At 38.1% G+C, this 144,179-nt stretch overlaps 1 protein-coding gene across 5 annotated transcripts; it reads right to left on the reverse strand.

Annotated features, from left to right (window-relative positions):
• Positions 1-10,868: 10,868 nt before the first annotated feature.
• LOC149300387 (MDS1 and EVI1 complex locus protein EVI1-A-like) lies at positions 10,869-118,320 on the reverse strand. Of its 5 annotated transcripts, none has more exons than XM_089485363.1 (16): positions 118,075-118,320; positions 37,012-37,146; positions 29,027-29,129; positions 28,435-28,651; positions 27,732-27,879; positions 27,078-27,234; positions 22,250-23,600; positions 21,615-21,702; positions 19,834-19,860; positions 15,763-15,929; positions 15,452-15,529; positions 14,939-15,108; positions 14,521-14,659; positions 12,990-13,205; positions 11,976-12,162; positions 10,869-11,003 (listed from the first exon to the last, which is right to left on the reverse strand). In XM_089485363.1, the coding sequence occupies exons 1-16, from the start codon at positions 118,105-118,107 to the stop codon at positions 10,869-10,871; spliced, it is 3,351 nt and encodes a 1,116-aa protein (XP_089341489.1). In that variant the 5' UTR covers positions 118,108-118,320. The 5 variants fall into 5 exon arrangements, with proteins under 5 accessions (XP_089341489.1, XP_089341490.1, XP_089341492.1 ...); XM_089485364.1 differs by having other exon boundaries at positions 27,078-27,231; positions 118,075-118,302; XM_089485366.1 differs by lacking the exon at positions 19,834-19,860 and having other exon boundaries at positions 22,250-22,634; positions 27,078-27,231; positions 118,075-118,302.
• Between the last annotated feature and the right edge of the window lie 25,859 nt (positions 118,321-144,179).

Below are 144,179 nucleotides of genomic sequence, written 5' to 3' on the forward strand. Positions count from 1 at the left end.
ATGAAGAGTATGTCACCACACTTGCGATGTATACTTGTGCTGCAATTCAGGTGCAGAACAGAGTTTTTCTTACAAGACTTTCCCTGTGGAAGAAAGTTAAATTTTCTGCTTATTTTCCAAGATGGTCAATTTTTTTTTAGCTCAACTTCATTAAAGATCCTATTTTGGTTAGCAGAACGCCCAGTGGTCAAAGAAGTACAGTAATCATGATCACAAGAAGCGTTTAATGATCAACATTGATACATTGTCTTTGAAAGTAGCCATAGCCAATATCCTACTGTCATGCTGAATGAATAAGCAGAGAATAAGTTCTCCCTACTCCCGGTATTTGGAAAAATCAAATTTATATATTTTAATATATTTATATGCCCATTGTTGCTGATCATTCGAGTGGCAGATTATATCGGCCAAATGTCTTTTCGCTGTCACCAAATTCTGTGTTTACCAATTTACCAATAACAATGATGTTTTCAGAAGAAAACCAAGAAGATCATCAGCAGTGGCTATTACATCATAATCATAAATCGTGTACTTTTCTTGGCATTTTTGGGGTGGTGACTGCTCCTGTCGTGGCCCGCACCTCTATTGCTCTCAGATGGTTAAGTAAGAGAGGCACGCAGTAATATATGCAAATAGTGTACAGGTTTCTGCATCAGTAAGTACATTACTTTTGGTCTCTGCTCTGGGGCACAATTACTAACACGGCACTATAAACCTTTTGTTCCCCAGGCAGCAATTTACCTGATTTTCTCACCACTGAAAAATACATACACTGTATTAACCCAAGCACTAGTGAACAGGCTAGGACAAATAAAGCAAAGCTGCTTTGATGCTAGGGAGGCCACAAATAGTTGTTTTTAGAATAAGCAATAGTGCATTTAATTTGTTAGATATTTAGAGATATTTATGTTGTTGTTGAGAACGTGGAACAATGGTGTCAGTATTTCACGCTGGTGTGATTGGAGTCGGCTTTTATCATTGAATATTGTAAGGTTTTGTAAGGCGAGATTGTGTTACCAGAACCTCTAGATACTTTTTCCTATCATTGTGTTGATATCAATCACTGACTTCCAGTTTTTCTCCTGGTATTATATAGAAACTGGCTTTCCCACTGCCCTGATTGGAGCCAAAGCAATCCGTTACTTAACTGATAACCCCATTGAGATTTGACAATTGTACACCAAAGATTACTCTTTTAGAATTTTAAAATCAAATTGTTTAAAAAGTCTACTTAGAAAACTTGACAAATATATAAATGTTAATGTTTATACCTATCATTCACTTACATCATTTTTATATTGAAATATTTTTAAATGAACCTGCTTTAATACAAACGTGGTAAATTCACATTATTTAACCTTGAAGGAAAACCGTGCTCTTTAATTTGAAAATGTTTAAATCGGTAAAACAAACTATTGTTAGTGGACACTATAGAAATATAAAAAGTTATACAAAGCTGTCAGTGTGTGTTTGCAGCTATCAAACAGGAGGATTTAAAATGACAGATATGGTAAAGTTAGAAATACATTGAAGGCTATAAATTGTGTTGTTACAAGGAGTTTTAGCACCAGAGGCTAGGTAGGTATAATAGATATCTACTGCTTAGAGTACTATAATAGGTGCTGAGAGTAGTGCATCAAAAGTAAAAGCTTACAGAAGTAGACTGAAAAGGGAAAAGTGTTTATCTAGTAGACTTGGCAACACTTCTGATCTGCCCCATATGCTAATTCGTTGTTTAGAAAACCTTACCCGGGACGTTTCGTAGCTCATAGGTTTCTTCAAACCAGCTAACCTGCAAAATTACTCAAATTCATGATGTGCATGTCATGGTATAAATGTGATGATAGGGTGGGCTTGGTATTCCTTTAATATTCCAGTGCACTCAAGAAAATAAGACTTTTTAGCATTACTGTTTTTAATGTATTCAAGAGCTAGGCAGCGATGGTGGCTGGGATTTTACGTTTGCAAGATCGCTGGGTATGGAAAATAAGAATAAAAATGTTGGCATAAAATAAAAAAATTAAAAAAGAATACAAGAAAAAGCATATAAATGTAGATCTCGGGGTGCTAACCAATATTCACCTACAATAAAGAAAGAAATCAGTGGCACTTCACCGCATCTTAACCCACTGAGACTCAAGCAACTTAAAGCCCTCTCTGAACACCATTAATGAGACACCTGTGTGGGGAAGGTCTAGTCAGATAATAAACAGACAATACAAGCAGGGAAGCACACCTTTAAATTGCAGGAGAGTCTCAGTGGGTTCAAAGGCAGTGCAGTCCCACTGATTCTGCTTCTTGGTAAGCAATACAGCCAAGTTAGTATTAGATAGGATTTGGCAAACTGGGGCTACTTTGACTTAGTGGTGGGCTAATCAATATATGGCCATACAGTGTGATGGAAACCCCCAATATGTATGCCTCAGATAGGTGCTTCTAAATATTTTTTGATGGGTGTGCGCTGATTTGTTATAAGATATAATATAACCTCTAGACGAATCACACCTTACCATTATTATTAGGTATAATGTTGAACATCAATGCTAAGAAAAGCTGTAGATCTGAGTGGTGACCTCAGCAAAAAAAACCCAAACATATAACAAGTTTAATAAGATGATTTAGTTAAAAGGAAAATTAGTTAAAATATGTTACTAATTAATTAGTGAAATTACATCCAATAACATAATAGCGCCTTTCAAAATTGTTGGAAAGTCAGCTTGTTGGGCAGTAATTACTATTTAACAAAAAACAAAATTGACCTGGAGAACCAATCAGGCTGTAATCTTTTTGCAGGGACTTAACACTGAAACTATTGACCACGTGGATTTAATGTCAGTTTTTGAATATGCTCAAGAAGTGCAGATTAGAATTTTTTTAGGAACAATGACCAAGAAAGGGAGTCAGCAACGTGACAGCAAATTGAACTGAGACTGATCCGATTCAGAAATAGGGAATCGGAACAATCAAGGTAGATAGGAACTTCAGATAACTAGGTGGAAACATACTGGCAGGTTCAATAGCACAAAGACAGTAGGTCTAAAAATCCAGCGGGTGTCTCACATAACTTTACAAAAAAATATTATATATACTGATTTTCAGTAGTGTACCAAAGGGCCAAGCAGATGACTATGTGGCTCCGCAGCTTACCGCTGGGGAGCTCACACACCGTGTGAGGAATCTCTCTTTTCCCGCCCAAGTTCCTGCTTACAGGGGTAAGCTGCAGGCCTATGTTAGGCGGCTGCTGGGCCTCATAGACGTCTGCGCGGCCCCAGTGATGCTCAGTCGGCCCTCAGACCACTAAAATCTGCAAAACAGGTAAGGGGGTGCGTGACTGGGTGGGTGGATGGATGAGTGCATGAGTGAGTGTTTAGGGGCAGAAATGGGACAGGCAGGCTCTTTGGAGGGGCAGAGGCATCGCAGACAGGGTGTTAAGGGGGCAGAGGTGGCACAGGCATACTGTTTAGGGAGCAGAGGTGGCACAAGCAGGCTGCTTAAGAGGCAGAGGTGGCACAGGCAGGCTGCTAAAGAGGCAGAGGTGGCATAGGCAGGCTGTTTCAGGGGCAGTGGTGGCACAGGCGGGTTGTTTTAGGGGCAGCCACATCAATGGGTGGCTTAGTATATAGGGGTTATGCTACACTACCATCAATATCTGGCTCAGTGTATAGTAATGGGAGTTACTATACATTGAGCCAGTGTAATGGGAGTTACGCTGTACCACTATCAATGTATATCAAGGTCGAAACGTTGCCCGTGTTGCCAAATTAAATATACCTCACTGAACTACTGGAGTGCTGAGCAACTTTATTTGTGATATTTTGGGGTGTTGGTGGAGCCCAGTTTAAGCACCAGGAATATTGGAGTGCTGTTTTGCAATTTATACATTGGTATATGGCTCGGTATATAGTGATAGTTATGCTGTACCATATCTGTTCAGTAAATGTTATTTATTTAAACTTATTTAATTTATATATACATTAATAATTAGTTTTTTCAGATTTCTATTTTTTTTCCCAGTTGGCATACAGTTTACAAATTTCTGAAATAAATATTCTTGCCAACATAAATTATTTTGTGTGGGGGGGGGGTGCCAAATACTGTAGGTACACTCCTGCTGATTTTGTTATGTTTTTAATATTATTTGGTTGTTGTATGGGTTGTTGTTTTCTTTTATATCAATGAACTATGGAACTCAAAAAGAACTGCTGGATTTCTGTGAAGTACCCTGTTTTTTACGTATATGTGTGAGAAATGAGTTGAGTCGAGCTCACTCCGAAGCTGATAACTGTACACTGGGTTTATAATGATTGGGGAAAGAAAATCTGATTGCAAAGGGGAGCTTTCTGATTGCAATGCATTCAAGTTGATAAACAATTTATGGTGCATCACATTTACCCCTGCAAAACCAATCCCAGATGCCCTTTGTTTCCCCCTACTTCTGGCAAAAGAGTACTTAATTAAAAGTTGGCAACCATTAATCCAGGTAGTTTTTATAGAATGAGGAATAAGAGGGGTCTGCAATCACAGACTGCCTACAGGGCAAATAACTTCTAAGAACCTGCTTTTGCCTTTCTTCTGGGGCAGTACTTCAATGAGACACTTTAGGACTAGCCTTATTACAATATTATTGCTCAACAAATTTGATAAATGGGCTTCTGTGTTCTGTATCAGTCAATGCTTTTTGGCTTTTTAAGGTCCCACAAAATAAATAAATCAATTCCCCGATGGAAAATTACCTTAGTTAAGCAATTGTGAAGCGACGTTCCTTTGCAGTAATAAGCTGAATTTGTTAAATAAAAATATACAAGTTTGCAGTTTCCAAACAAATAAAAAGTCAAGCTGTTTAAAATCATGTTTGTACGCTCTTTACGTATTTAGCAAAGAAACCTTTAAAGTGAGGTAAGGGTAGAGAGAACAAGAAGCTCTTTATCTTGGAAAACACATCACAGTCTTTATGAGAGGCTGTTTGCCTTAATGATCTTATTATAACTACATGCCACATGCCAATTAGTGTCTAATGGTAAAAGGCTGACACATATCGGCTTTAGGATATTCTCAAAAAAATGAAAAATCAGTTTTATTTGGCAGTACATACGAAGCACAATACATTTTTTTTTATTCTATATTTTTCCTCTTATAATTTGTATAATAAATGAACCACAAGTGCGAGATCTTTCATTATAATTCTATTACTAGTTGAATTTTCCAATATGCTTTTAAACTATGAGTACAACACATTGTTCTAATTTTCTCTGTGCAGAACATAAATGTTCAGTGTTATAGATTTTTAATTCTATATTTTGTTTTCCTTTCCATTTTTGAAACATAAATCAGATGTATAAATTATATTAGAATTGTACAGGTGACGTTTATGCTGTATATGTTTGCAGAGTGCTTGGATTAATTCATTTTTAGAGAGTAATCAGTAAATCCTTTGTAGGGTGTTAACAGAATAAAGAGGTACACATTATTATATAAACATACAAAACAAAAGTATTTTTCCACATTGAAGAGTAAATTTCTGTCTTTATTTTTGTCCTTGCTAAAGAGAAACAAACCTAAAATTGTATGTATACAGTTGTGTGCAAAAGAAGCGCACCTTTTTTGAATTCTATGGTTTTACATTTCAGGACATAAAAATAACCATCTGTTCCTTAGCAGGTCTAAAAATTAGGTAAATACAACCTCAGATGAAGAGCACATGACACATTACACCGTGTCATGATTTTTTTAATAAAAAATAAAGCCAACATGGAGAAGCTATGTGTGAAAACGGCTTGTAGAACCACCTTTAGCAGCAAAAACGTCATGTAATAATTTTCTGTATAACTTTATCAGAATCTTGAATTATTTCAATCGGGCTGATGTCTGGGCTTTGACTGGGCCATTGTAACACCTTCATTATTTTCTTTTTCAGCCATTCTGTTGGTAGATTTGCTGGTGTGCTTGGGATCATTGTCCTGTTCCATAATCCAATTTCGGCCAAGCTTTAGCTGTCGTACAGACGGCCTCACACTTGATTCTAGAATATTTTGGCATACAGAGTAGTTTATGCTCAATGACTGCAGAGTTCCCAGGTCATGTGGCTGCAAAACAAGCGCGGTGGTGGAGGGGTGATGATTTGGGCTTTTCAGTTTGTATAAGTTGTTTGTGTGTGTTGTGAGTCTGAGATTTAAAACTTGGGTTTTTTGCAAGTTCCCTGAGGATTGCACGGTCTGACCTTGGGGTGAATTTGCCAGGACTTCCACCCCTGGGAAGATTGGCCACTGTCTTTCTGATCATCTTTCTGATTGTATAATGATGGACTTAAAATTGTTTGTAAATGGCCTTATAACCCTTCCCAGATTGATGGGTAGCAACAATTCCTTCTAAAAGATAATTGCTGGTGTTTTTCCTCCTTGGCATTGTGTTAACACACACACCTGAATGCTCCAGACCAGCAAACTGCTAAAAATTCAGCTTTTATACAGGTGGTCACACCTCTTGATCAATTAATCAAATGCATTTGATTAGCAGCAACTGTCTGCTACTTAGCATCTTAATTCATAAGGAAGCAATAAGGGTGTACTTCACACATGGCTTCTCCATCTTGACTTTATTTTTGTCGATTAAACCATGACGGCATCATGTGTTGTTGTATTTACCTAATTTTCAGGCTTCTAAGGAACAGATAATTATTATGTCCTGAAATGTAAAACCTTAAAATGTAAAGAAGGTGCACTTCTTAGATAAGCATAGTGACATCTGTGGTCAGATACCTCATGTTTCAAGTTGAGATTATCTAAATTTACTAATATGAGAGATGCCTCTCCAGTTATATAATCCCCATCAACACCTACATAAATCTTTATATATCCTTCATCAAGGTGAGTAGATTTTAGGAAACATGGGATCTGAGACCAGATTTAAATTCCAGATTCTGTACTAACATTGATTAACCGTACAAGATGCATAGCTAAATCCTCCTCTTTGCATTCTCTGTCTCTTACAAATACACTAAAGTATCTGCATTCTTTACACATACAGCCTAAGATTCTCTCTCCCCCTGTACACAGGGCACATTATTGTTAGCAGACATTCAATTCCTCTGTTTTATTTATATGTGTATGAAAAAATGAGAACAACCTTACCTGAGATGTCTATTTATATGAACATACACTGCTCAAAATAATAAAGGGAACACTTAAACAACACAATGTAACTCGAAGTCAATCACACTTCTGTGAAATCACACTGTCCACTCAGGAAGCAACACTGATGGACAATCAATTTCACATGCTGTTGTGCAAATGGAACAGACAACAGGTGGAAATTATAGGCAATTAGCAAGACACCCCCAATAAAAGGAGTGGTTCTGCAGGTGGTGACCACAGACCACTTCTCAGCTCCTATGCTTCCTGGCTGATGTTTTGGTTACTTTTGAATGCTGGCGGTGCCTTCACTCTAGTGGTAGCATGAGACGGAGTCTACAACCCACACAAGTGGCTCAGGTAGTGCAGCTCATCCAGGATGGCACATCAATGCGAGCTGTGGCAAGAAGGTTTGCTGTGTCTGTCAGCGTAGTGTCCAGAGCATGGAGGCGCTACCAGGAGAAAGGCAAGTACATCAGGAGACGTAGAGGAGGCCGTAGGAGGGCAACAACCCAGCAGCAGGACCGCTACCTCCGCCTTTGTGCAAGGAGGAGCAGGAGGAGCACTGCCAGAGCCCTGCAAAATGACCTCCAGCAGGCCACAAATGTGCATGTCTCCACTCAAACGTTCAGAAACAGACTCCATGAGGGTGGTATGAGGGCCCGACGTCCACAGCTGGGGGTTGTGCTTATAGCCCAACACCGTGCAGGACGTTTGGCATTTGCCAGAGAACACCAGGATTGGCATATTCACCACTGGCACCCTGTGCTCTTCACAGATGAAAGCAGGTTCACACCGAGCACATGTGACAGACGTGACGTGACGTCTAGAGACGCCGTGGAGAACGTTCTGCTGCCTGCAACATCCTCCAGCCTGACCGGTTTGGTGGTGGGTCAGTAATGGTGTGGGGTGGCATTTCTTTGGGGGGCCACACAGCCGAGATGAGATCCTCAGACCCCTTGTGAGACCATATGCTGGTGCAGTTGGCCCTGGGTTCCTCCTAATGCAAGACAATGCTAGACCACATGTGGCTGGAGTGTGTCAGCAGTTCCTGCAAGAAGAAGGCATTGATGCTATGGACTGGCCCGCCTGTTCCCCAGACCTGAATCCAATTGAGCATATCTGGGACATCATGTTTCGCTCCATCCACCGACGCCACGTTGCACCACAGACTGTCCAGGAGTTGGCAGATGCTTTAGTCCAGGTCTGGGAGGACATCCCTCAGGAGACCATCCGCAACCTCAGCAGGAGCATGCCCAGGCGTTGTAGGGAGGTCATACGGGCACGTGGAGGCCACACACACTACTGAGCCACATTGTGACTTGTTTTAAGGACATTACATCAAAGTTGGATCAGCCTGTAGTGTGGTTTTCCATTTTGATGTAAAGACGAAGGTATGTCATACGATTAGTTCATTCATTCAGATCTAGGATGTGTAATCTTAGTGTTCCCTTTAATTTTTGGAGCAGTGTACTATTCCCGTCCAATAGCTAAACACCTATTTTTGTTGTTGATTTTTGTTTATACAAAAATAAAATATATTTTAGTGAAACTACATTGCTAAGAAACAAATTGTTTTAGGGATTTGGCTCAAAGATAAGATTTTCCTACTGTTTTCACAAAAAAATGGTTAGTTGTGAACATCTAAAAGCCTGCCATGATTCCAGCTACACATGAATAAAAATTATTTTATTTAAGCACATCAGCTCCTTCCAGAAATGTTTTAAAGAAAAAATGTTCTGTGGAGGATCATGGATTTCATCATCATCAAAACTGCTCCAGAATGTCAATCTCAGTGTGGCATGCATAGAATTGGCAAAAAGTGTGCAAAGGAAGGAAAATGGTGAACAGACGAACTACTGTAGCTCAAATTGCTGAAAAGGTTAATGCTGGTTCTGATAGAAAGGTGTCAGAACACACAGTGCATCGCATGGGGGTGCATAGAAGGTGGCCTGGTCTGATGGATCATGTTTTCTTTTACATCACGTGGATGGCTGGGTGCGTGTGCGTTGCTTACCTGGAGAACACATGGCGCCAGGATGCATACATGGAGGTACCACCTCCCAACTTACAGAATTTAAAGAATCTGCTGCCGACATCTTGGTGCCAGATACCAGAGCACCCCTTTGGAGGTTTAGTGGGGTCCATGCCTCGATGGGTCAGGGCTGTTTTGGTGGCAAAAAAGGGACCTACACAATATTAGGCAGGTGGTCATAATGTTATAGGTGATCGATGTACAAATCCTGCTCAGCCTTTCACACAGGAACAATTGGGATAGTCTCGCAATGGCTCATTTAAAGGGCCAACAGTCACCTTCTCAGATTTCATTATACCAACTACCAATAATTTTGTATTTTTCACACTACTAAAATACTTTATGAATATAAGATAATATATCAATAACACTGATTTTCACAGATTCCAAAGAAAGCATGACTGACCAATGTTTTAGTTCTTTATTTCCATGTTCTTGTTCCTCCCAAAATAACGTACTTCAATGCGTAACAATTACAATTATACAAAGCAATTAAAGAAAGTACCTCAAGTTGCCAATTATTTGAAAACAAGATTACAGAGATTACAAAACAAATTGAAAGAAAAAAGGTCTGGTCCCCAAATTACATTTAAAAAATAATGGAGTTCACTCAATTTTTTTTTCTAAACAGGATTGGAACTTTTCATTTTACAAATAGGATTAACATGAACATAACATCACACAAGCTTGCAGACAACCAGCATAAAATGTTGGGTACAGTTTTAATCAGAGGAAACATGCGTTCATGAAAAATAATGTACACAAATCATTGTATTACAAAAAAAAAAACTAAATTACTTCTATATTTAATTTTAGAAGAGAAATATTTGAGGAAAAAAAACAATAATCAAGACACATATACAATGATCAGTTTCCAATAACTTTGGAATTCGTGAGTGCCTCTGACAATAACATTGTTTGAGGAAGTAGAACAGTGCTCTAATATACCAACAACATAAAAAGAAATAAATAGACATTGCAAGAACAAACAAAAAAAAGCCAAAAACGTGGAAATGATTGTCGAAAATCAAAATGTCGAATTGTTGATTTGTAAGACATACTAGTGGTATCAGGAATGGAAAGAAATATGGCCCTTTAATGACTCATTGTCTTTAAGTACTGAACATTGGAAGATTCACAATATACACATAATTCCTTCATTTCATTTTTCACAAAGCAATTAAGACATAGTTAAGGAAAGAACTTTGTATTCCCTGTTAAATTTTCTACATGTGAGAATGTACATTTGTAGATTACGTCTGCCCTCAAAAGGTTCAAATACATGAAGCTGTGTTAGAGAAACTGAAGCAACATTTCTAAACTTATGATAAATCACTGTATACAAAAAAAATCTGATTTCGTTTGAGTGCTTATACTGTAAGTGTGTCAAGTCAATATCTTTTCAGTTGGAAGACACCTCGTCATCCACAAGTTCAAAGTCTTTTATTTTTTTTAATTATGTTTTCCATTTTTTTTCTTCTTTATTAAGGTTTGCTCTTTGTTGCTCCGGAAATCAGCAGCTGCCTTTTGCTGTGCAAAACAAAAGCAATGAGAATAAATAACTCCTTTAGTTTAAAATTCTTCCATTTAAGGTCACCAGACTTTGTACGAAATGACCCTGCAGGTAAATAAGGCATCCTGCTCGGCAATCTTTTGAGCCATGCTACCGGTCTGATTTGGTCCTAGTGTGGCAAAGTGTCACAGCGTCATACGTGACTAACGGAGTGGAGCGCAGTGGATTCTGCAGCAGCTCTTGCCATGTTGTGCCACATGCTGGACGAATTGTGGGATGTATTGTGGAGCGACTCCTGATCAGACAGCGACAGCATCATTGCATAGGCCTAAAAGAAAATTGAAATTCTTTGATTTTTATAACATTATAAAATTTATTTTATTAAAAGTGCACCTGTCCTATGTAGAATGAGGTGGAAACTATCCAGAGTTATTAGTTGGCCAACTCTGCCTCTGGAAGGTTTTCATAAATTCAGGGATGGTGGGACCAAGTGATTTGTTATATTATACTTTTCTCTAGATCTCACAAAAAAAGCCCTGTATGTAAAAAAAAAATTTGGCTCGTTTTATATTGGGGAGAGGGACTCTTACTTCCATCTCTGCTTACATGTCATTTTTATGCATAAACCAAATGTACAAAGCTGCAGAATCTATGGGCACTTTTAGAGAACATAAGTAAAAATGATGAGAATCAGAAGTCATTGGAGGAAAAATGGTTTAGGGCTAACAAAATACAAAATGTACCAGATAGGCATACAAATATAATAATAAAAAACATAGAAATCCTTAAAATTGATTAACCCCCAAGACAAAGTACATATGAACCAAATATCTGGTCTTGCAAATTCCATCAGCTTTAAATTTGCAGGTATTCCCACAGTCTAATCTAGTCTGCAGTCACATGCGCTGGGTGTCATAACTTTTTTTAGTGTGAATATTAGTATTGCCTATTTTTTTTTTATATATATATAAAACGACCATGTTTTGGTGAGTCTTTAATGTGTTTAAAACGTCAGTCTTATTTCAGACAGCAGCTTGATGCTTTATACAGAGAGTTTAAGCTTAAGTTTAAGTATTTCCACAACAGCACAGTGGTAGAAGCACCCCAGAGGAGATAAAAATGGGGGAAGAAGCAGAATCTGCTGTCAAATGTTTTGAAAAGGCAACGCAATGAAAACTTGATATATAGAAAATGTGACTACCATACATTAAAATGTGTTGGTTTTTTTTTATATAACCTGATATAAATGGTGTCCCTAAAGAAGTGCGGAGTTCAAGCAAAACTGTTTGCCGTTTCTTACCTGGGATTTAGATTTTCTATACAAGGGCTGTTTTAAATCTTCGGGCAGATGAGCAAAGGCTGATAGATCAGCATCGTTATATTGGTTTTCCTCCATTTTCCTGATCTTCAGGCTATCAGTGAAGTGCCTAATATGGTCCAAGGCAGATAGACCAGACTTAAAATCGTCATCATCATCATCATCATACCTAGAACAAACAATAACCAATGTCAGCAAAGTAGTGTCAACATCAAGAATAAGAGTGCCCAGGGGAACCCACAGATATTCTTTGCATAAAGCTTCAATTATTTTTTGGCTGAGGGTTATGACATTTGTAGCCTCAAAGCAGCTGAAAGGCGCAGTTTTACATGTTAATTCATTCACGTACTGTACATTGTTTAGTGCTGATCTGTAATATCCCATTCGCACACTCAAAATGGAATAATATAGTATGACACAAATCATACCAGGTAAATATTCAGCTTTTTTGCGGGATGTCATATATTATGGATATTCTTATATTTCTCAAAGCAGCAGCCCAGTTACATGCACATAAACGTATGGTATTACTGGATGGAACATAGAGAGGTCTTTAATTTAGTCATAATAAATAAGCTCAGGACACTTTTTTTTTTTACTATTCGTAAAGTGAGAAACACCATAACCTCGCTTTCCAATGCTGCCAGCAATTTGAATAACTTTCTCATGCCAAGTTAAGATAGAAATAATGTATCTTTGCAATATATGAGATGACACAAAAACTTGCTGCATCCGAGCTGTTAATGGCATTAGAAACATCAATGTGTATTGCTCCACAAACTCAGCTTAATCTTACACTTTGCAAACTCTATTTAATATTTTCATATATGATAAATTAAAAGCACTACCATACATCTTTACAGACCAGACACTAGCATTTAAATAACATTTCTTCAAAGAGACAGCAGCACAAACACACACATTATATATATATATATATATATATATATATATATATATATATTTAGCAGCTGGGGAACCAATGCAAGCACCAACCTTCCGGGGGAGACTTTGCAGTTTAAATCCACTTTACTGGTTTCTTCATAGTCGTCAACCGAGCATTTATCAAGCACGCTGCTTGTACTGGGCTCCTTCAGTGCTTCACTTACATCATCGTCATCATCAAGAATTGCTTCGTCTTCTATCTCGTCATCATCCAGTATGTCCGAGCTCTGACCATTGAGCATAATCTTATCGTGGCTGCCATTCATTCTAAAAATGCAATAAAACGAAATTACATTTAAAAACAAGAACAAAGCAAAACTGCATATACATTCATAAGGACAAACCTGTGTTTATATATATATATATATATATATATATATATATATATATATATATATATATATATATATATATATATATATATATACTATGCACAAAGTTATTAAAAAAAAACAATACTAGATCATCCACTACAACAAATACAATTATATACTGTCATTTGTATATGCTCTTTATTCGAAACACAAGTCAGGAACTATGAACAAAAAGCAAACAGATAATCCGTGTATATTAGGTGCGTAAGGATGTTTTAAAGAAACATTTCTTTTATGGCTCCTTTCTCCAGGATGTGTAGATAAAAGAACAGTTCTAGTCCTTATTTTTGTCTCGGGAAATCATCAGCTAAATTACGTGTAACCACTTTAGAAACGATGCAGTAATTCTCCGAATCGAGTATCACACGTCCCAGACAATGGGCTTCCTCTGTAGATGGCGTTGACTATTTTAGACCTACTTTTTCATACCATAGATCTTTTATCCACCCCCAAGGAAACATGAAAAGTCAACACTATTAAATTAAAAGGACCTATGTAAAAAAAAAAAGTCAGGAAATGATTTATTTAAAACAGAAAAGCTGAATAAGCAATGAGTCCAATGAGCTCCAGAAGAAAGGAAAACAGGATAATCGCTGGCTAGCCCAAATCACACACACCGACTACCTCTATCTTTTATCAGTGTAATGACAGTACATTTGGACCACCAGCGCAAACTAAAAACATAACTAGGAAGCGCTGCCAGAATAATGGAGCTTGTTGCACTACATGGAGTTTCTCAAGAACGCACGCTATGTGGACTGAACCCAAAGAAGGAAAACCTTATGATTAAGTAAACAGATCTGCTAATTATGCCTCCAAGTTCGGTAATTTGTCAAGGATAAAATATCCATCAAGAGCAGTCAGAATAGAACATTCTGGAAAGGAAACGCAGTATGACCCAGCGACCCTGCTCCTTATTGACTTCCTGTTTAGGGACATGTTGTGGCCAGATGTTAAAAATAAGGCACCAATCAAAACACAAAGACCTATACAAAGAGTTTAACCAATACCCTCCAATCTGAGCCCTTTATTACGATGCTTTATTGTAGCCAACATTTGAATCCCATATTGCTAATGTATAAAGTGCCTTGTCTGCCATTCCATACAGCCAGGCTTATATTGTAAGCAAATCTCCCAATAACCTAACTGTGCAAACCATTAATTAGTAATGTGCGATTTAGGCTTAATTCATAAAATGACTGCCTTGCCTGTCATCCGCCGGGGACTGCTTGCCATGACTACTGCTGCCAATAAAATTCCTTATTTCGGTGAAATAGGAATCCTCTTTGTCATCCAAGATTGCACCTGTGCCTTCTAATTCAGAGTGAGGAGAAGAAGCAGCGGTACCTGGGAAGTCAAGAAAAGGTATATGATATAGTAATAAAATTACTACTGCAATGCGAAACACATATATAACGATATCTGCCTGTCTTTAACCACCATGATTGCTTATTAAGCTTCCTGTTATCCAGAGAGACCCTTCATGGTTTTTAATTACAGCAAATGAGAATCCTAGATTTACCAAAATCACACTCTTGCAGTCCTAACCTAATGAACATTTTATGGAGGTTCCAATCACCTCTTTACATGTTGGCAATATTTGGATCAAATCAGGCATTGTCTTACCAGATACGTTGCCATTCTCGTGTTTTTTCAAGTGTCTGTCCAAGTTGGTTTGTTGGCCAAAACACCTGTCACACAAGTGGCATTTAAATGGTTTCTCCTTGTTGTGAATGTTGCGTACATGCCTCTGCAGATTTGAAGAGATGCTGAACGATCGGTCACAATATTTGCATCTGGAACCAATGGGCAACAAAGGAATTATTTTTCTGTTATTAAGTGACCTGATCGTACGCTCACACTCAGATGTGCCCCAAGAAGATAAAAACACTCTTAATGTCATTCATAATGAAAAAATGCCTCTTAAATAGAGTTCAGGATTAACAAACCAAAAATCTTTGAATTAAAATATCCTAAACTACCCATCAAACAGCAATGCTGAATATAATGGCTCTATATCAATAACAAAATAAATATGGGTGTTTAAATAATGTTTAAAACTCTCCTGATTGGTCACATTTTGAGCGGACATGCCAAAGGTTTGTCCCAAGAAAAACAGAGTTATGAAAATTCACATACCGATAAGGCTGTTCCCCTGTGTGCGTCCGCAAATGGCGTGTAAGGTTGGCTGACCTGGGGAAAATCTTTCCACAGTACCTAGATCAAAAGAAAGGATCAAAAATTATGTTTTTATGACGTTGTGTACACTGGATTTCCAAATGCCTTTGCTATAAAATTATTTTCCGGCATGTCCTCTATTAGAAACCTTAGGAAGCCGTTTTGGTTTGCAGAAATGCCGAAATACACTTCAGTATTCAGAGGACAGCCTGAAAGGAAATTAGACAGCAAGCAGGTATAGGAGTATAGCATTAGGATGACATGCTACTAACCTGCAGGTGTACCGCTCTTTGCCTTTTCGGAGAAGGTTTTCTGGAAGGGCACTTGGAGATGCTCGGAAGTTAAACATTGAAGGAACTGACTGCATCAGCTCGTTAGCTTCTGGTTTCAAAGTGTTAAAATTCTCCAGCTTTTCAGCCATGTTTTCTATTGCTGACATCTAAAAGAAAAGCAAAAAAATTATAAACAGTTACTCAGTGGCAAAAAATCTCTTACAGAAATAGAAATACAAAACCTCAAAGATATCTAGATATATTATTTGAGATCTACAGCTTGAGTTAAGATGATTCTAAATAAAATGAAAAACAGAAAACTGAATGTAACCTTTGGGGGGAGATTTACTAAAAACATCCCAAAGTTGTAGAGACAAACTACCAAGATACCCATTCACAAGCTTTTGTATATTCCTATACCTGCATTGTATCTCCTATTTTGCACATTTTAATGTCTAGCAACCTAGACATTCAAGTCACAGTCAAATGTCCATCATCCATGCCTGGACCAAGTCCAAATGATAATCAACTGAGGTTATGAGGGAGACCTGAAACAAGAACATTCTAACCAAACTCTAGAATAGAACTCTACAACAATAATTATTTGGCCCTACTAAGAGGGCATTATGGAGATTATTCACTAGTAACGGACAGTATGACCATCAATATGGCCTTGCATGGCATTTGCTAGAATGGCTCAAATCAGTAGCCTTATTTTGGGATAGAGCACACAAAAGGAAGCTGTGGCCACGGCACAAAAGAGCAATAATAAATCAAGCGGCAGATGATGAGTTTCACACTTTAATGAGATTTTATTATTTGAAAATGTGGGGCAGGCTCCATTTATCGCGTTGCTTACAAGTCTGGAAACCAGATGACCGATTGTTTGGTAATTTTTTTTCTTGCCTTTTTTTTTTTTTTTTTTTTTTAAACCAGGAATCCAATCTCCTCGGTTTTGTAAATGACTATTGCCTTTCTGTTGGCTGTAACCTATAGCTTTGCCCTTCCACCCCGTGCACAGAGTTTGTAATGGTAGTTACAAATTGTAACGTACAGGATACCATTCCGAATTTGCTCGGTGTCTTTCAAACGTATTCCCCCAGAAGAAAAAAAAAATTCTATGGGAAGTCAAGATACATTTACTTGTCATGTAACAAATAGGAAAGGCTTAGGATGCAGCGAGGGCTGCGGGCTCCCATAGCTTTGATTCATAATCATTCCGCTGCTAAAACATTCTCCACAGATGCGTGTGGACAGCACATTTGTCAACATGAAGGATCTTGACACGTACTGATCACAGGGCAGACAGCTCTGTAATGTTCCTGCTGATCTCACAGAGCGTATTTCCATCCTCGCAGAGCAATGTCATTATCAACCCGCGCAACTGGAGAATTAGCATTTCTTCTTTTACTTTTCTATTTTTTTATTTATTAAAAATCAATTTTTTATCATGCGCGATCTGAAATTCACAGCTTTTAATCCGCTCTGACTGTTCGCGGTGAGAAATCATTTTGATACTTGGCTAACTACGTGGGGAAAGGGGTTTTCATGAATGAAAAATGACCTTTGCCCTTCGGGCTGATTAGCACCGACAGAAAAGCAAAGGGGTTACGATAGCACATTTAATAGTTTGGAATAATCCGAAGCATGGTAAAGATAATAAACATCTTTTATTTATTGCCATTTCATAGGCTGGTTAGTTTCATTATCTAGGGGTATTAAATCACTTGACAATTTTGTGTAGAGAGAGGTTTCGAAATCATAGTCCATTTACATGTAAAATGCCAGGCAAAGCCGATTACAGTGATATCTATTCATGGCTGCGAACCACGTTCACGGAGGAATTTCTTTTCAATTACTAATATTGGATGGAAAAGGTTTCCTAATAACAGTCTCTAGCCTTCTCAGGCTGGCCTTAGCAATGCCGATATTATACACGCAGCATTAACTAAGCCTTTCGATGGAATTATTAAAGCAGAAGTGCCAAGGAGCTAAGAGAGCAGAGAGTAAAGGGTTAATCTTGGCATTCGCTTCGGGATTTGGGCTCTAACCACTTCCTGCAGCGGTTTGTACATTAAAATCAAATCTTTTCTTTAAAACAACATGGATAATGAAATCAAATGCTTAGGGAAATTAGATTTTGTAGCTGCAATTTATGTTTGCACTTGCACATGTTGCTAAGTGTTAACTTGTCCACAAATGTATTTATTTAATGGCATTCCTTTTATATATTTTTTTTTTTAATTTTTTTTTTTTTTACATATTTTGTAAAAATATCCATGACAGAATGCAGTCATATTTTCTACAGAATTCTGCATTAATTTATATTCAGGTTCCCTAGAATACAAAAGTAGTAATAGCCATTAACAAGGGAAGTTTTGTGAAAAAAAAACAACAATTTTCGTTATGTTTTAAATACAGCAATGTAGCACAGCCATTGTTGTTTGTCATGTGATATTTTGGTTACATTCCAAACTGAGTTGGTCCTTTATGGCAATGCTAATAAAGTCCCTCTGAGCTAATTGAAGTCTTCTACACCATAACCTTTCATTAGGTTGAGTGCCCCTATGCGTGATTAAGACTGAGGCATTCTATTATTTAGCACAAGGAAATACTATATGACTTTTTTGAGTTGGTCTAGTAGACTAAGGCAAGATAATAGACCCAAAGACATACAAAAAGCCACTACACAGCCGTTACAAATGTTGGATTTTGTGAAAACATTGAAGCAGTAAATGATGACATTTTCAAAGTGGTTCTTGAAACACCACTATGGGAGCCCTTCTCAAACACGGCAACAGAATTTTTAGGAAATCTGATGCAATAAAGAAAAAATTATCTAACGATCACAAAATAAATTAATACTGCATATACCAAAACAAAAACAAAAAAATCAACAATGTCAATGGTGACTTTCAGGTAGGAAACAGTTGCTTTGTGGAAGTCTCGGATGTTGTGGAGACAACTTGCATGCACTTCTTTACACTACAGCGGTATATATGGGGTGCCACAACAAGCAGGCACATTTTATCTATTAAGAACTCCTAGTGAGAAATGATTTATTGTTCTTTGCCAACACAGTTTTCATACACACCAGAATATGATGCAGATCTAGCTGAAATTTCAATATACGTGAAGTTGGAAGGTAGGATGTAGACACAGATGTGTGATCATTCCAGGTGGAATGGCACATGATTGGAAGATGGAAAACCTGACATGGTTGAACAAAGTGATCAAATACTGTCATTAAAACTCCCCTTCTTATCTATTTATCTTGAAAAAATTCACAAAATTCACATAATCTCAAATCAAAATACTAAATCTCAACATGTCAGATTTTCAATTTCCTATTGAGACAGAAAACGTCAGAATTCTTTTTTTCTTTTAAGCAGGAAATAATTCCAAAAATAGATACGTGAGCAACTTTTACATTTAGGGAGGGATAAGACAAATTCAGTAAATAATTAAAAAAAATTTGCAGACAGCCATAAAACTTTATTTTAACCTTCCATGGGAAAAATACTGTTCTATATTTATTTTAATCTTAATCAGAAATATCAGATTCCTGATCTTTAAAACTTAGCATTTTTTTGTATTTATTTTATGGTTTTTTTTTTCCAGAGAATAATTTATGATTAAAATAAGTTGAATGTTTTGGGGGGAAAAAGTTACTAAAAAGGTCAAATGCGTGGCAACATTGATTAATTGTCTGATTTGAATCTAATTCACATATTTTTTCCATTAGAATATTTACTAAAATTGGGTTGAGTTTCTAAAAAAAAAAAAAATGTATTATCACCTTGAAAGATCAAATGTCTTGTATTGTTTTTAAATTACTTTATCATTTTTAAGAGATGTTGAGAGTTTCAAAATAAAAGAAAAAAAAAAACCTTTCTGGGTTAGTCGTCTTCTTTGTCTTGGATACATTTTATTATTACTGTAGACATTTCTTGGATATTTAGTTCTGTCACAACATCTGGTTAGCAGTCCCCAGCCTAGTAAAGGGCATCACAAAACTATGGTTTATGTACACTTATTAATTCATACTCAAATTGTCATAAAGATGCTTACCCAGGTTCTTTGATCAGGCAGCGGGAACTGAAAAGAAATTAAATGGAAAATTAAAACAATGTTTTTAAGTTATGTTTTTTATGATTTGTTTTGCTTTTGTCAAATGCACAGCACACATACTGTGGTTTTTTTTCCCCCCTTTCTTAAAAATAAAGTGAAAAGATTGGGAAAAAAACCCCACAGACTATCCTTTAATGACCAGCAAATATCTGCCTAACTTTGTAACTGGTTCAGCTACCCAATCTATTCACATCTGTCTTTACACATGTCGCTTCGGCTTGTGCGTCGCTTTAGGAATCAGCAAGAGATGAAGGGCCAGAAATTATTCTGGAGCGGACAGCTAAAAACAAACGTATAAAGTCTATCGTAGGAACAAAGTAAATTTGTCTCATTTTTTAATCTGTAATTTCAAACTAACAAGTGTGATTTACTCTAAAATAATTTCACAGGATTGAGTATTCTGCAATCTGCCCTGTCATTTTGAAGAAGCGTACGCTCAGACATGAATCAAACGATCTTTTAAAACTGTCCTTGCGTTGAGTGTTCCAATAACAGACTATTAGGATAATACATTCCCTTCTGGCAAACAGGACAGGTTGATGCATTTACTCTCTTATGAAGCCGGCTTTGTTTCGAGGGAGTGCACCTGTTTAGCAGATGACTTTACATTACACTAATTAGACGGAAGCAGTAACTCACTCTGTCCTTTTTCCCATGAGCTGTACGGTTCCGCCAGATATATGCCTGTAGTTAACATTTGCCGACGAGTCCCTTCCTAAACCAAGTCACGTCTTAAACATGATAGTCATGAGCAGAACTTCTAGCATATCCCAATCAAAGTGCAAATGCATAACACTGTATACGCGTCTCCATTGCTGTTTAATGTTTTATTTTTAAGTTTGTATCATTAAAACTTTCCTGCGCTCCATCAAAACGGGTGTTATCCTGCATTTAAAGGGCATTATCACAGGCAACCCATAAAACATTTCCATCATGGTCCAGCAATTTGGCTTAAATGGAATTGATTGTTGATAGCATACACTTCATTCTATATATTTCACAGTTGTGTTTCTGGAAGCAATACATCCATACAGTAGAGCGTGCATTGATTATACCCTCTATATATCTTTCTGTAAGAACACTTTAGTATGGGGTGAATGTTATAAGAACGAAGGGCTCGATATTGTAAAGAATTCATTGGCAGACCTCTTTTTTGTATGGTCTCCATCCTGTACAAAAAAAAGGGGGAAAAAAGAAAAGGCTACGCTGGGCTACAATGCCTAAAGTGCCTGTGCCCAGTCTTGCTAGATAACTTAAGTATTTGGCATCCTATACATTTAAAAGAGAATAATCATTTATGCACAAACAATTCTGTTTAAACAGAGAACATACAAGTATCAGCTAAGTGTACAATCCGAAACTGGTAGAGGTCATAGCCGTATTGTTTCCTCTTATGTTAGCAAGCAAGTACTGCATATATTTGTCTGTAGCCCATCTACATTTTGCTACATACATTACGGTCATTATAACTTGTAAATTGCTAGAACGATAAAGCATAGAGCGTATAAAGTATTATAAATTCACTGTATCTCTATAAACCTTTCAACTACTGCTCCCCATAAAGTTATTCTTCCACATTATTGACTCTTACTGGTTATGGCAGCCACAGGAAGAATACCAAAAAGGTGAAATAATCCTTAACCTTTAAGCTACATGTGCCCAAAGTAACTGGGCCACTTTAAATCGTGACTTATACCATCTAAATATGTATGCGTACATACCTGTGGATGAAATAGAAATCCCGGGGAAGGTCTTAAATATTTCTCTTTTAAAACCTCAAGGGGATCCATTAGCTTCCTCTTCTCCACCCTGCAATCGTAGATATTCAGATTATGAAAGGTCATTCTGGGGCTGGTTTCAGACAAATATAAACATGGTTAGTAATATTATTTGCAAAGTTTTACAAGTCTATACGGCAGAGATAATGCATTGAACTGAGCAGTATTTTTTAATGGCTATGGCTAGTGGCTTCACAACTCTTAGAAATGCTACTATATGAGGCGAGACATATTCTGGAAAACAACATGCAGTTCATTATACATATTTATAAAAATAACTAATTAGATAAACGATTGGTGCAGCAGAATCCGTAAAATAGGATTTGGGTTTTTATTTAGTTTCATGGATGGAAGGTGGAACATGTCTAGCATGTATGGGCCAATGGCTGCCAAACTCTACCTGAAATAAAAGCTCATGGTTACATCCAAGACTCTTAGGATACTGGGACTCCTTTAATTTATATCTTATGAGCTATGTTTATTGGATGTATTAACCATGACTAACATGCATACAAATGGGCTAAAATGCTTTTAAAAGACAAATATAGAAACTCTGAATAATATACAAAATAATCTACCTATAAATAGGATCCATGAAGAAAGGAGCAGGTCTGGCATGTTGCAAGCAGTGATCGGCTGTCTTTGACTGCTCTATTTCATTGTCTTTTTTCTCACTAAATACGTGATTTTTTCTGGGTTCACTTGTCTTTGCTGTTGTAGCCCGGCTCCTGCTTCCGATGCTTAAGTCCAAAGGCTGGTCAACATTTGAAGGCATTGGTACCGCTGACTTTGAAGAGGCATTTGCCACCTCCTTCTCTTCCTTACGTTTAGTGGTGAGATCAAATGGAGACTCCGCATTCCCTTTATGTACTTTCTTAACTTCTTTTGGAGACTCCGGTTCCACTTTTAAGGGCACGGGCCTTGTGTCTCTGTCAGAAAATGGATACACCGACTGTGAAAAGGCTGGAAAAAATGGAAGCGGAAACATAGAATGATATGGCAATGTTCCTCCTTTTTTATCTGGTAGGCCTACAAGTCCAGTTGAACCAAAGTACTTCTCAGCAATAGAAGCAATAGCTTTTATGGAATCGTTCACTGCTCCTGACACAGCAGTCTGTTCCTCCAAGCAAGGCGAGAAAACAGCATGATTGTTGTATTCTCTCTTACTGTTTAACGCGGCTAGGTTTTGCAGAGGACTTAGTTTTTCCTTATGTATTTTACCATTTTCCTTCACTTTGTCTTTCTCACTTTCAACGTCGCTTTCAAGATCCGACCCAGATGTGGTCTCCAAGTCACTGCCACTTGGAGTACTGACATCGTCGAGGTCGCTGCTCTCCGATTGGTCACTTAATTTGTCCTGTGGTCTCTTCTGAGTGTTACTCTCTGGCAAGTACTCCAATGTTTTAGTTTCACCCATAGCCGGGTGCTTACTCAGTGCTTTTAAAATGTCCTGTGTAGCTGGTAATATCGGAGTTCTGTTCACATGTGGACTTTTGTTGCTCTGGTCAACGCTTGACAATGCCTTTACCGGAGAACTGGCAGGCATCAAAGGAGGTCTATGATACAGTCCGGAAGGGAACAGACCAGGAAAACTAAAAGAGAATCCAGGTGCTGTTGGAAATGTAAGTCCAGCGGTATGCCGAGTAGCACCAAAGTAATCAGCAAGCCCTGCATTTGGATGGTTAATATTAATCATAGACGCCTTGTCCATTGCTTGAGTTCCGGGAAGCGAAATGCCTTGACCAAATAATCCCCCGGCTGCAAAGTGATTCTTCCCCTCGCAAAATCTCCTGTGCTTATTAAGTGAAGATGTGGTGCTGAACATTTGTCCGCAGTCTTTGCATTTGATCTGAGTTCTGCAGTCGGCGTGCATGCGCTTATGTCGGCAAAGGTTTGAAAACTGAGTGTACGACTTATGGCAGACTTCACCTGTACAAAAAAATAAAACATCTTAAATGTATGCTCATCCTTGTGGAACAACCTCATAAATGTCCATTTTATGCCTCACATAACAAAAACTGGACGGTTAGTAGAATGAAGACTACAGTACATTACACGTGAAATGAGAACATTCTTAAATTGTTCTATCTAGTGTTTTTATACATACACATATATGTATAAACACACGCAGACTATTCTCCTACCATCTGATACACGGCGGCAGAGGAGCTCCATGCGTCCAGATACACTGTAAGGTTAAACGCTGCGTACCGGTAAAAGGTTTCCAACTTCCTTTACCAGACATGCCTTTTGCTATTCATCAATGAACTATAAACTCCCTGTTACTGCCATGGAATCTAAACTTGGACCCGTAAAGCGTCCATGTCCTTATTATTCACAGATCAAAGACAAGCTGCAATAAACAATGACAATTCTGAGACACATTCGCAGGGTTTGAGAAAGGCTTCCCAAATTTACAATAGCTCTATTTTGAGCTCGTTGAAGGAAACCGAATTGAATGTATCTCATCCTGCATTGTTGGTTCCCATGAACTGCAATCACGTCCCCCGACTTCCACTCGCACCAGCGCTAACCTTCCTGCACTTGTGAAAACCGTGTCCTTGAGAAGCCAGAACACTTGCTGTCATTTCTCAGATGTTTACCCCGTCATCGAGATGCATTCTAAACAAGCAAACGGGATCCCTGTCAACACTCTGATGATACGCATCTTACATTCCAACATCTGCCTTTGTCATTTATCCTCAGGAAGAAAACACGCATTTCCAAAAATACTTTAGGATTTAAGCTTGTTTTGACTCGATTTTTTTAATATTTCCCCAATAATCAAGTGTGCAATGTGCGTCTGCAGATGTAGTGGCAGACACTTTCCGACCTGTGTCTTTTCTAAATGTTTTCTAAACGGTATAGAGTTGTACCGTGTTGGCCATGGAAAGAGAGAAAGCGATTTGGTAAAGAGGATACGTTTATTGGCTAACGTATAACGGATTGCAAGCTTTCGAGACCACATAGGTCTCCTTTTCAGGCATATTATAGACATGAGCAACTTTCTCAAAAACTTGGAAATTATACGTCAGTTAGCCAATAAAGGCATCGTAGTGACCAAATTTGTATTTTGCGTTAGTTCGGAAAAAGTTAAACTATACAATCCATTGGTTACCCCTAGCAGCTGAAGAGTTAAACGTTATAAGTATACTAATATTTATTGATTTATTTACCCCTTTGCGACATGCAAATGAAGCAATACACCTCACATCTGTCACAGGCAAAGTGACGGGGGACTAAATCGATGGCGGACTGTAATAGATAGTGCCAATACTGAAAGGGTTAAGCACAGGATCCATATGGTAATGGTGCGGAGAAGGGATTTATGGTGCGCAACTTCATTTTTTAGGTGATTACTTCTTAGAAGCCTATTCTATGTGCATTGACTAATTAAACAATTCAGGAAAAAGCCTTAATGGTTACTAGCTAATCACGGTAAGAAAAGAAAAAAAAAAAAAAAAGACGCTATTACGCTAATTAATATGATGAAATCCCTGGATACTAAAGGAATAATGGAGGGCAAAAGCAGTGCATTCAACTGTGTAAGGGAATACCAGCATTAGTATAGCCATCTTGGCGAAATAGGCTGACTTTTTGCATGGGCTATTCCATTGTGTTATATACCTACAACAAAACATCAATGGGGAAGGCTGAGGGAATAGAAATCCCCATACGGTGATTCTTGATGGTGTCTCCATCTACCAGATGATATAACCTTCATACTTTTTGGTACACGCCTCACCCATGTAATTTATATACACATTTCTTGGGAGGATGGGGGTCATGGAATACAAAACCTGCCCCGTCTATGTAGTATCTACGTTTCTGCCTCCCTGTTTAAGGAAACTAATGTCTCTTGGGGTAAATACCCAGCATGTTCCTATATCTGTTAAGATAACGGCACTGGCGAGCCTAAAGCAGTCGCTGACCCCCCTCCCATGACTATGAAGCCAGCACCTGGCTGGATGACCGTTGCATGAGCTGTCATCCGGCATCAGCCAGAGGGTTGAAGCTGTCCAGCTCCAGACTAATAACTTCCATACGCTGGAGCTGAGCGAGACACCCATCTGTTTAGCTGGCACCTCAATCTTTTTTTTTCTTGTGCACCGATAGAGGGGCTGGAGCTGCAGACTCCCCCTTTAGCAGTTTTCAGCACTCTAGTAAAAACTCCCCACGAACAAAGGCCGCAAGCCCCTGGGCGTGTTGGTCTCTCGGCATTCAGTGTAACCCGTTTGTCATTTCTGGGAATGGCGGAATAAGATAGCAGGCGAGAATTGCATATTTTCTGCTCATTAAACACATTAAGCGGTGTGGGCTGGGTATGCTGGACCAATTACAGCATGTGGTTTCTATTTGGCGGAGCTGAAGATTTTGTGAAGGCAATGAGTAATTACCTTTGTGTCGGTGAGCTTTCACTCAAGTCTGAGCAGAATAGTGTAACAAGAGACAGTTGCCATAAACAGACTGGTGGCTACACAGTGTGTGTGGCCCATTGCTAGAAAACAGATAGTACCTTTTACATGAAACTATTTTCACTGCATAATTTAGAAAATTCCCCAGGTCTGCAATTACACGGCCATTGCTCGGCATGATGCGGCTATTAACTTCCTGTTGCTATAAGGAAGAAGAAATGATCCGGAAAAGCATCCTCTTACAGGAATACTTACACATCCATTAACCCTTTGTGTTGCACTACAATTAAGTTCTTGAAGAGCTGGATCATATGCTCTCGATCGGAGCGATTGTTTGCGTGCTCCAAAAAAAGATGGAGACTATGGCTCTAATACATCAATCAAGAAAGATAATAGCAATAACGACTTATTTACCCCATTATTCTGTCAGCTCAGTCCTTACAGACTATACAAAAGAAAAAATATGGTGCCGGCAAAAAACCGTGCTTTCCAATACTCATGAAAATGTCTTATACTGCCTTGTGATTCAGTATTGGCTACTCAAGTGCTATGGCATTATTCTTCCCATCATGCTTTATGTTTCCATCATTTTTTAATATAATTTAATGTGATGCAAAATAGCTGCTATGATGGTTTCCTTATATCGCTCTGCTTCCACAGTTCTTAGCTACTCCTTTTCGGAAAATGCAGCAACTTCATTGCACATTAACGTCACACCGCTAGAGCCGGAAAGTTGGTCTGTGCTCATAAGGATATGTCCGTGATCCATAATGTGCTAGGACTTTAAATGGAAGATACATGATATTCAGCATTTATCAACATAGCAATAAACCACATTACCGTCTCTTGGGTTTGCCGGCGGGCTCTTTTATAATTATCTCCGATATAAAATGATTTTGTAGATATATATCCAGCCAAACTCTGAAATCATCAACAAAATGCACAGAACATAATTAAAAAATAAAAAAATACATGAATTTGAATGACTTACATACAAAAGGCTTGACACTGCTGTGAATGTGCTTATGTTGCTTAAGACCTGATGAAGTTGCGAAAGTTTTGCCGCACTCCGAGCATGCGTGTGCCCGAGCTCCGACGTGCTGGGAACGAATGTGCCTTTGGAGGTTGCTGGGATCTGTGAAAACCTGCTAGGAGATGAGTACATGTGAGTTAGTATATATCAAGAATTAACTCGTTCTAAGCAATTTACATTGAAATTTACATTAATAAACATGGATCACGTTCATCAATACTGCCTGACCAATTAAAAGTCTTGAAAAAAAAGGCAAAAGTGTGATTTTGTGCCATTTACATGCCGATTTCTAAAAACCTTATTTTTAATCACCAGTATTAAAGCATTTTGAAATCTACATCAAACTTTTTCTAAGAAGAAAAAAAAAAAATAAAAGAGTGATGAGGTCCTGAAGACATAAGCAACTTTACTTCTTTTCTACGGTGGCCCTCTAAAAAGGAAACACAACTTGAACCTAATACTCCACTTACTCTTGGGCTAATACGGCTTTATCCATTTTTTCTTATGATAAATTGGTACAGACAAACAAAGCCTTTTGGGCATTTAAGGGGGGCCGTTCCATTCTTGTGAACGTCTCCAGCCCAGGAATGACCAAACACAAAGTCACATTACCTTGGAGCAGTTTTCACATTCGTAGTGCTTTCCAGTATCGTGGGACATTTGATGGCGGATAAGGTTGGACTTCCAGTTAAAGGCTTTGGGGCACTGGTCACATTTGTATTCTCGCTCTTCTGTGTGAGATAGTAAGTGTTTGTCCAGGCTAGCGAAAATAAAGTTTAAAAGCAAAATGTTACTTGATAACCAGGAGTCTTTTACTACAGATGGACAACATTGGAGATTTTCTGTTATACCCAAGTACATCTTAGCCAGTCACTGGTTGGGTTTTTTGTTTTTATAGTTTGGGTCATCAGCAGAGACAATGGATTGGATTCAAAGCCTGAGATAAGTCTAGCACTAAAAATTAAACCGCAATCATTACGGAGATTTCAAATGAGATTTTAAAAAGTAATCTCATCTTTCAGTTTCATTTTTTTTTTTTTATGGCAATCTATGCGACGATTTCTATTTAATTACTTTTTGTAGATGTATCTCAAGAACTATATAAAGTACAGTGGCCAGTGAAAATTATATATAACAGATCCTCTTGGGTTACTGTGTATAAGCTGTAGTCGCTCATCTGCTTAATGTGTTTGTGCGCACATCTTAAAGCTTCTTTCTATTAACCTGCCACCGATTACTAAACAAAGGGAGGTGTATGTATATTTTCACGTTAAGGATGCACAAGTGTCAAACTAGGTTTGACCGTAATTCTGACCTTTGCATGTCCGGAAACACTTGATCACATTCTTTGCATTCGTGTGCGTCCTGCATATCACTGAGGTCGCTCTTAACGTTCATGCCGACTTGAAAGGTGTCTTCTACCATAGAAAAGGCCGAGTGCGGCGTACCACAAGGAAACTTCTGATGGTCGCTCAGCTCTGCTTTGGACTCGAAGAGCTGGTCACATTCTTCACAACGATACTGACGCTCCTCTGTAAAACAAACCCTCTACTTAGAATAGTCATGAAAGACTATATAAATACGAATGAATGGTATGCAAAAGCAAGAAAACAAAAAAACGGGTCCAGGCAGACACATAAAAGCCCATCCTTTCTGCACACTTGGGAATTATTGTTTGTCAAAAGGCAAAAGAAACCATACGGGTAGAAGCTGAAGAGCTCTGTTTATGCCACAGCTACGTCTACTTCTTCCAAAGCGTCTTAAGATACAATAGGCACCAACTACGCATTTGGCCTTACGTTTATCAATTTATAGTCACAATCCTGTATCTTTGCATTAAATTGTGCATTTAATAGCGTGGGCACATCATGCTTTTTTTAAACATTGAGGGATGTTATGATGCTAACCATGGATATCCGGAGCCATTGTCGCATGGGAATAATCTTCGCTCTTCATGAACAATAATAACTCCTCGCCGGGATTTATGTCAGCTACAGCTCTGTAGAATATCTGGAAAACAAAGACTGGACAGTTAAAGGCAGTTAACATTTTTAGCCATGTCCACAGTGCTAAGTGTAACCAACATTTTATTTTAGTTGTAATTTACAAAGTCTACCCGTAGGTGGCTCTAAAAGCCAACTGAGCATTCCGTTTGGGACATGGCACAATTATTCCTACAATAAGAAGGCTAATTACCAATATATATTACAAATTAAAAAAGTTCTATTGATTATCGGCACAAGCCAAGCATTATAAAATTAATAATGGCTTTTGATCATTCAGTTGACATTAACATTCATTAAAACATTTTTTCAGCAGCATTACAAAATGTAATTCATAACCACTTGATGTTCTAACATAAAAGATTTTGAAACCGAAATAACAGGCAGACTAGATGGACCAAATGGTTCTTATCTAGGATTAAAAACACTGCGTTTCTATAAATATATGTACAATTTGCACCCTGGTCAATACCAAGACTTCCTACCCTCAGAGTGGTATGATCCATAATGTAGCGTTCTTTGGGGCTGGTGACCAGTTTCGTACGTTTTGTAAAGCCGTTTTGCCAAGTATGGACAGAAGATAGATTTCTCAGTACTGTGGGGGTTTTTTGTTTTTTTTTAATACCCAGGTGGTGTCACAGAACTTGGCAGGTATGATGTTTTCATTCTTGTGTACTCTCTTTTTGAACAGGTAAGGGATTTTTTTCCCATTGTACTTTCTACAACTTTTGTCTGATTTAGTAGCCTGCTGCCTGCTCCAGCACGCAATTTGAAATGAATATCTTCTTTGCCTTATCTAGGATGGGAACATACCTAAATAACACTACAAATGTGAGAGACGAGTTTCACTTTAACCAGAGAAACAGATTTTCCCTGTCAATAGGGACAGCTGGCATATATCAAATGTTCATCAAATATCCCAGGTGTGGGAATTCTCCATGTATATCCAGACTGTCTTGTGTTTTCCCTTAATCCTTCACACTGTGTACCCAAAGCTTGGAAGTGAAGTCACCATGAAATCTTTAAAAACATCAAGGTCATTAGATCACTGAAGCCCAATTGGATGTTCCAAGGCGTAAAACAGCTTAAATTTGTACGTTTTGGTTTTTTTCAACCCCATCCGATCTAAAAACCCAGTGGAATCTCTCGATTCGCAAGTCCCCCTCATCCTATAATTTGTAAATGACAGTCGTGAAGAAGTTTACGTCACAGATTGTTTTCTGCCTTGATCCCTGCTGTATCTAGAATACCTCAAATATCCTACCAGGAACTGCTAAACAATCCAAGATATGAAACTAAGATGTGAACATGCTTGTCTCGGCTTTATCAGCACGAGCAATGTCAACTGCAAAAGCTTTCAGCAACCTGGAGTCGCTGCCAAAACACATACATGACTCTAAAGTACATGAAGCCGAGACTCTGGATTGTGACTTGAAATAAAAATTCCTTGTGTTTGGTTTTCAATCTTGAGCATTTCCTGCTATTGTCAGATTTTCATTTTATAAAACCCTTTTTTTCCTAAACTGAAGTCCATCACACCACTTGAATATTTCTGAGATATCAATTCATCCCCCTCCTCCCCCAACTTCAAGACGTCTCTGATACACGGAAGGCTTTTTGGAATTGAAGCCAATCTCATGGACGATCACTGGCAGTGTCTATGTTCAAGGGATGATATAAATTTAACAAAAATCTAGTGGATATCGCTAAACAAAATGTTCGCTCTGGAAGTTCACTCCCTTTAGGAACAATGAGCTTCACTCAACACTTCACTTCACCTCTTTTGGCAGCTTTCATGGATTCAGCGTATTGGCTTCCTTTCCAGCAGCATGTTGACATTTGAATTGTGACATATTAGAAGGCTTCTCGGAAACAGGCAGGTTGGGAAGACAATACTCCCCAAGACAGTTGAGTTTTGCAATACCCCCCTTTTCTCTGCAATTGTAAACACTGCTGTCTGAAGTACTTTTTTGTCGTCATCAAGGGGAAGGCTTTCGACTTATGCAGAAACGCCGATGGTGGTTGCTGCGATAAACGTACAGATCTTACATTAGGTAATGCCTGACAACGTGGGAGACCCAAGAGTATATTAATACACATCCCAAATAATTAAAATAACGATGTGGCCAAGTACAACGGAGGTCCGTTTATGCAGGGGGGGCCCGTATGTAGACAAGCAGTGAACTGAGAAACACTATTCATCTTCTATAGAACATAATGATCCTCTACAGACCAAATATATATGTATTAAAAAAAAGGAAACGTATGTTCTTCTGGAAGACATTACTAAACAAAGCTTCAGAGAGGGGCTGATTTTATGGAGCGATCAGTTTCAATAACACTTGTGATAAGGATTTCCATTCGTGTTATCACTAACCTGGATTACATGTGAAATATGTTGTGATTTTGCAGGTTATGAAAACTCTGCATTTACGAGGATAAGATTTAAAAAAAAAAAACAAAAAAAAAAAACGCAAATGGGGGACTTTCTCAGGCGTGGTAACTACATACAATCCGGCTCAGAAAATTTATGGACATTTAATTCCACTAAAGCATTGCAAACTACACCTCGAGGCCCTCCAAGATTTTTATTTTGTTAGTCTACTCGTGAAAAATGTTAAAAAACTGCTCTAAACTTTTGGAAAATCAGATCAGCCACGCGTCATGAAGGAGGATTATAAATTGGCCAAAAAAAAATTCTAAATAGCGCATTTAATGTGTGTACCGTGTAACCGTTCCTGCAACCACATCCACTAGTGTCAATGGACTAACGTATAATGGGCGCTATTTAAGCTCCCTAAATAAATAATATAAGACGTGTCAAAAAATGTTTTGGTAGCCCTGCCAAATAGCAGCCAAGCCATTTATTTATTTTTTTTTAAATGTAGCAATGGTGGCGTTTTAATGCAAACATTTTTCTATTTGATCAGGAGGAGAGCAAACAGATTTGCCGAGGCATCTTTAACGATTCCCGACCATTTGATAAGGTGGCGTCTATTAAATATAATTTACACTCTGCAATTTAGAAAAAGGCTCAGTGGCAGCTGTTGACATGTGAAACGGCTGGCGCCTTCGTGATGTCATAACGGACTCTAAAAAGCAGGGGTATTTAGGAAAATCTATTCGCTAATGCATTTTTATTTATGTATTTATTTGGTTGGGCTCGTTGTGGAACTCATCTAACGGTATGATAAGGGAAGACCCAACTCTTCTCGGACATAAATTAAAGTTCTTCCACAAGGTCTCTACCAGAAGGAACAGAAGAGAGAAAAGTACTTAGCAGGAGCAGAACATGAGCGCTGAACTTCATGCATCATAAATTATGTTCACATAAATACATTTTATACAGCCGGCCACTGCCCTCTTACACAAGACTTTATTTATTATGCAGGGCTGGAAAATAACCTTTTCACTGCCAGTAGGAACACCGACACTCCGGCATTTCTGACACTCAAACTACAATTGTGCACTTCTTACACTGATCGCCATCCAAAGTAAACCATCTCAAAATTTACCGTCCTAATAATTTTACTGTTGACCTATCTGGTTTAATGTCATACGAGCACACTGGTGAACCGGAATACTATTTATCATCTTGCACTATGGAATAAGTGAAGCACATCCTGAGGTTGGGGAAGGGGGGTGTTAAATCTTCACTGTCTGGTGATATACAGGTCATTTCATTTAGGATTAATAGACTATTTGGCATCTCTAAAAATGACAGAAGTGTGAATTATGAATGACCCTTGGCCTGTCTGGGAAGTCATAATAATTGGACTAATAAAGAAAAGGGTCCTTTTAATGTTTCTGCAACACATATTCAGGCTATAGCCAGAACATTGATTTTGTACATGCTTTGTTAAAAAAAACGATATTATGTATGTATGTATATATATATATATATATATATATATATATATATATATATATATATATATATATGTTAGCATAACACAGCTTTATTTATGGAGCAGAAAATAGGCTAGGGGGTATAGTGCATAAAAGAGAATAACCCTGCGCAGGGGGTACAGTGCACAGGAAAGCTCCTGGACGCGGGCAAATAAAATAAACCCAGCAACTCGGTTACACTACAGGACACAACACACTCTCTGGTTTTAAGCGTGTGGGTTTGAGTGGATTGCTTGCCTACTGGATCACACGGAAATACTTGCTTGCGGCTATTTATTTTTTTTTTACCTTGCAACGACATCCAGGATTCCTGTTGTGAATAAGATGATCATTAAGCCACAGCAATCTTATGCTACATAAAATAATAAAAAAAGGGCTTTATCCTCTGGCAGCAAAATCTCGGCTATTGGACTTTCTAGTGGCGAAGAATATAAGCATTTACACAGTCATGGAATATGGAGACATAAAGGATGGCGCTGTTATTTCTAATAAAGAAATGAAAACCGTTCAAGCCATAACTCTTTTGGATGCCACAGGTCAGGCTGAGAATTCCAAAGCGCTTGGACTCTTCTGCGGAGAAAACCATTATATACAACGTGGAGTTTCAGATTAAAATTCAGAACTGGTACCATAGCTGCCAAGACATTTTTTTTTTGATTTAGTAACATACAGGACATTTAAAAATATAATATAAAAGGGTGTCCTTTATCCGCTACAAACCTGGGATCATTACTGCTTTTCACCTCCAAAACTTTGAGGGAATATTTCATATATATCATAAATATTTTGTTAATAGTCCTCTACTTGAATACATGATTTCCGCATTAAGGTCTGATAAACACTCATATTATGTTTATTAATATTATTGTTATCTATGCTAACATATCCTTTTCGGTAGGAAATTGTCTACAAAGTCTGTCTTTGAAGAGCATTATTATATGACATTATTACTGTTATAAAGAACAGATTCTCTGATTTTCCACCAGAGCTCTTAAAATCCCTTTCTATTTAACAGTGATTTATTTAAAAATGGATAGGTGTCCTTATGTATGGGCAATTTATGTTCTTTAACCAAAAGTGGTTAATACACTGTATGTGGAATCGGGAGTAAAATAAATGGAATATTATTATTGTTTTATATCTGTACTGCCACATCTCTGGGTCATCCAGGAGAACCACAATCTTATGAAAATAAGGGCAAACAAATGGTTAAAAAAAAGAAGGAAATTGACAGATAACGAGCCAAATGTAATGTATTGAAATTTTGGAACGCATTTACTGAAACAGTCAACAATATCACAAGTAGATGGATTCGCTGTCTGGTATTCCTTTGGAGAACATATCTCAGTAGTTGGCTAATGATGGCATTTGGTTCGAAGGTCTTTGTACTTAGCAAAAAAAAAAAATATATCTATATATTGAAGAAAACAATTAAAATATTTTAAAATTACACAGTGGAGGGTCAACACTGAGCAATATGATGAGCAGGCACACGGTACCTAATGAGTTAAAGTATCATAAGTCAGGTACTTATAAGTAAAAGATGAGTACACCCTTTCCCTGAATCATAGTGAAAGAGTTGCAAAACGCAAACAAAAAAAAATCTGAATGACTATTTTGTGATCTGCCAATAACAAATTATTGTTCAGCTGTGAAAAGAAAAAAAAAAGCAAAATATTTTATATGGCTGGATAGCATTTCTGGATAATGGAGTCATTTTGGCAGGTGTTGTAGGATTTATCTGTTTGATGGGCAAAGTTTTGGTTAGATTTTTTTTTTATTATTATTTATTTGTTTATGTTTATTTTAACTTTGTTAGCATGTGGGAAACTAGAACTGAATGCCAGCAAGAAGGGTGCAAACCAGGATTTGGCCACGTAGCTCACATTAAATGGCGTTATCACATCATTCTGGAACAGGGCAGTTAGCAGGTACTTTGATAACTTATCTGTGGCTTGGGGCAGGTGGAGGGCAGTATCATGATTGCTTCAAACTAATTGTTCTGAATCAAGATCGTCAACAAATAGTGACCTCCAAATGTCTAGATTCATCATGGGAAAATAATCTAGAATTTAACACTCTGGTTTCAATACAAGTTTAACCAGTTTGTGGAAGAATTTACAAGCATATCAGATACCTAGTATGAATACTGCAGGCCAGCTGGGAGATTCTACATAGCACGCGCTTGATGAAAATCACAGAGAAACATCAAAATTAGTAAAACTATCAAAAAATATTAACATGTGTCTGCAGTGTACTTTAAGAAGTGCAAAGTATTTTTTAATATGACATTCTGTGGGCCAATCTGAAACTGTAGTTAACAAATTTGTGTTGTATGCTAAAATATATATATTTTGGCTGTGTTAACAAAACACATGTTCCAAATGCACCATTTAACTTGGCCTTATAGGAAAAGAGCAACAATGTGTCTGATCTGAGAGCAAAGTAACCAGCAGTGGGATATTTATGCTTCAATGGCATCTGAAGTCAAACACAAGATGGAAAATAAAATCATAAGCAGTAAATATATTAAACATGAATACAATCTCTCAATGTGTGAAGGAGCTTAAAGCTGCAGAACTGCCCCTTGCCTCAGAGTACCTGTATTTATTTTTAATTTTGCTCTGGAAAGGAGGATTATGCCTTAATCTGCAGAACTGCCCCTTGCATCATATAATATGTATTACTTATTTTTCATTTTGCACTAGAAAGGAGGAGATTGTCTTAAATCTGCAGAACTGCCCTTTGCATTATATATCGTGTGTTTTTATTTATTTTTAATTTTGTTCTATAAATTAGGAGTATATAACCTGTATATTATATATATAGATATATAGATATATATTTATATTAAGAAAGGGTGCTATTGCTGCATGTGTGATGGGACTGGGGACCAGGGGATCTGGGGATCTAGTTTCAGGTAGGGTGCAAAGTTTTGCCGCAGACTTTCACAGGTGAACTAATTAGCGGATAAGAGCTGCTGCTGATCGAGTGTCCCAGTCTGGGTAATCCTCTTTCACAATAGGAGTGTTCATTATGTGATGAGCGCTGCTTATTCCCCCCCAGTTGGCTGATCTTCATGGAAATGGGAATAAAACAGACCTGGAGAACCTCTTAAGAAAGAAAAAAAAAAAGTCTTTTCATCCCCCTCCTCCTAAGAGAAGCTTTCTTAGAGCTAAACAGGACCAGGCCAGGCCGGCTTAACCTCACCATTCGTGCAGAATACAGGAGGGGGGGGGCGTCAAACAGTATGCAATCCGTGCCCATTACACGGAGCGAGCCGCCGCACCGAACGCTCCGCCACCGTGTGCAAGAGGTCAACGAAACACAGCCGGGGTTTATGACAGGCACCGGGGGCGAGCTCCGGTCTCACGATCGCAACAATGTACTTTCGCGGCGGATCGAAGTGTGACAGGCGAGAAGAGAGCGCTGCAAACTAATCACGTTGCCTAGATACACCCCTCAAAAGAGATCTCCTAAAGCAAACACCGAGACGGCACAGCGCTGATACTCGGTGGGATTCGCTCCCATTAAAACACGGTTTGCTCTACATATTTCTCACATTTATTTTTTTTTACTAACCACCAAAACACATTAACATATTTACTGCGATGAGCCCGGTAACGATTATATACTTACATTACACAAAACCGTTCGAGACAATTTTCACAAGTTAAACTTGTTGGTGCACCCCCGTACTGGATACAGCTGTGCATTGTGATTATAATTATATATATAATAATTGATTATAGCAGCCATGATGATCATTAAATATCTTAAACATTTCCCATAATTAAATAGTAATTTCGGTTCTGACTTCGATTCTGCTATTTTTTTTTCTATCCAATGTTTAGTAACCATTTTTTGTTTTTTTTCTCTCATTTTTATTTTGTTTTTAATCGTTTAATACTAAAGAAAATGTCCCAATTCACAGCACTGGTCTATGTGATCACAATGGCCACATCCACAGAATTACATACCTGATCATTTAGCTGACTTGCCACCAAATTATGCTGCTCGTAGGTCCCCGCAAACTTGATAAACTTCAGCCAGTTGCCCACATCAGGTTGGCTGGCATCGATGCAGAATTTCACATCACAATGCTCATCCAAGACCTAGAGAGAAAAGCACATGTGAATAAAGTGTGCACCCAGCCTGCTACACTGCAACCCACAGTAAAATCATGTACCCCACGCGAAACCCACCAGTGGAATACACGGCAGAGCTGGGATAGTAATCCAGATCCCCCCATTCACACGTGTGAAGACATCTGCTTTGGGGGATCTGCATCTTGGTTTCATGGCTGCTAGCAGGATTTTATTGTGTGTATAGGAATGTAAAAACAAGGGGACACGGAACCCACTGCTGCTGCTAAACTGAAACATTTCAAGACTTACATAAAAAAAAAAAGTCACTTATCACACTATACACTGCTGTCAATGAGGAGATACAATTCTTGGGCTGATTAACCCTTTAATGCCATCTCGGCATAAAACGGGTTAAACAGAGTCTAGTCAGAAAAAAAGCACACCATTTATACTACTGAAAAATATGCATACTGGAAAAACATCACTATAAACCCGATTATTATTAGTTAATGCAGAAAACGAAGGCTTCCACTAACGATCAGAAATTCTCATTAAGATCCAGAGATACAATAATTATTGTCCCATGTGGGCAGAAATATATTCCCATACCTACTGACTGTAAATGTATTGACAAATATTTAGAAGTACCTTTATTATAAACCGAGATATAAGTTAGAATGTGTAATTGCTCGGTATATACGGTATTATTTACTGGATTCATCTGCATTCATTGTGTGTTACAATTCTCTCTGATCTGGATCTGTGTTGTTAGTTATATAGTTATTTCTCCTACAGTCATACTACCAACGAGTACTTCCTTAATACAACCCCATCTTGTGATTGAATGTTACAGCCCTGCACAATAAGTAATCACCCACAGCAATTGCTAGCTTTTAAGTGTCCAACAAGTTCAAGGGGACATTCTCATGGTGATGGGGTGGGGGTAAACATCTCAACTTGATACAATTAAACACCTTAGAACTGCCCTTCAATAAGCCCCCTGAATGAAGCCCCCTTTATACAACACAGCATCAATCTATTCTGGGTTAAAAGGGTTTGCTCTCCATGCTGAAAATAATTTTAGTTTTAAGCTTGGGTTAAGCTGACCTTTCTAAAGTTAAAAGGAAATTAACTTCTCAACGGTTTGATTTCTGTGTGCCACTATTCCTAGTGAGACACGAATTGTGGATCGCTGGCATCAAAATTATAATATATATTATAAAATATATATTTTATAATATAAACTGCAACAAGGTGTTTTAAAAACTTGTGGAAAAAAAACCCGTTTCAAACTGAAAAAAATAACTTAACTTTACCTTATTGGCAATTATTTTTAGCCAAACAATACAATTTGAGCACTTTTTTCCTATTTTAACGCAAAACGAAAATTGATCGGTCTGACTGTCTTGTAGACAAATATTGTTATTTAACTAATCCATAAAATACATTTTCATTGCCTTACATCAACTACTGTTATTTATGAGTATGTTACATATATATATATATATATATATATAAATATATATATATATATATATATATATATATATATATATATATATAAATATATATAACATACTCATAAATAACAGGAAATGGACACATTACAATTTTAAATCAAATCGCTGCAAAAATACTAGGGTTTTTTTGGCCGACAATGAATGCATGAAATAAAACGAATAATCTTTGGTTGTCTAATATTAATTTCTCCCAATTTAAGGATATTTCAATAGATTTTTATTCGTTTTTAGATCTAGCATTGATTATCAAGAACCAAAATAAATATGCTTGCAATTAATTTATAAAACTGCAATGGTTAACAAAAAAAACAACCATAGCCACTGGGGATAAATTACCCAAATTAAAGAAATAATACCAGCAACGAGAGACTCGCAGGTGGAAAATAAGTATTTATATAGCAGATGATCATTAAAAAATATACTAATTTCAATAAGCAGCTATTTGTTTGCAAATTTAAATACCTCTGCAAAAACCCCTATGGTTACCCAGGAGAGTTGGTTGTTCTCTCCCTAATTTATATAGAACAATTTTCTTCCAGCACAAAGTGTGATTCATCTCACTCCACCATATCTTCATTGAACTTGTCCCCCACAGACTATCAGGTTATCTTTTTTTCTTCTAACTAACTGGGAGATTTTGGATTCGTTCCCTGGCTGAAAAAAAATACTTTGTAAAGTTCACAAAGTGGTTGGACTGGTAAGTTGTGTTGAGTCCTGCAAACAGCTTGTGTTTACCAAGTGTCATCAGATAAAGGCAGACGGGCATTTAAGACAGGTCTGCAGTCCTCACAAATATTTTTTTGGCTCAGACACAACAATAAAGGATACACAGACACACAATACCAACTGACTCAGTTCCATTACCCCACATAGACGTGCCTGACAGACTCACAGCAGCGCCAAAGACCCACACACAAGGCAAACATACAGTGTGTAGCAGGGAGGTATCCCTACTACAGGCAGACTGCAAGGGATAATGAAACTCAAACTTGCAACCACAAGTTCATGGGACTTACAAATTGCGCTTAGTTGCCAGGGGCAGACATTCAATACAACGGAATGGATTCTCCCCAAGTACTCACCCGAGAATATGCTCACCCCAGATCAGCGACAAAAGCCCAGAGATGCTCTTCCCAGAAGATGGGCTTTAAAAGCCAGTGTTAATAATAAGTGGTGTGTGACTGCTGCCCCTGGCTAGCTTCAGATCACCGTGTTGGGGTTTGTGCCCTGCCGATCACACCGACCACAATCTGTACTGTTCATTGAAGAAACTGAAAGTGCATGTAAAGTGATCCAAGGCTCGGACGCCTCCTTCTTCTCTCACTTTCTTTGGTCTTATCAGGCAGCCCTAGCGATAGCAGAGATCAGCACAACCCCGGTGGGAAGCCGGGCTGCACAGCAGAACCCAGACGGTGCCTGCCTTGGAAGAGTCCTTCCCTGCCTCCTCCTGCCCTGTGCTGGGATGCCAGGGCTCGTAGTACCCCAGGCTGTCGGCTGTGCCTTGCGATACCCCGGATTGTCCTGTGTTGGGATAGCAGGCTGCTGATGTGACCCCCTTCCGCAGAAGTGTCCCTGGAATGGATATCACAAGTCAGATCCCTCTGCTGTCCTGTTTATTATTGCTGCGCTCCGAAGGCTCTCTGCTTTCTCAGCTCCACATCCTCCCGGGACAATCCCCTTCCCCGAGTCCTCAATCTAAACTGTGAAGGTCCTTATGTCACGAAGTGTCTCTTTAAACAGGATCAGAGCGGCCATCCAGAAAGAGGTGGAGATGGGGTTAGGAGCTATCTCTCTGTGCAGACACTGGCTCCTCTCTCAGGACATTTTTAAAGTGACAGCAGCCTCCTTTGGCAGCAGAGGTCACAAAAAGGTCGCTAGAGAGTACTATAGGACAGACTGATTATAGATGCACCATCCCCTTAAACATGTGGATTCCATCCATGTAATCAGCAACCAATGGGGAGATCTTGGGTGGGTGGATTTCTCTCTTTCTTTCCGCTGAAGCTCTTCTTGTAGCCTTTGATGAGGTCTGCCTGTGTGTATGGCTGCTAGTTAATACTGATTTACTACTCAATACACACATGAAGTCTACCCAATGCCAAGTGTGGGATTTATACACTATCAGAACTTATTTGTGTTAAATCCTGCATATTTCCTCCACCTAAAATTATAACCAGTGCCATTTCATATTTGCCTTCTGGAATAGGAAGGATCTTTACATGCCAAGAACCTGATACTCCATGTCTTACATCTCACCTTCTAATTAATTATTTTTGGATGGGAACTGGATCATTAGGAGACTTTTCTCAATTCTTAAAGAGTGTCCTCCCCAAAAAACAAGTTATTTAAAATTAAATAGCTGAGAAATGTACAAATGCAAAGTTTTAACACTCTAGATAAATTAAAAGGTAAGTCATTTTTTGTTAATGTCCATTTAATATTTTGCAGAATTAAATATAGCTACTAAGTATACATAATGTATAACTATATATAATTGAATATATGTAACTAAGTATATATATATATTATAGTTTTTAACATCAAAAGACAGAAGGGAAACAAACTACTCTATTTTATAATAATTCCCTCTGGTTTGCGTCTAAATTTGTATTTTATTTGTTATAGGAAATCTAGGTGACAGAAAAAGCAATATTTCTTTTTTTAAGTATTTGGTCCGCCTTCCTTTACAGCTTTGAAGCTTTTTTTTGTTAAATATTTTTTTTCTTAAATATTTCCCTTTCTAAAAGTGCAAATCTGTGTGTCCCATGACAAGGTCCTATTTATTTAAGAGGAGGGGGCATGCATTCATGACAAGACATGGTGATTAATATGTCTCAGCAGACTGTTATCTGTGACATTGAACTGCGGCTTTAGATAATGGCTATTGTTTCTCCAAACTCACACAGCAATAGTAGGTAGGACAGGAAAAATCCTTTGTAAATAACCTTAAATCTGGACACAGATTCCCATAGACTTGGGTGCTTGAGAACCTTAAAAAGGTCCCGGTTTGCTGGTCATTGGTTTCCTGCCCTTGTCCATTGTTGGGGACTTTAAAAATGTATTTTTTTTTTATTTAGCCATAAATTGGAGCAGCAATAACTATGAGCTGTTCTATTTTCTTCCTGCCAGGATGAGGGATTTGTTTTATGATCCATTGTGTATTAACTACAAGTGATCTGGGAAACTGATTGCTTGACTCTATATGTCTGATCACAGCTTTCCATAGGGCATCACTACCCTTTGTGCCAAAGCGAAGAAAAGAATGAAATTATGCTGGTTATACAAGGGGCAATTATGGTATCAGCAACAGGCCCTGGGCAAACTAGGATCCTGTAAATTCTGCATGGAGTTTTTTTTCTTGGTAAAACAAGCAGTGGGAGGAGAGGTTTAAGATTGTTTCAGGTTGATGATAGGGAGCATACAATTCGCCTTTGCACCAGTAGGTGGCGCTGCATCCCGGATTACAGATAATCATTTGTTTCAGTGGCACTCGCATTGCTATCACACATTCATAAACTAATCACACAGCACCCAATAATAGCTCTAATAAACCGATCTATACTAACGCTATCCTTGCTGGAATCATTTGTCTGCTGCCTCATGCAGTGAGGCTGAAACATGATACATCCACTCTCCATACATGGAATACTTGATTTGTCTCAGCCACAGGGACCAGCAATGCATAGCATTAAATGCCCCATCTGTGTCTGACCCACGTTTTTAAATGGAATAACATGTTGCAGATGAACACATCATGCTAATTTGCCCGTTCCATCATTAGGTGTCATTTCCCACGTTGCTCTGGCTTCTTGTGGGCATGCCCTCAGTGAACCGGTAGGGATCCTTCTGCCCCAATGCCCCGAGGAGAAAAGGAAAAGGAAGGAGTTTGAAGGAAACCTGGAGCCAGTTAATGAGCCCCAGCTCCGGTGTTAAATTCAGTTCATCCTATGGGAGTATCAGGGGTCTGTGTCCATCACTTCAAGACACACAAAGCAACCCCTCTCCCCACTCCATTCCCAAACAACTGCTCCTGTTCTTGTCTGCAGTCACTTTCACTGCAGGATCAAGTTCCTCTATTGTTTTTACTTTATAGTTTATGGCATTTAGGACTGAAGGTAATATGGGTTGGGGGTGGGATACCTAATAGATGGCATATCTTATAAGTAGAAAGAGAAGATACATTTTGGAAGCTTAGAGGAAAAGAATGACCCACTTGATTTTGAAAGGGTCCACCACTCTGAAACCAGCTTAATGCATCTTTGTGTTTCGACCGAGTTATTTTTTTAGTAGTACTCTGGTACTTAACAAGGGTTAAAAGGGGTGACTTGAAAATCTATTCAGACTGAGCGAGTTAAGTTCCATAAGATATGGCTACCAGATGTCCACATTTCAGGAGACCGCATAGCTCTTACAGAAACTTCTGTCTGTGGACACTTTTCTTACAGAAATCTTAGGAGATCTGGTCCTTCAAACTAAATGTATCCACTTTGATGCAGATATCAAATGTTAACCCCTTAAAGACATGACATTCCTCAACACTAAAGTATAATTTAAATGCCATAAAATTGCATTGACCACAAAGTTTAAAGTTTCCAGCAGTGAATTTATTTTATTACATTTGTAAAGGTTTCAATCATTACATTTACATATGGATAGAAAAGTGATACTAAATGTTGGTTTTCACATATCCATTTACCTTTCAAAAATAGTCCTGTTAGATGTCCTACATTGGTGAAGAACGCCACCCCTTCCATCTTTGGAACCTTACCTAAGGACCCGTTAATGTGAGTGGCCTCTATGACCAGGGTCATCTCGGCTTGTGCCTCACCACAGCCAGTTCTCCCACCTCTTAGACCTAGTTTATTTTAAACCGTGACACTGTCATTAATGCGTGCAAACTAAAGACCCCCTAAACGGAGAATGTCAAAAAAGAGGTAAAATATCATATACATATTCAGTGTGGAAAAGGAAAGATTATTAGAGATTCATTCAGACATTTGTTCTGACTAGCTAAGTGGGTCTGAATACATAGAACATTTAACATTTGTCAGATTATAGAACTAATGTACTAAATTAGTTACTGTGTGTTGGTGTACTTATGAGAATTGCTGTTCTACGTCTGACCCAGGCCAGTCCTCCCAGTACCTCTTCATGCCACGCGTATTCCGCGCTGAATGCCATAATGACATTATACGCAGCACTCCTCAGATGGAAAGCTGGTGGAAGAGATACTAGTGTAAATCGGACCCAAAGAGACAGATCTCTGATTTCCCCAACAGGCCCATTGAGCAGAGGAGCACCAAGAAGCCAAATCCCCAATGGCAAGAACAGCCCGCAGCAAAGCATCAATATCACTAGATATTAAATATGTGAGACAGACAGACAGACAGACAGACAGGGTGTGATCAAACCGCTTTTCTTATTACTAGGTGATACAAAGATAGCTCCATCATCACTAAGGACAAAGGTTTCCAAGCTAAATAAAGTTATGTACAGGAAACAAGCAAAAAGGGAATTCTAAAATAGGGCATATTTACTAAGGAGCGACAGGAAAGAAAAACCCTATGTTATTCATAGAAGACTTTTCAGTTTGTAAGTGGATTCCCATGAATTCCAAAAGGGATTTTACTAACTTCCAACTCATAGCAAACCAACTCCATCATCACAGTATATTATAAATACTCTATACATTTGCTCACCTCCTAGATACTAACATTTTCAAACATTCTAGATCCTACTGTCAGCATCTGAAATGTTTAGCACCCGGCATTAGAAATGTCCATGTCTGACTAATGTTTTTATATCCCCTTTCATATGTCTGTTAAGGAGAAAGACAAATAGAAGGGATGCATTTAATACATCCCATAGTAAATCCCTATTAACGTGGCTCTGTCACTTCTCCTAAATGCTATATTTTAAAACTCTGATTAGTATATGCAATTGTATTAACAGATGCAAATGAGCAATGTATATTAAAAATCTACTATATACGTATACAAGTTATTTTACCTTCCTTATCTCATGACCTATTCAGTACTCCAGATTATGTTATCACTCCATTACTTTTAGCTTGCTGATTGATTCAGGCAGCCTTCGTAAGGGTGGGTAAGGAGAAGGAAGACAACCTCATGATATTTAATACATTAGACAGTGGTGGCCCTGCCACTCGCAATCGCAGCTTCTATGAGCTGAACTTTTAAAACTAAAGAATTCTAATATGTTTAATAGCACTAAGGGCAGTCACAACAGCAATGCCCCTCTTAAAACTATATTTTGCTATATTTATGTATATACACACACACCGTATATGCGTTTTCATTGCATTCCACAAAAAGCAAACTTTTTTCGGAGCATTTTTCGTATGAACTGCAATTAGAAGATATCCAATTCTAAAATGGTGTTCTAGACCTTTCATTATTGCCATTAGTTTGAAATAAATGGTTCGTTCCACCTACAAGCAGGAGCGGCTATTTCTAGTTGACTAGTTAAGAACGGCGTTTTTAGTGAAACTTTTACTCGGCCTTCTTGGGTGTGCACAGAACCAGTCATTTCCCAGAAAGGGGAGCTCGTCTAAGAGAGGAGCCAGCTGTGAGCTTTGTCGCGTGATACTCAGGAGCACATCCTCTCACTCTGAAGATGGTGATGAGCCGTCTCTTACGGAGGCGAAAATGTTCAGACAGTAGCATTCAAGATCCTAGCTGTGGCCGACAGCACTGGCGGTATTAGAGATTAATATTCCATTCTAAAAATCCCCAAATCACTGGCTGATATAATAGAGAACAAAAGAGCAACAGAAATCAACCAATCAAACTACAATGTTTGTCCTACATTTCAATCAATTTTATGATTATTATTGACATCCGTACGTAGGCAGTCATGTGTCAGGCCACAGCACCACTATTTGCATATCTGTTACGCAAGCTTGAATGACGAAAGCCACCGAAGTGATGACATCTACTGTATTTAATTGATTAGAGGTTCACACCCTCCTCTTCTCACAACCTCATGTCCTGTCTGGTAGTTTACACACTTCACTGCATATGTAAGCATGACTTATCACTCACACCGCACTCGTTAGATTCCAAAATAAAAAAAAAGTGCGTAGCAAACAGTGGAACGACGTACATTAATGGCTCCTGTGTACGGATTCTGTAGATTAAACGTATACGAACCCTTTGGATCTTTAGTTTAGCTTTAAGCATTCACATGACATCCCTGTTGATCTGATTCACATGTATAGATCTCTCTTGCCAGATTACTACAGAGCACTCAAGTAGAGAAGCGGTGGATTTGGGTTTGTTTATTTAAATATGTCAATATATTAGTGAAAGCAGCGAGCGGCAGTAATGCAATCCACCCGCTATTCCCAAAAGGCTGTAAACTGACTCTCCTTTTAAGTCTTTAACTTCATGAAAGTCCTACAAGTGAAGTGTGAGACTGAAGTCTGCTAATGGAATCCCCCAGATTTTGAAGGACTCAAGCTTTTCATTGTAAACAGGCCCTGGCACCACAGCATTTAAAAACAGCCACCACGAGAAGTATGCTGATTTAACGAGGACCACGTAAAATACCTTTTTCATAAACACTTTTATTTCTGGGATGGAATTCTTATTTTTTTTGTGCGTTTTTCGTAGACATCTTGTGACTCTAATATTGTAAACTGCTGTAGAAAATGCTGATTTGTCTACAGTAAATACAATATATAATATATATATATATTCTAAATAAAGAGATTGTATTATGAGAGATTTGCCTTCATAGTGTCCTTATCCTAATTGTTTTACACAAAATCACTTAATATCAGCAACATTGATGAACTGTAGTGTGTACATCTATGTGATTATTCTTCCCCATTAATTTATCTCTGGCCTATTGCTAAGTGGGGAGAGGAGAAGAGATACCTTTAGGACAGAAAATTGATGATATGATGCTTCCTGTGCCACTTTCAGATCTCACCATTTAAACTAAATATTATAAAATCATTATAGTGTCTGGCCAAGTTTAACCATCAAACCCATTTCTGCAGAATAGGCAGAAGACTATCACCCCGATCCATTTTGCAGTGTTGAAATATTTAATAGATTAAAGACTAAACTTTCATAGTTTGTGAAGATCTTATTGAAAGATTGAAAAATAAGAAAAAACACAGTTTAAGTCTGAAATGGATCAGGTTAACACAATAAAAGTATAATAAATAAACAAAATACAATTGGTGTATATTGACAATGGTTCTAAATCAGATTAACATAATGGAGCTTTGTGGCACAATCTACTGTGTTCTTATAGTGAATAGATGAAAGTTGGACTAAAACTTCTCTATTTGTTTTATATAGCACCGTCAGATTCCACAGCGCTGTACAATGGGTAGATAGGACATAGAAATTAGTATATAACATAACAAGATGACACATAGTGATGCAACAGGGGAGGACATATAGAGAAAAAAAGAAATAGTGTAGCAGGCCTGTAGAAAGGCTAAACCCTTTTTTTATATATCCAAATCTTTTAAAAACAGGGGGGGGGAATACACCAATGGTACAGTAACCAGAATAAAATGATTACCAGGACTACTTGTGAGTGTATCTGCATTCTTTTTTAATCATCTCATACTGGTTACTGTAATGCTCTCTATAGGCATGCTTATTACTCTTGATTTGTGAGCACATAATAAACACATTAAATTTCCCATTTGTTTTATATACTACATTTTTTTTTTCTTCATATATTTTGCACATCTCCATTTTTGAATAATTGCTTTGGATTGGTGAGTTGGGATATCACTCTAGAGATTTGGAGGGGAGTATAGTTATTCTTTAATTGTATACTTAATATCAAGTATTGAGTTTTTCTTGTTTTTTTTATTTGGATGATGGGCACTTTTACATAGCAGCATGTATTCTGTATAGCAGGAGATCCCTTAAAACCCCCAGTACAGCAAGGCTCAGCCAATTTCTACTAATGCAATTTATTTCTGTAGACTTTTTTTCTGTGCTTTGAAGATAAAAAACATTTTGGGGTAAAAAATCTATTTTAAAAAAAAAAAAAAAAAAAAAAAAAGGAAATTAAAAGCAAGAACAAAAATGTAAATAAAAAATTTCCCTTGGTCTGGAATTGAGCCCAGCTGAAAGCATGTTAATCTCCACCTCGGTAATTTGGTTTTTCTGGAGAAGACAGAAGCCTGCTGCTGTGCCCTGCACTTCATAAATCACATCTTTATGTGAACAAGGTCAGGGCACCTAGCAGCTCAAACATAGGGTCTTTGCCTGGGTTCTGAGGGCTCAGGCATGTTTATTCTCCCGCACAGATCTCCGAGGACAAGTCCAGCACGCTTCTAATTAGTTTTGATTATTTTCATTTGCTGAGGTCAGTCTGGTTTGCCAGAGACTGCTTCAGGGTTGATTTCCTACAAACATGAGTGTCTTTTCGGGGCGGCTTTGTGTATTTTCAGAATTAGCACCCCATTATTTAACCCACAGCTAGAAACTTAACAGGCACATGTCCTGGCAGGTCATGTGTAACTGGTTATCGGAATTAATAAGGATCCAATCTGAAAGACAGAATGGATATTCCCAACATTGCGAACGAAGGAATTTGTTTCGAACACCCTAGATTTAGCCCGTGGAGCTTAATTTTACAAGAGGATTAACTCATTCCAAACAAAAAGTACAGCAAAAAGGTAAAGAGGCTTAAGGCAGAGAACTGACCACGTACTCTGTTGCACGTCATATTGGCCATAAGCCATGCCCTCCCATACAAAAAGCAAACACAAATGTGGTTGCATCAAGAATTACAATGTTGTTTTCAGAGGCACAATAATATATATATATATATATATATATATATATATATATATATATATATATATATATATACACACACACACATACACACACACACTGTCGACAACGAAGAACGCATTTTGCAGGTTTGCTGCACATGGAAACCTACAATACTGGTATGCGTTTTTACAAGTCACAGGCATTTTACACAATTTTGGCATCTAAAAGATGACTCTGCAATAGGAACATCCAGAAGATTAAGAATTATGCCAATAAAAGCATACGATGTAATATTGTGGAGAGGGTGTGAAAATACTTCAATTCATTACAGCATAAGAAATTACACATGGAAGTTGGTGGATATCCCATGAGATATAGGCAGGTAATAGAGGCTGATAGCCTTTATGTCTCTTAATTAACTTTTTAAATATAGTTTTAATTTACTGACCAACTGCTATAGACCTCAGCAGGCTTAAAAAAGGAGGACCGATCATACAGTTCCTTAGTATACGGTGAGTAAGCGCTGCGTAAACTGTTGGCGCTATATAAATAAAAGAATAATAATAATAATAATAATAATAATAATAAAAGCCTTGTAATTGTAGTAAAAAATATTTTACCATAATACTATTTTAAAGTAAAGATTGCTATAACTTTAGAAAGATGCTATAAAACAAATATAAATCTACCCAAACCCCAAGTACTATTATACGTTATTATATTTGATTTTTTGCCACCAGGCCAGTGGCACTTGGCTGAGAGAGATGCGACAATACTGGCACATGGCTGTTTCTTACAGTTTAGTTACATCACTGTAATCTCTTCTTGGCTCCTCTATATGAAGGTGCTATGAATGTTGTGTCCTTTGGCTGGTTCTCGGCTGCACTACACATTTAAGCAGTCACATACAGACATTGAGCCAAATCCAACACCGCTATGTAAAAGGCACATATGAGCTCAGTGTGATGCCTCAGCACTGGGTAAATAGCTTATCTAGTGGGCAATTTAAGCCCTCCGGTGTATACATTATACATCCATTACAGACTAATTAGAGGACCATACTGGGCTATGCTACAATTCAAGCTAAGTTACACTGCTGCTTAGGGAACTCACAATATGTGGCATGTTTAATTAAGATGTCCCACGTAAATGTCTATTACACAGAAAACCACTGGTTGGTGACAGGAAACAGAGCGGAATCAGGCAGCAAACATATGTTTACCCTTTGAATAATTAAATCAGTAGGATTTAAGCTCCTAATCACATTGTACTCTACAACCGAATCGTTAACCGTCTACTGCAGAGGTCTGGACGAGGGTGCAAAGAAACATGCTGTTTTAACAATGCAAAAAAAAACACAAAAACATCGTCTTAAAGTGAGACATTTTATAATATTTTTAAAACAGATGGACATTTCCAAACTGAAGCATTTTTGCTACAATTTCAGTAGCAAGTCCTAAATGGAGTTCAGAATGTAATAACTCTGGTGGCCATTAGGGACAGTAGCGAGTGTAAAAAGTCATCCCCTGTTCACACATTAAAGGAACTGTGGGCTGATATAAGTCATAATATGAGACCAGTTGGGGACTGTAAGAGGGAAACTGTGGTTTGGCTAGAAAGATTAATTATCCTGCTGAATCTCTAGGTTTATTTACACCGGGCACGTCTTATAAATTCCAGCTTGACCTGCACGTTACAAGGTTAAATACAGATTTAGCTGTTGATTCCAAAAGTGGAACAAAGGTAAATATATGCAGATTTCATGTTACACCACAAAATAATATTTAAATAAGATTTTGACTTTTCTTTCTGGCAAAAATTCTTAAAATAATACCCAACGCTCTTTTTTTTCTCAGGCACACTAAAGCCATTTTGAGGCCAGGGCAACCACTGGCTAACCAGCAAGTTCTAACAGAGATTAATCGTTTATTGAACGCTTCAGCAAATTTGTGACTTTATTTTTATTGTATAATTAGTTTAAAACCCCATCACCCAGCAGTGCAGGAAGCTTGCCTTGTGTCGGCTGTATTCACTCACATGAAATGTCTTCTGTTGGATCTACTGTATGTGAGTCAGTTAACCATCTGTTTAAATCCACTCGGGTGGGAATGACCATCTTTTTATAGACCCATCGAGGTCTACATTTTTTTTATATGTATCATTTATGTTTAAACAGACCACATGTATGAATTGGGACCAAGAACTCGCATTTTAAATTAAGTAGCCAAACAGGAGGTGATACTAGGTGCGCAGTACATATATAATGGCGTGAAATCCAGCGAGACACAAATTTCAGCCGGTGGGACAGTTCTGGTCAAAAAGGGATTTCTTCTCAGTCAGACCTGGTACAAAAGTGTCCTGTGTGTGATGTGGGACAAGAATTGGGAACGGCCTAATGATAACATTTCACACTCAGATTTCAAACCTGCCCATTTTTACCAAGCAGCAATCACTTTCTGCCCATTTTACCTAATACTTCACCCATTTTATATATATGCCCCTTCCAAAACCCTTGAAATGAAATTCCTAAAAGCACATGCGCTCCAGTGATATTTGTGGCTAGCAGTACCGGAAACAAATCCGTTTTTTTGCAACAAACAGTTTGTTGCTGTCTCAATAACTGGTAATAAACGAAATAAGATGAGACTTCAAACAAGCGGGACACCTATCGGTGAAATGGCACGTCTGCTAAAACAATTTTACATGTCTGATTGATGCAAACATTTAACAGGACTACCTTAAAACTTTCTGCAGTGACTTCACTTTACACCAAACAATGAAACATTTGTCCAGCCATCCCTTGCCATAGTGTGAAAGGGAGTGAAAATGTATCAAGAAATTGGGAGCGCTTAAATCTCAGATAAACTTCAAACTGCAGTCAACCATCATTGTTCCAGATGAGTTAGCGCATCGTCCGTGTGTACAGAACATTTTCACAAGAAAGAACAATATAATATTTCCTCTCACGGCACTAATAGGTATGATTAATCCTTATTCTCCTGCATGACACTGGCTAAACTCCATATGGAAATATTTTTTTTAAATATGGAAGACCAAAGAGAGACAATTTGTTAGCTAAAAAACTTGAAGTTGCGGTAAAGACGGAATCATATCTTATTTCTTTCACATCAGCAGAACGTATGCTTTTTCAAAAACTGCGCACAAAGCTTTCTAAGGTGTAGTTTCTACTCCTCTCTGTACCAATCTATCCTTGGCCCTGCTGTGTTAAAGGTTTTATGTACTCATAGATCAAGTATATCGATATCAGTTTATTGTGATCAATAATGAAAGCAATCAATAGATTTTCACAGCTTTGGTAGGGTTTGTATTTGCCATGCTACAAGCCATATGATCTTACTAGGCCATAGGGGCATCCAACTTCTCTCCACGAGCCTAGCATAGCAGGAGATGTGTGTCTTCAACGGAACACTACTTTCTGGGGATTCCAGTCAACTTTAGATGAAAAACTTATGGATGTGACATCATACTTCAGGGTCCTCCATAATGCAAGCTGTTCATCAAGAGGTAGTCAAGCGTGTAGGTATTGATATTTACCCCATATGGTTTCATCCTAGTCTTACACCACACCATGCCTCATTAGAAAACCTACATAGAACACTCCAATTGGGTAGAGACGATACCTATATTGAACAACAAGTATAATGGACTGTAATCTAGGTCTCTTCTTCAGGTATAATATAGCCAATTAAGTTATCATGTTTACCAATTTTGCACTCGCTTTCTATGGCTAACAGTACAACGCCATACCTATAAGAACCAAAAGTGTTCTTTTCCTATATTAGGTAGCATTCCGTATCCTATGCTAGCCAACTGATGTCTAGCTACACACAGCTGTAATTTCTGAAAGGGGATGCAAAAAAAACTGAAAAACAGACCATTAGAGGAACACACTGCTTCCTAATGTCCAGAGAACAACCTGTTATATTTGAAGCCATTTCTAACGATAGAACTAACCGTACTGTATATATAAATGGCCCTTTTGATATTTGTCACACAGTAAATACACAGAAAAGGAGGTATATGTGTATGAGAAATGATAATCAAGCTTAAAGAGATATAATGGTTTCTACATGGGAATGAAGCAATTAATGACCACCACCCCATATACCCCAACATGAAAAGTATTGATAGAAGAAGCTGCTACAACAAAATCTATTTCATTGGTATTGATCTGAATCCCAGGATGATTTGACAAGGCTTTCAGGAACCTTGATCCAAAGTGAAAAGCATCATTTAAGGTTAGTATAGGTTACCTTATGGGACATTCAAGTAAATGAAAACATGTTTTCTTGAAGCACAGGAAATACATCATTGCCACATGTATCAAGCAGCAAGTCCATTGTATCTTGATTAGAACATTTATTTGACCATCAAGTTGCCAAGCAAGACAGTAGAGCTGAAATACATGCTCTTTGCTACATTTTTATATTTGCCTACATACACCATAACACTAGATGGATGAAAAAAGGGTATTTAGAAAAATTGCGGTTGCCATTTTCACAAGAAAGCAGCTCCACTTTATACACCCACACTACAGCCTGTCCCACAAGGAGAAAAAGCACTTGGGGCATATGTAACCTCACTCCCCTGTACTGTTTTCGGCTAGGTCACCACCAAGTTACCATAGGGAGAGAAGTTAAAACCTTAAAATACATGGACCACACCATGTGACCTCCCAAAAATCCATGACTGTACTTGCTCGGTAATTTAACACGTGATATCAGGAGGAAGCAGGTAAAAATGGTACCTCTAATTGAGTGATTTTGGTACGTTTACCCCAGAATTACACTTTTTTCACACTGAAAGCGTGCTCAGTTCTATCTTAGTCAAGTATAATTTAGTATGGTTTGCTTCACTGAAACCCCAAAGTATCTGTTTAGACTACAGATAAAGATCTTAATAAAAGCAAAAGTAGTAGGAAATTGAGGAGATAAGGCTGCACTCAAGATCCTGCTCCACTTCCACAGGCTTTTATGGCTACTAATATACTAGGAAATGCCCTAGCACCACCGAGTGACATTTTTACAACCTTATATACAGTTAGGCCTATTGGTGCAGTCCCAGTATACTTTATCCGGACAATGATCATTTCAGTACCTATCTCTTCAAAGAGGCAGTAATGCCATTTGCCCCATTACCTCTGTCTCACTGCTTAGTGACCTCTGTGCAGAAGTTAAGCCAGTGGGAGATGAATAGCTACCAACTCTATATAAAGACAAGCGAAACAAAAAACCTAAAAAAAAGTGTCAAACACAGGTTCTATAATATTACATTCATAACGTATTTATTAAAAAGGGTGGTAGACCTGTGCCCTCTGACAAACGCCAAATTAAGAACTCTGTGCATCAAGTAAAAAAGATTGAATTCAGAAAAATGTCAACAGGGCAGGGTTTGCCTTTAAGTTTTGGCGATATACATATACTGTCCACCGTATATCTTACACACACTACCATCTGAACGTTTGAGGTTACGTCATGATTTTAACGGAAAACAAAAGTTTCTAGTCGTGGTAATAATTGCAAAAGGGTTATCTAATGATCGGTTAACCCTTTTAAACTTAAACTTGGATTATTGAACACAACATGCCATGGGAACACAGAAGTGATGGTTGCCGATGGGGCCTCTATACGTTTCCAGCTACAATAGTCATTGACGACATTAACAATGTCTATACGGTTCTTCTGATCCATTTGATGTTTTAATTGCTAAATATTGCTTTTCTTCATATATATGAGAAAACACACCAAGGGACTTTCTAAATGGCCCCAAAGTTTTGAGCTGCAGTGTGTGTGTGTGGATGTAAATAAATGTACACATACATACACCAGAACCCTGGGTTTGTCCAGAAGTCTCCAGCCATGAACATTTCCCACCCACTATAAATTAACGTATGCATGCATGTATGTATGTATGTATGTATGTATCCAAGTCATCCCATTAGGAGACTGCAATGAGCTGCAGCGACGTTGTTTTAGTAGAACACACATTGTTAGACTTGATGGGGTTGTGGACACAGGAAATGTGACTAAGGAGCTAACCGTAATAAATCGTAAGATGGTCAGTGTTACTGAGTCAGACCAGCTGGTAATAGAGAGATTTACAATATTACAAACACCAGTGACTGTAAAACTGTTTACTTGATCTTAAAACACACTTATTATTTTAACTCGTTCAATAGGAAGGGCAAAAAAATTACAAATGTCAGATTCCATGGTGTATGTTTACTGCTCCTTGTTATCACATTGCACGACTGTACATTAGCTGGGTGGAATATCTCACACGTAATACGGAAGCAGATTGGATGCCATTTATTACATGACTTACTTTCTTTTTGATGACAAAGATTCCTTCTAAGGTAAAATTAACCCCAGAGTCATTTATCTCTAAAATGTAACTTGGCATTCAAAAAAGTGGTTTTAGGGTAAGGTGGATATCCAGAGACTAGGATATGATGCTTGGGATGTAGAAGGACCTCCTACATTATACATATTTGTTTTTTTAATTATTAAAGAGGGCCCTGCTCTCAAGAATATAATATACGCCAATTATTACTGCATTGGTTTTTATTAACTAGAAATGTTCACAATTGAAAAATAATCCCAATTATAGCAGAATGTCAAATATTACGTCGAAATACAGAAAAAAATAACTAAATGGGTTTTGGTCAATAGATATTTTGAATAGTTCTCACTTCCTGCTTGATGATGGTATCTCACTTTTATCTCGGCAAAACAGTGTAGCGACACAGGCAGACTGAAGTCTAGCGATATTAATGAGGGCACTTTGGCCTTTTCCATGAGAAAAAAAAAAGGAAAATGTTATCCAGCTAACATACAAAGGGCAAGATGGTATCTCCAGAATGGTCTGTGAGGTCATATTATTCAGGAGGTTATATATAGTAATCGAGTGGATTTGTACTGGACACAAGTTCCCAAGGTCTCTCGGTTAAGAATAGCTGGATCTGGCCACCCACACAATGCAAGGAACAATTCCCAGTGGCGAGAGCCTAAAAAAATAAAAAGTAGGGTTTACCGTAACACTGGGTAACCGAGGAGTGTTCCTTATGCTAATAATCATGCATTATTTTACTAGTTTTTCCAATGGCTGGTGTTAAAATACTTTAATGTCTACTGTGGTAGAAGGGAATTATTTACGGCTCATTCCTACCTCATTTAAATCATGTAAAGTTTAAGGCTTAAAGCCGTTTCCAAATGGAAAAAAAATATTTGCAGGAATCATTTACAAGGCTCTCATATGCTACGATATGCCAACACATCTCACATTCCCATTTTATGGAGACTGAATCTAATAGGCAATGAAAAGGTGTAACTAAACTATGAAAACCAAGGCCAAAGCATGTAAGCGATAGCACCTGACACAATACTCCAGGGTGTGGTGGGGTATTTAAGCCGATGTGCCGGGCAAGTGTTCAGCTAGACTCCACTATCTGGAACAAGCGGAAAGATGATTGTCTTAAAGCCTGTCAATGCATATGAGATCCCAGAGAAACGTACGTCGAAAATAACTATCCTACAAAACTACCAGGCTCAAAACTGAGTTATCACGTGCACTGGATAGAATGTTTTTCTAAAAAGCCCCCCCCCCCAGGACACACTACAGCTAAACTTATGTTTTGTTTTTTCCTTTCTGTCTTACAAAGAGGAGCCATCTGTCCAAAAAAATATTCCAATACATATTTCAAAGCTTATTACTTTTTTTTCCCCATGTATTCATGTTCTTTGTTCCTCATCCAATGGCTGCTTTCTGACACCTTCCTCTACACGCGCAGGCATTCGCATGCATCCAGTGCTTTTTACCCCCTCCAGCTGGACCGAGGATTGAGCCCAGAGGTGCCACGTTGTGCCACAGGCATACTAGCCTGCTAAATAAGGGAGCCCAGTGCTCTTACATTGACATTTAATATCACACATATATATATATATATGTAATACACACATGCAAATACGTATCACTGAAGGGAAGTCTTACTTGAATCTTGAATCATTTACTACCATTATGGTAAACTGAGGCAGGAAGCATCTAATGAAAAGCAAAAACGTGACACTGAAAATCACTGTAGAAATGATACACCACAGCAGGCAATGAACACAGTATTTATACAGGATACTACTGGCCAACTTGTAATGGCATACAACAGCATTCATGTAACTAAATGACGACGAAGTCAAGGTTATACTGTGATCCTGCATATCATTATGATATAATTAACATAAACACCGCATGCCACAGTAAGTGAAAGGTGAGCTACGCGAGTCTTCTATAAATATTCACTAGAGACGGCACACTGAAAGCAGAGAATATAATAGAGCAGGTAACGTCTACTCATGTTAAATATTTCTAACAGAAGGGATCAGTTGTGAGCTATAGGAGCAAAGATGATAAAGATATTAGAAAGTAACATTGTGTTGAGTGGAGACATGCTTTAAAAAGTCTTCTACTCAAACAAATGCATCTTTGGAAACTTAAAATTGACCGATTTTTGGTGGGTAAACTGTTTCTGCATTTCTCACTTACATTACCAATACCCAGTATTATTGCAATGGGGTTCCATTAAAAAGAGAAAAACTACAGCGCCAAGTTAACTATCTAGCAGCGAGTCGTCACGAGTTCATCAAACAGGGAATGACCAGTAGGAACAGCCAGGTTAATATTTTACTACTAAATTTAATACTAGTCCAAGGCCAAACAAGACACCACACATGCCCAAAAGTCCCTCTTTAGGACCTAAAACCGCCTTGATTCCCCTGATGTCTCTCTTATAAGAGTGTGTCAGTGTTCTACAAGCATACAAATTACAATAAGATGGGCTCATATTAATTTGTGTGAATACAATTCTCCTTTACATACCTTACTCAGTTGGATAAATAGCTATCAATAGTTTAGAGGATTATAAAACAATATGTCAGTAAAGCGCCTCACCCCAGCCATGCATGTAACCACATCCTTACAGCAAAAGTGTCCCACTTTGGCCGATATGACACTATCTATAACAGAAAGCCGTATGATATAAGATAGTTATACACCATTATTAGTAATAAATAATTAAAGCAGATTTCATTTTTTCACCTGTTTGCCCTCCATGGCAGGGAACTGCTGGAGCAGCCTATATAGCTATGTTAAGTTCGGCATGCAAAGTCTTTTTTACAGCGCTATTTAATGCCTTATTGCTCAATATACAGATAGTCCTCGTACAACAAGGATGCTGAGGATCAAGACATTTCATTACCAAGATCGGTTGTATAATCCACATATCCTTATAGCCTTAAATATATTCTTAAAAAGTGATTTAGTTCCTGAACAAGAAATGACCCATCATATTTTCTTTTTTTAAAGATCCTATAAAGGCTTGGACTTAGTAATGAGTTCTGCCATTATACTTTCAGACAAAAGTGAGCTAGAAAGCCAGAAGTAAAATGATATGTAATCCAGTGCCAACTGATGCTGGAGCACGATGCCCCCAAACACTCATAATCCTAATACGTTTTACAATTGTCCAGAGAAAGCAGGTGCCATGTTCTGTCCAACAGAGAGAAAAGAAATAGCAGAAGAATGGACAGAATATATGATTACTACCTAATGTTTTGATGGAAGAGTGAGAAATGTGATTACCAATTTCACAAAGCAAGACTCTTTCTGAGAAGCGGGACTCCCAGCACAGCAATACAACTTGTCCTTGAGCAATGGCCAAACTGACTGCACATTGTATAACACATCCATCGCTTCCACTACAGATAAAGGATGCTTTTACTGACCGGAGATTGCAGCCTGGCAATAATCCTTTGGCTTTATATGTGATGGCAGAACACCTTGCAGGTTAATAGGACAGGTGGTATACATACATATATATATATATATATATACACACATACATATATATGTGTGTGTGTGTGTGTGTGAGTGTATGTGTGTGTGTGTGTGTATATATAAAGAAGGGAGACGTCTGAAGAATGTATCTGATATGACACTTTTAAACAGTACCGCAAAATGCATCATATATGTTTTTATATGTTATGAATAAATGTATAAACATGAACGGAGTATTCTTCTTACCTACTAAGAACAATAAAGACGTAGAATACACTACTCACAGGCGTTTTGCCATTTAAGTTCAGTAGAAACCTTTTAATATGGGCTGGATGATTTTTTTTTATTTTTTTTTTTTAGCAAAGAGGAATATACAGGTGATATCATTGAAAGGATATGATTAGTTATATCTTTTTGATCCAGTAAGAAATTAATTTGCCATGTTGTAGTCAAAGGGAATTTTTGCCTTCTTCTGGAACAAGGTTGAACTTGATGCACTTGTGTCTTTCCTTATATTATTTTACCGAGAAAAGTAAGATTCTGTCCATCTAATCCGCAACTTCAGAAGTTAGCCTACTAAATTTGTTCCTTTGGTGGGCAATGTCAGATTTTTATGCTTTTTAGCACTAGCCTTACCTCTTAATACAACATACACCAATCATACACTGCTTGAGGGGTTAAGCTAAATGTTCTGTGGACATAACTTTTGAATATAATGTATAGAAAAGGTTGACTTGTTTACAGGAAAGCATGCATCACTTGGGTCTGCTCCCATCATTTTCAGATGTCAAGGCAAATATTATGGTAATAAAAATAAGTCCATATTTTCTTCTCCATTTATGAAACCGTAATATCTTTACTTGCCACGGACCGAATTGACTTTGTCTAGATTTCATTTTGTTATATCAGAGAGCAATTCATTCTGTCAGGCTGTTTATATAAAGTGAAGTTCTTCATAATCATGCCTTAACAATATGTATACAAGCTGGTCTCTCTAAAAGAGCACTATGTATTACATTCCTGATTGTTTGACATAAATTCTCTCCCTCTCCTTCTTTCAGACAGGAAGCTTCCCATTTTTTGTGGATAGGTTAGGACCCTTGTCAAGTTGCGAACCAAGATCCTAAGTGCTCATCTGTATTAAGACCATTTACAACCTCTTCTGCATAGGAAACAAATTATACTGATGAGACATAAAAAGACGAAATATAATCAATATGTTGTCATGTTTATGATAGCTAGAAGCATCTTCCATGACTGGTTCAATTTGGCCGTTTCTGCAGATGTGCTGCTTAGCATAAACTGTGACTGCAGATTCTCTATGCGGTAATATAAATAGTAAAGGGAGATAAATAATGAAATACTTTTGCACACAATTTAAATATTTAGACATAGGATTTTTTTTGATTTTTTTTTTAAACTTGCCATGGTATTTTTAAAGCTGCAATCAGATAGGGATGCAGGCAGGGCCGGCCCGACAATGGAGCCGAGTGGGGCAACTGCTCCAGGCGGCACTTTTGAAGGAGCAGCACTTTGCCGCCCCAAGCCCTTTTTTTTTTTTTTAATAAGCGAAAGAGAGAGAAAGGGGCGCCGAGTGGTTTTCGCTTACCAAGCTGTCAGTACCCGCTCGGCACCCCTCTCTCTCTCCTCTGCAGCGAGTCTTCCTGTTCGGTCTCGGTGCCGGCTTGTAATGCTGAGTGCCGGAAGATTTCCGGCGGCAGGGACGGAGGGAGAGGAAGGGTAGATAATGGGGGGGGGGGGCGCGGCAGGGGGGGGGGGGGAGGAAGAGTAGATAAGGGGGGGGCGGCATTTTGCCTTGGGCCGGCCCTGGATGCAGGAAGTAAAATTATTTATTTCAAGTTCTTCATAAGGTAACCGTTAAATTACCAATTGTCTTTTTGCTAAAATGTAGCAATACAGGTTTTGAAATCAATTATTTACATAGCTCTAACAGATTCAGCAACCAATTATTTGGTCCTGTTGCGTTTTTTCTGCATTGGTACTAAAAATATAGTAAATTGCTGTCACCATACCTTCCATAACAGCACATGGTGGCAGTTAGGGCAGAAATCTGTGATTGGCTGGTCTCTGGAGACAACGGAGGAATTTTCTCAAGGCTTCTTGGGAATTTCGTGTTCTGATTCTCTTGAACCAAAGTCTACGTAGACTTAGAAAATCTAGTACTGTAAGCGTAAAAGCACAGGGACACGTTCTCCTTCCGTATCAAAATGTCTTACGTGTTCATGAGTCTAACAGTGCCACATTATGTTTCTATACAAATTCCTAAATACCATGGCCTCATACATTACCTAAAAACGTAAAAATGTAAAACCTATGTGACGGATAACCATATAAGAGACCCTGCTCAAGCAGTATAACTACCTTGTGTCTTGTTGCTGTGCTCAGTCTTGCCATGGTGTATGACTTTTGATATTAACCTTCAGCAACCTCACCTGGTTTGGCTTACCCAGTTTTATTCCTCCTACACAGATTTTTCTTCTGTTCACTCACTTTATTTTTATCATTTATTTTTACATCTGCCTAAAACTTTTGCACAGTAGTGTGTGTGTGTATTATATATATATATATATATATATATATATTACACACACACACTTTATTGGACTGTTTGAAAGTGTGTAGAATCCAGATTTAAAGCAAGCCTGAGCCACATTTAATTAACAAAATGTTCTACAGATTTCATAGGGACTGCTTTTCTGGCCCCTAACAAATCAATTGCAACTGCACGAGAGAGATGTGACCGCCGTTAATAAATGTTTTAGCTCTTGCTTTTACTTTTCGCTGATACTGTGTTAGGTGGTACGAGGTAAAGATGCATTGTTGCCTAAGGGATGATTGAATGAAAGAAAGGGGGATGGTAACATAGCTATGCTGATAGACCAATTTCCCACCACTGCAAGCCAGTGCAATTGATTGATGAATCCTTGCTCTGTCAAGAGGCAGCCCTTCAGATTTGATCACATAAATACTCATTCAACTCAAATTCTGCTTGACAAGCCTCGGACAGCTTTGTTCTGTCACAGATATCAATGGAAGGAAAATGCTCCATTAATCATCCTTAATTAACTTTACCCATAGTCTGCTGGAACCAATATGTTCTCTGGCTAAATCCCCAAGACTTAACTAGGCCTCTATATTTATCAAATTTGAAGCAGTTTAAAGTTATTCCCTTTGTATCTCCGATTGAAATCATTAGGCACTTGAAAGTGATAAATACAACAATTCGTTAATTTAAAGTGCATGATGCGCTTTAAGAATCTGTAATCCGCACAGATAAAACATCTTACTAGTGGAATTGGTGCTGATTTTCCATCGTTACAATGGATGCATGTAAAAACGCCGAAAATTATGCCCCCCCCCCTATATATTTCAGGGATTTATAAGACAGGTGGTAAGAAAAAAAATTTCATTAGTTGAAAAATATTAGCTGGCAATAGGAATGCTGACATGGAGACTGTTCTCCCTAAAAGCGGTAAACCTGAAATTCCAAATCTATAAATGTATACATTAGAGCGCAAACTGCTTTCAGTGTCTTGACACAGATAGAGGCCTGTTACACCTGTGTGAGATCCGTCTTTCATGACAGCTGAGCTGAAAGTGTTCACAGGGCTTTCCACACCAGGCAAACAGGGAGTTATCAAGCTCAACTTTCATCACTTTTGACGTTTTACACCTTGAGGAATATATATACATAAATAAGTTCTAAGCTAAGGAAATGCTTCAGGCTCTGGCAATTTGGCAACGCAACTTTATGGGTACTCATTACAGTCCCTTGCCACTAAGAACTAAGAGTATAAGCTCTATCTAGAGCCCTATATACAATTTTAGTCCTGTACAGACCGGTCCCTATTAACATAATGGTTCTACATGAGGACATCTTACTGATTCTAGGCAGCTACCCTGTGTGTATCACATGCAGTATTTATCGTAACTATCTGTTGCATAATTGTATACATTTAAGCACTGCACTGATATTTTGGACATGTTATGTATAAGAGGGCTTGTCAAACCTCAAGGGGCGTACGAATAAATATTAACAAAACTTGCTAGTTTCGTCAATTTGTATAAATCTCCAAAAGCAAAGAGCTCTGAATTTTCAATCTTGTTGGTTATTTCCTTCTCACTCTTGCTCTCTCGCTCTCTTTGAATGTAAACTTCTGTCTTCTTTCTTCGTCTGTTGCTCCTCGTGTCTTCTTATATGTAAACCTGGCCTCCCTGTTGCTTTCCGCAAAAGGGTGGAGCTTTTTGTTTAGCTGTTTTCTTACAATACACTTTTGCTTTAGGAGTACACAAGGAAGAGCTAAACTGGACACATGTTCTAAGGGCTTCCTAGTCTTTTACAATGCTGTCATCATACAACTATTTGTGGCAGGGCTCCATACTGTGGCACCCTGCAGACTATTTATTCAGTGTCTGTGACTTTCATTCTCTTTGGCTTTCCTTGTGGTAGGGATATATCTCAGGTTAAATGCCTTCACTCGTTATTGGTAGAAACACACTGTCACAGTTTTCAGAACAAAAACTAAATGAATGCTACCAGAGCTTGTTAAACTTAAAGTTTATTGGGTTTACAAAACAAAAAATACAGAAAAAAAAAACAAAGCATGGACGAGACGAAGGGATACAGGGCAAGGGGAAGAAAGCAAGAGTGAGAAAACGAGGTCCGAACCAATGCCAGATGTAGCGGCCTTTATAAGCCACGCAGTACGTAGAGATCCTAAAATAAAGCCTGGAGGGGTATGGCCAAACTGACTCCGATAAAAGCTTGTGTTTTTTGTTTGTCAATTACTCACCATCACAAAAGCCGTCTTTACAAAGATAAGCAAATAATGAGTTAAATATGGAGATGTCAATATGTATATTTCACTTTTTTTTTTTTTTTAGTAAGTTTAGTGTAAAATGTAAACTTAGGCACATACTTTTTCATTTAGGCATATTTCTATTGTGCATAATTCTCTCAGCTAGGGCATCAACTGTATGTGTGTATACACACATATATATATACACACACATACATATGTATATAATATATACACACACACTAAACATTTCTTTGATTTAGTCCTAATTTAGCATTGATAGCGTATGTCATTGTTTTCTTTGTACTACCATTCACCTGTAAAACACCATTAAAATGTCCACAATACTATGAGTGCACATATATAAACATTACAAAAAGTCAGGAGTTCCAAGATGTAACAGATGCTAAGGTCTGTCATACCTGCCAATGAGATATATCTATGCTAAAGCAAACCAAACTAGTTTGGAATAGGAATGAATTTTGGACAATTAATAACCTTTTATCCTTAACTTTTGTTTAATTCTTCCAATATCGGGCTATTCAATGAAACCCAGTAAAGAAGAAAAAAAAAAAGGAGGAGGAACAATTTAGTATTGTTAACCAACTCCGAAAGATTCACAGCTGGAAAGGAACTGCCTCCATCAGAAAAACACATGAAATACAACTATTTACCCATTTCCTGACTCAAACAATCATCTCGGTGCCATCTGCTCGTTGAAAGTCACAGGGTACTTTGTGACTCAGTCAGGCAGGGTACCCATGTCTAGGAAACAATAATTACCTGTATTGTGTTCTATAAATGGTATTTACGTGAATTGGCTCCAAAACAAAATGCCGAATGATAGATAAGGGGATTTTGCAAGCACTGTGTTCTTAACCGATAAACCAAGTAAAGTAATTTGAATTTAATCTTGGTGTAATATGTAACTGGAACAACTGGTCTAGGCTGGCCTAACAGTCCACAAATACGCCCATTGTTTGAAACAGGCCAAGAGTAGAAGAAGAGTGAGAAGACTATCACAAGCCAAGGCCTCTTCAGGAGGATACTTTGTAAGTCGTAAGTCCTGGCAAAGCTCCTGTGACTGAAATTCAGCTACTTACAGCCAGTACAGATGGCAATTTTCTACACTAGACTAAGTGTTCTTCAGGCCCTTTTTCTGCAGCTGCTAGATGCGGGCCCTTGAGCTGGCACTATAGCTATAGTGTCCCTACAACAGGTTGTGGTCATATATACAGCAGCGTCACCTGTAAAGATGTAATACTGCATCAGTTCATTTTTGCATAGGAGAACACACATTTCTTTTTAAAGGGGGCAATCATGCCACTAATTTTAGTAATTCCTTTTTCTGTTAAAGCATCAGTCAGTCCCCTGCATAAACACAGGTATTGGGGAGGAGTTGAATTATGTCACCATCTCGCTCTTAAAAAAGGGAATCTAATCTGCGCTGTATATTTCAATAATTAAATTGGTCATGTAAAAACAAACAAAAAACACAAAAACAAGCAAGCGTAGAGTATATTTTTAAATATGCTTGGAGAAAAAAAATGGTAAAAAAGGTCCAGCGTTACAGCCATTTGCCAGGACATCACACTGAAATTATTTATTGTTATATATAGTGTCATCATATTCTGTAGCTCTGTACAATTTCAATTTGATACCAATGCTAAAAAAAATGTAAAAAAAAATGTAAAAAAAAAATCACACATACACAATATATTGTGTAAATAAAGTTATGCTCTCCTGTGTTTGCCATTTATATTAACGCAGAACACAAAATTAAAACAAATAACTTAGTAAATTGGGGGGCAGGCATACTCAGGAAGCATAGCATGGTATCTATAAAGAGTGTGATTATTGATGAGTGACATAACACAATTACATAAATATAGCTGCAATTAATTAGCAGCGGTTTCTTTTTAATGATCTTAAGCACAAATACGCTTGCGTAATTAAGTGGAAATATTTATTTACTAGTTCTGTGGCCTTGTTACCGCGCTGCGTTCCTGCAGCTGGACTGCCAGGACACATCATGTGCTGCTCCGACCAATCATTTGCCATATTAATATCCACATGATGGCTTTAAAGTGGTCCATTAGATTTACAATGTCATTAACCTCCATAAAGTAAACCTGAAAGCCTGTTCTGGAAAAAACGTATGGCTCCTGTTGGGTTTCGGGTATCCCAGTCCACGAGGAAATGCTGACAGGGGTCACTGTGGCCTAATCTTTCATTCTGCCCCAAAGCTGTCAGGCCGCCCTCAGATGTCTCTGTCCTACATATAAATTTTCATTATCCAGCAGCACAAGGGCAGAGGTGCGGCAAATTAATTTTTTAACCAATCAAATTATAGCTTGTTGTTGGATTTTGTGTAAACACTAATTCTGTGACGTTTTCTCCTGGTCATTTATCTGCTGCTATACAAAGCAAGAAGTGCTGAAACTGTAAAGATTTTTAAATTGCATTATTGCTTTTGTAATTGTGTTGGGGATAGTTTAAAATATAATAAACAGAAAGTCTTCAAGAAACAATTAGATTTTTTGTTGTCTTTAAAAATGCAAAAGAATATTATAAACGAGGAAATCAAATAGCTGCCCTAATATGACACGAGCCCTATAATTTATGATTATTGAGTGAGTTACATTTCAGAGTCTATAAATCATTACTTATATGTGGAGGAAAAAAAACGGGCTTTCAAAAAATAGAAATGTTGATAGATTAGGGAGCTACCTTGTGGAAGAATAAATATAATTCCTGTTGGTATATTTTAAAAACCTAAGCATTGCTGAGATGAGAGATGAAATTCAAGTTCCTTCTGTTACCTTAATGTTATTTTGGATAAATGTGTGATTTTGACACTTCTGATTGTGTACAACTAATTGAGACATCTGGAATAACACCGTTATACCAGTTATGTTATAACCAGTGTTATACAAAGAAGAAAACCACCTTGAGAGGAACAACTGGAGTCAGGTCAAGACCAGTGACTCCCAAACATAAACTTCTGAGTACAGCTCGGCGGAATATGTTGCTCGCCAGTTATTAAGAAGGAACTACTAGGAGTAGACACCTATAATAGATTTTTGGGGCTTGATTGATAATTTATTGCCAAGAAGTGACTACACAATATTTGTAAGTTAATTACATTTTTGTACCTAGTTCATTCTTCAGCTTTCTGTTCAGCAGCCACAATCTGTCAGGCCCCTGTAATCACCTACTCTGAAAAACGCTATTACTCTTTATTTTAGATTTCTAAACATGTGGAGCAGAGCTGCCTTGCACAGCAGTCACAGAGATAATTGTGTTTGAATATTTGCCAAAAGTCAGGTAATCATGATTGCACAATTACATTTTCTCTTTGATCAGTCTTTGGGATGGATATTTCTTTTATTTTAGGAAATGTTTTGGAAATTTTGAGAAAAGCTCATTAATGGAGATGTTTTAGACTCAAACACACCACCTAACTGTAGAGGTTACCATAGAGAGGGGACACAAATGCGGACGGAGTTCATGCTGACTTTAACAGTGTGTTCTTTTTATATTTTTAGATTTAAATAGCTTACTCGGTCCACTTAACTTTACTGTATAATCATGCTGACCCATACTGAAAGTATATTACACTAATTGTAGAATTAAATATTCTATAAAGTTGTGTTGTTATTTCGGGGGCATTTCACATCAAAAGGTAGCTGGGAAGCTGCATTCCTGGAAGAGTTTATCACATTAAACACTGCTGCTCTGAATTACCGTGTCTAAACAACAAGAAAGATTAAAATTGGAAATAAGGAAAAAAACATAGAAGAGAGCTATTACCTCCGAACCGTGGAGGGGGAACATTGTTAGCTGGATCTTTGACATTCTTTAGCATGGATTCCAAATCTCATCCTAGCTGCTTGGCTCCCCAAAAAAAACATAGAATGTTTGTGTTAGAAAATATAGTAAATGCAGCATTAATAAGGGATATCGCTAGTTCTATCACTTCGGAAACAGAGAAAGCTCCCTACATGTACCTGCACAGTATGTGGCCCAATTATCTACTACCTCCATGAGCAAAGTCAAATGTCCGTATATTACATCTCAGCCTCTGAAACTCTACTCTTTTGAAGTGAACTTCTCTCTAGTTCATTCTTGAATCTCTATGTATTTAAGTGTCTCTATCATTCCCTTCTCTAGTACTAGCTCAGGCTCTGGTATAATGCCGTCTTATATTTTATCTGCTCTAAATATGAGCTTGTAATCGAAATGAGTTAACAGCTGCACTTGGCTGTCAATTATCTGATGTGAACAGATAATAAATATAAACCAATTAGGAGCGTAATTAAGCTTACGGATGAGACAATTAAGTCAATACCAATTCTATTGCTGTTCTAATTCACAATGGGAGCAGCCAAGAGTATTTACTCTTCTTTGACTCCTATTATCAAGTGAAAATACTTTTATATTTAATCTGGGAGATGACAGGCTACGCATGTTAAACAGCACATTAATTCAGGGGACAAATTGTGCTTTAAAAAACAAAAGCAGGATTAGAAAGAATGGTTTCAACCAACAATACAAGATTAGAGCTAATGCGAGCAAAAGCATGTTGGCTTTATGCAAAAATAGGTTTGTTTTTTTGGCCTGTACATCAGAAGAACACAATTGATATCCCTCAATACTTTCAAATATAATTCATATTTAATGTTGTTCTTATGACAATTATTCCGGTTTATATGTCTAGCTTCCAGTTTTATAGGCACCAAGTTTAAATAAAACAAGTTCATTGCTGATTTATGTCATTCTGCAGAGTTCATGTCTTACACTGTGTATATATATTACAATTAAAGAGGGGAAGAATATTTATTCAGGGAATACTTAATATGACATATGGGTATATGTGAACATGCTAGAACCAAAGAGATTTAACATGTTATAAGTAAATTAATTAAATGTGTTAAAGTTATTCGGTGGGGCATGATGTATGAAGTTAGGGCTCTATCAATAAGAACCTACCGTAAAAATGTGTTATATAAATTCCACTTTAACCATATTTGAATGAGATTAGCATGTTGTGCTCATTTCATTTCAGTTAATTAGGAAAAACCAAACAATTATTGAACATAAAAGTAGAATATATTTATGAAAAAATTTATATTATATACCTATATCATGGCATTTAATTAGCATTCCAAGTGTGGTATACAGTATGTGCTTGGATTGACCCATCAAATCACGCTTTTTTTTTTGTCCTGCTCCACAAAAAAGTTCAGGGATTAAACTTGATTTACAACTAGCAGCACTAAACAACGTTGTTGTATTGAAATAAAGTAGAACAAACAATACTGTTAATCATAAATCCTCATAATGTGTGCTCAGTGAAAGAGCCTTGTTTGGATGAATTAAGTGCTCATCATGTATGCTATAGAGTCTTAACTGAAGAACAGATAAACCGGACGAAATCTGAAACCACCCAATGAAAGAAATGTTCCTCCTGGAGCTTCCTGAATGCTGTTGACCTGCAGAATATTTTGGAGCATAAATTAAAGGCTCACACATTGCTGCTTTGACCTCGAGACAAATAGGACACCGTGAGCTTGCCCAGTAGGCCCACAGCAATTAAAGCCCTGAGCACACATCTCAAGTTAAAATGTGACATTGTCACAGTATGTAAAACAAAGAAAACAGCCAGTGGCAAACCAAAGCAATCAGCTGCATTCCATGTTTATCTCCATGCTTTTGGAGTTAATTATCTAATTTTTAGAATTATCTGAAATAGATTTAAATTCACAACTTTTGCAGTAGTTCATTTATCTTCATTCATACAGCAGTGACAGTTGGACATACGGTTCTGTCGTAAATGAACATAGCGAGGGTTCACCATATTACCTCGTTTATGGAAGACCACTCTATGAATTCGCCAAGAGCAATACACACATTATAGAAAGTGTGCTGCGGGTCTGAAGTCCCGCTGTCGTGTAGAACCTTGTAAAACTATTTTTATGAACGTCTGCCCCCTTCATTCTGTTCCAGAGTCATTAAATACATTTTTTGACTTAAAATGAAATTTACATGCTAAACAGCCATTGACATAAAAACAGACTTGTCATCCTATAAAGTTCTAGCGTGCACTTGTCCACAGTTCTTGAGACAGATGCTGGTATTAGGTCACACTGGTCGGTCCAGAACCGGCAGCATTTACGGAATTATATTTCAACGGTCCTATCATTGGCTTTCTGTGCATTATTTTGAACATGCTTTGGACAAAACATGATAGCATTGATATAGCATGGACACGTTTTCTGACATTTGTATATAGGGCTGGTGCGTCAATGGGTCATTCGCCCGGGCATACTGTTGCCAGCCCTCCCCTATCTAGTTATGCAAGAAGTTGGATAAGTCCCTGACAGATATATATATATATATACCCCTTTGCAGACTGGGTTGCTTATTACTGGAAACAATTAAGATTCAAATGTTTTCAGTTTATTAATTTTTATTTATTTTAATCAGGTGTGAATATTGTTTGTCTAATAAAAACAGCTATATGATTTCGTACAACAATGTTGTTGAATTATTTCCTGGCATAGTCTGCAACTGAATAATGTATGACCCATATATAATATTTCTCCCTAGTCTTCACAAGCCATAGCTTTTTAAGTGAATTCTTTACTAAAAGAGAGACAAGAATAGACAATGTTTGAACATGTACAAATGTACAGCCGCAATACACATACCTGTATAGAAATAGACCAAATATGGATTGACGCAACGGCAACATATGTATATCTGGGTGGAATTATATCCCTGACAATGTTTATCTTATGAAATCATGGCTTCACTTAACTATCCATTTCATAAATGGAATCTCACCATGTTAACGTTGTTGTCATAACGTGATACACTGCAATGCTTCTTAGTAGCCTACATGTGGGATATAATTCAATTTCGTAAAGTAATTCTATGAGAGCAAAATTTGTTTCAAAGTTTAAAAAAATAACTTCTGCTTGAACATCGCTAGAGTCCACGCGAGCAGTGTTTAAGAATCACTGTGCTGCGGTGTAGCCGGCTGATGTCACCTTGTTTCATTGTCACCGTGCGATAAAGTCACCCACTCCCTGGAGAAGGAAAGGCAGTGAGTACAAACAATTTGAATTGTAATACTCTGTCTGTGTAAGTCTGGGTAGTTTCATCCACCAGCCTTTGGACTGGCTGCAGGTGCTATATAAAGTAATAGAACGCGTCTGAATTGTAACAGTGTAAGCACTGTTTTAAGACCCCTGTCTGCTTTTTATTAATAGCCAGATTCTGTTCTATCAACAGCTGTAACTGCCTTTAGCTTATAATACAGCATCAATATTTTGATAGGCAAAATGATCTATTAAAATGTTACTAATGATATTCTGCGAATATATATGGCATGCAGTTCAATACACTTCAGCTATTTCCCTGGGAGGGAATAAATTATGGCTCTGAAAAAAAAAAAAGAGGAAATCAGAGGTTAGAGAGGCTGGGAGGCCAAGTAGCAAGAAAAGGACCCCTCCGTTCGGCAGAAACCTGGCAGCCTAACTAGAAACAGACTAATGCACAAGAGTTTGTGGTAGCTTAATTAGGCAGAATAAAAACTGTGGTAGTTCTATACCATCATATCTTCCATTACCGCTTTATTGCTAAGCTAGTAAATTGCATATCTGGAGTAGGTGAGAAAAAAATGTAAAAAGTAAACCAACGCAGATTTTAACACCTACGTAGCCAGGTCAGCGTGGTTTCTGCGTTTCGTCAACACTCTGGCAGATAAAAAGTTAAAAATGGATTCCTAAATTGTGTGCTACAATATTGTAACATCATCCATTAACTAAAAAAAAGTAACAGACTAGACAAAAGGGAGAACAATACAATGTTAGACACTGCCAATTAACAAAAAAAATATGTACAATATTAGACATTTTTCAATCTCTCAAGCAAATAACGTTGGGGGTAAAACCAAAAATTTTAAATCAGGCCATTTACACAGTAAAAGCTGTTGCAGCAACATGACTTCAGTTTACATATGAATATCAAATATTGAGCAACAGATTTCTCCGAAATAAACTTGTGCTTAAGAGTGGTAAAAAATGCAGACAAACTGCATCAGTGATCTGTGACTATTGCCCAGGAAATTGCGTTTATCTGATGAGCTGTTTATTTATCGAGCACTGAATCACTTCGTTGTCTACTGAGAAATTCAGAGGAATGTATAATTGGTTTGGCTTTCCCCAACTTAATCTGGGAATTTATTGAACATAAAATGGAAGTCCAAAGCATATCTACATGTCTCTTCTCATTAGAGTCATGTCATGAAGTTGCCTCCAGCAATCCTCGTACGGGTTTCTCTTTCAGCTACATTATTCTAAACATACATTTTAACAGTGTTGGAAGGGAAAAGTGTGTGTGTGTGTCTGACTTTTGTAAGCAAAACCAAGTTACTTGGCTAAACCACTTTGTGCTGATAAAACACCACTGCCTGCTATTCTCCAAGGGTTTTACTGCTGGAAGACTGCTTCGTACCTCATCCCTTGATGCTTCTGATGCGGGTGTGATCCTCGACTACATGGCGCCAACCACAACATACTACCCACCGTGAGAGAGCAGAACGCAGGCTGCTTTACTCAGAAGTTATCGTCTATCATACTGATTGACGAAACCAAGAGTGAGCAGAAAAAATAAACATGAACAGAGGCTGCAGTGTATGGGGTAGTCAGCTGGGAGTTTTAGTATTTGGCCTTGCTGATCCTACTCTTATGCTAGGTTATCTTCTCCTAGTGCTATCATTTGTCATCATTCGGAGATGCAGTGCAGAATTAAACCTGCACTTCACTCGTTTTGAGAGCCCTCATATATTTCATGCTTGATTTGGATTGTTCTTTTCTCAACCCCTACTAAAAATGAAACACGATTCTCGCAAAGACGTCTCTTGTGTGTCTTAGAAAATACCTCCCTGGAAAGGCTTCGGCAGTTCTGTTACGACATCTTGACGTCACTGACTATGCAATACTCAGATGTTCTCATGCAAGGAGAATTTTGGGAAATGTCTTGCCTTGTTAAATGTAATCCATTTCATCATATTTTAAATAGCAATAGCTAGAACCATTGCCGCTAACGCCAAGTATAAATTGCATCGATCCAAGATTACTCCTTACTACAGACAGTCCTTACAATAATCAACCATAAAACAATAACCCCCAAAGTCATACTTTAAAACATTTATGAATGGATAAATAAAAAGTTTAAACATTCTGCAGCACATCACATATTTTAAGTTATTTTTTTTACAACCAGAATTAAATATGAAGAATAATTTAAAGAAAAAAAAAAAAAGAAAAGAAAAAACAGGGTTAAACTGCTTTCTGTAAAAATTCTAGCATATACACAAACTATCCCATTTTAGAATATACTCTTACACAGAAGCACAAAAGTTTATTAAGGAGGGCTGTCAGGGCCACTGTGGTAATAGTGGCTTTAACCAAGCAAAACAGCACTGACCTGATTACCTAATCCTTTTAATGTGTTTTGAAATTTTAGAAGGCTACTTGTCAGCCAGGAATCCCATAAAGTTTCAAATAGTAGTAGCTAAAAGTGAAAACATTCAACATTTCTGCTTGCAGTCTTTAACGAACAAATCAATTAAACAGGTTGAACCGGGTTAAAGGAAAGAACTATTATTTCCAAGATTTAAAAAAACAAAAACGGCCTTTGTCTGCTTTTTCGCAGGCTTTAAGTATTTACAAGGCCTCTGCAAAGCTGCATTCATTAGAACGTGTGGCATTTCAGTCACAGCAGGTGGTCAGCCAGAGACCAGGCCTGTCCCGTGAAATATGCAATCCGGTTTCATATACTTTAACCAGAACGTGCACCTCAACAGCTCTCCTAACAGCTCTCATTTCCCTTTCGCCTCTTAATCTGCTCTGCCAGCCATGAGGATGCATTAAAATCTACCTAAAACATTTTACCCGGAGGCAATGTAATTCCGAAACAAGCGACCAACAGTTCACAGCTCCGCAGTAATGTATTAATTTGAACCTAATGTCGCTGAAGTTTACTGCTCCAAATGTTCTGGTGTAGTCGTAGCCTTAAGGCATGGTGTTGTGGCATGCGCTACTTCTGGAACCAGAGCTACAGTTGGCTTAACATCTGTACATCACATTTGCCATGTGCCTCATTATCCTGCACCCAACTGTGCCTACCTGTCCCAATCAGCTTCTCAGCCACAGGCTATCAAGTCTTTTTTTCCAACTTGGGATCTTTGTTCTCCTTCTCACTTACTAAATTTTTGCAAGACCTCTGCACCCAAGCAGTGGGGATCCTGTCCATGTGAACCTCGTAGGTTATACAGGTTCTTAATTCGCCATTAGAAACAGGAAAATTACAACATTAAATCTCTTACATGTCACTGCATAAATTGTACTGGTTGCAAAATTTAATATAAAATGTCTGTGACTAAACTCACAAGCACGTAACAAAGAGCACACTGGTTTTGGTTTCACTAAGTTTCTCTCATAGAATCAGTGTTAAAGTGATTTTTTATTTTTTTTTTATCTCAGTTTGCGTTAGGGGGGAAAAAAAGGCTATCGTAGAAAGCTTTTTATCGTAAAAGAATACCTGCTTACTCCACTTTACGGGTTCCCCGGTAGGGAGATAATATGATACTGGGAGAAGATGGCTGGGGGGAGGTTGAAGTTCCAGGGAATGAACGGTAGGAGATAAAGGGTTCACCCTTACACTGGATCAGGAATATGGAGTGAAAGGAAAAAGACTGGAAGGTGGAAAAAGTGTCGAGGAACACGGCTGTAAAGGGTAAAAGGGTGGATAAGGATGAACTGAAAAATGGAGAGGTGCTGGATGGAGGGCTTGACATCTGATTGGGATTCCAAAATGACAGGAGTGTTGCTTCTTCATACATACACAATATATATATATAGATATATATATATATATATATATATATATATATATATACATACGCATGCTAGCCTTACAGTTAAATGTTTTTAGCATTCGCTTTACACAAGCTGGCATGGTTTTCTTTTCCCCATTAAGTAAAAGAAAAACAGCTAAGCAACAAATCATTCTAGTAACGTGTGTACTTATAGGGTTAACCTGAACATTATAAGCCTTGATTAAAGGTGGGGTGTTAGGCCTTGGATTCTAAACAGGTGCGCTCCCCTAATAGCCGTCCTGTTTCATACAACTATGGAAAAGCAGAGTTTGATATTAGAAATTAGTAGATTCCCAGGAATTTAGCAAAGTTCCTCCATCTATATCCAAAGGCAGCATGGAAACTAACGGAGGCCTGCAGGAGTTTTTACGCCTCCAGTGGCAGCGATCACATTAATCTGCAACTCGTAAGTGATATTGCCAGATTCCCTAAGGAAGGATGTTATCCTACTAGAGATTAAACCTCTATTAAACATATTTTGTTGTATTTTTGATTAGACAATCCCATACAGATCTTGGCCAAAAGCATCTCTGGTGGCATTCATCAAGGTAGGGAAGTTGGGAAATGTTATTTAAAACTGATTTAAAATGCATATAATCATAGCTAAGTTTGGACAGGTGCACCCAAGTTTTATTTTGGTGCTTTTTTAAAGTCTATCCCTGGCTCTTAAGGAACAACGATACAAGTGCAGTTCAGAACAATTGTATGCAATTATATACAAATGAATAACTGAATTATATTTCCCTTAAATACGGTCTACTGGACACGCATATAGACATAGTTGCCAGTTTGTCTAAATTAGTATAAGTAAGATAATGTGTCAGATGCTTTACCTCCTCAGTCTTAAAGGTCAGTTACCAGTTACCAAATGCTGTTCTCACTAGCCCCAGCCACACCTTATGACGTAGAAGGGCTAATGTAAGCCTATATGTTCGTTAGCATTAGCCTGCACCCTGGCTGGCACCTAACCTTTGTTCTACATCATGCTCATTTTCATTACGTGGCTTATACGTGGATTTTATGGCTAATCAATAAAAGTTGGTTGCAAAAAATTGTACCTTCTAGCACTGAGCTATTTCTGAATGTTTAACTACATGCTGGTATTACTTAATCTGTATGGAATCTGTTGCCTCTACAATAAAATGATCAGATATTTATTAGCGAAGGCAGACAGATGGAACTTCAGGATACCAGCAAGAATAAAATAATAATAAAAAGGCCTATAATTTATGTGGCACAAACTATTCCATCTGGCAGTTCTAGCTCGTCTGCCAAGACATTTTTCCTATATAAAAAGCATTGCTTTTTAAAAAAAAAAAAAGGAATGGAACATTCTTCTCATAGTATCTGTTACACAGATAGCAAAATATCATTTTAACAAAGAAAGCTAAAACCCAGATTTAAGAGACACGTTTTAAAGTAATTACGACAGGAACACAAGGTGTACCGGCATATCCAAATTAGCTCCTCGTTTCTACTTCCGAAAAAGAGACACTAATTCCATGCAAAAGCTTATATCGGTATCTAGATTTCTACGCCTATATTAGAAATTCTTATTAGTTTAAACTTGTTTAATTGATTTTGGTAACTATGTGCATTTTATTGAAGGCAAGAATTCTTCACGAAGGAGGAAAAACAGTGATAAAAATCAAACATCTTCACTGCTGGTTTGTAAAAAAAAAAATGTTTGCAATTATGTTAGGATATCTTCTTCGTATCACATTAGTAAGCAAAAATGCACCCCACTGGAGTTATCAGAACCGTATCTGCCATCAGCATTGCTAAAAGAATTTGGAAGGGAAATGAAGGCCTGTTGACCCAGAATCCACTCCCGTGGGTGAGCGCATGCTGGGTGGGGAATCATGCTACAGAGCAGACAATTTTCAGCCTGACTGCTTTTACTTTCTCTAGCAGGCCGTACAGATCAAACTGACAAAACAAAGGACACAAAATTAATGACCCATACATTCTGTCAATTGACTCTTAGTAGCAATGGCTAGCTCACCCTTAATATTTTTCACTTTGAGATTGTAGCCTTGGGATATTGGTTAAGGTTCACTTACGAATTCCTTTAAAGGCGACTCTTGGTCTTTAATAATTTGTTAACTGTAATTGCTTGCAATAAAAAAAGGGGGAAAAGTGATGGCTTCATTTAAATGCAGTTTTAATACATGACCAGTTACTCTTGAGATAATCTGTGAATGTATACAAAACACAAATTATCATATGACTCTTACTCAGCGGCAGGACTTCACCTTGTAACATTAACGCAGTACCAAGCATAATGCTCAAGTGAACGGTTCCTGTACAGATTTCAAACCTTTGCATTTAGATCTGCCCGTATACAAGATTATACATGGCGTTCACACAATTTGCCCATTTGTGCGTTATTCATATGTATCGATTTCATTACCCTAATTACCAGTCTCTTTTAGCATCAAACTAGAGAAATAGTAGCCAATTCCTAATATTTAATCTTATGAAATTAAGAGAATTATGTATTAATCTTACTTTCAAATGTGAAAAATTAGAAAGTAGAAACCTACAATAATGCCCACATAGACATTCTCTTATTGTGAGAGAATCGAGTCAGTATTTTGCAGCTGGAGTGTCGGGTTCACTGTTGTAGAGTCTCCTTTGAGTATAAAGAGAGGTGTCTAACCCCAGTCCTCCAGGGCTACAAAAACATTAGGGTTTCATGACACTTCCATTACTTCAGATGTACAATATACGGTCGAATGCAGATGTCAATAGTCTTCTGGAAATCCTAATACTCAGAGGTATTTTTTCTTCATTTCTAGAACACACGGAATTTAACAGCAGATATGAGGATTTTGGCTCATCTAGTCTGTTTTATTTAAAACATTTTAAAAAATTTTTACTGTGGGGCCATCCCTTATATTACGTTTATCCCGTAAATACACACATTTCCTCACATGGTTCCTCACCACTTCTGCTCGAAGGCTATTCCACCTTGTCAATGAAAATATTTTATTCCATTAGATATATGACTCAACTCTCTAGTTTTTGACTGTGATTTGTTCTGTCGTTATCCAAATTTTTAAACATACTTCACTCCTTTGCTTTCTTCTTCTGTTTACATATTGGCTCCACCAAGCCAAACATCCTAGGTACACAATGATAAGAGATTAGGCACCAATCATTTAAACATTATGACCACCTGCCTAATATTATGTAGGTCCCCCTTTTGCTGCCAAAACAGTCCTGACCTGAGGCATGGACTCCACTAGAAGGTGGAGCTGTGGTATCTGGCACCAAAATGTTAGCAGCAGATCCTTTAAGTCCTGTAAGTTGCGAGGTGGGGCCTCCATGGATCGGACTTGTTTGTCCAGTGCATCCCACAGATGCTCGATTTGATTGTGATCTGGGGAATTTGTAGGCAAAGTCAACACCTCCAACTAGTTGTGTTCCTCAAACCATTCCTGAACCATTTTTGCTTTGTGGAAGGGCACATTAATCCTGCTGAAAGAGGCGAATGCCACCAGGGTATACTATGTTCATGAATGGGTGTACATGGTCTGCAACAATGCTTAGCCAGGTGGTACGTGCAAAAATAACATCCATATGAATGGCAGTACCCAAGGTTTCCCAGCAGACCATTGCCCAAAGCATCATACTGCCACCACCAGCTTGCCTTCTTCCCATAGTGCATACTAGTGCCATATGTTCTCTGGGTAAGAGACGCACACGCACCCGGCCATCCACATCATGTAAAAGAAAAGTGATCCATCAGACCAGGCAACCTTATTCCATTGCTCAGTTCTTATGCTCACATGCCCATTGTAGGCGCTTTCAGCAGTGGACAGGGGTCGGAATGGGCACACTAACTGGTCTGTGGCTACGTAGCCCATATACAACAAATTTTCTATCAGAACAAGCATTAATCTTTTCACAAATTTGAGGCCAGCCTTCACCCCGTGTATCAATGAGCCTTGACCCCTGTGACCGGTTCATTGCTTTCCTTGGAGCACTTTTGATAGGTACTGACAACTGCAGAAGGGAAGTTTTGGTGATGCTCTGTCTAGCCATCACTATTTGTCCCTCGTCAAAGTCGCTCAGATCCTGAATCTCATATTCAAGGTAGCAACTTATATATCATACTTAAAGTTGGTATAATCTTAAAAACTAAAGATTATTACAATAACAAAATGTAAAAAAAAATAAAAATCAAATATTGACTGTAATTTCGAACCTGCAGGGTACACAATCCTTAATTTCCTGGTCTGGCTGATGTTAACATAAACATGGCACATACTTTTAGGAGAATTTGTAAAATAGAATGAAATAATCAGGTCAGCGCACAACAATGTAATTGACATCACTCATTAGAATCTTCCTAAACATTATTTAATATTAATAATTAATGTGTGTATATAGTATTAATTGTTTTATGCTAATAAGGTCTTTTATGACTGTCTATAGTGCAAGAGAATAACTTGCTTAGTACACTTTTAAGTGATGTACAACACTTATGTATAAATAAAATTTAAAAAGAAAAAAAAAACTTGTTGCAACAGAGCAAACAAAATAAAAAAGACAAGACATACAATATTTGTGAGTAGGTGATGACTACAGCCCTTGTGTAACTCAGGAAATTGGTGTCAACTAAGCTACATATTAACACACTGTCCCAGCTAAGGGACTGAAAAGGAAAGGGGCCCTTTTGCCTATATAAACAAATGAAGAGGTTCTATTTCTTACAAGCTGAATTCTAAAACAGTGATCACACACAGTGAGATGTTGAATAAACTCATGTATGCCTCACAGAGGGTATACAGATACTGACATTTCAAAAGTTGAATTATTCTGGTGCAAAGTTTGAAAGTGGCCTTATCTTCATAGTAAGCAATGGAATGTTCAAATCAACAAGAACATTCCATTAGTTGCTATGGCTATTAGACCACTTCACAAACTTTGAACAGTATGGCTTGAGACACGTTTGGGGATCTCTCATACATTTCTGATGCCAGTGATGACATGGGGACATAACTGTGCTTCCCATCAAATTTATTTTATTCATTTATTTTTTTCCCTTGATTTTTGGTTTTAAATTTTGAATTCTCCTGATCTGTGTGCTGATCACACTGTAAATCAGCAAGCAAGCCTCGACAACTCTGATTTGCAGATTGCAATATGTGTGATCACCCTGCTGATGCTCTCCTGTTTTCAAGTGAGCTTCCTTGGAGGATCAGCAGAGACATCTGCAGGAAGAAAATGTCCGATCGGGCATTCCATGAAAGGCGAGATGTCCCTTCTGCTGCAACAAAGTCAGAATTTAACAAAATTAAAGGCCAAAGTGGCCCCAGTGGTCATAGGAGCACTCGTGGCTGTGACGCGTAAGCTGGGAGAGTGGCTCCAACAGATTCCAGGAATGAAATCAGAACACTGAGCAGAACCCTCAAACTCCCAGGTCTCTGGTAGATAACCTGAGGTTAAGACATACTACGGTGAGAAGGGGATTATATATATATATCTATACACATACACACAAACACAGACAACATGGACTGTTATAATAGTTATCGCTTACTAATACTTTACTATTATCTATATAGGTGCCGGTTTGCATAAATGTTATGTATGTGACTTATACTCTTGGGTTAATGTAGGGCTCTCCACATCTTATCTCCCTAGCTTCCAGTGATAAACCACCAACAATGCTACAGGTGGTTTTGTTATCACCAGGTACCTGGCCGTGTCTTGAGAAAGATACCAGGAGACAGCTCTTGGAGGTACAGGGACATTAAGAACTGAAAATGCTGGTTTGAGATATGTACAATGCTCTGTTTAGTTTTAAATCCATTGTTGGACTTTGTTTTCTTACTTCATCCGGCATCTGAGCATGGACGTTCTACTTTTCCAACGTTATATTAAAAAAATCCTTGCGCACACCAGTCGGTAAGCATCTGGTCTATGCTGGTAGTCTGCAGCCCATTAGTTGTCAGTAGGATAGACATACAAAACAAAAGGTATATCTCAGTAGATGCACTTTATGTTCTTAAATGTGTATACCCCTCGTATTTCAATACATTCCACGCATGATCAGCATATCAAGTAGAAAACACACTAACAGGACATCCACAGGACTGGTTTTAGTTCTCTCAGGTGTTAGGAGTGAGAAATTGCCATTGTTCTGCATGACTTGATCTGCCTGATAATTAGCAAAGACAATGAGATCCTGTACCTTTATTAATATCCCTGCTGCCCTATTTCATCTGAAGTGAACCCGTGAAAAATAGGGGCAATTAACCACTTAAGATCTAAGTGGACAGGAAGGATATTCATGGCTGAGGTCACACATTGTGTCCGAGATTGGAGACAAAGTAGTAAAATAAATCATATGCCCAAATACTCTCATAAACATCTGAATCCTTTCTCCTGAGCATAGTTAATGAAGTGTCACCTTTCTAGTATTTAATATATCTCTCTTATGTATTAAAAAAAAAACAGTAGAGCACCATGTTACCAACCCTTCCTAGAAGAATATTGTTTTAGTGTGACCTATCTTCTACAACTTAAAGATCTGACTTTCAACATTCATGAAATCAGTTTTATCTCTATTCCTGTTTCACTAATATTTAACTAATCTAAACACTTAAGGAAATGTTATCTAGAACGCTGTTCCTATAAATGCATTACCTTTGTCTTCCTTTGACTTTTAAGATATCTCCTTCTTACTATTACACCTGAAAAGGTTGTTTGAAAAGGCTTCATAAAGTGGCTATGCAAACACCTGAAGGGCGTTCTTCAGCATTACTTTACGATTGGCCTTCCAACTCAACTATCTTATTATAACCCTTCTAATGAGAAAATAAACACAACTTCTGTCATGCACAGCTGTGTTTTTCTTGAGTTAAGTGAAGTACAATAGAATTTTTTTAAAAAAATCATACATTATCAGAATGCAAGAGTGAGATTGCTAATGCACATAGATTGCAACCAAGCTGGTTTTTTTTGTAACAGCATAAAGGTTAATGATGTAGTCAACATTACTCAACAGATTTATGTACAATCAAAGTCTATCCGAAGATGAGGCCAAGTTTAGAACTCTGACTACAACAGTAGCATCAATACTGAATACACAGCATTAGCTTCTAAGTAAGCACATTTATTTTAACCGAGTTGGTATAATTTGCTAAAATCTGTTTGTTTCATTTTATAGTAGATTCCGTGCCCATTTTAAGAATTGTTTTACAACTCACAGGAATCTAAATAAATAAATTAGTTATGATGTTTAAAAAATATATAATAATCACACTGTGATTGGAATACGCGCACACAGGATATGAATAATGAACAACACTACAGGTGAGTCAGTACCATTTTACAGAACTGTTTAAACAGGGTCATATGGATAGTATGGGATTTATTAACTAAACCTTGTGATGTAGACAACTTGACGGGCGAAATACATCTCAAGGAGACAAAATATGGACGATAACAGGAGCTCTGGTCTCTCCAAATAGATAAGGATTGCTGTTAATTCACTAATTTAAGCACCCTGTTCAGTCTCCTTCTGTGTTGGGACCTGGCATTCTGTATTAAATTCAACACAAGACAAGTAACAATCCTATTTATCCTCGACCCCAAGAAAGAGGAAAAATCTCAGAGTTCTACTTCATTCCACTCTTTTAAAATCCCTGTCACGCTCCGTTGCTTTAACAAGTCTCCATTTCACCGCTGCAACAAAGATTACAGGGAATCAAACAGGTAAGGCCGCCAGCAAACACAAAAACAGACTAGGCCGCAACGCGAGGAACAATAACCGCATGTTATCTGCCTGACATCTCCGTAGTTCTAACTAAAGGTTGGTGGAAACAGCAATCTGTGATGTCCTGAGGCAAGGAATCTAATCACATGCACAACAAATAGTGTTTTCTTATGAATATATACTGTATGTAGCTTGGGTAATTAAATTGTAAACATGATGGATAGCATTTTTGCCTACATATGAATTTAAATGTGGTGTAAACCCTCTAACGATAATAAAATTAAATGATACCAGATCAATCTAAACTACCATTTTCATCTATTGCGTTTAAAGGTGCTTACAGACATACAACAGAACGGTTGTTCGCAATACGAAAACTAAGGTACAAAATTAGAAGAACTTGTCCAGAACGCAACACTGTCTGCCCTAAAAACGATTCTCGCGGGCATAGCGCCATCCCCAACTTTAAGATGAGTGGTACAACGATGTATAGTCTCACTGGAGTGTAGGGCTGCAACAACTAATCGATAAAATCGATAATAATCGATAATGAAAACTGTTGACAACGGCAATCTCATTTGAAAAGAGCCCCCCCCTTACCTCTTGTTCTGTAAATTCAATTGTTAGATACCACTTGTAATGTCCTGTTTACCCATTGTACAGCGCCAAGGAATATGATGGAGCTATTTAAAATAGTAACAACAACAATAAATGTATTTCTTTTTTAGTTTATTTAGACATGTTTAATATTGTGAATTGAAAGAAATATACACTTAAAACAAAAATACCCAATTTAATTTAAATACAAAATTACAAACATAGTTAAAGTCTCCCTCACTTTCCAGACGTGAGAAAAGTACTGTATGGACATTGGAGAACATTCATTTATATTATTTCACCAATGCCAAAAAATGTGGATTCAGAGTTAAAGTAAAATATTTCTGCATTTACGTTCACATTTTGAAAATAAGGTGACAGTCTATGAAAATAAGGGTATTATGAATTTACATTTATCATATATGAAAATATGGAAACTGGCACTACGCATACATGTAGATCTTTCACACAGCAATCAGAAAGGTGGATTATAAAAATGAACAGTATACCCGAGGACACGTTATCCTATGGCAAAGGGCATTCTCCCCAAACTTACAGATTACCCCACTCATACAGACTTTGCAGACCACTTTTCAGTCTATAGAAGACAAGCTGGCATAGTTTCTAAATTGAAGTTCAGGATAGAAATGCTATAAACCAACACTACATGAAGCGAGACTCATGTGGTCTGCCAGAGAACGTCACAGCCCTGTTATAAAGTATTATTAGTAACTGCATTTGGGCGCTCTGCATATACATTACAAATACATATGGTATGTCCTATGAAGAATATGAAAACCACCGAGATAAGAAGTTGTAAAAGGATACTGTATATGATCTGATATTCCTGTTTTAAAGAATCTCTCCTTTACAAACACTATGAACTTGTCAAAAAGTATGTTTTTCAAAAAAAAAGTACAAAGTACAAGTAGAGCCAGGTACTATTTGGTTTATTGCAGTTGAGAGAATTAAGGATTGATTTATATGTATTTGACCAGTAGGATAGCACTCCCAAAGAGTTTACCTTTCAGACACTATAATAAATCAGTGATTTGGAAGCAAATGTTCTTTTGGTATCTAGAGACCCATCACTGCAACAGACAAAACTATCGTATTGTGGATCAGGGTCCACAGAACAGATTCCACCTCAATGGCAGACATCATGACACAAAGTGTCAAAACGGGGAAGTATGTTTACTATGCATAGTATGAGTTGGTGCCAATAAATTATAACTTAATATCCCAACAATATCATATATCATAAGCATACTAAAATACTAAACATTCATTCAAAAATGTAAATACCAGGTGTTTGTGACCTTATGAAAAGGGTGCTGCTGAACAAGGTGAGGGTCTTGTGTCAAAGGTGATCCTGGTGCATACTTTGAGACAGTTGATGTCACCAAAGCAATCAACAGAATAGTCCAGTCAGCAGAAGCATTCCACAGGTTGTTATGGTGATAACACTTAATTGTGTTATTCTATTAAAGCTTAAGGACATCTTCTTGACAAACTTAAAGGAACCCTCCAATTATCATGCACACTTTAAGGCTTACATTTCTGTGGCGCCTCCCTTGTAGATACATGGGGTAGGGCTGCAACTAACGATTATTTTAATAATCGATTAGTTGGCCGATTATTTTTTCGACTAATCGGATAAAAAAAAATGCAATTTTTTTCAATTTAAAATAATGTAATAAAAAACGTACAATTTACACTTTCATCTCTTTATCGCAATGGCCTCTCTCTCTCTCTATTCACCTTCTTATTTTACTGACATAATAAAAGCTACAAGAACCCAAACAGTGTTTCTCAAACTAGGTTTTAATACAAAGTTATTAGTAAATATTAATTCATATGTTAACTATGTTTCATATTTAATAAAAACTGAGAAAAAAGCCTTGTTTATATTTTCTTTTATTTACCAAACTGCCCCCAGTTATGCACATCTGACCCCCAGCTTGCCACTCTGCCCCCATATATGCCTTATACCTCCTATATGCCAGAGATTCCACTGTGCCCCCGATATGCCTTATACTCCTTATATGCCAGTGATATGCAACTGAGCCCCCTGATATACCTTTTACCCCCAGATATGCCTAATATCGATATGCCTTATACCCCCTATATGCCTTATAACTTCCAATATGCCACTCGCCCCCACTTATGCCTTATACCTCCCTATATGCCACTGTCCACCCTGATACGCCACTCCGCTCCCCATAAATGCCCTGCATCACCCTGAAATTAATTACACTCCCTGATTCACCACTCTGCCTCCCCCAGATATGCCATTCTGAAATTCATTATACCCCCCCATACATCATTCTACCTCCCCCAGATATGCCATTCTACCTCCCTGAAATTCATTATACCCCCACACACCACTCTGGCTCCTCCCCCTCCCATACACCACTCTGGCTCCTCCCCCCTCCCATACACCACTTTGACTCCTCCCCCCTCCCATACACCACTTTGCCTCCTCCCCCCTCCCATACTCCACTCTGCCTCCTGTCAGCAACGGAGGTTCACAAAACACCAGGGAGCCGGGTAGAGAGGCAGAGTGGTGTATGGGAGAGGGAGGAGCCAGAGTGGTGTATTGGAGGGTGGCTCCCATACACCCTTCTGACTCCTCCCCCCTCCCATACACCACGGCTGACAGAGAATCGAGGTCTCCTGCAGAGGATCATCCTCTCTGTCAGCTGGTGGGGGTCTGCACGATGCGCACAGACAGCCTCCGTTACTGCCCTTCACTTACGCTGAGGCTTCTTTGAAGCTGCAGTGAAAGTGCCTGTCAGCAACGGAGGTTCACAAAACACCAGGGAGTCAGGAGAGAGGCAGAGTGGTGTATGGGAGGGGGGAGGAGTCAGAGGGGTGTATGGAAGTGGAGGGAAGAGGCGGAAGTTGTCTGTGCGTATCGCACGGAGACCCACCGGCTGACAGCGAGGGGAATCCAGGTCTCCTGCAGCGTTGCAGGGGATCTGGATTCTAGTGTTATAATCCGATCTCTGTTTGAGGTCGGATTATATAAGGAGAGGAGTTTTTCAGAGCATTTGACAACGATTTTCATTATCGATTATTATCGATTAGTTGTTTCAGCCCTACATGGGGGTATTCTGCAGAATTCTCCCATATGGATTTGCCCCCTTGCCCCACCCCGGCTGAACACATCTCTGTGACCATGATATAATTATGGCCAGTCAGCTCCAGCACTGTCTCATAAAAAGCATTGGCACTGATCTGTTCCCATACACTTTAATGGGAGCGCTTTCCTACAAGATGGAAGAGGAAGGCAACTTGATTAGGTAAATTTTTTTTTGTTTTTCAAACAAACATACATAAAGTCAGAGTGCTTTCATATGCATTATTCTTTAGCATGGGTCTCTGAGACTGCAAACCGTCCATTTAAAAGCATCAGAGAGTGCACACATACAGTATGTGCAGTTACCTACTGCTCAAAAGTCCCTGGGAGAATAACTCGGCATGATTTCTCATTGAAACATGGGACAATTTATATGGAAACAAAGACAGTGAAGCGGTTTGGTTCAGTGATTCCTATAACAACAATTTTGGACATTGTTGGGTCTTTCGCAAATGCATTTCTTTCATTAACGCACAAACAGCTATAGCCAATGCCTGATTCACTATAAATATCAGAAATGAAGTCACTTTGTGCATCAGAGGGAAGATATCACCTTACACTGCATTCTTCTTAGATCACTATCATTGTACATGTCATGTGAATGTGTGCAACAAAAAATGGTTCCATCTGAAAATAGAATGAGCCTCTCCAAGACTCCTGAAGAGGTTCCGAGCGTCCCAGGGGGCTCCAAATCAGAACAGCAGCCGACTAAAAGTGGAAAGCAGTTTTTGATTGAGAGCATTTTGGCACAAAACAAGCAGTGCTCTCCTGCATCTGTTATGGAACAATAAAAATGCATTGAACATGTGAGGGGAGTAGCTGCTTTTTTGGTAATATTAAGGACAGTATGTAACCAATGCTTCACATAAATTACTCAATTATTTACAGCTTACTGCTAATTCTCAATAATTCCCATGCTGATAAATCAAATATCAAGCAAAGACAAAAAAAGTTGCCTCCAAAATCAGAGTTTGTTACAACGTTTAAGAAAAAAAAACCTTAGATCTGTCATTTTAATCTTTCCCCTATTGCAACAATTTATCAGCACCTGTTTTTGTAAAACATGACAATACCGTATTTGCTCGATTATAAGACGACCCTGATTACAAGACGACCCCCCAAAATCTGAATATTAATTTATGAAAAAAGAAAAAGCCTGAATATAAGACGACCCTATAGGAAAAAGTTTTACCAGTAAATGTTAATTCATGTAAACTATGTGAACTATTGTTTGTTAATAAAAGCTATGATTGAGAAAAATATTTTGTTTTTATTTCCTTTTTTTTATTTTTTTTTTCTTCAACCTGCCCCCCAAGTTATGCACATCTGCCCCCTGGCTTGCCACTCTGCCCCAGAAATGCCTTATACCCTCTATATGCCACTGTGCCTCATGATATGCCTTTTGACCCCCTATGTGCCACTCTGCCTCCAGAACTGCCTTATACCCCTATATGCCACTCTGGCATTTAGGGGGTTAAAAGGCATATTATGGGGCAGAGTGGCATATAGGGAGGTATAAGGCATTTCAGGAGGCAGAGTGGCCTATATAGGGTTAAAAGGCATTTCTGGAGGCAGAGTGGCATTAAAGGAGTTAAAAGGCATTTCACACAGAACTCTGCCTGCAGAAATGCCTTATGCCCCCCCATTTAACACTCCCTCCCCCTCCCTCCTCCAAACTTACCGGTGCTTCTGAGTCCCCGGAGTTTATTCCGGGCAGCGTGTAGAGCTCTACGCGATTCGCGTAGACAACTTCCGCTTGAGCGGAAGTAGACACACTTATGAATATATTGTTAGTACAAATAATAAAGCTTGTGGCCTGTCTGTTTCACCTACTTAAGTTTGCAGGTAGAAATGGTTTCATACAGCATACCAGGTAGAAGACCTTGTGTTCTCTTCTGGTTCCATTAATCATTAAATACAATTAATGCAATCCATTCCAGTGTTATTGCTTTGACATTTATTAATGCTGATGGCAAAGGAAATTTTGTAATTATCACAATCTAATTTTTTCATCTTCTACTTCCATTCAAAGCATTTTTTAATGCCTGTAATGACACTATTGGTAGTGCATAATAACATATCTATATATACTAAAAATGTTATTACCAATTTATCATTAATTAGGATGTATCTATTACATTGAAATACATTATAAAAATAAGTTGCTTGGTTAAAACAAGTAATTAAAGAATGTTGCCAACACAATTCAAGCAGCGGTTTGGCTACTAGCCTCAGTCAGGCATCACTCTGGGTATTGGTGGAGTTCAAGAATCTTCATTCACAGAAAAGGTAGAGAGACACAAACACATACAATAGAACTTCTCATAAAAACACTATGAGGTCTATTCACTAAAGTGAGTTAGCAGGGGAGTTAAGACTCCCTCTCTATGCCAACATTGGTTTTGGATAATACATAAATTATTGGGTAAGGAGTCTTTGGAGAAAACTCACTGATTTAACTATACAGACATATCCAAGATTCTCCCGAAGAGATTGCCATCCAGGTTGGCTCTGCATAATGTATAATAAAATCGAGGAGTTGAAAATCACAACTCTTGCAAACACCCCTGACAACCCTCCCTTAGGTTGTATTACAGAGAAATATGTGGGGCTTCAATATTTTGATAAAAAACAAATATAAATTAGGAAGAACAGTTCTGATGGGAATACATCACAGTCCTCGGGCAGCTAGCTGTTGACACCGATTTTACTTTAAGGATACATGCTCGGGACCATGGAAGTTACCACTCCACAAAAGCTGGAGAGCTACCAGCTGGCTACCCTTGATCCGAAGGGAGTCCAGCTCTCAGATTATTATATATGCTATTTACTTACTCTCAACCATAGCAACAGAGGACAGAACATACATCTCTATATTCTACTACTATGTTATGAAAGCAGACTAGGGGAAAAGTTAACTCATGATCAGTGCAGTTTAAATATTACGGATGTGATCGCATCGTAGCATCATTCATTACACATTTTTCAAATACCTCTATAACCCCTGCGTATCAGCCAGCTTCTTATCTTTGTAATGGCCTGCATGATATTTTCCATTTATTATTATTCTGTAGTCAGATGACAGGGTATGCGACACTGACCTCATAGGCACCATTAAAGGGCACTGAAACTTTTGCATACATGAAAGTTCTTTTGTAACACATGTATAAGAGCAGTTCAGTAAAAAAAAAATTAAATTCCATAGAATTACAGAAAAAGCAGCATTTCAAACCACATTGTTTATTTTCATCCGGTATAATTTAATTTGTACGCTTTGAGCAGGAGGCTACTATGAGACTTCGAACAATGCATTTGTTCCATTCACTCTCCTGAAAACCTCCACATGAAATTAAAATTATAATTACTGCGCCCTTTGTCACAATATATAAATATTTAATAATTGGTATAAGATCTAGTGCATATTATGTCCCCCTTTGCGAAGAAACATTAAACAATTCCTTATATATACACACCGTATTTGCTCGATTATAAGACGACCCCGATTATAAAATCTGAATATTAATTTATGAAAAAAAGAAAAAACCTGAATATAAGACGACCCTATAGGAAAAAAGTTGGGGGGGGGGGACAGAAGGATCCAGGTCCCCTGCAGCGGTGCGGGGGATCTGGATCTTGGTCTCATAGTCAGACCTCTATTTGAGGTCTGATTATAAGACGACCCCGATTAGAAGACGAGGGGTATTTTTCAGAGCATTTGCGCTGAAAAAAACCTTGTCTTATAATCGAGCAAATACGGTATATATATATATATATATATATATATATATATATATATATATATATATATATAAATGCCCTTGTCATGATATGTCAATATTAAATGTTTCATAATGTGTATATTCATATATTCAGCTGTGATAAATGAAAGAAGAATACATTTAATTTGTATGAAGCATACACTGTTAAAAAAAATAATCGCCTACGATCATCTCAAACATGGACACACAAAAATCCTCAAATTTACCCAAAACAAAGATGATAATCTCCAAGCATTTTTTGTTAAAGATTAAGAAAGGAAACAATATTCATGCAAACATATGTAGAGTTATGGTATTTGGCAAAAAGAACACCCATCTGGCAGGTTTCATTTCATAGCACAACACAGGTGGCTATCCATCAAATGACCCAACGCAATACCACTTTATCCATGTCTCAGGTTAAATGTTGTAACTGCCAACAAAAATATTTTTGCTCTAGAAACATTAGGTCCTAGAAGAACACTTCAGAAACAAAACCTTAAAGACATTTCTGCAGAAAAAGATGCCAAGTATTTCCCGCAATCTGTTCCTTAAGCTTTAAGCTCTTAAGGGATCATGAAAAATTTTTCAACACATTAATATAAAAAAAATGAAAAGGGAAAAATCACATGTACATTAGGAGAGTAAAAATCTGAAAATAAGTGCTTCTTAAACAAGTATAACCATCTAATCTAATTATCTCATAGATATGCAGACATGAGCATGATCCAACATAAATGTGAATGAAAGTGTTACACTCAAGGGATGCCCATCTTAGTGTCAGCTGTAGAGGTAGAGTGTAAGCTGTAAAAATACAGGTTAAAAAAAAGACAACTGCAATGCAAATACTAAAAGTTGTATCTCAGAGCAGCTACATACAATCATATTATCTTGCATTTAGTCACAAAAGGCGGCATATATCCCCAACAGTGCACCAGATATGGATATATGTAACTAAGAGCCTTAAGCGGTGGGTACCATTACTAAAGTACCTCCTGCTAGATGCACACCACTGAAGGCATGTTTTAAAGTACTGATATTTAGTTTCTTATCCATGGGAGGGTTGATCCAATATAGAAGAGGGTCTATACTGTTCCACTTTTTTTCCCATAAACCATGTCACACAGGCAGTGGCGTCGCTACAGGAGGGCAATTGCCCCCCCTACGTTAATCCTTGCCCCCCCTGTTGCCCCCCTGCCGAATTCGGAAAAAAGTCGCAATGCGACTTTAAATCCCGTCTTTTTTTTTCCTTTTTTTTTTTTTTTTAATGCGGAGGAGAGAGAGGGGCGCCTAGCAATCACTCGGCGCCCCCCATTCTCCTCCACGAGGCCTCTACCTCCGTCGCGGTGCCGGCATTTCATCCTGAGCGCCGAAATATGACGTCGTAGAAAGTAATAAGGCAGGGGAGTCCAACATGCGGCCCGCGAGACCTCGAGGTACGGCCCGCGGGCCGCACCTCGAGCTTGTACTGGCTGACTTGGCATGATAGGCGTGTGATTGCTAACAGCAATCAAAGTGCCTAGGTTCCAGCACTTACACATCCGACCAGTAAATGCTAGAACCTAGGCATGATGGGACTGTGATTGCTGTTAGCAATCACACTCCTATCATGCCAAGTCAGCCAGTACATGCTGAAACCTAGCTAGCTGCCCCCCTTGCATATTGATGCTGCCAGCAGTATGGGGTCTGCACATCACTTACAGCCACCCTGTACCAGCATGTACTGGCTGACTTGGCATGATAGGAGTGTGATTGCAGTGTGGACGCCAGGGCTGGCTTTGGGGTATGCAACCTGTGATCTATGCGTGTAATTTAGGGGGTTTTAAATATACCTTTCAATTACGTGTTTTTTTGTGAATTCCAATTGATCTATACCTGCAAAGCTGGGGTTGTGTGTTATTCTGTAGATCCATATCTGCTATGCTATGTTTCCATACATTATTTATGTATACCTGCAAATACAGGGTTAATATGTCTTATTCAGTTGATTAATACCTGCAATGCTGTTTCCATGTATTTATTTGATCTATACCTGCAATGCTACGTTTCATATACTATTGTATACCTGCAAATACAGGATTTGTATGTCTGATTCTGTTTATTTGAGATCACAAGTTAATTTCAGTTGATCTATACATGCAAAGCTTGGTTTGTGTGTTAATGTGTTGATCTATATAAACGACAATGCAGTGTGAAAAATCCATCCAAATGTAGACGTCTGTGACGTAGATTGTGTCCTGCTGTTTGTGTGTTTTTGGTTATCAGTGTAGCAGAGCCTGTCCTCGGTGTGTGTGTATAGGTGTTGGTGTGTCAGAGCCTGTCCTGGTGTGTGTGTGTGTGTGTTTGGATGTGGGTGTGGCAGAGCCTGTCCTGATGTGTGTGGGTGTGTGTGTGTGTTTGGTTGTTGGTGTGGCAGAGCCTGTCCTGGTGTGTGTGTCTGGGTGTCGGTGTGACAGAGCCTGTCCTGGTGTGTGTCTGGGTGTCGGTGTGACAGAGCCTGTCCTGGTGTGTGTGTGTCTGGGTGTCGGTGTGACAAAGCCTGTCCTGGTGTGTGTGTCTGGGTGTTGGTGTGACAGAGCCTGTCCTGGTGTGTGTGTCTGTGTGGCAGAGCCTGTCCTGGTGTGTGTGTCTGGGTGTTGGTGTGACAGAGCCTGTCCTGGTGTGTGTGTCTGTGTGGCAGAGCCTGTCCTGGTGTGTGTGTCTGGGTGTCAGTGTGGCAGAGCCTGTCCTGGTGTGTGTGTCTGGGTGTCGGTGTGACAGAGCCTGTCCTGTTGTGTGTGTGTCTGTGAGGCAGAGCCTGTTCTGGTGTGTGTGTGTTTGTGTGATTGTGTTTGGTTGTCGGTGTGGCAGAGCCTGTCCTGGTGTGTGTGCGTCTGGGTGTCGGTGTGACAGAGCCTGTCCTGGTGTGTGTGTTCAGTTGTCAGTGTCACAGAGCCTGTTCTGGTGTGTGTGTGTTTGTGTGATTGTGTTTGGTTGTCGGTGTGGCAGAGCCTGTCCTGCTGTGTGTGTGTGTCTGGGTGTCGGTGTGACAGAGCCCGTGTTGGTGTATGTGTTTGGTCATCTGTTTTCTGGCACTTAACTTACAGTAGGAATTATTTAATGTATATTTATCCAGAGATAATATATGCCCTCCTGAAATTGTAGTGACTTCAGGGGACAAAACGTTACAAGGCCCTGAAATCATTTAGTGGAAAAGTTATTTATTGTGTTATAATATTTATTTCAAGGATTAGTCGCACTCAGTTGTGGCTTCAGGCTTCCCATGTTTAATGATCAAGTATTATTTTAGCCCAATAACAAAAGTATAATTCCATAGCACATAGCCTGTCCTCGGTGTGTGTGTATAGGTGTTGGTGTGTCAGAGCCTGTCCTGGTGTGTGTGTGTGTGTGTTTGGATGTGGGTGTGGCAGAGCCTGTCCTGATGTGTGTGGGTGTGTGTGTGTGTTTGGTTGTTGGTGTGGCAGAGCCTGTCCTGGTGTGTGTGTCTGGGTGTCGGTGTGACAGAGCCTGTCCTGGTGTGTGTCTGGGTGTCGGTGTGACAGAGCCTGTCCTGGTGTGTGTGTGTCTGGGTGTCGGTGTGACAAAGCCTGTCCTGGTGTGTGTGTCTGGGTGTTGGTGTGACAGAGCCTGTCCTGGTGTGTGTGTCTGTGTGGCAGAGCCTGTCCTGGTGTGTGTGTCTGGGTGTTGGTGTGACAGAGCCTGTCCTGGTGTGTGTGTCTGTGTGGCAGAGCCTGTCCTGGTGTGTGTGTCTGGGTGTCAGTGTGGCAGAGCCTGTCCTGGTGTGTGTGTCTGGGTGTCGGTGTGACAGAGCCCGTGTTGGTGTATGTGTTTGGTCATCTGTTTTCTGGCACTTAACTTACAGTAGGAATTATTTAATGTATATTTATCCAGAGATAATATATGCCCTCCTGAAATTGTAGTGACTTCAGGGGACAAAACGTTACAAGGCCCTGAAATCATTTAGTGGAAAAGTTATTTATTGTGTTATAATATTTATTTCAAGGATTAGTCGCACTCAGTTGTGGCTTCAGGCTTCCCATGTTTAATGATCAAGTATTATTTTAGCCCAATAACAAAAGTATAATTCCATAGCACATTACTTTTGGAAATTAATGCCCCCCCCCCAGTTTGACTGTGGTATCTTGTGTGCCCCCCCTATATATTGTTTCTAGAGTCGCCACTGCACACAGGACCACTCTCTCCCTTATGTTTCCATGCTAAATAACGAGAAAAAATTGTTGAATCATGGAGATTATTCATATCTAGAAAGGATATCCCTTCTCCCGATTAACTTTTTCTAAGTTATGCATAGTGGACTAAAAAAAAAAAACAAACTAGAATCTCTGCTTACAGTTTATCCAAAATAGTAATATATTTCTTGAAACAATGTTTTTAAAGAGCAAGACTAGATGGGTAGAATGGCTCTTGCCTTCCATGAAAATTCTAAGTGGCCTCTAAAACTACTAACCCACAACAAGTCCCTTTAAGTCCCTGCTCCTTGAGATCCACATTTTTTTTTTATAAATTATTTTTTTTTTTACATTTCTTACTTGCTGAACATAATCAAACTGACACTTAAATAGCCATTTTAAGGGCAGACAAACTAAGTGCATGTTAATTGTTTCTAAGTAAATGTTAACCACAAATTAAAGTATAAACACAGCTGGCCTAAAATCAAAATCATATTTTATTCCAATCTGTAGAAACGTGCACAGATCTATCTGTGGTTAAATAAAAGAGTTTTCCTTCATTTTCAACATTTGCCTACTTACATCTTTGAAGCCACTGCAAATACGGAGAAGAGGGTGTGAATGATATCTGTTTTATCAGTCTGATATGTCTGGCCTCAGCTTTATTTGTCTCATAGTCAATGATTACCAACTCCATGCATGAAAGTTAAACAAATTGTTTTAGAGATAACATTTAAAAGCCAGGAAAAGGAATGTGGACAAGCTAAAGGATCTGCAAAGAAAGAAACCTTATTTCATTTTGAGATCATATGATATGCAGAGTTTTACAGACAGCATTATTTTCGATTAATGATTTTAGACATGTCTAAACACCCTATAGTAACATTTTAAAGGTTTCAACAAATAGATGACAAATGTACAATTGTGCAGATATTTTATATGTTTAAAAGAACCAACCCACTCAGTTTAAACATTGCTGTCTAATATTCTCCACAATCTAATCCTCCTCACCCAATCGGTAACCCACCTCCCGTCTCATTCCCCCTCAGCCTCTTAACCTTTTTTCCTTCTAAACCAGGATGCTTTGGGTGTGACTTTGCACATGTTAATACTATATATTGATAATTTTTATCATCGTTGTAAACATGCATGTTCCCCTCGCTGTAATAGCACTATGGCATCTGTTGGTGACCTATAAATAAAACATTAACACTTTTTTTTTAAATCAAGGTTCTGCCCACATACCACATATGCACTCATGAACTAATTCACTCATGGCAAAAGTGAACTTTTTGTATAGTAAATATTATGAGGGAATGAAGTAATTTTGAGCGTAATGAACACTGCATGGTGCATACTGATATTAAAGAAACACATTCTTTACTTCCTTTATAATGGATAGAAGGTAATCGTTTGTCGTTAAGATGGTATTTAAAGGTAAAAGTCATTAGTCCATTAGTAACCTCGACACCGAAAGCCATATTATTTTTCATATAACCTTGACACACTGTTGAAATAGCTTAGGATCCGGTATACAATATGATCAATAACTTAAGAAATAAACAAGACTTCTAGAGGAAGTTGTGCATATCACAAGAAAGTGTTATTTAGCCTTCTGAAGAGGTCCAATGGACTATGGTGAGCTATACATCTAATGAGTTAACAAAATAAAAAATAATAAAAGGTTTTACTACACTGTTGCATTAGCCCCAACACTATTTGAAGCTTGGGTTAGAGTTTCTTTTTAGAGTTTTTTTAAGGGGAAATTTACTGAATTATGGTTCCCTTAGATGCCAATTTAAACCAAACAGATACACCAATATAACACCTCATGAGAAACATAGTAAAGGCATGTTTTATGCATAATCCTTGAAGATTAGCACACCCATTACAAGGGGGGTGGATAGAACGTCCAGACACTTATAGCTGGTCCTCAACACAAACTATGACACAGTCAAGACAAGCCTAACATATACAAAATGAGTCTCTCCATAAAAAAGCAGAAGACTTAACCTACTTGGGTAAACTAGGGCCCTATTTACTCCTTAATAATAACAGTCTACAACGTGGAGATGGAAAGAATGGTTTCTCTAGTCTGACAACATAAAAATACACAGCATGTATGAATCCGGAGGTAGAAACTGAAAGTGCCCACGTTCTGGATTGTCTTTCTGCACTCTGTTTGACCCTCTTGAACCAGCAAAGTTTACTTCTCAACACACTGCAGAAGAGAGCTCTTAAATCTTAGCGACTATCTCTTTGTTGTTGCCGGTAGTTTCTCGGCCCCTCCTCACAATGAATTTATGCTGCACTTTTCACCTTCTCTGTTGATATACATAGAAATGCTCACATTTATTTGGATGTTCCCTTTAGGAACCTAGGTACGAAACCAATACCAGGCAAAACCAAAATCTCACCAAACATAGGCCAGGGTACTGGGTATATGTTTCCGCAGAGGATTTCCTGATCCAATCTTCACCTTAACATTTCTGTCTGTAGTCCTTCTGTACCAGCACAAAGTATTTTGTAACTTTTGTATTCTTCTTTCTCATTGAAATAACGCTATAAAATTTGCTGGGGCTCTATGAATAAAAAGGGTCAATGATTGAGCCAACTAAAAACAAATGGTTGAAGCACTAGCCTGTAACCTAAAGACGACTTCACAGCTTTTAGCTTGACTAAATGTTTTATTTGCCTTTCAACCAGTGTAATTGTTTTGGAGATAGCTGCTTGAAAAGTAGGGTACTATCTTATCTCAGCAGATCAGCGCTGGTAAGAAAATCTTTCGTAACTAATTACTGTCCTGCCCTGATCTCGCCTCCAGTGTCTTTCACTGTCCGATTAAACAATAACCCAACAAAAGTCTGGGAACAGGAAGTTAAGATGGCGACTATACATACGGCGGTGGTTAAATGCATGCATATTCATTTTTTAAAGTAAAATTGCAGAGTTTGCCAAGTACACGAAACTGTAAAACATAGGAATTATATTTTGTTGATAGAACGTTGTTCAATGAGGGTCATGCCTACTACAAATCTCACTGTAAATGTTGGACAGTATGTTACATAAATTAGCTTTACATAAAGCGTTCTACCGAGTTGTGTGAATTTCAGTTCCCAAAATGTAACATCACACATCACCTTAAAATTGTACACTGAGGAAGAGAGCTGTAAAGGCTTCTGCATGGTAGTTTACACTTGTCTATAGTTGTCGTGGAAGCTCACTGGGGTTGCTCAGTTTTAATGCATGGTAATTGAAATGTTCATCCTTCCTACAAACTCCTGAATTCGTGAATACACCCAAAACGAAAGAAGCATTAAGAACAAGACAATAAGCAGATACAGACATACATAAATACATACGCACAACAAACGAGAGACAACCCAAAACCCTGACAGACACACACAAGCTGTGTAACAATTCGAAAATATAATGATATATTTCAATGTTATTTTTAATCAAAGGAGTAACTCCTTTCTGAATTGAGGAAACAGTTTGTTTAATGGCTCAAACAGTGAGCGGGCTTTTAAAAAGGATGCATATTAATTCAATGAAAACAATTAAGAGCCGTGGGTTACTGGCCACAACCATGCCAACTCTGTCAGCCATTCATCTTCCCACATCATCTTGTCTCCTTTATTATTTCTCTTCCTTTCCTTACTCCTCTTTCTGCCTCCCTAATCCAAACGCCCAACTCGATGACCTTTGCTGAGGTTTCCATGGAAAACAAAAATATCTTTATCCATAAATTTATATATAAAAATATATGGTGAGAGAGTGAGAGAAACTGCTTTAGTTTGTTAAGCTCCCTCATTATTTGTTCCAGCTTTGCTGAATGTCACCACTGAACAGCACTGTGGGATATACTGGTTCCTTGTATTCAAACTAAGAGGAAAAAAAAAATGTTTTTGCTATACCATTGGTTACCTAATAATGCCTAAAACTAAAACAGACTTTTATACACATATACATCGTCATAAAATGTATTCCACTAAGAAATGCTCCATAAGAGCAGAGGAGCAGGCAGAAGATCATTTCGCTGTTAGACCACCAGCTGTGAGGAATGAGACGGGCTCTACGGAACACGGCTGTCACTATGTCCTATAGTTGTACTTCTAAGCCTCAGACATTCGGTCAAGTCTTAACAGCCAACAGAACATGTGAAGATTTGAATTAAGGTCTCATTTTGTTAAGCCTGTCATTCGACATGCTGAAGCACAATCAATGGTGTGCCTTAAAATTAGTATATACCAGTGCTGTTCAAAAGTTTTCAGTCGGTGTGAAAAAAACGCTGTAAAGTAAGAATGCCATCAAATACATGTTAATAGTTTATTTTTATCACTTAACAAAATGCAAAGTGAGTGAGCAAAAGAAAAATCTAAATCAAATCTATATTTGGTGCGACTGCCTACGGAACAGCAGCAATAAACTATTAACATGTCTAATTTTGAATCGCATTTGTACCATACTGTATATAAAAATGTGGTATATAATTGAGCCATACAAATAGTTAATTGTGCATATTTAAGTAGTGGAATATGAATGGCTATTTCCATATCTGGCATTTAATATGTCTCAAATAAAATATTACTATAACACAATGACATCTATATTTCTGCACCCACACACAATTGAATAAACTATATTTTATTACATAACTCACAGCACTGAAAAAGAAAGTTAACCCAAATATAACACTCTAGGAAAACTATTGACCAGCATTTGAATTGAGAACCCACGTGAACGCCACTTTACTTCCAGTGCACCTAGATACGGAGCACTAGCCCACTAGCCTGTTGAAACGGTGCAAGAGGATAAGAGAGATCAGAGGGCTGTTCTCAAAGTATTAAACGTTTTTATAGGATTTTTCAAGAAAATACGCCCATAAAATGTGGAGATAAACAATCCTGGAAAATGTTAGATTTTTATTTATTTATTTTTAAGCAGGATATCGATCACAACTTACAATGATTATGGATGTCAAATAAAAAAGAAAAACCTATATGAGCTCTAATGCCAATGTCCATGATAAATTAACGTGACACCACATGGGGCTTATCTACGGCTGCGGTTACTGATCGACAGCATCACTCTGGTGGTGTAAATAGCTTCTAATGTCCCATCTTCTGGCTTCAAATAGGTTTGGGTTATTTATGATAGCTGTTAGGTTACATGTCTGAAGTGCAGGTTTGGGATTTATTTCCTTCACTACCTCAGAACAAAGAATGTTTGTTATATTTACAATTATTATTATTAATTATTTTGCCACTTGTTCTTATTTCAAACATTGCATTCTTCACATTTTTATAAGTGAACTATCAGACATTATATTCCGTTTAAGAGCATAAGATTGAAAAATAAAGAGAATCCATAATCGTTTATCTAACAAAAGTGCCCATCTAACTTGCGAAAAAAACAAATAGTATTAGATTTCCATCCCTTAAAAATATATGGAATATAAAACACTCTATGGTGACAAACTACCAAGCGACAGAGCAGGAAGGGGGAAAAAAAATGTCTTGCTAATAAAAGCAAACGAAAAATGATCCAAGAGTGTGCGGACAGAGGACCGGTTATAGATTTTCTACTTACCTCTCAATTCACTGAATATAGAAGTCAATGGGACATAACTAATTCACTGCTTACATTCCAAAGCCATCTCCGTTTTTCTTTCTGACACCAGACAAGTGGTTTATGTTTATGGGAAGCCAAGCAAGTATAATCACGTTTTCTTCCTTTGGATTTTTTTTTTTTTTTTTTTAATGCCAACACGAATTACCTTATGACTAGCATTTTATAACTAATTTGTCGAACAACAGTATCCAACACTGGGTGGGGGGGGGGGGAAATTCAATGAAAATAAAAGTAATAGTAATAAATAATCACGTCCTTCTTTGACCTTATAGAGATTTTTTTGATGTGAAGATTCATCCTTAACAATCCTTTGTTTTCAAAGTGATTCACTAGTTAATATATAACTTACACCTGATTGCACATAATCTATAAAGCATCTTTCATGTTATCAATGAAATGCTTTTCCTGTTCCACTGATCTGACATACTATTTGTTTAGCTTAGTTTATTGCCAGCTTGCGCATACTTAAACCGAGAAAAGACTTCATTGTGTCATTTTCCGTGACGCTCTGACAATACACCATGAAGCCGGGCTTTAATCTGCAGAGAATAAAACTACATCCATAATTTTGTCAGCAATATATGTACATTTTATGTCTAATATTTCAAAATCAGAACAGTTGAGTTTGATCATCTACGCCGCATTTACAGCTGCACAATATGATATATACTTTAATGTGACATTTACTACGGATGGGGAGCGGGTCTTTTAGGAAAATAAAAGATTTATATGCAAATCTTTCCAGAAGCCATTGTTGACTAATCAAAACCACAAGAAAATATTGTTCTGAAAAACCACAAGTGCATTACTTTCCCGTCATCTGAAAATTGTAATCAAAAATTCATTTGGTTTTCGGACTGCAGGAGAATCTACTGTTTAAAGCTTTTAAGAACCCGTACCCTTTAGAAATGGGGGCTTGTCCGGTTAGCCGATGCCAGCAGCGGATGATTTATTGCCTTGAGTCTTTGTGGCAATTGGACCCCTTCCCACTTCCACTCAAAGCCCACAAAGATCTTGTGCAAAATAAAAAAAATTCTCGTGTTCAAAGGAGAACACAATGCTTGTCATAAAGTGTCTTTACAAAGGAGAAGCGGGTATGAAAATGAGTAAAGAAAGGAGACAATTAGAAGAGGTGGAAAGATGGATGTTCTCTAACCCTTTCTCAGAGCCCTACTTCTTTTACGTTATGCTCTGTCTACCGATTGTCATCACCAAAGACAAAAACTTTGCGTGATAGCCTGGTAAACTGATTTTATAAGTCACTTTTCTCTTATCCCTTGTGAAGACACTAACTCATTAGGACTTTATACAGGCAGGAGACAACAATTAGTTTTGCCGGAGATGTCAGAAAGTAGCTTCAAAGTTTGGCCAGCAGAAATCCTTTCTGACAGATCTCGATTGACAATCTTGGCAGCTGCTGAAACAAAAATGCTTGGAGTCTTGAGATCAAGAAGCCGCTGAAACAAAATGACCAAAAGATCCTGTAAAGTCTAGGGCGAGTGCGATAATTTCACAGCACTGGCCTGGATGTTACACGTGTTCTACCAACAGGTAACATGGCACGGAAACCTACAAAGTATGCGGCTTCCCTCTGCTAATACCAAAACGCTGTGTTCTCGGAGATAAATAGCGACAACATTTGTATTGGTAAAGCCATAAACAAGGAAGGTTTACAGGTTTATACTAAGCTTGATAACGTTCTTTTGATTTGAGCGTCGTGAGATCTTACATACGACAAAGCTTTCAAGTGCAGGGTCGTCTTCGTCCTTTTGTACCAGTATATTGTCATGGTTGAAAGTGTATGTTTAATTTTGTATATTGTCAGTTTTAATGTCATTACTAATGGCCCGTCTCCCTCTATTGTATTAGTGCTACAGAATTTCCTACAGCTCAATAAAGGGAACAAAAAACAATTAACCTTTTAAAGCACAGGTGCGATTGTATATTACACACCTCTGAAGACAAGTACTTTGTAAGACTTTGGACCCACTCGCCACTCCCCTGACCCAATTAAATCAGATATACAAGCAGTAATTGGTATCAGATACAATGCTACTTGGCATTAGTAGACTTTAACCAGCCTATGACATAGTAGTAGTGTTATTGTTAGCACACCATAAAGTGCAAAAACACAAACTGGCAATATAATTGCACAGTATTTCCTAGACTGTAAGCTCGTTTGAGCAAGTCCTTTCTCACCTTTAGTTTCTCTAACGAGCATCAGATGAAAAGGTATATTATGCTATCTTTTTAGTGACTGAGGAAGAAAGGGACAAGCCACATGTGCCTATGAGTTGGCCAACCCAAGCATAATTTGACCTTTCCCATGATGTGTTTTTTGTCTTGTAAACCTTTAAGGGAACTATCACCATTGGCACAAAATGAGGTAAAACCAGGTTTTTACCAATGCTAACCTACATTACTGTATACAGAGCTGTATTTTATGCTCAAGGATGTCCAAATAGTCTTCAACGGGATATCCTCTTTAAAGTTAGCAAAAAGTCCTTATTCTAAAGTATTCCATTATTTAGGTTTACTTACCAGGCCATTTCATGCTAATGCTGCGATTTGCAATTGTGTAATCATAATTTAGTGCAGCAATCTCTTTAACACTAGATGGATATTTACATTGAAGATCTCACACTCCTGCTCAAGAGTTAGGAAGGTGTGGACAAGGCTAGAGGTTACCACCGCCAGGAGATCAAAGGCTGACACAGAGGCCTATAATATTTCCAAAGCCTATGGGGCAAAACATGACAATTCCAGGAAAGGCCCTAGGGGCGATCTATAGATACTGCAAAAACACACCATAGGTGCAATGCCTAAAATCGTGCTTGCGGCATAATGACGAGTACAAGCAGACTTAGAAAAATTTATAACACTGCCGCAATCGTACATTCGACACCTTTATAAATCACCCGCAATGCTTTCATACAAGTGGTTCCAACCAGTCCAGACTGTGTAGATGTTACTATTAAAACATTATGGTGTAAATCATTTTGCGGTTGGTGTGCCCTGGCCATGGATAGAAATATAGAAACAGAATCTGACAGCAGATAAGAATAATTTGGCCAATATGTCCCATTGTAAGAATGTCAAAAGTCCTTGGACTTTTACCTGTCCAAATCAGCTGTGAGTTTGGTCTTCACCCTTCAAAATACAATGAGGCGATTTTAAGTAGTCTATGGCACTTACCAGAAAGGGAGTATGAGTTGTGATGTTGCAAATATCTAAATATGCAATGTGTGTGAAAGAGTAAAGGACCAGGGAACAGGAATTCTGGATAACTGCAGAATAATGAAAAGGAGCAAGTTTCAGGGCTTTGCAAAGACTATTCCTCACAACAGGAGTCAGTCACAAATCAAAACCTTTAAAACTTTGCAGCACCCCTGAGAGCAACAAATTGCAAGAGATTAATTCTGTGCTCTTGCACCCCTCATTACCAGAAGGGCTGCAGTAGGTCAAACACAAGTTAATCTCTTCAATTCCACTTTTTTTTTTTTTACATGCAAGTTAAAGTAGTCATTACCTTGCATGAGCCAAAATCACAGTTGTATAATAACAAGACTTGAATGAACCATCTGATTAAAGATGGACCTTAAAACTAGCTCAATGAACGAAAGCAAGATTATATTATATATATATATATATATATCAAGAAATAAGAATGTATCTAGATATAAATCCTGATATCAAATGTGGGGTTTTAGAAAACAGAAGTTCTTAGTAGTGAGAATTCTTTACAATGGTATAAAGCTTTGCAAATGTGCACAGACGTCCCCTTCCACTCTGCAACTCACGTGTGATGTGTAAATGAGTTGATGCTCACGTGTGATGTGTAAATGAGTTGATGCAGCGACCGCATGTCACTGATTAGAAGAAAAAAAGAAGAAGATCTAAGTGACCTCATTTAAATAGTAAAGGGGTGAAAGAAGGGAAAAAACTCTGAAATGAAGATGATCCCAATCTTTTAACTAGCTTTAGTACAGCAGCCTGCATCCCCCCAAATGGTCAGGTCTGCCATGCTGTCATGATAGGCCGCCTAATTCTGGAAAGGAGAGAAGCCAAGCAAAGTACAGCCGTGTTGGGGGACTTCAATGTTCAGGTTCAAGGACAAGAACTGTTGTCAAAATCAGAAAACAATTTTGATATAACATAGCGACTGTGACATGGCATGTTGCAGGGCTCGACAAATCCCGGGCGCCAGGTCACCACGGAGACTAGAAACCACTTCCTGGCACCCAGGGTTTTGCAGGGTTGCCATCATTAAACCGCCACCGTATGCTTTCCTGCAGAGGCGCAGTGCAGAAGGATCCCTAAGTCAGCATGCCTACTGTATTGTAGTGCCACATTCAGTGTAAGAGAGTGTATAATTTTATATATGTATAGTGTTAGCCAGTGTGTGTGCATCTGTATAAGTGTGGCGTTTAATTTTTACAGTATGGCATTAGAATGAGTGTGTATGTCAGTATATAGTGTTAGCGTGTATGTATTGCTGTAAGGTTTTAGCGTGTGTGTACAGGAGCATAGAATGTTAACGTGTGTGTTTCTGTAAGGTGTTCGTGTTTGTAAGGAAACGATGTTAGCGTGTGTCTGTTACTGTATGGTGTTGGAGAGTGTAGATGTATGTTCGTGCACGGCAAGGCTCGACAATGCCCGGGTTCCAGAAAAATAAAAGCATGATTGAGGAAGAAAAAAAAAAAAAAAAAATCTGGCTCCTAGATCCAAACCAAATTTCTCAACCCATGGCATAGCCATATTTTTTCTTTTTTTTCTTATTTGTTACTAATTTTTTTTTAAAAATCTATTTTTCTTCTAATATCTAGTTATAGAGAATTAGTTGTCAAACACAAATAATTCTGCGTGACAAAGTGTGATACTGATGTGTGATAAATTACATATCCCAATTTTCTATGTAGTTTACCCAACAATAAGGGATTAAACTATACTTTATAATAAACACACACAATGAGTGGTTCAAGATTAAATGTATATGAAACTTCTGTAATCATACTTACTGTACTCATATAACAAATGCATTAGAAGATAACCAGGGATGTTCAGTGGCTGAATTGCTCACCCCTGTGTGATATTTAAGGGCCACCAGGCATTACATGATAAGTTGTAGAATACAAGAAAACAAAACCACAAAGAATAATTTTCTACAAATGTAATGGATAAAACGAAACAAAGCTTAATCATGAGATGTTCCCATTAAAGTATCACTACCAGTTTTGTCACAAATAGGGGACACCACAAAATAGTATTCAATCCATATGTTTCATGATTAAGTCATAGATTATTACTCCTGTCATTAGTATATACCGACAAACGTACTCATAGGTCCCTTCATGATGTCACAATTTGGTCAATGAAGCTTGTCAGTGGGGAGATTCTCAATGCATTCCTCCAACATATCAGCACCCATTGCATGGACATCTAGCTCCTTAGTACATACTCATGCATATGGTTGCCCTGTACACATCAGGCATTAAATTCTTAAAATGGTCCTTCTGACTTCCATGTTTGCCTTCACTAAGCCCTAATAAAAGAGAACATTTCTGAACATCTTTAGCAGTTAAACATATATGTTATTACAGTCAAATCTTCAGCCAAAATGAGTGTGTTCTTTTTCCCTTAGCGCTTGGACACATTTGGTAACAATCAAATCCTTATTTCAACAAGCCCAGAGATAATGTATCTGTTAGCTCCACACTTTGGTAATTGATCACATTTGTTTCCTCCAGCCGCCTCCTACACCTATGTTTCTTGTTACCCCCTATTTCCCTGTTATCCAAGTAAAACATCTTACTCTGGTGTGTGAATTGGAGATGTTAATACTACAAACTGCCTTAAACAACTGTGGCAGCACTTCTTACGGATGGCACACGTGATCTCCAACATCATTCCGCCTACCAAAATACATTAAGATTTGTGGACAACGTCTGATACAGGCCATAAACACATTAAACATATTTTGACTGCTGTGTAATTTCATTGCAATTTAATGAAAACTTCCCCTAACAATGTCAAAGTAAACAGCAGACTGAGCATGGCTCTAGAGTCTTAGAAATGCATATAACTTATAAGCGAACGCTTCAAAAATATAAAAGGAACTAAATAAAGTGTGTCCTCAGAGGAAAGAAGATAATAAAATAGACAAGGTATAATGTTGGAGGGTCAAAGAGTGTGATGTGTGAAGACGTGCAGCTTTATACCTGGAACAGCTTTAAAGTTGAAATAGTAAAGAAATTCAAACTGGCATGTGCAAAATATGAAAAAACTATGAAAAACAGAACTTAAGGGTTAACTATCTTCCATTAATTGGGTTTTACAATACGGATGTGCGTCCTGACATCTAGTATAAATATCTCACGCAATCCAAATTTTAGTCATAGTTCTATAAACATTTTTGTTTCCATTATCTCCTTGGAAGTGGAAAGGGTTGCATAACACACTGTATACAAATGACCGGGCTATTTGATCACAGGTAATAGCTTCAGAAGAAATGTTCTCCTGATTTAATAAGGTCACCGACCTTCAATGCTCTACCATTTCCTTCTTACCTTATCTTCATTTCCTTGCACTGTCATTAAACCCAAATGCCCAGCCTTCCACTTTCCTTCTTCAGAAATCTGCTCCTCCCCTGTAATTTACGTCCTGATAATTACAAGTATAATTTCCTCTCTTTTAAAAAGGAGCTTTTCTTGATTAGAATGTAATATTTTAACGACCGAGCTGCCCTGTTTCACCGAATAATTTCCCAGGAATATTATATCCAGATATCAACAGAAGTCTCAGATTCACATGAACGCGACGTCGGCGGGTGACAGTCACAAGCCACAATAAAAACAAACAACGTCAAGATTCGTTTACAGGTGCTTAATCCCCTTGACAAGTACTCAATTACCTAGATATACTATAAATAAATCATGAAATAATGAATTCTGCTTTGCGGCACTCACTACAATTACCTTAAATTGAATAGGTTTTAGCTTCAAGGTACTAAAAACACTGAACCTTGAGTAGCCTGAATGTGTTTGATTAACTAAACCAGTTCTGGGAGGGATAAAACGTTTGAATGGAATGACTATACTGTTCATTACGAAGAGATGATTGCAAGACCGTCCCGCTAGGACTCGCAGAACGCCTTGTTAAAGAAGACATTCAAAAAAACTCATCTGACATTGTGTTTTATGTAGGGCAGCCAAAGCTTTTCTTGAAGGAACGTCTTGCTGCGGTTCCCTTCCTAATGGATAGTGACTGAGAGAATCATATCAGTGCTCCTGATGTAAATACATGGAAAGGTTGCAACTTGACCACATTCAACCACAGCCACCAGCGATTTTGGCCAACTTCATTCTCGGATATTAAAATAAAAAAAAATATATATATATATATATTTTGGACAGTTCAGTGAAGTGGCAAAAGTTATAAAAAAAAGATTGACAACGTCATAGCCTAGGAAGAACAGTTTTGTACTAAAAACTATCACGAAGAAATTATGAATGGCCAATAACTAGACGAGGCAGTGGTAGAATGGCGCCTAGTCAAAGCTCCAAAGGGTAAAGCGGAAGCCGAGTTTTTTTTAATATTGGATACCTGGGGATTTCTGATGAACTATTTTACTTTTGCTGCAGGTGATCATTTGTTTTATATGTATTTTTTGTATTTATTAAAAACGTATCCTATACACGTTTGGTACTGATCTGGTTTTCTACATCTTCTTGATACAATCGAAAGGGATTTCTTTCAGGTGGAGCTGGAACTGGAGAAACCTCCATTAAATATATGTACTACATTTCCGTCATTACATTTCTGTGATACGACTATAATCCTCGGTGAATATACGAGTGCATAATAAGGGCACTAGTAAAATCTTTAACCTGAGACAATATTACACTATCCTATTTTTTTTTAAATTTCACATTGCTGAACGAGATATATTTTTCATCTCAAGAAAAAGTAAGGGTATATTAAACCTTGTGTACAATTTTCCCTTCTTAGAGGTAGAATACCCGTGTTAAAACAGTAGCTCGTGCTCTTACCAAATAACTGTGTATGTTCACTGAAGCAGAAGTTGACAGAATAACTATGGTTTAATCATCCTGTATTCACTATGCATTATGAAGGGCAAACACTGGCAAATATCTCTGCAAGAAGGGCTGAGCTGGCCCTGCATGATGTACGGTTTCAGGAACTCTCAATTATTTAAATATGCCGCAAGGCCATCCAAGCGATTCTTGGAGCAAAAGCTCACTGGGGTTAGCCCTTCGTAATGTAAAGCGAAGCAAGTGAGCTAAAACTGCAACTTTCCTGCTAACACATTCTTTAGTGAATAAACCCCAATCAGAAGACAGCCTTGCCTGGACAATAAAGCTGCATCCGCACCTTTACTGCCCTGCAGTCAGAATCCATATTAACTAGTGCTAGTGGAATATCGTCTGGTTTATATTCTGTACCCCAAACACAAAATAAAGCAGGTGATCAGAATACCTTTAACACTTGGAGTTTAACATACATAAATATTTGTTTCCCCTTTATATGAAATACCACTCCGCCAGCTCCTAAAACAAACTTAGTGTCTGGCGGGCTGGTGGATTCTAAGACAGATAAAAGAGAAAGATAGAAGAGAGAGAGAAGCTATGTAGTCTTCCTGAACACACACACAATGCTTCTCTCCAGGAAGAAACCCCTTGGAGTGCCCACCTGTAGCCATTCACTGACAACAACCCTGCAGAATGAATTAGCCTTTTAAGCTGATTAGAGAGTAGTTGGGCATTACTCTATTTTACGGACACAATGAAGAGAAGAGAGAAAAGCATCTTAAATGAGAAAATCATTTCCATGCTGACTGAATTATTTGAACAAAAGAGCTCCTTGCAGTTGAAGCATTCAATTTGTAAAAAAAGGAAGCCACTTAATTCCTGGGAATGGATCCGAGCTGGCCGATGAAATGTAAAACTTAACTTGCAGGACAATTAGCGGCTTAATTTTTAATTTCCCCAATAACGATAATAAAAATTGTAATTGTTGCATTCCAAGTTTTCAGGTGAGACGAGAAGTAAAGTCTTGCTCCCCCACCTGATATTGGATAGGTTCCCTCTGGAAACCTCCATGTTTTTCACATAAGCCTCTTTGTATTGTACATAAATCATAAAATTAGTCACATTATGGAATTACTGTGATTGCTGCACAGATTTTGTTCTCTATAAACCACAAAAGTATTTTTGGCAAATGTATGTAATCAATTTTGTGAACTATGACCATCTTACTCTATACAAGAAAACTGTATATAGCTGGGAAAAAAAAAGGGGTTTTAGGAAGTTTTAGGGGAATTAAGGACCAATTTATCACCATTCTTAAAACTGGATAGGTCATTTATTTTCACACCAGCGCATCATGTGTAAGCTAATCTGTAAACACTTTTACATTTCGTTTCATTGTGCTAGTCCTTTGTCATATACACCAAAAAGAGTAAGTTCATGGTTCAAGAGCCACAACCTAAGTTTGCCAAAAAGAGCACATATTTGGTTGAAGGCAATGACAACACAAAAAGGATTATCTTAGAACATTGCATATATACCACTATTTCTTTTCTATATAATAGTTACAGATATGGGAGTAATACTACTTTAAATATTATTATGATTTACCGATTTATGTAGCACCTTCATAATTCACATTGCGATGTGATGTGATACAGATAGCAGGAAATTTGTGTGATTTGCTACCGTGTTACATTTGGAGACTTTTCGCACTATGCGGATATACATCTAAAAAATATCTTTACAAAGGGGTTATTTAAACAAAATCAAGCCGGTGTTACTCTGCAGACAGCTTGTCACATTTCACTGTCTGTGTCTGTCTGGGACATGTTGATAACATCTGCATTCACTCAATATTAAAGCCCCACATGAGACAAAAAACTAACTCCTGACACACAATGTTCCATCATCCTGTCAGCTCTGACATGTTAACGGAATTTTGTGAATCACAAAACACTTGAGGGACCCTGGTACTTATTATCTATTCTTGGTTTCAATACTCATTCTGAAAGCCTGAAAAATGGCAAGTCTACAAACAAGGTGGATGACAGGCTGGGCATTTGGCTTCCTAATCCTCAGGCCTTCATTCATGCTCTCTGTTAATCTGTTCAGGCCTTGGTCTGGGTCTGCATTGAAACCTGAATACTTATCCCGTGATCCATTCTAAGAAAAGAAGAGGAAAGCAAGAGAAATCTGGGCAGATTTTAGCGCATTTCCAGCCACCGAAACAGTAATATGAACCTATTGTGCCTGTAGACCTACTGCCAGCCAAAATCTTGAACTCAAGTTATGGCATACCAAGAACTATAGAAATAAAATGTTTCACATTACAAAGGCGTGTCCAGATCGAACACCCCGTTTACATTTGTTATAATCGGTTTAAATAAAATGCATAGTTAATTATTTTATGCAATTGTGGCTCATTTTCCATTTTCTAAACCAAGTTCTTTCCCCATTAATGCTAAACAAATAACCAAGTGTATCCATAAGTCTAGAATGTACATCTAGATTGTAAGCAGGGCTCACTTTACCAAATGTATTGATTTATCTTAGTCAAATTTTGTCTTTTCTCTTCAATCCCTTCATGACAATGGCTGATTTTCCTTTTTTTAACATTTCGGCCCTGCTCGTGTTTAACTTTAATTCTCTTCTTTCCCATTTACTAAACCCACACGAGTTATTCATTGTTTTTTCAGGACAAGAAGGTACTTTCTTTAGATGTCATTTTAAGTGTATTGTATTATTTACTATAAAAAAGTATAAAATATGGTGAAAATTGAGGGGAAGAAAAAAAATACTTACTTGAAAAATCTTTTACTCATCTATAAAAGCTAAGGAAAAAACCTGCTAAATAGATTCTACTTTTTGTCCTGAGAAATTCCCAACTTTTTTTTCTGCAATAATTACAAGTAGCGTTTTGTTATTTCAAAACCAGTTTTTCCAAATCTGGTCATACTACCCATGTGGTATTTGGGACACCTTTAAAGCCTGCCAATGCAATTTACTCCATCAAACCATACATTTTTGAAGATCATTGATCGGCTCCTAAAATGGGTGTCCACCACCCTAAAATCCATGGCGGAAGTTAACGCACCGGGGAGGGGCTAGAAATGGCCCCTGATGCAGATCTCTATGTTACTGAATGCCTCAGCAACACCGTCTGGGTAAAGAAAGTGACCTTAGATTGCTTTCTACACCCGCTTTAAATCATGACTGTCCTGGCACGTCAATCGTCATCAAGGGGTTAATATATGTATTGTAGGAAGCACTGCGTAAATCGTTGGAGTTATATAAATAAAAGATAATAACAATAAGGTCTGACTAATGACTGGTAATTTACGTTTCAGAGTTTATCAATCCAGTGGATGTGCCAGGTATCTGTGCATGTGGATTCCCAGGCATTATGAGTGTATATGTATGTGTTCCTAGGCAGCTACACCAGCTAGAGCTTACTGGCAAACCATTGTTTAATACAATTCTTCCTCCTCACAGGCATAGGCGATGTGTCATGATAAAGCCCTTTGAAGTCCTTGGTGGCTAAAGGGCTTTTACAGACATGTTCATCTCAAGGTAAGGAACCTTTTGTTACTTCTATCTCAGCCAACAGTTACTCCTTATGATGTAGGAGTTGCCAAAATCACTTGGACGGCAATAGAAACCACTGCCAATCATGACTCACCTCATGTGGACCACTTAATCGTAAAATTTTAGGCACTTAACCAGTGGTCCTGGTCGAGTTTTTTCACAACTCATTATACTACATGTGGCTGGCCTGGCTCACCAAAAGCGTCCTTAATAATGGCCCACTTTATATACCGTATTTGCTCGATTATAAGACAAGGTTTTTTTCAGAGCAAATGCTCTGAAAAATACCCTTCGTCTTATAATCAGACCTCAAATAGGTCTGACTATGAGACGACTAAGATCCAGATCCCCCGCAGCTGCAGGGGACCTGGATCCTCCTGTCTCCCCCCCCCCGCCCCACTTACCGGTACTTCTGAGTCCCCGGTGTGTAGCTGGGGCAGCGTGTAGATGTCTACGCGATTCGCGTAGACAGCTTCCGCTGCAGCAGGAAGGAGGCGTTGCTAGCAGCGGGGAACTCTAATCTCTGACAGTCGGGGGAAGGTCTGCGAGATGGACGCAGACAACCCCCGCTGCTAGCCACGCCTCCTTCCGGCTGCAGCGTAAGTGCGTGGGATCTACACGCTGCCCCGGCTACATGAAGGGAAGTCAGAAGCACCGGTAAGTTTGGAGGGAGGGAGGGAGGGAGGGGGGTGTTAAATGGGGGCATAAGGCATTTCTGCAGGCAGAGTGTTCTGTGAAATGCCTTTTAACCCCCTTAATGCCACTCTGCCTCCAGAAATGCCTTTTTAACCCTCTATACGCCTCCTGAATGCCTTAAACCTCCCTATATGCCACTCTTCCCCATAATATGCCCTTTAACCCTCTAAATGCCAGAGTGGCATATAGGGGTATAAGGCATTTCTGGAGGCAGAGTGGCACATAGGGGGTCAAAAGGCATATCATGGGGCACAGTCGCATATAGGGTTAAAAAGGCATATCATGGGGCACAGTGGAATTTAGAGGGTTAAAAGGCATATCATGGGGCATATAGGGGGTATAAGGCATTTCTGGGGCAGATGTGCATAACTGGGGGGGGGGCAGGTTGGAAAATAGAAGGAAATAAAACCAAAATATTTTTCTCAATCATAGCTTTTATTAAAAAAAATAGTTTACATGAATTAACATTTACTGGTAAAACTTTTTTCCTATAGGGTCGTCTTATATTCAGGCTTTTTCTTTTTTTCCTAAATTAATATTCAGATTTGAGTCGTCTTATAATCGAGCAAATACGGTAAGTATCTATACTAATATATAAACTTTACACAAAAAACAACCAGCTTTTGCAAGGTAGACTGATTTGGGGGAGCAGTTTGTCGAGATACCTTCAATAAACTTTGGAAAGGAGGGTTTCTGTAGAGTCATCTTAAAACACCGCAGGCATAGCACATTTGAAACATTTGCTGCACACACATGTTTGCACTTATCTTATATATATGAATGTGCGATTAGCTGTTATCCCAGAGGATGACCCGGGTTAAGGTGTCCTGAGGAGAGATTTGAGAAAGCTACTGCAAGTTTCGACATCCTCCTTTAGAAGATGTCATCGCATTGTCAACACCTTTCTAAGGGGCAGAAAAAATAATTCTCTCTGGTCACTTTTCATAACCCCAGGTGAACCCTCTGCCAGTGACTGGGAATCATTATTTAGCTTGTTCACATCCCCCCCCTCCTTTTGAATGTTTAAGAAGCTGCTGCTAGAGTGCCGGTATCATTTTATATATAAATATAATAATGCTTTTCAACTGCGATTTAGCAAAAGTGTGTGTGTTTGCTAGAATTCCATGTCATAAGAAGCACAAAAGTAATAAGACTATACTGCATCCTTATTAATTGCACTTTATTTTACTAATTTGAACCATAAAAAAGTGAAACACAGGTGCCTCGTTAATGGTGTCCAGAGTCTCATTCGGTTAAAAGGCAGCGCAGTCCCACTGCATTTAGCCATAAAACATTAGATAGGACTATCCAAACTTGGGGTACACTTAGTGTCTGGCTGGGCAATATATGGCCATACAGTATGACGGAACCCACAATATTTATGCCTTAGATAGGTTTTTTGAATGGTATTGGGCGGGTATGCTTTGAATTCTTGGTTTCTTATTGGTCATTATTATTCTAACGGCAACCCGATAACCTGAGTTTTCATCCCTTTTATGCTTTTTAGGTTGTACTCCCTTTTCTGTATAACAAAAATAAAGTAAGATTGACAGATGTTAAGATGAACTACACCGTTTCTCAACCACGGGTTTCTCATGGACCTCCAAAACGGTTAGGCATTCAGGATGAGTGGGAAGTTTACAGGTTCGATAGGTTTTCAGTACAAGCAGCACCATTTAATAGGGTAAAAATAATTTGTATATTCATCGGAACGATTTCCTGACAAGACTTCATGGACTCTAAGTGTCATGTAATGGTCTAAGGGTCTAAAAATAAAATTATAAATAAAGATGCATATGGGATTTTGCCATGTTTTACAAGTGCCCACATGCTAGAGAAATGCATTTCCAACTCCATGGTGTATGTAAAACACCAGGTATATGCAAATGAGAGAATCCACCTAACCATGGGTAGGGAATCCAAAAACTTACCTTGCGTCTTTGAGTGAGTGTCTTTGCATGTATATTTAAAAAGTTGGTAGTCAATGCAATCGAGCAGCAGGTAATGCTAGCAGAATTATTGGTTGTATAAGGAGAGATATTAGCAGTAGAAAGAGGGAAGAGCTCATGCCGTTGTACAGATCACTGGTGAGACCTCACTTGGAGTATTGTGTACCTCCAGAAGGATATAGATATGTTGGAGAAAGTTCAGAGAAGGGCTACTAAAATGGTTCATGGATCACAGGATAACACTTACAAGGAAAGTTTAACAATCTTATCTTGTATAGCTTGAAAGAAGAGACAGCGGGCATGTGATAAAAACATTTAAATACGTAAATGGAATCAACAGGATAAAGGTGGACAGTATATTTAAAAGAAGAAACACTACCACAACAAGAAGACATAATTAGAAGGGCGAAGGTTTAAAAGTAATATCAGAAAATATTTCTTTACTGAGAGAGTGATAGATGCATGAAATAACCTTCCAGCAGAAGTGGCATAGGTTAATACAGTTCAAAATCCTAGCTAGGGACTTAGGAAAGCATTCAGAAATTGGGCAGACTAGATAGGCTAAATGGTTCTCATCTACAGACACATTCTATGTTTCTAGAAATGTCTAAAACCCCTGATATCGCTATAGAATTATTAATGGCCACCCTCGGTTACCTTCTGCAAGAAACCAACGCAGATCAACTTCTGCAATGGTAAGTCCACCCCACTGTACTGGCGTGTCTGCCTTAGGCTATACCTCTGCGGCAAAGAAGCCCAAAACAAACAAATTAAACCACTTGTATATTTGTTTCACTTTCTATTTCTCACTAAAATAATCAGTAAAGCATTCAAAATAAACAGATCCACACTATGGAAACTCCTAGAAAAGAAGCCGGAGTGAGTATGCTGCTCATCTTCTCTACACGCAGAGAGGTAGCTTCATATCCGCTCATGGGAGTGCCGTTCACACGATTCAGGGATATGGTTTGGTATCATGTATTTTGCTAGCGAAGTAAACTAGGACTTTTTCAGAGATGATAATATGCATTATAATAAAGTGAATAGACTGCTGCAGCTAGTTAAAGCTCACTGAGTTAGTTTCATTGCTCTGTGTGCCACCTACTGATCGGAAATATATACAAATGTGCTTTTTATCTATATTTACGCAAAGGAGACAAACAAATGAGATCACTAATATACATTTTAGATAGTTAGAACTGCAACATCAATTATAACATTTTTAACAGCAAAAAATTAAATAATAAATCTTTAACTTCACATTTTCAAATGGTATTCCTCTAAATTGCCGTGCTACTCTATTCTTCTCAATGCAGAATTAATAAAGTCACATATATTGTAACAGATGACACAGTTAAACTAAAGGTCTGGCGGTTTGAAATGATTACATTAAAACTGACGGTTTTCTACTTGGCAAAATTATGTATTTTAGTGTTTTAGAATATTATCAATCGGGGCAAAAGGGATCAGTAAAAAGTATGGCATTGCACTTGCCTAGAAAGGGTTACATTTTAAACCCAAAACCCATTTTTTTGGTTGTTGAGTGGACAATTTTGTTGCCGTTGCCGATCGTCTACACTCATAAAACACTTCATGTAATGTACACATTACATAAGATCTCTTTCCTGCTCGCAGAGTTATCAAGGCACACCTTTGTTCCATTCACAAAGTCAACTTTCCCCTCTGACCCGAGAAACTAGTTTAAGAGTTCCTGAACTTTGGCGCTTGTTAACAGACCGCCGGACCTCTTCTCCGCAATAATGGAAATGATAGAGAGTCACGTAATTGAAAAGACTCACACTGTTACGGTATGCAAAGCGAATTTAAGACTGAAGCCGAAAGACTGAGCTAAAAAGAAAACAAGGGTGAAATCTAATGTCTGAAGAGCTTTTGATAGTCTCTCAAGGCTTATGTCCCTTTGTTCCATAAAAAAAGAGCCATCGCTGATTTAATTATATTCGCAGAACACAATGGCTCTATTTCGGAATCATGTTAAATGACTGATCTGCTGATTCATCCACTACTTGCAGTGCTTTACACTTTGTGAGCAAGACACTAGTAGAAGCGCTCGCACTCCACAAAAGAATAAAAAAAATATATATAAATATATAATATAAATATAATCACTGATCAATACTTGACACTAAGCAATTAGTCACCATTTTTAATAATACACAGAAATATAGCTATAAGCAAAATTAATACAATCATCATTATTATTTATTGTTTTATATAGCGCCATCAAATTCCATAGCGATGTACAATTGGTGGACAGGACATGAGTAGTATATAACATAACAATTTAAATATTTATCTTTATCTTAAGAATATAATAAATATATCAAAACGTATAGAATTTGTTTAGGAAAGAGTACGGGGTAATTAAAAATGTTTTTAAAAAAAATTATATTTCATATTAGTTAGGGGTTATCCAAACCTACCTGTTTTGATAGATATTGGTATAGGGGGGAAAAAAGTTATAAAGGCAATTCTAAACATAAGATTAACATCAAATGCTATACTGATGCAACTGAAATCCACAAGCAGGAGGAAAAGATACTGAGCAGTTAAGTTGGATATACTAAATATATTTCTTAAGACTGGATATCTCCACATATAGCTATTGCCAAAACTCTGCACATTAAACTGACAATATTAAAAAGTGCATAAAAAAAAAAGTGTTTCTAAAGTATTATCTTTATATAAAAAAGGTCACAAATTGGATCATCAATCAAGAAACAAAGTGGCAGAAACGTGATGGAAATGCATACTCTTGTTATGATTAAACCAAATACTATGAACAACTTACTGCTGGAAGGGTCACCCCTTCGACAATGTCTTTTTATGCACATATTTTGTTGTGAAGATTTGGGAAACAATGCCTTAAACATATAATAATCGGTAACGTTAACGGTAAATGTCGAACTGGCAGTAACGGCAGTGATTCCTGGCAAAGCAGAGATCAACTCATCCAAAACATTTTTTTTATATCTACATGGAAACAATTGCTTGGTTGACATTCAATATATATTTTTTTTAAGAAATGTCAATACTGCACGTTCAAAAAATTATCCTGCCAATACGGCAAATATCCAAGTGCAGGTATTTAGGGCAACATGCATGGGTTTAAGCTATGGGCAGCATCCTGGTAGTAACAGAAATAAATGCTACCCAAAGTTATTTTAAACCACCTTATTTAGCTACAGTCCTGATATTCAAGGAGTTGAATCAGAGCAAAGATGATAGCATCACTAAAAAGAGGAAAAATTAGGCTGTTGGTAACATTTGTTTATATATACATATATATATATATATTTATATACACATATACACACACATATATATATATAAATACATTCAAACACAACCCCAAAATGAATTAAAAAATATCAATCAAGATTATTCATTAACTTATATTTTCTACTAACAGGAATGACGTTCAATAAATCCCCGCCTGCAGGTGAATGAAATCACTTTGTTGAAGCGATATTACTTTACATATTCCATAGCCCTGTTAACACAAGACTGGGGTAGTGTGTGTGTTTTATATATAGATAAATATTTGCTATTTTACAAGAGGTGACAGCACTGGTAGGTTACTTTGGACTAAAACACAATTTGGAACCTCTGTCACCATCTTACAGCAATATCTGTTCTTCGGTAGACTGCCTGGATCCCTTTGTAAGTTGATTGCTTCCGGATTGGTGACATCACCTTCTCACCCACCCCAGAAATTGATGATGAAAGCAAACATATCTATCTGACTTACGTTTACCAAATCAATCCAATTTTACAGGCCATTGCATTGTGGCATATTGACCGTTTTACTTAATGACACCTACTGTACTTAATGAAGCCATGTCATCTTTAAACCTCTCTTGCCATGTCATTCAATAATAAATGTCTGCAACATGTTTAGCTAATGGAAAGAATTATGATTTCCTGTCACATTTTCCATTAAAAGAAGAAGATAACTCTTGGTCTGTGGTATTATGAACTCTACAGCTGTGTGATCATTATTAGAACGGGGAATGGTGAGAGCCTTCCTTTCTGGATTTCTTGGCATTGTACAACAAATTGCAAAGAAACTCCCCGGCATTATGGCACAAGGAGTTAAATGTAAAATATATAACTAAATGTAACTAACCTGGAATAGGTATTCAGTGGCAGTAGTACAGACAGAAACAAAAAATATAATTTTTCGATTTTAGATTAGTGTGTACTAATTTACACCCAGGCTTTTAATGTGTGTGTGAAACATGACTTCTGCTCACTGAATGAGCGCTCGCAGCTACAGCTAAGCACGGGGTTCTGTGCATACAGTATTTCTTGTGTCAGTAGGCAAAATAACTGAAGGTTTACCAAGGCACGCAGAACCTAGTGAAGGTTATCTAAGGTAACTAGATAGGTAGTCAGACCCTCTGGCACCAAGAGGCCCCAAAACAAACCCCTATAGCCATCAGATATTAGCGCTGGTAAGATACGCTGAATATCTGACCGCTATTTTCAATCGTTTAAAATAAAGGAATTGACTACAATGCGTAGAACATGTCATTTTTTTACATGGCGAACATTTTAATTTTAAAGTTTATTTTCAAGTGAATTTTATGTTTAATAAACAAGACAGCTGTATAGTTTTTCTTTAAGATGCCGTCTTAAATATCTATATTCCGCATAAATGTAAATCCTATATTTTTGGGTTTCCTACCTCCCAGCCAGAATGTGGGTTGTCAAGACTCATACATTTCTCTCCTTCAAACGGTCCCAATTTCTCGCCAGCTGATATCTTAGTTTTTGTCCATATTCCTAACCCTGCCCCAGGGATGTTTGACTCTTGAAGTTCGAAGTCTGAAGGAATTGGGATGTCGTCTGGGATATAAATAGGAGCTTGATAGGGTGATCCCTCATTGGGTGTGAATTCATCGCTGGAAGAGGCTGGAGATGACAGATGGGGAAAATTGGATGTTGGACCAATCTCACCATCAATATGGGAAGTCTCAGGAAAGTTTTCAATGGAAATATGATCACCTGTTAATAAATAGAAAGAAAGTTAATCTTAGACATATACATAACAGATCTAGAAAGCTTATAAAAAATCTTCCTAAAATAAAAAAGGATGTAGAATCAATGAGTTGCCTTTAGTGATTATAAAGTTACCTTTTAATGGTCCAACACAGAAAACCTAAGTTACTTATATTTCCATTTAAAGAAGGCACATTTGATGTCCCAAAATCTACATAGATAAGTCCTGTGTTACTTAAGTCCATGTTCTTTACACCAAATGTTCTGTCTCATCATCGCTCATGTTGAATTCCCTATCTCCCTGTCAAAGCATTTGTTCTACTAAAATTCTTTACGACATCACTAGCACATCTGTTGTTGCATAGAATTCAAAACCTTCAGATGATCACGAGTAGATGTGTTCAAATAAACCAATAAAAATATTAAAATACCACGGTAAATCTAACCCATGGAGCGTTTAGACTACCTGTTTCCCGGAATGTCTCCATCCCTAGTGATACAAATGCTCAACATCTGTATGCAGATACAAACACTTTTACATACTGTAATATCTCCTTGTCTATACATGGCATAAGAGTCTTGTACACCACCAAAATAATTTGTGTCTCCTCCATTAAATGTTGACCTCATGACTTTTGGGCTACCACCACCCTCATGCAATATACATAATTTAAAGAACATTGAGAATCCAATAATGAAAAAGGAATGACAACATACCGTATATGTTTTACAGCCATGTATATACAAAGCACTTGCCAATATATTAAAACCTTACATCAAAAGGCCAAAATAATACAGTAGTGGTCTCTATACTACAGGTTAATCCCGCTTTCAGGCATGATGTTACATCAGATGTACCTCAACTTGGAGAGCTCTACAACCAGTTTTTTCAATGGTTAAGCGAACAAGTGGAACCGATACATACCAAGTAATACCAAACCCCAATTCCCACCCCCGCATAGAATACATTTATATTGTGTTTTGTGTCTGCCACAAATGCAGTAACAGAGGACAGAAGAAACAAACGAGTACAGTACAAAGACGCATGTTGGCTGTGATGGATATTAGGAATCCAAATGGTGAAATCAGCCTGGCCCGGCTGCGCTCCTGCCAAAAGCCATCTCTGTATACAGCCAATAGCTGGACTTAAGAATCGAGTCTGTACAGAGTTGGTTAGTGTGTCCAACGGGTGAAACCCTAGACAAGTAAATGCAACGAGCACAACCTGGGGCTCATCAAGCCTCTTTGAACATATGTACTGTAAGAAGCTCTGCATAAAAATTTGTAGTTTATCAAAAAAAAAAACTGCAACATGGCAATTTACTCAAAATAACATTTATTCTAAAAAGCTATGTATAGTTGAAAATTATTTTTGGCTGTAGGTTCTCTGTGTTTTGATGAGAAAAAGAATAATCATTATATGATTACCTCAAGGGCATTTATGAGTTCCTACATTTTTTAACACATAAAAGCAGTAAGGTATAGCAGGACAAAGGTTACGATAAATTATTCACCACACCACTCTGATGGGATCATCGGAGAATTGCCAAACTCCTGCCGTGCACAAAAGAGATCCATGGATAGATTTACTATTGGTAACCATACGAGTTTCCTCCCATTATATTCACTAGTGCTACTTAAAAACAAACAAGCCAGACTTCAAAGGAAAACTTTTTGTAAAGGTTAATTGGAGCAGGGTGGACGATCCGTGTGGAGGAAAAGTTACCCGTGGCTGTGCAGGAACCAATTCACTGCCAAGACTAACTCAACCCCGACCTAACGCTATACGGCTATTTCCATACTAAGCTTGTCAATCACACTACGAGGCGCTTATCTTATGGCCAGGTATTACAATAATCACGCTACTTTACACTAGCGTGCAAAATATCAACTGACCTAGAATCTGCATAGTCTGAAGTACGACTCTACCCCACCGTTCGTATTGGTAAACTTACCTATCTAAAGAGCCAGTAACCACTAAATATTCATCAAGTGCCCTTTTTATTGGCCCAACGCATAGGTGTCGCACAAACAAGGCAACCTAGGCTTCTACCTAGGGCCTTAGGAAACATGGAAGCCCATCCCCAAGAGATGGTCGGAAGGACCTGTCACCTTCAATTAAAGTCATGCGGTAAAACTCTCTAGTGTGTGATTCAGTGTAACTGTTAGGGCTAAAACAGATGAAGGATTTCGCAAAGATCTGTGTCAAAAGCTGGCATTATTCTTGTAAAATCTAATATTGGAAGTTAGTTTATACAGAGATTTGCTTTGGTACTAAAGCTTCCATAGTGGATATGAACCAGCCCTTGAAGTGGGGTTTTCAATAGGACCTGTGCCACATTGACCAGAACACATGCTTTTCTTTGTCTCCGGAAGTCATCAACAACATACAAGAAAACCAGTAGCATTCTGAAGCCACCGCACAATATCCTTTTTGGTCTAACACTGTCTAAAAGATTTGCTATGCACCGGATTTGTTGTCTTAATAAGGGTGCATTGTTGAAAAGATGTTTTCCGCATATTTTGCCATACAAATTGCTATTTTATGCAAATTCTAAATGCTTTAAAGCCGGTTCCATATTTACAGTACAGATCTAACTATATCTGCAGTTGAACGGAATCATCTTTTATAATCTAATTTATAACAGCCGAGCTTCTGTTTTGATGTGCTAGACTTAACCGCAATCATAAAGCCCGCTGAAAACTTATTTGCTGTTAGCAAGATTTAAACTAGCCATTATATCACCTGATTTGAAAAGTTTGTTTTCAATAAAATAGACCGAGTTTTATATATATTTTTCCTAGGGCAGGCTTGTTTATTTATTTTACAGATTACAAAAACGTATTCAAGCCAATATAAAACACTGATCTTTATAGTTGTTTTCTAACATTTTAGAATTACTGCAAACCGTCTGACTTTGCATGTCAAGTGAGCTTGTTTCCTATGGATAAACTGTATTCTATGAATGTGATTACCGCCCAGAATAATATAGATGAAATGTAACGCCTCGTGTGTTATCACGAAAGTAGTTTATTGTGATTATTTTGGCATTAATTTTAGGGTAGTAACACGGAGCATTACTCATCTTACCTGGTATTCGATGCTTAAAAGGAAATTGTGAGCTGAATTGAAAGCTTATTAGCCTACATAAATAAAATCCTACTCTAAAAATGAGCGACATGCATGTAAAATAGTTTTATGTAGACTAAATCTCTGAACTGTATCCCAGAATACAAATATTCCTCCTGACTCTTTTATGTCATTGCTAGAGAGTCAATATTTAAATGTCGGTTGAGGAGTTTTATTCTGATCTAATATGACCGTCCGGCAGCTTCATCCACGTACGTAAGGATGATGATCACACTCAATCGCCTTTCCTATTTTAGTTAAGCCACGGATGTCTTCACTGCATATGACATGAGGCTCGATTAACACAACGGGAGTTGTGGCCAGCAATAAGGAGAATCACTAAAGTGAACGGTAATGTGACTTACGCCAATTATAAATCTACAAAGGGCATGGAGAATCATTGAGACATAGTAGTCTAAAATTGAGTCCAGCTCCAACTGTTCCACAACTATGACCCTCACGACTCTCGGCCAACTAGAACGCTACCAAGCAACAAAGTCACCCAACCAAACATACTCTACAAGAAACAAAGTCAGCAAAAAAGAGATTATATTTATATATATTATAGAAACTTTTACCACTCTACTGAATGGTAAAACTTCTGTGCCGTGAAACAATAGAAAAAAAAAAAAACTAATTTCCAATCAAGATTGCAAAGAGTGACCGGACGTAAGAGGTAATGACTTTTAATTGGATTGGTTTTATAATGTTTCTAGAGACTGAGCGAATCTAGAAGAAAGGATTAGAAGAATCATTTCCACAAGGCATTATTTGGCATAATGAGAACACAGGGGGAGGTCCACATCTCCGAGAGTTATTGTAAACCGCAGGAGATGCTTAACATGTCAGCATCTAGCTGTGTACAGTAGAGAAACACAAACGCATTCGTTCTTCTGCTCTGTTCTAAAGTTGGAAAGTGTAATCACTTGAAAGAGAAGACAAACTGCAAGGTCACAGAGTTTTGCTGAACAAAAGCAATGTGAATACAGGAGAGCGGTTAACCCTTTCTGCAGCCTGTTGAGCATGTAGTAGCTTCTCCTGCTTCGGGCTCACAGAAGACGAAAGCCTACGTGTCATCGTGCCATTCCAGCCACGGTTACTTAATCCACACCGGCCCCCTGGAATGCAGAAATAGACAGCTCGAGCCAGGAGAGTCATTGTTAGCACTGCCGCTATCCAACGCTCTGGATAGATACTTAAATATTTCTCCATTGCAAAAACCGCCGATTTAGGAGTTCACAGTCTTCGGACACAAACTTTTTTCTTCTCTTTATTTTTTGTTTTTATTCTTACATTTAGGAAAGCTATATAGGAGTTACAGATAATCAGAAAGACATCTAACCCATCAAATCTATGCTTCATAAGAATAAACAAAGATTGGTTTGCATTACATTTTGTCTTGCCTATTAACATTGTTTATATCTATTTATCTAGATAACGGGATACATATACACACAGTGTGTACAGTGATGCGAAATATGATGGTGCTATATGCAATAGTAATAATACATTTGCCACAATAAAAGGCCCCCCTATGTGAATTTGTCACACAAAGCTACTGCAAATGCCCCTCTAGCAACGATTTGTGTGTTTTTTTCCTAGGGGATTATTTTAATAGGGATGTTTTCTATGTTCACAAAAGGGGCACTACGCCTTTAAGTCTTTTCAGGAAGGAAGGGGGGAAAAATGAATAGCGCATGGACAAATGTACCAGACGAGATTAGGAAAACTCACGCTGGGCTACTAATTTGACTTGGCGTAGCTATTTCACAAAAGAGAGTTTTATTTAACTGATGAACCTATCATGTCTTAAGACATTATTAACAAGGTTTTGCTTCTGACAGCGTGATATCAGGGCTGCTTCGGCACTAAATCATCATGCACCGAAGCTGAAAGAAGAGCCGAATTTGGCTGAACACTTTTGGCAGCTAATGGGAACTTTTTACTCTGTTTTGGCAATATTCTCAACTGTCAGATCTTGGGCATGTCAGATTTTAAGTTTAATTTCTCCTTTATTCAGAGAAAGAAAATATTTCAGGGTTTACAAACTACAAGTATACTTTGAAGGCATGAAAAACATAATCCTAATCAATTACATTCCTTTAGGTGAATATAAACAATATATAAAACTTTATGCACTGTCCATTAAAAAATGGATTAGCATGAATACCCCATCATATTCCATACATTCAACCTTTTGCCTCCTATCTTTCCCTTTGCCTGACCTGAGTAACTCCCTCACCCGTAACTAAACGCAAGGCACTGCTCATGTTACCTTAGTATCCTAAACGTACGACTTGCCTAGAGACATAAGGTTCCTCTTTATGGACTTAGATTGAGATGTTATATCCCTTGGCCTTCAGGGGATATTTCCTCTAATCTTTAACCTGAAAGGAAGAATACCATAAGAGTTCTGTAGCCGACAGAGGGCGTTATATAGATATATCACACACACACACACACGTCTATTTAGATTAGTTATTTCTTTGGGACGGTCATAGCCTCTCCAGGTACTGCACTGAGCCGCTTGCTTTCACCAAGCATCAGCACACGGTACTCTCTGGTGTGAAAACAGGCACGGTGTCATTGTTTTAGAGCGACCCTTCCAAATGACGAGAGACAGCCATAGGGAATCTCTCAACAGACCCAAGGCATCTTCGAAAGACCGCAGTTGCCACTTAAACATAATCCTAGAATCTTATAAAGAAGCAAACGTTGGACATTAAAGGTTTAATGGCTTTGGTCCACCTAGGATTGTTGGCAAATATGACAAGCATTGTACAATGTGCTGCTTGTTACCGTATCTGTGGAAACATGTCATTGCCTGTCATTAACACAGACACACGGCATATGGTATAAAAATACAAACTCCTCAGAACGCGGTTCAAAGAAAGCAAAAGCATATTAGATAGAACATGTTCGGATGCCTCAGGGACGTGCCAAGACTTTCTGAGGCTGGTACGTCAGCTGTTAGTCTGAAATAGCGTCACTACTTGGCTTCCTTCATCTAAGATGTTCCTTGACAGAATATGTAGGTTTAGCAAATACGTTTGGTTTGGCTACGGCTCCGACTGTTCCGTGGAAATATTTAACATACATTTGATTGAGCTGTCATATTCAGTTAATCTGCTAATGATTTTAATCTCTTTGTTTAAATACGTTGGGGTTTTCATGTACTCCAAAAATAGCATGTTTTATGTGAGAAGTTCCATAGCCGTCCTCAGTTTTGACACGTGAACGCCTTAACGTTAACATGTATAAATAACATTTAAATAGATGTTACGGTTTCTCTTGGCACTGTTCTATTGTTCAACGATTCCATGATGCGCCAGATGTAGGTATAGATGAAATAATATTTATAAAAGGAGATGCGAGGACAGACTCCATTCCTCTGCCCTCTTATCCTCAACCTTCTACTGCTTCTACTTCCCTGTTTGCCGGTACGTAGGGTTTTGCGTCCCTAAATCACAATATTTATGTAAATCAGCAGAAAATGTATTTTACATTGAGACCTAAAAAAAAAAAAACACCTATGTACTACGATTACTATGATACTGTATACAAGAATAATTTATTAACATGTTTACGTGGAGATGCCTTAAAAATGAACTATTGGCCCTGCTGTACAGAATCCCGTTGAACAAAATAACTGGTATTTCCAGCTAAATGGCGAGCATTCCATGGACTTCACAATGAACTCTGAAACGCTCAGAGATGTAATGGAATACAGCTGGGTTTAACAGCCAAGTACGCAGATTTGCACAGTTTAATTAATGCCAGAGGTATTTCCGCCCAACAATTATAAATAGATTGGGAGTTTAGGCAGGTCCAGGCTTACTAAATATGAACCAAAAGATTACAAATGCAAGACAGGTGGTATATGGCAGGCTGCACATACAAGAAAGCATTTCATTTTATCTTTACAATACACTTTAGAACGGCTGCTTATCGGATTTTCTTTCTTCGACGTTCCAGTCTTCTATTTTCTGATTACGCCAAGATATACAATTTCTAAGAATAAAATATTACACAATTAGGCTGCGTATATTTTACGTACTTTGTGGGGAAAAGCCCAGATATAAATACACAAATAGTTTCGTCGCTGATTGTGCTCTTCAAATTGGCCAAAAAAGTGAAGTTCTGGGTATCTGATTTTTCTAAAGTTTGTCAGTTTAAAATGATGTCTTCAATGCAATCTGTTTGCCATTTAATGTTAAAGGAGGCAATCCAGGGTATATGATTAGAGTTTAGGTCTGAGTCACATATCTAAAAAAATGTTCCTGTCAGACCCAAGCAAGACCACGGTATCACTGCCCGCATATATAACTTACGTTCTGCCATTCGAAATGTCTTTTTACGTCATTTAAATATTCCTTGGCAGGAACGAAAAAGCTAAATTTCAAATTACAGTAAATTAAGTGCTTCTAGACTTCAAAAACCCAGCTGTTTTGGTTCAAGCGCATCCCCCGTCCACCTCATTTGGGGCTTGAAGAATACCCACCCTGTTCGATTCGGAACTAGCGCATATCATAACGCAGTGTGGCCCCGATCTCTATTTTCTGAGCTCTGCTTTGCTGACCTGAGCTTGGCCATTTGTTACCTGCTTGTTCCAATTGATTTATTTTACTCTCCGTAATCAAGTGTCCAAAGACAAGCCCTGCTTGAGTTATCCCAGCCATCCAGAACCAATCATTAGATTGCCGGCTCTCTAGTGACCGCATTAAAATGTAAAAGAAAAATACAGAAAACAAAACCTAAACAAGATTAAAGCAGGGATGGAGATCTTAAAGTACACAACACGGCTAGATAGGTCTACTCATACCCCGCACAGTTAATTCGTCAGACTGACGAAATAAAACCATTTTACCGTCTTTCTGCAGATTATCGATAGTTTCATATATATGGATATTCCTCAAAAATGTTGCAGTCTCTCTTCCTCAATGGAAGGTTGAAGGTAAGGTGTAAAATATACCAGCGCTATATAAATACTAACTAAAGGTCTTCTCCTGGCTTACGCGACTATGAACTATGGGTGCCAAAAGAAGTTATTTTTGATTCAGCAAGATGTGGCTTAAAAATAACTGGTATAATGGAGAAAGTCTAACTCTTAACAGGGATTATCTCAGGCAGTAGTCAATGAGCAGACATGTAAGGAAGCCACTGCATTTACATTAACAAATGGAACTGGAAGTTATGGAAGGTGACCATTTGGGCTCTCATTGATCACCAGTCAGGGAGGTTTTGTTTTACGACCCAACACTCTGTCACGTATTTTAATGCATACACAAATAAATGGACTTTCGCCCCCTTTTATTTTGTCCGTCTCTTACACTGTTTTATTTGACTCATCAGAAGCCAATCTCGAATAAAGGTCTACTCCTACTATATTCTTTATCCTCAGGGCAGTCAAAGAGCAAACAGATACTCAACTCGGTGCCTACGCTCCCTAGAGACCAGAGGGCATAACAGTACACGTTGGGTTTAGTAGCTGAATTCTGGGAAAAGGAAATGCTCTTTGGAGACACAATGGAAATAAATTTAAAAAGAAAAATCACCATTTTTTTGTCCTTGGCATAAATAAAGAACAAATTAGCTACCCTCCTTGGGTGTCTCTTGGAAGAAATAAAAACCAACAAAAAGACTTTAAGACCTTCTGTAATATGCTGCTTTGTAGATAAGCGCTGCAGAGAGGTAAAACACAGAATAGAAAAGTTTGCCGTTCTTCCTTTCAAGATCTGAATGATATCGCTGGTATGGGAAACTATTACAGAAAGGCAGTATACCAGAGAGAATGGGCTTTCTTGTTACGTGAAGAAAGAATCAGAAGCTATCGAAATATAACAAAACAAAACGCCTCATTATCAAATTAAAACACATCGAGCCCACGCAAGCAAGCAAGCGAAAGACAGAGCCAATAGAGGCCGATCATAACCCCAAAATGGTTGATTTTCGCAGAGGCAAAAGTTCAGGAGGATAAAGCTGTACGTTTCTGTCCATGCAATAAATAAACTGTAGCAGTCAATAGGTGGGAGGAAAGCTAACTAAATGATATTATACCGCAGCATATGTCAGAGTGCAAAGCTCTTTGTCTAATGTTATTAGCTCAACACAGTCACATGAAGTGGAGCTCGGTTTCCTATGCCGATATGAAGGAAAGGGGGTATGAGAACTGCATTTCTCATGATATTTTTAAGAAATAGCAATTTATTATCAGAATCAGAGACTTCCAATTTCCTCTAATGAAAATAATAGTAACAACAAATGTAATATTGTAGCCATTCCCAACCTGCAAGAAAATGCTATTACTACATAATAAATTAAAATAACTTTTAAACAAGTAGAGAAACAAAGCCTGTGCTACGGAGCGGAGGCGCGCATGATCCAAATGCTCCAACTAATGTAGTATGAACTATTTACCCCAGTTGGGGAAAGAGAACCAAACCATTAACAACCAACCTTTAAAACAAGACGGCCACGTTATTTTTAAATCAAACAATACTAATAATATTAATAATAATAATAATCTTGATTGACTAAATGGATTGACACATATAAGCGGGACAGGGGTGAGGGTAGTGGATTGAAATGGGTGCATGGAGCCAAATGCTACCCGCTCTGCCCCCAGCGGCCGTGATACCTAGAGACCCATGGGTAAACCCACAGAAGCATGACGACTGGTTGCTGCAGCTACAAATCATAACGGCTTATACTCCGATGGGACCAGTGCCATAGACAGTAACATAAGTGATAAGGCGCAAGACTAGAAAACGCACTTAAAAATATATAGCAAAAAAAAAATAAAAAATTATGTGCATCCAACAATAATGACCCTAAATGATGTGTAAATCCATTACACTTACATAAATGTATTTATTAGGCACGGCACTGTTAAAAGCTACGCGCTCATGCATGCAAGCATTGTCTATTTAAAAAGACGAATCGATTGCATCAAGAAATAGAAGCTTAGTTGCGCTGAATTTTCCACACCGCCGTTTTTCTTACTTGCTCCTGGGTTGAATTCATTAATTTTTATTAAAAGGGAAAACATTTGTTCCCATGATAATATTTGCATCGCCGGAATGTTTTTCACCTCTGCCACAAGGTGTTCTATTGGCTCATACATCACCAGATTACTTGGAGTGCAAAAAGACCCTCGGTCATTAGAGAGTGAATTAAAGATGATCTAAAGAGCTATTAATCACTGTGACAAAAGCCTTAATGTTGCTGTGACCCTGAAGGAGCCCAGGGACCAAAATGGAACCAGGGGAAGAGAAAATGGAAACATATGTTTTGCCAAAATAACCTACCTTAGGAAAACTGTCAAACATGCAGTCATATCAACCTAGGCGGAAAAAAATCTGCAACGTAGCAGGTTTTAACATAGCGTATATTTACCTCCAACCTCCAATGTTCTTTGTTTAACCCCATGTGGAACACATGAATGTCATGAATTTTGCTCAGCTGATAAATAGTTAATCAGCATTTATGATGTCTTTTCTTACCATTGTTATATTCAATTACTAATTACACGAAAAGAGGAGCATTTATCTATACATCATATCCATGCATTTATGTAACAGGATCATATGCAACTTTGGATCGTGACATGAACCGGTTGTAGTATCAGCCTCGTGTGATGAACAGAAAGGTTATTTTAAAACTATATACATATTAGGGTCTCAGTAACAGCTTAGGTGATTTTACTTGGTTGTTCACTAGGATCTTCTACTAGCTGGAATGAAACCTAAGCCTATTAGCGTCCCCGTAACAAACTTGTGGATGAGTATTTACATTTTCTAGCAATGTAATCTGATGGTTCAGCTGCCCCTATAGGGTTAAAATTAACTTTATCTCCTTTTGCCTTTTCAAATATGCACCCATGTGATGTATAAATGTACATGTGTTTTTAATACAGAAAAAGTTAAAATGTAGGCAGTTTTTATCTACTGGTACCAATTGCAAATTGTTCCAAGAGACATGCCGCCAGACCTATAAAATAATTTCTTTTACGGTGCTACAGCAATTAAAGAAAGAGCATGGATCTGCAGTAAGTGTCTTAACCTGCTCATATAGTTTAAAATGTAATCAGAAATAAAATATAACCAGGGAAAATGGAGATCAGATAGAGATCAGTTTTAGATATGTATCTGAACCACAATTATTACTATTATTATCTTTTATTTATAGAGCACCAAAATGTAAGCAGTGCTACTTACAATAGATATATTAAAGACACGTCGATACATTATGTGAAGAGAGCACTACTCACAAGCTTATAATCTTGATTGACATAGTAGGATTGTAAGTACCGTATTTGCTCGATTATAAGACGACCCCCCAAAATCTGAATATTAACTTAGGAAAAAAAGAAAAAGCCTGAATATAAGATGACCCTAAAGGAAAAAAGTTTTACCAGTAAATGTTAATTCATGTAAACTATTTTTTTTAAATAAAAGCTATGATTGAGAAAAAAATTTTTTGTTTTTATTTCCTTGTATTTTCCAACCTGTCCCCCAGTTACGCACATCTGCCCCCAGGCTTGCCACACCAATATGGCACTGTGGCCCATGATATGCCTTTTAACCCTCTATATGCCACTGTGCCCCATGGTATGCCTTTTGACCCCCTATGTGCCACTCTGCCTCCAGAAATGCCTTATACCCCTATATCCCATTCTGGCATTTAGGGGGTTAAAATGCATATTATGGGGCAGAGTGGCATATAGGGAGGTATAAGGCATTCCAGGAGGCAGAGTGGTATTAAGGGAGTTAAAAGGCATTGTATAGAGCACTCTGCCTCCAGAAATACCTTATATCCCTATATGCCACTCTGGCATTTAGGGGGTTGAAAGGCATATTATGGGGCAGAGTGGCATATAGGGAGGTATAAGGCATTTCAGGAGGCAGAGTGCTCTATTAAATGCCCCCTTAACGCCATTCTGCCTCCTGAAATGCCTTATACCTCCCTATATGCCATTCTACCCCATAATATGCCTTTTAACCCCCTAAGTGCCAGAGTGGCATATAGGGGTATAAGCCATTCCAGAAATGCCCTATGCACCCATTTAACACGCACACGCACACACACACTTACCGGTGCTTCCAATTTCCTGCTGTATTGCCGGGGCAGCGGGCTGACGTCTCCTTCCGCTGCAGCCGGAAGGAGGTGGAGTTGGCAGCGGGGGTTTGTCTGCGTCCGTCGTGCATACCTTCCCCGGCTGTCAGAGATCAGAGTTCCCGGGGGCGGGGGGGGGGGGGGACTCTGATCAGAAGACGACCCCGATTAGAAGACGAGGTGTATTTTTCAGAGCATTTGCTCTGAAAATAACCTCGTCTTATAATCGAGCAAATACGGTACATTAAATCAATAGAAAAAAATGGTATGTAAATTAACACTCAACTATTTCAGTTATTAAAACAAATAAACTTGGTACCTTGAAGAAAAAAACAAAATTAAATATTTATATCAGTAAGTTTAGGAAGGCCCTTACTACATTAAATCACATTAATCATGCTTTTGTAGCTGAGCCACTAGTTGTGTAACAGCTTGGACTTAAAGGGTCTATCAATTTGCTATTTTGCCAAGGTGGGTCACGCTTAATCAGGCGTCCACAAAGCAGAGGCACCAGGTTGCCATGATGACTAAGAGTTCCACCTACTGTTAACTTGGCTCTGTGCAGAGCTGGTCCAACAGGCAGCTGTGTATATTGCCGGCTTACACTTCTACTCTGACGCTCATCATGGTTAGGTGATGCTTCAGGAGTAGTGTGACAGCTCTTCATGAGCCGTGCAACTGCACATCTTTAACGTAAATAAGACTCACCAGGACTCTACCCTGTACCAAAGGAGGGCCAAGACAGGCCACAAGTGAAAAGAGCAAAATCCAAAGTGGATGACGATCATTCATGTTATGGCTGAAAACAACCTCATTTGCAGGTAGAGATCCGTCTTTCTAGGGTAGCCCTTCCAATACACCCCCCATGAGTTAAAAGGACATAAACCTTAAAAAATCATGCAGACTGAATCATTCTTACCTTAGCAATAGGTAGTATGATTCCTATGTTTATGTGTCTAAGAAATAACTTTTTTTTTTTTCCGAAGAAATCAGTTTATATCAGAACAGCTAAGGTTCTTGAAATACACGATAATGATTATTATGCAAACAGGGCCATGTAAAGGTGCTAGGAGACTTTCTGCAGCGCATATTACTGATAAAGGAAGTCTCAATTTTTTGGCAAATATTTTCTTTTAAAATACCATCAAAATTAAGAATACAATAAACATTGTATTTCTATAGATACTTTTTATTGAAAACTATGTATTCACATAAAAACGCCATTTTTATTTTTTTCAAAATCTATTTTGTCTATATGCATTTATATAAGTGAAATCACAAGAGTGTTTGAATGAATTCCAGTGGAAATGCAGTATTCTATCTGAAAGAAGCGTGCTCATTCATGGTCATGCACCAAAGCCATTAAGCCTGGAGGTCTTAAAAGGTACTAAGCAAAGAATATGATAAATTTCTCAAACACCCGAGCCATAACATAGTTCTTGCTGATTGCTCATTTACCCATAATGCATGCTGTCATAGCAAAGCCTGACAAACGACATAGAAAGCTTAGGTTATTTTATTTTATTTTTTTTACACGGACTGCCAGCCCCTCACCTCAGATTATTCATTTATTAGGGCAATCACTGAGGTCTAGGTACTTAATATTGTTTTCACCAAATATGAAAATCATCTACTTGGCTATTCGTTAGTACCTCCTAGGGCAAGCCATTTATCATCGGCTCACAAAAAATGACTGCTTCATTATAACCGTAATTTATTAGATGCTGGCGGTGGAAGAACCACACCTAGAGATTTAAAGTTCCCCGTAAATTTTAGAGGGAGACAATTTATCAAAATCTTATTAAATCTACACGTTTACTGTATTATACAGGTATCCTATAATATTGTTGCTATTGGATAGCTTACAATACCACGTAATTCTGTTGACAGCCAAGCATCTTGGAGTCTAAGCGCAACTATTTAATGCATAGTTATTAATCAAAATAAAATCTGCATTTCTTAAATAAAGATGAAAAAAATAGTTACATACTATAGTGTTTTTCAGAATCCACAAAATAAATCTATGACCATAACTGAATGGTTATATATATATATATATATATATATATATATATATATATATATATATATATATATATATATATATATATATATATATATATATATATATATATATATATATATAGCGCCTAATGTCATGGACGGTCAGTTTAATAATAAAAGAGGAGATCTTGATTTGAATAAAAAAATAAAATGATAAAAAAACAAAGATAAACAATAAAAAAAATAAAAAAAACACAAAGGATGTGTTTTAGCCAGCATTGATCCTCAGTCACAAAATGTTTATCGGTTAATGAATGCTGCAAAATATCTACAAGAAATTTCTACAAAACACTGAAGTCAAAAAAGGGACATCAATTGAAATTTTTCAAGCAGTAACCAACATTTAAAAAAAGGACGGAAGTAGATGCACCCGTTTTGTTTTATAGATTCCTATGAAAAAAAAAAGTAAGACTCTTTTAGAGCCAACATGGAACAGAAGATGACCAACAATATATGTATATATGGACTCAACACCCAGGATTCCCCCGACTACATCCTATTAGTCCCAGGCCCTCAGATTGGGGACCACTGGTCTAGAGCACAGGGATAAAAAATTATCAGCGAAATCAATGGACTGGCTGCCACATGTAAGCAACAGATAAAAAAGGGTTAACCATACATATAATGGCCTTTAAAAGGAAGTGTCATACAAAATGATTTTCGATCAATGTAAAGGGATTTCAAGAAACTGAAAAAAAATAAATGGAAGCGATTGCCGTGCATGTTCCCAAACTGTGCAGAGCCAGCGATGGAGCTCACTGGAAGTCGGACACATCTTCTGCACAGCAAAGGCATACGATGCAGAAAATGTCTAAGCATTAAAGTGCATATGCTGGCTGCAGCGTCCCATTAAGAAAGCGGTTCTGCTAGAACTAATATTAATATGTCCATCTTTACAAATCATACCACATAAACTAGAACTGAAATTACATGTGGCATGGCAAACAACACAAAAGCAGAAGGAATAACTAATTACTTTGTTCAATAACTATTCATTTACGAATAACCCTCAATATTTTCCACGGTTGAGAAAAATAAAGCATGAAGTGCAAAGCAAAAACGTATTGCATTTTCCTTCCAAAGGTCATAAATTGAATATCGATGGACAAAAATAGGGAAAAATGCATTTATGTACATTCTAACTTTCCCTTACGTCTTAAAGCCCTGCAGCCGGCAGGTAAAACAAATGGCAGCCGTGAATGATACCTCTGGAAAGGTCCACCGACTATAAACCGCTCAGCCTTGAAATGAGCATGTTAAGGAAAATCCCTTTCTTCTCGCCGAGACAAGAGCCGCATCTTACATCTTTTGGGACGGAGGGGAAAAACAAATGACAAAAACCATCTCACAGAAAAGGACAGAAGATGGAAGTGAGAGTATAATGGCTAATTTGCGGGAATCGTTTTATTCAGACAGATAAAAATAAGACTAGAGTATCCAGGAACACAGACGCACCAAGCTTCTTTCATGCGGAAAAATACAAATAAATTCAACCCTGCAAATCTTCAAAAATACAGTTCTTATAGGTGGACTTATCTGTATCCTACATTCGAAAAAAACAAAACTAAAAACGTAAATACAATAAGTGACCCACGTAATCCCTGCCCTTGGAAATGGTTATTTCTATTGGCTGCGCAGAAATCTTCTTGTAAGTGTAAAAGGGTCCACAGTTAAAGTGGCGCACCGGCCTTCATACGCACTTTAAAGCATACGATAGGGGCACGGTCCCTTTAAATGTAAAATTCAGACTCAGAAAGACGTGGCCGTGTGAACGTAACATACGGTTAGTATACAATCTACATAAAATATGCATTTGGTTACAACACTAAGGTTTAAAGGTGTCGTTCACAAAATATGAAATGCATTTTCTAGTAGGTTAATAGACGTTTGTAGATGTGCCATTTTATTAAAAAATAATCACAAAAACACAAACAGAAGAATTTTTCCAGCTGCTATGGCAAAAGCCAATCAGTGGCCATTTTGGGTCAGATGTCACATTGTGGTCCTAGCAAAAACTGCAAACAGGATACAATTTTACATGATTAATTCTTGGACGGGTTCAAGCTTCTCATGCTGGGTGTAGTCTTAATAGGATGTGGTACATTCAGCAGGGTTGGTAGAACAGCACCTGCATACACACACACACACACACACACACACACACAGAAAAAAAAAAAAAAAAAAAAAAAAAAAAAAAAAAACACACCACATAAGGACAAGGCTATATTCTCCGATTTTCTTTTAGCGGTATTTTTGATTTAGAATCAGAAGGAATACAAATTTGTGTTTACAAACTATGCTTTCAGCCTTAATATAACACAGGTACATCAGCAAGAAATATCATTAATAACAATTAAACCGCTACGTGAGTGCAGTTAAGTGCATGCTTGCCAATTAGCTCTTTAACATAATTGAAAGTCACAGAAGAGCCTTCAGTACACCGAGGCTGTTAATTAATTAACATTACATATGATTAATAATGAGTCTAATTTAATAGTTAAAATATGCTTGCCGGGGGCGGCGTGACAGAACAAAAACGCCTTCAGAAAGCATCTGTATTCATCCTGATTGTGTTTAGGTTTTTAGCATCTTCAATGCAGGCCTGACAAATGGGCAATTAATTATCTAATGTTGTCTGACAACAGCTACACGATAAAGATGTATTCTTTAAATTCCTGGATTGAAGCGCCAAGGGAAGAACTCCAAAGGGACCTCTGTGTCTTAAGACTGGGCTCCGAGCCACAAGAAGCAGCCAGACACGGCGTGTATCTCTCGCCGCAGCCATCAGAGATGAAATATGCCCCGGCATTAAGGGACATTTAAAAATACTGCCGCAATATCTGATTAGGTAAAGATGCAAGACTTCGTTCAATCGGGGTTAAGGTATAATCAATATCATATATGGAGTGTCTGGCTGTTATGCATAAACACAAGCACTCCGTATCATTAAGAAGTCTATAATGCAGAGAAAGCATACGCCTTGACATTGAAACCCTCTGCTCTTTTTATTTCGAACTTCACATTGCAACCTGTTTGACAGCTGCTCCTAAGTGGCTTCCCAGCGCCAAATAATTTTTATGATTGTTTGATTCTGTATTCTCCCATTTCGGTTAATGAGATAGGATCCCACACTGGTTATAACTCACAACTGTCTAACCTAAAGAGCCCGCTGGTGGCAAGACATAAAGCTAAAAAGCTGTGGATAATAAAATGTTAATGCGTATAGTGTCTGCGTTGCTTGCAACTCATCAGGGCTGTAGCTTTAAGATCCTGGTGTGTATCTATATATCATACAATGAGTCCCTCGTAGGGCACTTGAGATCCCTGTGCATTTACACACTGGCATGCAGAAAAATAAAAAGCTTACAAAACGATAGAAACACCTGTTTTCCACAGTTTGAATACTGAAACAAACAGCATTGCCTTCCACATGGTCCTCAAGAGGTTCTGCGTTCTGCATGAGGCGCCCATAGGATCATTAATTAAAATCAACTACATGAGTAAATTAATAGAATTTCATCCCTCAAAGAAGCTGCCGAATGCCACGTGCCCCCTGTTTTACACAGGCAGCACTCAATAAATTGGACAAAGTAATGCCACCGAGGACTAGCTGAGAAGTCCTTCTGGCTGTGACGGAAAATATTTAAGGGGTTTCGTACTATAGAAAGGGTATTGAACAGGCTTTGGCAGCCGTAACCAACTTTCTTTTGGATATTCTTGTTGGAGCACCAACAAAGCAACGACAATCAAGCCACGTTTTGTGTTTCAAACAAGAAAATACAGAATTCCTTCTTTGCTTAGGATTCTTGAAGCCTAAAGTTTATCACCTCTGTTCGAACCATACCTTAATCCTGTAGACGGAAAAGGGAATTCTACAGCGTTTCATCAACATTCCGGACAGCAAGATGTTGACACCGCAATGCCCTGTAAATTCCATCCAAATCATTCAGACTCATATGACATCAAAATTTGGTCACAAAAAATGTAGCAGACACCCATTGGAGATATTCAGGGTCGAAAGTTTATTATGCAAGCAATTTCCTACCCACCCCACACCTTATAAAGGCTTCCTGACCAAAATCAATAACTATCAGCAACCACAGAGCAGAGATAAGTTAATGAGGAGGAATAATAAGGCTCCACAAACATGTAAGGTGGAGTTTTAATATACTCAGTTTTTACTATTACATGGGCTTATTTTTCATAGTAGCCAAGGTTTGGGAAGTACTAACGAATTCCCAATATTTCCATCGGAAACATACAGGTACAATCATAACACGTTTTATAATGTAGCTACTTTATTAGAAGTTCAAGTCACAAGTTTCACCCCTAACCATCCACCATATGTGTACAGGCAACGTCAGGTACCAGCGTTGCATCTGTTTTGTTAAAATCATTTCAAGACTGTTTTGCATATAAGTGTACTTAGCTAAAATATTGGTGGCTCTGTCGTTTATATATATTTATATATAGTAATTTGTAGCCAAACCGTATTAATGATTGTAAGGTTGCAAGAAGGGTCATCTATACCTAATGTATCAGTTCTAGTTTTGTCCTACTCTTTGAATGTACGTACGGTAAAGAAAGAAGCACTGCATACATTTCTCACAATATATTAATTAAAATATATATTATTTTTTTTTTTATTAATTTTTTGTACCGTTACAAACTTAGAATCTCTACTCCAAATTTAAATTCCTGAAAGAACCTCATTATCTGCCGGGCTATACATAGAGGGGTTTGTTTAGCAAAGGACAGGGCCATTAATCACTGTAAATAATGCTCACAGCAGGATAGCTTAATTATCATGCCATATTGTTCACAAAATCCATGCTTCAAAATTGGGAATAACACAACCATGAGTGTTCCTGCACTTGAGGTAAGAGATTTCTTATATATATATATATATATATATATATATATATATATATATTGATATTTGTCAAATACACATTGACTTTCCTAGTACTGCACAGGTGATTGATTGAAAAGTATAAGCAATCATAAAATTGTATTATATTATACACAAGACCAAAAGCTTTATTACCGTATTTGCTCGATTAGAAGACGACCCTGATTATAAGACAACCCCCCAAAATCTGAATAATAATTTATGAAAAAAAGAAAAAGCCTTAATATAAGACGACCCTATAGGAAAAAAGTTAACAGTAAATGTTAATTCATGTAAACTATGTGAACAATTGTTTGTTAATAAAAGCTACGATTGAGAAAAAAAAAATGTCTTTTCTTTTTTTTTTTTTTTTTCCAAACTGCCCCCCCCCCCAGTTATGCACATCTGCCCCCAGGCTTGCCACTCTGCCCCAGAAATGCCTTATACCCCTATATGCCACTCTGGCATTTAGGGGGTTTAAAGGCATATTATGGGGCAGAGTGGCATATAGGGAGGTATAGGGCATTTCTGGCAGCAGAGTGGCGTATAGAGGGTTAAAAAGCATTTCTGGCGGCAGAGTGGCATTAAGGGGGTTAAAAGGCATTTCACAGAGCACTCTGCCTCCAGAATCGCCTTATGCCCCTCCGTTTAACACTCCCTCCCTCCGCCAAACTTACCGGTGCTTCTAAGTCCCCCGGTGCTTAGTCCGGGCAGCGTGTAGAGCTCTACGCAATTCGCGTAGACAATCGCGTAGAGCTCTACACGCTGCCGGACTAAGCACCGGGGACTCAGAAGCACCGGTAAGTTGGGGGGGGGGGACAGGAGGATCCAGGTCCCCTGCATCGCTGCGGGGGATCTGGATCTTAGTCTCATTGTCAGACCTATTTGAGGTCTGATTATAAGACGACCCCGATTATAAGACGAGGGGTATTTTTCAGAGCATCTGAAATCGAGCAAATACGGTAATTCCCGGATGGCACAAAAGAATAATACAACGAAAGAACCATACAATACTTTTATTGGTAGGTAAGTAGCAGAGGCACATATAAAACATTGAAGAAAAATAGAACAAAGATACGGTAAAAATTTATATTTTTTAAAAAAGTTAATAAAGTCAAACAGAAAACCACATGGAGTGTTCAACTTATTGTTGTTAAAATTACTGCTATTTTAAAATGTTTGTGCAATTCCTTGTTTAATGAAAATTGCGCTTTTGTTCCCGATCGATTAAGGAACTGGAAGATTTCTTGTTGTCTGGTTCCTGTATTTTTGAAATATAACCAGTGGTGTCAGAATGGCACATAAAATATTTAATATAAAAAAAACCCTATATATATTTAAAAACGAGTGTTGGGGGAAAATAAAAATTTTCGAACTGTGGTCAAGAGATCTCATGATTATATTCCATTTCTACGTCTACATAACCGCATTCTTTTTTCCTTTTGTCTTGTCAACAGCGCTGATTGAGACCTCCCAACGAAGCTTCATATTAGTCCCTTAACTAATGCACTGACTCACAAGCGGTGGCTCTCGGCACTGAATGAAAATGAAGAATGTATGATGAAATGTCAGAGCTGAAAACAAACGGCAAACAGTAACAGGAAATGGATATAAGGGGCTGCCAATAGTTGCCTCTCCACCTAGAACTAAACCGCCAGGTTATTAAAGAGTTTTCATAAATTTAACGTGAACAAAATTAATTCACAGACTACACAGGCTTATTAGGACCAGACAACACTATCACGTAACATAGGTGCAGGAACTTGCTGGATTTGTATACACACATTCCGTTGCCTTTTTTCATTGGATCCTCCATTTATACCTATTTATTTGAATAATTAGCATTTTGACCCAATGTGCAAGAGTCACGTTGCAGCCTTTTCTTCTAAGACCACATATGCTACATCAGGTTGCTGGCCTCACTAAGACAGACACTAATGATAATGTGGTTTTATTTCCTACGTTATGGCGTGGTGCGAGAAAGCGGGATGCATCATTTATCAGCTATAGACCGGCGACCACATCAGCCATTTTTTTTCCAACACACACATGCATATCTTGAGCACCACATGTGCTATCCTACAGCATGTGGGATATAAAAACTCATGGAAGAGAACCAGTTACCGTATTTCCCCAAGTATAAGACGCTCCCTTGTATAATTTTGGGGGCCGAAATATAAAAATTACGTAAGGTTATTGTACTGGCTGCCTGGGCATGATATGAGTGTGATTGATGTTAGCTGCTAGCATGCTCATGCAGCCAGTACATGCACATCACTTTCAGCCTCCCTGTGCCCCCTACACAGATCCATGATAACACACACTCATTCATTCACTCCCCCACGTTACCCGAACTGCAGATCTTCTGGTGCTGCTCGCAGACTTCCGTGGGGGCCCCTGTTTCCCTCTGCGTTGCTCGAGCAGGAACAGGAACTGAGCGGAGTCATGTGATGAGATGTACATTCACGTGACTCCACTGGGTTCTTGTGTAGCTGCGACGGATCACGAGACGCAGCAGGTCCCGTTTTCCGGTCCCCTTTCTAGTAAAAAAAAAAAAATTAAAGATCTACCACCACTGTATAAGACGCACCCAATTTTTAGACCCCAAATTTTTCTAAAAAAGGTGTGTGTCTTATACATGGGGAAATATGATATATCACAGACATACTGCAGGGCAGCACTTTACATGTGATGTGGTGCCTCAAATCAAAAGACCAGCAGATTAGTGGCAATACCTGCTACAGAACATCTGTAGAGACTTCTCTCGTCACGCTACATAATGGGGTATAATATGGATTCTGTGCTTCTCATTTACACAATATACCACATATTTATACATCAATTTATTTCCAATTTTAATTAACACCAATAATCATAATAATAATGAGCACCGTTGTGCATTTCAGTTCCTTTTCCCATTTTTAGAAACCAGGAAAGAAAAATTGATGACGCAGGGCGCTGCTAATTGATTTATTACCTGCCTATGCAAATGTTGGCCACTGCAAGAGCAGACACAGACTTAAAGCTAATAATTTACAAAATAATGTTTTACTCTGGAAAGGGTAATCAAATCCAGATACAGCGGATGATAGGATAATTGATAAAAAAATAAAAAGGATAAATTGCCATGAGCTAATGAGTTTACACACTAACTGGAAGGACATCCGTTTTAAAACACTCTGGATACGAGCCGGGAACAGGGATTCTTCTATTAACCTGCTCAGGATGTACGTCGGCTGAGCAGAGCAAGATGGATGGTGTCCTGCTTAGTAGTCCCCAATGGCCTTAGGAGAACTGACTGCCCGCTATGTATACAGGAATATATGTTATTCAAAATGGTAAGTAGCTTTCTCTTCAACATCTAGTCTATATCTTGTGCATCGGTATTATAAGTGAGGATATCACAGCACTTGGTGCTTTCTTAGGGGTGAGTCGACCAACATAGTAACCACCAAAGCCAGGCCTCAACAAGCTCTTGATGAAAAGCAAATGTACCCTCTGGAGACACGGGTAATTATATATATGGGGAAGGAAGGCAGAGAGACTGATGGCTAAAGGAGAGATCATGCACAGGCCAACACCGTCTTGCACTTCTCCCACTTCTGACTACTACTGGTCCAAGTCTCCACCGCCATACCCAGCCATGCCTGTACAAACTCAATACCTGATCATTGCACAATGATTGATTTCTTACATCATCATGGTATGATATTTACAGTTAAATGCCCCACCCCCAGGGTGAACAGGAAGGCTACTTTGGATGAAGTGTTAATTTGTGTTTTCAGATATAAAAAAGAAAAATATCAAACCTGTCAATTTTCTAAGATTGCGCAATCATTTAAAATCCTTGTGACGGAAGCCTCCATCACTGGGACCACTGGAGAAGCCTGACTGCCAGCCTCCTCCCTATTGACTATGGGCCCTGGGTTTGTAAAGGCTTATGTGGCTACCCCCAGCAGTATCATCTCATCACTGGCTGAGGGGATTATCTCCAGCAGACAGCCAGGATCTGCCACCAGGGAGTGACCACCATTGTTTCAGTTTAATGTTATATAAATCAGTCTCCCCCCCCATTGTATTGTTAATCCCGTTACTGCCCCTGTTGTCTCTGGGAGGCAGATTAAGGGGCGGTTTGTGTCCCAATATCTTGTTTTATGTTAATGTGTGTTTTGCTGGATATATCCAGTCCTGTGTGTGAGAAATAAATCAGTCTTCGTTTGGTTTTACCCTACACTGAGTCTCGGCTAGTGACTGGGGAACCGGGGAAAGTGTGGTGTCCCAGGCTAAGGGAGCACAAGACAGCGGAGGCAGTCGGTCGGACTAGCCAGCTCCGTGACAATCTTTATTAAGCTATTTTACTGCATTCGGATTGAATAATGCACCGTTTAGGACAATAAAAAGCAGAACTGTCATATAAACAGGCTAAAGAATATGTTTAGTATATAAATAGTTAACTGGCCTAACTATAGATTAAAAGTTAGTATATTGTGATTTGCAGTAAGGTTGGCAAAGGTCTATTAAAAGGCAAAATTTAATTCTATAATCAATTAACATGAGCAAGAATCGATGGTTGTGTTCATTTGTTTCCATCTTGTGTTGCCCAAAAAAAGAAAAAAGTAACCATCTGAGGCAGAGCAAATGAAATATGTCAGAGCCTTTACATAATACATAAGATGTATACAGTATAGTCGAGTCTTTTCTCGAAGCAGTAATTCTATTCACCTCAGACCTTTTCCGTAAGTGTTCAAACATTGCAGATAATAATTGCGGCCAGACATAGTTCTGTACTGTGCTTGCCTGCACCTCCAATATCACAGCCAACAATAAAATGAATGAAAGGTTGGTTTGTTGAACCGGTAGAGGTTTGGGGACTATTGATTTTGGTCCATACAACTTAGAAATGAAATCTAAAAAGTTGTCAGTGGGTCATTAATTTCATCATATACTTCTGGTCTCATCCATAACTAATCCAGCGTCCCGGAAACCTGTCATTCCACGTTTGGACTTTATTTGTTTTGCTTGTTTTTCGCTGGCCAGCCAATTCTCAAGTAGGTCTACACTGCGGCCGCACTGACATTTAAAAGGCTGTATCTGCATCACACGCTTTTACAGACATCCATTATAAATATGGTAAATCAGCATTTCCTGCAGCTGATACTTACTGAACAAAACAATAATCTATCATTTCTACTTTGCATGTTTAAAGGAGCATGACGGAGGTCATCTCCATATGGGACCTCCCCAATTGTCCCTCGGAAAACACATACAGTAACACATTACACAGCTGCCAAAGTTGACATCCTTTTGACTGAACGTATGTTCCTTAGAAAAATACATTATTTTCTTTCATCATAATGCTGTGAAATGCAATTTCACATTACAAGTGGATCATAAAAGTATCCGAGTGCTTCTTAATTTGAATTCTGATTTTTTTTCTAATATACAATTAAAAAAAAAGTCAATATAGGATACAAATAGGATGTAAAAAAAAAACAAACAAAAAAAAAACACATGAAAACATATTCATGTATTACATTAATCAAGGAGGTTCATTATTTAGTGTGCACATGACTTACAAATTTTAACAATACGGGAATGAAATGATGAAATAGATGATAAACCAGCTTAATTGGTCTCGTATATAAAATCATATGAGTAGGCTGCAGAAAAGACACCTAAAGAATAAACACACAAAAAGGGCCATGTATTCCAAATGCTCTACTTTAAAAAGATTACATATAAACACATATACTGTATACTCGTGATGAAAAAGTACATTTTTTCAGCAAAAGTTTTAAATGCTTCATAAATTATTTTTTTGGCCCACCAAAACGTGTTGGGTAAAAAGATTATATACAACTACAAGTTGGTCACATGAAGGTGCAATAGATGTCAGAACACTAGATTTTACAGCAGTAGGAAATACCCAGGATGGATTAAAAGCGCAATATGTATATCTTATGCCCCCCGAGCTGCCACTTTTGACATCCTGATCTACAGGTCTGCATGCTTATTGCTGTCTATTAAAATATCTATCCGCTATTGCCAAGGTGATTGTTGTTTGGTGCAGGCAGGATTTGGGATTGAGAAATTGGGGTGCAATGAGGAGAACGGATAATAGGAGGGCATCATGACAGGAAACGCATTAGTACCTACTCCAAGACCTCAGATTCGGCAAAGTAAATCTTTATATTAGCTTCCGAAAAACGACACTGCAAGTCAAATGGGTATTTTAATTAAACTACGTTTATGTAGCCAAATGCTGTCCAGACATCAGTTCATCTATAATTTGATGGCATTTTTAAGACATCTGGATTTCCAAGATCATTCCAGAATCAGCTTGGTGTCTTTGGGTTTGCATTGCGCCCATCACCTATATACATGCATATACATGCATTCATCTTGCTTCACCAGTAATGGTCAAACCTGTAATCCCTTCCTTGAGCATGCATTGGCAACATCTGACCACTGGGGTTACATGGGGTTTATTTCCTTTATCTTCATGAGGCAGGGTGGGCACTAGCCCAAAGCCTGGCTTAGCAGGAGGCAGAGAGAGTGCCAGCTGAAACCAGACTATGTACTCGCTTCCATC

Source organism: Sceloporus occidentalis, unplaced genomic scaffold, assembly GCF_023333645.1.
Source record: "Sceloporus occidentalis isolate IW3139 unplaced genomic scaffold, rSceOcc1.0.p SCAF_25, whole genome shotgun sequence".
Lineage (NCBI taxonomy): Eukaryota > Metazoa > Chordata > Lepidosauria > Squamata > Phrynosomatidae > Sceloporus > Sceloporus occidentalis.

Bases quoted from the DNA above. Each gene is read 5' to 3' on its own strand.
- LOC149300387 (XM_089485363.1), bottom strand. From the start codon at position 118,107: ATGAGTCTTGACAACCCACATTCTGGCTGGGAG. The intron at 37,147-118,074 runs GTAGGAAACCCA...TTTTCTCTCTAG, and splicing joins ACCCACATTCTGGCTGGGAG to GTCTTGGATGAGCATTGTGA. The intron at 27,880-28,434 runs GTCAGAATTACG...TATTTTCGCTAG, and splicing joins GTGTTTCCGGACATGCAAAG to CCTGGACAAACACTTACTAT.